The 143,766-nt window shown below is 42.8% G+C and overlaps 3 protein-coding genes across 3 annotated transcripts; all 3 read left to right on the forward strand.

Annotated features, from left to right (window-relative positions):
* Positions 1–1,829: 1,829 nt before the first annotated feature.
* Positions 1,830–19,157, forward strand: SAMM50 (SAMM50 sorting and assembly machinery component; the record flags this gene model as incomplete). The annotated part of the gene is made up of 15 exons (XM_082005231.1): positions 1,830–1,850; positions 4,061–4,171; positions 5,531–5,632; positions 6,418–6,505; positions 7,628–7,734; positions 9,710–9,840; positions 10,054–10,141; positions 10,707–10,835; positions 11,560–11,631; positions 12,764–12,850; positions 15,368–15,438; positions 16,222–16,289; positions 17,098–17,244; positions 18,169–18,310; positions 19,112–19,157. The coding sequence occupies 15 exons, from the start codon at positions 1,830–1,832 to the stop codon at positions 19,155–19,157; spliced, it is 1,410 nt and encodes a 469-aa protein (XP_081861357.1).
* A 10,872-nt stretch (positions 19,158–30,029) lies between these two features.
* Positions 30,030–94,825, forward strand: PARVB (parvin beta; the record flags this gene model as incomplete). Its single annotated transcript, XM_082000697.1, has 13 exons — positions 30,030–30,373; positions 54,804–54,893; positions 57,989–58,059; positions 67,801–67,903; positions 70,952–71,092; positions 71,953–72,068; positions 77,669–77,727; positions 79,435–79,454; positions 81,219–81,280; positions 82,948–83,016; positions 85,262–85,363; positions 88,723–88,795; positions 94,749–94,825. Exons 1-13 carry the CDS (start codon positions 30,259–30,261, stop codon positions 94,823–94,825), a joined length of 1,098 nt encoding a protein of 365 aa, XP_081856823.1. The 5' UTR covers positions 30,030–30,258.
* An 11,462-nt stretch (positions 94,826–106,287) lies between these two features.
* PARVG (parvin gamma) lies at positions 106,288–124,888 on the forward strand (the record flags this gene model as incomplete). Its single annotated transcript, XM_082014173.1, has 12 exons — positions 106,288–106,366; positions 106,868–106,932; positions 110,533–110,635; positions 111,713–111,853; positions 112,275–112,390; positions 114,423–114,478; positions 115,374–115,396; positions 117,322–117,383; positions 117,497–117,565; positions 118,740–118,841; positions 122,556–122,628; positions 124,551–124,888. 12 exons carry the CDS (start codon positions 106,288–106,290, stop codon positions 124,628–124,630), a joined length of 969 nt encoding a protein of 322 aa, XP_081870299.1. The 3' UTR covers positions 124,631–124,888.
* Between the last annotated feature and the right edge of the window lie 18,878 nt (positions 124,889–143,766).

Raw genomic sequence — 143,766 nt, forward strand, 5'->3', positions numbered from 1 at the left:
GCGGGGAAGAAAAAAGGGGACCTTCCTGTCTCAGTGTGGTATGATAACCCGAAAGAAGTTTTCCACGATCAATTGTTAGAAGCGACAAATGTGTAAGACTTAGTGGAAGTATCAATGTCCAGGGAGCTGTACAAAGGTCTCAAATAATGGGTTGAAAGTTAGCGAAATAATACCTGTATTGAGTGATGAGCATTTTAAACACTCCACCACTACAAAGGGTCAGCAGAGTTTTAATAACGACCACTCATTAGTGTATGAATAAATCAGAAGTAACTGTTAAGATTAACTACTTTTTTGATGTGTTGTTACCATGTCTTGTACAGTTTGTTGTATTTTTTTTGAAGTAGAAGGAAACAATGATGGCTTTAAAGTTGAGTTTGTGCATGTGTTGGGGGCAGGTGTGTGACATTTGAAAGCTGCTCATTTAAGAACGTGAATTCTGTGCATCTCGGGTGCAACCCGGGAAAGAGACTGTAGATGCTTACTGAGGGTCTCTTGCACAATGAGAAGCCATGATTAGATTGTAATGCTCACGAGAGGGAACTTTGGTATTTAGAAGGCTGTCAAATAGCAAAATGTAGCATTTCTGAATTGGACTAGAGTTTAAGCAGTTTCTCAGTTGGGATTTCCCCAAGCTTGAAGTGCTGAATTTTACAACATTTAAATTGATCTTAGAATGGTGAGGGACAGGAGAAAATGCTGAGCTATCCACTTCCATACTACAGAAGACTGGTGCTATTTTACTTTAACTCTTTTGTTTCTTCTGTGTATATATCTTCAAATTTGCAAGGAAAGTTGGAAAAGTTACTCTAACTATAATTAAAAGATACATATGTTCTATGTTGTCTTTCTGTATAACTTTAAACTTTCTATATTGAATTTTATAATGTTCTGCAAAACATTAGTTTTACTTGTATGTGTTAGAATTTAGCAAGAATGCCAAGTTTTGCTTCCTTTCTGTGTACTGGAATAGTTTTATTAACTACATTTAAATCAACCTTAGCCACTCGTTCTGTTGTGCACAGCTCCAGTTATTGTCTTCCTCTTTTCTAAAATTAAAAAATCTCATTACCACTTTTTTCTAAGCTTTCTTAATTCACCTAGTGCAAGTTAAATCAGAATGTGCTAATTTCATTGAACATTTAAAAGACTTAATGGTTGCAAGTTTAAAAGTAGTAACTTAGGTTACTACTCTGAAGTTTGAGATGCTTGTTCATGGCTCCAGCTGGACCTGAAAGTTGCCTTAATGTAAAACCTACTTTCTTTGCAATCCCTTAGTTTACAAATAACTTTCTCTGGTTTTGAATTGTTTCTCTTCAAATACAAAAAGTCCTTAGTTGGGTCTGGCGAAAGAAAGCAAGCATTCTCTCCTTTCTCAGTTAAAACTCAGTAATTCAGCAAAGTACAGCTACCAGCGCTAAATAACTGTTTTAAGCAATGTAAAGCATGACGTTTTGATATCGGTTAAGATGACCACTCTGACTTCCTGGAGTCCAGTGAGCTGTTGCCGCTGTACCTCTTGCTGCTTGTCAAACCTGGAAGGGAGGCGTTTAGTTTTGCCTCCACGAGGTAGCAGGCTCTGGGCTTTCGTGACACCCGTGGTGTTTTCGGCAGCAACTTCTCCGCCAAAGCGTCCCCTTCCCTGGTCCCTGAGTGCGCACGCGCCACTCCCGGCCGGAAGCATCCGGAAAGCGCAAGCTTCGCCCCGCCCCTTCCCTCTCCTGCGGCCAATGGGAGCCGGGGAGGGGTTGCCTGTCATGGCCGCCCCCGTGCTGCGGCCTTGAGCGCCAGCGGCCGGCAGCCCGCTCGGCCCTGCTGTCCTGGCCGCCATGGGCACCGTGCACGCGCGGGTAAGCGCCGGGGCAGCGCGGGGGAGGGGGGGGGCCCGCCGGAGGGCTGTCCAGCGGCCGCGGCCGGCGCTCGCCCCTGCGTCAGGCCTGGCCCGAAGGTCGCCGAGCGGAGAGCACGGCCGACCTTCGGGCCGGGTCTGGGGCGAGGGCGAACGCCGGCCGCATTCCTACGGCGGATACAGCGCGGCTGGGCTGGGATCGAGCCGCCCTGCCCTGCCTGGCCCTGCCCGGCCTTGCCTGAGGTGCTCCGCGCAATCTCGGGCGGCGGCAGCAAAGCCGGGCCGGGCCCCTTCTCCGTCCCTCGCCGCCTGCCACCAGCCGGGCCGCGCGCACCCCTTGGCAGGACGGCGGTTACCGGCCCAGTGGTCGGAGGCGCCTTGGTTTCCCAGCCCGGTCTTCTTCCCTGGGGGCGGCCGGGGTTGACCTTGCCGCGGGCTGGTGGGGGCTGGTCAGAGCCAGGCTGCGTAAATGAAAACACAAAAAAAACCTCAAACCAAACCAGAAAGCGCACGGCTCTTACGGTGAGGAGTGGAGGATGCGTGGGGTTGTGCTTCCCCAGCAAACAGCAGCGTTGCTTAAAGAGATCTGTTGTGTTTTGCGCGCCTGAAGGCCTTGGACATCCTCCTGAACAGTATCGTAAATGTCCAAATCTGTACACCGTTGTTTAAAGAAGGGAGGTAAAGATTTAAACTTTTGTTGTGGTAGGAGAACAAAAGGAAGTTGTGATTATCATGGCAACAGAAAAAGCGTGTCTTAAACATCAGAAAAGAATTTTAAAGAATAAGGATATGTAGGCTCGGAAGTACTTTAGGAAGGCATTGAATTCTCCATGCCTCAAGGTGTCATTAGAGAAGCATCCCTCGGGATAATTTTAAATAAGCAGCCCACTCTTGAGTATTCTGATTTATGGAAAAGTGTAAGAGCCGTGTGAGACAGGTTATGAGAAAGTCAGGCTATAAGGATGTCAGTGGTGCCGCTGACTGTAAAGCAAAGAAATCACCATGCAAATCTTAAGCCCATTTGGTGAAATACCTTGTGAATTTGGCTACTTTCCTCTTAAAACCACCATCGGGAGTCTGCATAGGCGTGTTTAAAGCTGATGTAGATAATTCCGGTATGATTAATAAGTGACTGGCCTGTTTGGGGACTAAGAATGGTTTGGGTGATTACTCAAGATCCTCTTTCTTGTGAGCCTGGTGAAAACTAGTAGGCTTTTATGTAGTGTTTAATTAGACTGAGGAATGTAGTGCTGCAGGGGTCTGTTAAGGCTCCAGAGTATCTAATTTCCATGACTAATTTAATTTCTGTTTCAAATTTTTTCTCATGTTCTTGTTTTTATATCCATCTGCAGTATAAACTGATACACAATATTGCGTGGATAGAGAGTGTTTTATGCTTGCCTGAAAATTATTGGGAGTGAGAGAGGATTCTGTCTTCATTTAACTTGATTCTGATATGTAACAGCAGTTTACTTCCAGCAAAATAGCTATCCTTAAATAATGCAGCAAGTACTGTATTAGTGACTTTAGACTGAAAGTCGATTTACTGAGTTATCCAATCCTGTCCTCTGCTTTTGCAGGTAACCCTCTATTCACTCATGCTTGAATCCATTATCTTCTGATAAGTCTTATTTTAGTACTCTTTCAGGTATAGTAAATAAAGCCATGCTGTGCTGGAAACCATTTTGATTAAAATGTTCATCTCTGATGGATAGGGCCTGAGGTTCTTGAGCATTACTTGGAAGGATACTTTTAAAAGAAATATTAAAATATAAAAGCAAAGTAACATGCTGAAAACACCTTTTTTTTTTTTTCTGTTGCTCAACATTCACACACCTCTCCCTCCCAAAAACCCAAAATAAGTAGTGACACCCTGATTTTTATTTTTTTTTTTAAGAAGGTAGAATTCCTCTTTAACACAGGAAGCATGCTTTAAAAATAAGGTTATTTTTGGAAGAGTGCAGAGCATTTTTGAGAAATCATTCAACATGGAAGCTATTCAACTTTCACTAAAAATTTCAGGAACCAGGTAGGTAACAAGTGTGCTGATAATTCCCCTCACTTTAGTTGTTCTCTTTTGCTTTATGATCTTACGAGATCTTATGGTCTTATGAGTACAGTGTCAAGAACAATAGGGTTTTTTTCCTTTGCACAAGGTGTAAATCACAAATAGCATACCATATTACATGTAATTTTCCTGTATGCTTTCAGAGTTTGGAGCCTCTTCCAATGGGTGGGCCAGACTTTGGTGCCTTGGGAGAGGAAGCTGAACTGGTTGAAGTTGAACCTGAGGCCAAGCAGGAAATTCTTGAAAACAAAGATGTAAGTACCTGAAACAACATCCTGATCTTTTTCTTGAGAGAAATGTCTTGGCACCTTTGCTTACTTTGCTGTTTTTTCCTACGGGAACTTTCTAAACTGTGGTTTGAGATGTGAAATAATTAAATTTAGTACTATGAATTTAAGCTGATGTTGTCTAGTTCCTGCTTTACTTTCCCTTACCACAGGACGAGTTATTAAAATTCACCTTTGAGCTGATAGACCTGTTTCCAGATGCTGCTTTCCCCTCTCTCCCTCATAAGAGGTTATGGCTTCCACAACACTGCTAGAGAGCAGCATTAACCAGGTTAGGGTAAACTGCCACCAGGTGAACTATGTCACTAAGGAAAATAATAACTTCAGCAGAGGATTGTAACTTTTTTAAAAAAAAAAACTTCCCATGTAAGAGCATGTCTGTCTTGGCCCATAATATGTTTAGCCATGCTGGAGGGATGAGATATCATGTGTTATCTTAGTTTTTATTAAAGATTTCCTTTCCCTGATGCTGTTCAAAGTCATGCTCACTAGAATCTTGGTAAGAACATTTGGGTTTTATTTAGTTCATTATGTATATATTCATATGGGTGTTTTTAAGCAATTTGCAGTAATGCTAGGTTGCTCTTACACCGCTATTTTATTATATGCAAATACATGAAGCATTTGCAGTTGTTTTTTTTTTTATGCTTACCCTTCTTAAAATTATAATACACTGAAAAGGTTGGAAAAAATAGGGGTAATGCAATTACTGTAGTCCGTTTGTACTGGCTAACCTGAGGTGTGTTGTGATTTTTAAGATAATTGTATCTCAGATCCTTTTATAACAAAACGAATGGTTTTAAGAAAATATGAAACCTCATAATGCTAGTGATTTTCATATAGCATTTTAAACTGTAATGCTGCAGTGGTAGTAACAATTTTAATAGAGTTTAAATATTTATGGCTTGTAGGTTGGTTTGTTTTTTCTTTTAACTTTTTGCTTATGTGTAGCTGATACAAGATATAGGTAACTAACTACATGTTTTGTATTACGTGTCTTAATATCTAAGTGTGATTTCTGCAGTGACTTATTTGTCCATGCAATACTTAGGACTAAAATCGCAGCAGCTACAATCTGTTACTGTCTCTTCTACTATGATCAGTATTAGCTTTGGTATTAGAGCTCGTCTTTCATTTTCATGTTAAGGGAACAACTCTACAGAATTGTAGATAGCACTGATTTCTAATTAATGTAGGTTAGCAGTAATTAGCCTAGAAGTCTTTGGGGTTTTTCACTTGGACACCAATATTTTTTTCTGCTTTGGTGATTTTGATACTCATTAGATGCAAATTCAGTATTTGTGTTTAAACATCTGTTCTGTTTAGGTGGTGGTTCAGCATGTGCACTTTGATGGGCTTGGAAGGACCAAAGATGACATTATCATGTATGAAATCTCTGATGTTTTCAAGGCTAAAAACCTCATTGATGTAAGTATTGTAGTGAATATCAGACCTACTGTTTAAAAAAATCATGTTATGATTTTCTTTTTCCTTGTTTGAGCTATTCCCCTCAGACGTGGGGCAGCTTTGTCAAGTTTTGTGATGATTTTAAACTTTTGATATGGAAGCCAACCTTAAATATGAAATACTGGAAGGCTCTGTGTTTTCTGATGTAATCAGCTCAAAGACGTTGTGAGATGGCAAACGGTACTTGCAGATACTTTTTCAGCTTCACTCTTCCCATTTGAGAATTACTAACTGTGTAGATGACACTTTCAGTTAATTTGCTTAAGATAAATTATTGGATCTCAGCACAGATCAGCGACGCTAGTCTCCAAAATGGATCAAGGTGTGAGTTAGGCAGTGTGTTCTTGCACTTTTAGGTGATGATACTTCTGGAGTAGGGCTGGCAATTAGACCTGTAAATTGGTCTAAATTTAAACAGATTAGGGTGTTTTTTAGTGGAAAGCATGGGCCTTGTAAACAGGTGTGTAAGTTTTAAGTACTGAAGCCTATTTGAATAATAGGTGTAAGTGTTATAACAATTAGGATACAAACTAACAGAAGGTAGGGATTGAGCTGGATGCTCTGAGTTTAATTTATTTCTTTACAGATTCAAGTGTTAAAGTGCTTGTGATCTGTTGTGAAGGCACATATATGTGTCTTTGTATACAAAATCTGTGAATATTGTATGACTTAGCTGCATTTTAACTATTTTATCCTAGTTATTTTTTGGTAACCTGAAAGACTGAGCTACTTATCTCATCCTGTAGGTGATGAGAAAATCACATGAAGCTCGTGAAAAGTTGCTTCGTTTAGGGATCTTTAGACAGGTAGAGGTTCTGATTGATACCTGTCAAGGTATGTATTGCCTCATTAATCCTCACCTTTTCCTCATATACACATAGACCCATGCATACCTATAATGTATATTTCCCTGTGTAATAGGTTGGACATTTTTATGTATATAACTTATTCTCTCATATACCTTTTTATATTTTAATATACATGTAGGTGTGCTGTATATACGAATGTATGTGTCTACATCCATTATCCTTATGAAAAAAATGTATTTGCATGTGTCTCTATATATATGTGTATATAAATATTACTTGTATACATGCAAAAGTGAGTGAATTTCCAGCACTAAAATAATTACAGTACTCATCCCCTAATCCAAAGTTTCAGAGGAACACTTGAGGAAAATATTGAAAATGTGTCCTGTACTTCCATGTACTATACATCACATAACTGACATTGTATCAGCACATCCTTGGTGCTTAAGGAAATACTGGTAATCTTATCAGTGCTTGTGGTTAAAAATTGGCTTATAATATATATGGGGCAGCTGAATGTATGCAGGTTTCACAGTAAGGCTCAGCTGGCATTCCCAGGCTTGTGGTTGCTTTTCTAACCCGTTGCTGTTCTCTTCAGCGGAGGAAAGTTGTGTTATTGAGAAGGAAATGCAGTGCAGTCCCACGGACTGCTGGCAATGGGATGCTGTCCCATTTGCTTCAAGCAGAATTAGGTGCCCTTGACAGCTGTGTTTTGGAACAGCTGCTGTAGCCAGAGCCCTGAGGGAACTGGGTGGTTTCTGTTGTTCAGCACTTACTCCCAGAGCGCAGGGAGCTCTGCCCTATTGATGGTGTTCTTGCCATCTGTCTGAACCACTTTAATTTCTATTTATTCTCATGTAAGAATTTGTGTACATCTTTGGTTTTAGCGGGTAGGTAACAACAAATGTTACTATTTCATAATTAAACTAACATGTTGATGATTAAAGCCAGTCATGCTACGATTGAACCAAATTCTGCACTCGTATCCAAACATCATCTTTTTCTCAAGCCATTTTTCTTTGTAATGTAAACTTCTATTATCATTGAATTCAACCAGTTTTCAAAAAATTCAAGTCATTTTCTGTCTGCGTTTTTTTAACTAGCTCTTTAGAGATAATATATGTTTGTTTGTTTGTTGTTTATGTAGGAGATGATGCCCTTCCAAATGGTTTAGATGTAACCTTTGAGGTAACAGAATTGAGAAGACTAACTGGAAGCTATAACACTATGGTTGGCAACAATGAAGGCAGTATGGTATGGATTATTTCAAATAATTATTAATTCCTTTTGATGTTCCTCTTACTTTCGCGTTTCAAACCTAGCAAGGAATTTGGTGATTAAATAAATGAGGACTAGATCCAAGCCAAATTATTTTCTTGATCCAGCTTTACTAAGGCTTTGCCAGACCTTTGTCTCTAAAGAGTCTTTGTATTAGTCAGGCTTTCATTCAGCAAAAGCCTATTTCGAGCTAGGGAAGAATGCTGTATCTTCCAACTCAGTATGTTAATTTTTTAATTCTTAAAATGACTTCAGTTATTTCTTCATAATATTTAAGGTGCTTTATCTACTGGAGAGATTGGTAAAGAGTTTGGCATTCAGTTTCTATGAGATCTGTTTAAAGTGCTTTTCTTCTCAGTTGAGATGCTTTACGTTTGACTTAGTGAAAACCAAGAACAATTTCTATTTTAGCCCAGTACCAGTTATTCTGGGCTGCAAAATGCAAGATTTCCCAGAACCATATAAACTGTGGAACTTGTTTCCATTTGATTCAATTAAGGATGCTTAAAGGATGATTAAAATCTTGTGTGAAAAATACTTAACCAATTGACACAAAAAGTAACAGCTGTACTGTTCTGTTGAGGTGCTTTTAACAGAAGAGATGGTGTAAATAGATGATGCTTTCAGGTGCTCATTCCTGCACTCATTCTGCTTTCTCATGTGCACAGTGCAACTGTGCCTGTGGCTGGTAGATAAGCCAGATCAAGGGACTCATCCTTTTATTCTTAGTGGTATTTTTAACCTGGATAAGATACTGCATCACTCGGGTGATCATGGTGTTTTGCGAGTGCAGGGAGAATAGGAACTTAGTAAGTTGAGAGCTGCTTATGCAGTGCCACTGCTGAGAGCAATGTGCAGGCTGTTGTGGCCTGAATGAAACCAGTGGAGAATCCTACTTGTTGGTTCTAGTGCATTTGAAAACAGTCAGAAAGCTACTTTGATTTCTCTTTTTGTAATCAGCTTCCCCATCTATTTGATTTTAATTTGTTACAGAGAAGTAAAACCATGAATTATGTAAAAGCATGACTCGTACATGCTGGTATTGGCAGCAGAGATTCAGCAGAGATTATGTTTCCTTAAGCGTTAAATAGATTTGACATTTATTCTAATCCCTTCAATTAATCTGAAGCCTGTAGATCTAATATTTTATACTAATAGCCCGTTGGATTCATGGTTTCTGGTGAGTTGGATAATTGCATCATCACAAAGTTCAGGTGCCTGATTTGCTTACAATAACTGTTAGACAAAGGCAACCAGGATTTAGTAGCTTTTTACATTCTTTAAAAATAGAACACACAACAATAGAGCAGTCCTCATAATGTCTGTGCTTGGAGTAAACCTGCTCCATCCTTGCTGCCAAAGGGCCAAGGGCTGCCAAAGGGATACAAGGAATTTGTCAGAACAGGCAAAAGCGTTTAACTGTAGTTTCTGGAGAATTTTAATGGTATGATGTACTGCCGTCAGGACTGATTGCAAAAGTATCTTGTTCATCAAAACAAAAATACAAGGGACTGTCACTGTATTGATAATTTTCCATTGGCTTATTGCTGTGGTTCCAATCAATCCTACCTGACTGGAAAATCTGCACTTGCAGAGCAGTGGCTTATGATGCCAAAGACTTAATTCCCCCAGGTTTTGAGACTGGGTGGGAGATTTTTCTTGAAGTAATAGCAGTACTAGTAATACAGTGAGAATGCAGGTTTAAGTCAGCAGCTACTAGACAGCACTAGAAATTGGATGATTAACTGTACCTTGTGCTTTTGTGATGGCTTTTGCTGCCAGAGCAAAGAGAAACAACTTATAAGAAAAAATACATTTTGGTTACAACTATTTTTTTAATACCTTCATTTCTCATTCTCAGGATAGATATACTTGTCTTGAGCATATGATTAAGGTGCAAGATAGCAAACTGTATGAAATGTTGTGGGGTTTTTTTTTTTATTTTCCATAGGTACTTGGGCTCAAGTTCCCAAATGTCTTTGGACGTGCAGAAAAGGTAACCTTCCAGTTCTCCTACGGAACAAAGGAGACTTCATATGGCCTGTCATTCTTCAAACCACAGCCTGGAAACTTCGAAAGAAAGTAGGGGAAACATTTTTGAGTACTACTTTTTTTAATGAAGGAATATAAAACAATTAGTAAGATCTTTCATTGAGTAATAATTAAATTTATTCCTTTGCCCCAGGGTCTGTTGATAATGTAGCAGAGCTGGTTTCTTAAGTTTTTGTGATAATTTAAAACTCCACCTACTTAAATAGTTTCACTTTCAAACCTAGTGGTAATTTTGTGTTTCAGTTTTTCAGTTAACCTATATAAAGTAACTGGACAGTTCCCTTGGAGCTCTCTTCGTGAAACTGATAGAGGAATATCAACAGAATTTAATGTAAGTGTAGCACAAGTTTTTGTGGAACCCATGCTTCATTTACATTTAATTCAAGTCACAGCTGGCTTTTGCAAATACTTGTTTTACTTTTTTAATGGTTGAAACACTTGTGCACAGGGCTACCTTGTCATTATTTGCAAGAGGTCAGCAATTTTAAAACAACAGGTGTAATACATCTTAGTCTCTTTCTTAGAATTCAGTCTTATTTTGTCTGTATAAAATACTAATGTGTTTTTCTCCAAATTTTTAATGTTTAAAGTATCATTTTGGAGAGGCAGTTGGTTGCCTAGCTCACTGTATCAACGCAATTCAAGATTCTTTTCATTTGAGATGGATTAAGTAGTGTGCACCTACTTGGAGAAGCTCTCTTGGCTGGAGCAGAATTAGCATTACTCTGAAATGAAAAAGGGTTTTTCTCTGATCCAAGAGGTTTGGAAAGAAAAAGCATAGACTCATGTACAAATAAACTTTAGAAAGAAAGATTTTTTCAGGGAAATGTTTGTTTTAGCTCAAAAAATTTTAGCTCAAAATTTTTTTCATCTCTTACTCAATTCTTTATTTATAGTTTCCAATCTGGAAGACCAATCACACGCTGAAGTGGGAGGGTGTGTGGAGAGAGCTTGGCTGCCTTGCTAGAACAGCATCCTTTTCTGTTCGAGAAGAAAGTGGACACTCTCTTAAATCTTCTCTTTCTGTAAGGCTTTTTCCTGACAATTTTTAAAAATACATTGTTTTGAGTAATCTAACACTTATGAATGATACCAAAGGAGCTTTTTGTCTTAGTAGGTAGTGTGTTTTATTTCAAACATCTTTTGCTGTGTGCTTCACACAGAGTCATCAGGAAGTCCAAAGAGAAAACCTATTTTCATAGCTGACTGTTGTGTTTTGACTGTTGCATAGGCTGGCTTGTTCCTTCTGCAGGGCCTCCCTCTGTGTCATCTGTCATCTCATTTTGCAGAATTGTCGTGTTTTGTAGAAGCCAGGATCAGTGAATTTCCTCATCCTACAGTTGCTGTGCCCTTTCTAAATATTATTTCCTATAGCAGTTTTTGATCACTTGTCATCTTTAACTTATAGCTTACAAATTGTAGGACATAAACTATTTTCATCTTACTGTCAAAAAATCGGTAATTTACACTGGGACATTGTTGCTGCTGTATTTCTGATGTGTACCGTGGCCAAAAGACATAAATATGTATTTCATGTGGCCTCTAAACTCAAAAATAAGTTAGTCTGTAGGTGTATTGTTCCCAAATCCATGAAGCTACGCTAGCCATAGCTGGAGCTGTGGTTGTCTTCCACTGTTTGCACAGTTTTTTAAGGAAAATAATAGTGTCACTCTGTGGTATTCAACAGATGTGAGAACCTAAAAATTGTTAACTAAAACTAGAACTAAAAAATTGTTTGATTCTTTTCAGCATGCCATGGTAATTGATTCCCGGAACTCCTCAATCTTGCCAAGACGAGGTGCTTTGCTGAAAATTAATCAGGTAGTATTAAATCACTTATGCTATTATTGGATTTTATCTGTAAGTGTGTTTGAATAAGTCTTAAGTTACCTAATTGATGTTCATGTTAAAATGTGTAAAGTTAGAAATTAAGCATAAATTGACTAGAATAGAGGAATGACCAGTATTTACTTTTTATCTTTACATGCCTTTTAAAATCATGAAACCTTTTTTATGGTGGCAAATTTTCATTTGTATACCATTGGTCAAACAGCACAGCCATTTTATCTCACCATTAGCATTAAATTATTTATTAGCTGAGATACATTATCGCTGACAGTATTTACTCTACACTTTACAGTAGGTATTAGTCCTTTTTTTCTAATACTGTAGTGTAAGACTACCAGACTGCGGTCCTGTTGCTGCTTACAAAGTCTGTAAGTCTTAGAATGAAAAATGAGAGACAGGGTAAATATAGCTCTCAAAAGCATACACATGTATCGTTTTGGTACAGAAAATGGTTTTCACTCTTGTTACTTTCAGAGCTTTTAGAAAAGCTGGCTTTTCTGCTGTATAGGTTAGTACTTCAGAAGCATTAACTTCTGCAATGCTTTAGAAGCAGATTGCTTTGAAATGCCATTGAAACTACAAGTGCTACTGTTCTTTAGCAGCAGTGAACTCTTCTGTTGCTGAGTGAGAAAGGTGGTTATAATTTGGGGTTTAGTTAACAGATCATTTGCTAGATGCTGCCTCTTAACACTGATTCAGTCACTTCACTTGTTATTTTCAACTAGCGTGTCTGTAATGCAACTGGCTGGCTGCTTCTTCAGGCCTGTTTTAGTACATACAAAGTCTTCTCAGGTCTAGGTAGATAGAGTAAGAGTTTTGATTTTGAGTGCTGAATTTTCCAGCTCCGTTCTCTTTTGCTGTCATTTACAAAATGACGTAGAAAGCTATACCTTGTTTTAATATTTGGAGGAGGAAAATGCAGATTATTGTTCTGAGCGTCATGCATGGTTTTTCATTGGTCCAAAATTCAGTTGTCTCTCCATACTAGTGTATCTGTATTTCTTGTACAGAAAACACTGCTTACGCTGATGCAGTCATGATTAACTTTTCAAGGGGAGAAACATGTAATATCCATTACAACTTTCATAAACTTATGTCTTTGCAGGAGTTGGCTGGCTATACAGGTGGAGACGTGAGCTTTCTAAAAGAGGATTTTGAATTTCAGTTGAATAAGCAACTTATCTGGGATTCGGTAATGTTTTTAAAGATATTTTAGTAATTTGTGTGAATGAGCAAATGAGGTTATTGAATCTGTGTCTTACGATGATTTTTCACCATGAATTAGAAAAGATCATGGAAGTGAAAGATGGCTGGTGTAGCTATCTAGATTTGGTTTTTTTTTTTGAAAGGGAAATATTCTTTATTTTTAACCTGATGTTCCTGCCATGTACAGTCACTTGAGAAGTGGGCATTTTGGAAAGAACAACTTGTTCGACAGTTAATCATATGCACTGTTTTCCTTTCAGAAGTAATGTTGGACACGTCTTTTTTTTGTCATCTTAAGAGTGATTTTTCAAAAACTTATTACAGCCTTTGTTCTGTCTCTTTCACCTGCTTGTGAATGTTCTGACTAATCTTGATTTAGTTTTCTTTTGTCATTGTAAACTGTGAATCTATGACTACTAATTTTGGTATCGTAGCATGTAATTATTTCTTCTATGTAACATTATTGGGCAAGAATGTGAAGGCTGATTTCACTTCAACACTAAGCTTGCACTGCAACATTTTGAACTTCTTCATATTTGTGCACAATGAACAATTTAAGTTCCAGTAAGGCAGACATGATAGTGTGACAAGTTTATGAGACCCCAGTCTTGCCACCCTATAGGCAGAACATGTCCCAGATTTTGTGGTGTAGTGTCTACATTAGTACTTTGGTTTAGAGTAACTGTGGTTTTGAAGCAAATTCCTATATCGTCATCACTTAGAAGTCTAGGTTTGGTTGGCAGAGCAGTTCTTGTGTATACCAACTATATTTCCTTCAGAAGAAATGACACTGGGTAACTCTGCTTCAAGTTCATGTTTAATGTACTCCAGCTTCTTAGGAGAATATAGACCTCTTAAGTTTCAGGCATCTTTAACAGCATAGAGCTAGTATTAGGTGGAAATAGGTGTTTTTCTGCTTAGTGAAATAAAAATTTAACTATGTACTAAAAATATTTCTGTCTGTATTTAGAAAGTAATTCTTTATCACATGGAGATGGTGCAGTAAGTTCTTGTATCATAGCTGAATGGGGAATTAAACAGCAATTTCCATTATGAGGAATTAAAAATCTGAGGTTACAATAATTTGCATCTCTGCCTCTCTAAAGCTTTTTAAGAAGTATTGGAATAATGAAGAAATTCTAGGAGACTGGAATAATGTTAGCATTATGCCAACAGTACAACTGAAAAAATCCAAGCTACTTCCAGGGTGCAGATACTAATCAGCAGATGCTGTTAGGATCTCTTAGTCTGCAGTTTTGTGCTTTTATTTTTAGGCAACTCAGTGCAATGAAGTTCTTGAGTTAGATCAGTGAGGCCAACACAGAAGGGCATTTTAAGGCAATCTGCTATACCCCTTTCTTATTACATTGTTATATTTGCACATTCCATGTGGTGGAAGAAAAGGCATTGCCTGATGAGGGCAATTCTAGTCATCTTACATTTATTTGCTGACCTTCAGCTGAGAAAGAATCAGTGTTCTGATTCTTCTTCAGTGCTGGGGAACCCTCTGTTTTGACCTCTGTAAGGGATGGAAGACTGATTTTTATTTTTAATACTTCCATTTATTTTTAATATTTTGCCAAGTAATTGTTGAAGTAATTTAATGGCTTCATGGCTGCGCAAAGAGGACTTTGCTCATTCACATGACTGCTAATACGTCTACACCGTGAACAAAAGTGAAGCATATCCTATCACGTGGTGTACATAATTTTATGACTTGTGTGCAGCTGGCTGTTGCACATGCCATGTGTTGTGTAGCCAGATATGCGCATGATGAGTTCACATCTGATAATGGCAGGGGAAGCATTTGGGGACTCTCAGGGCAGAAGGTAGGAGGAGCGTGCTGTAAAATTAGAGAAATTACCCAACACCTGTAGACTACGTATTGACAATAGATCTCACCATCTGGCAGTAGTACTTCTACTTGGTACCCAAGCAGCAAGCAAATTATTAAATGTATTTATTATAGTGGTTTGGCTCCCAAGAATTACTGTTTAGATAAGCAGTAATGATGTGTGTGTAGTTGATGTCAATATAGTGAGCTGCAGAGGGTGGCTTCATTTAATTGTAAGGCTAATTTACAGACAGGCAATAATTGTACATTTTTGATAGCTATTTGCTGGACTTAGCCTCCTATGGATTTAAAATTGCCAGGAGTAATTAATGTCAGCAGTGTTGTCTTATTTCAAGACATGAAAATTTTTAAGAAAATAGGAGCTGGATGAGTATTCCCTTTTAGCTATTGTGAAAGCAGCACTTGGTTCAAATGTGCTGTATTGACTTTTTCAAGATGTAGCACTGCATGAAAGAAAGAGGGCAGCAATGATCAAGAGTTTCCTGAAAATACCATTACTGATGGTGTGATACCCACTGTGATCATCTGTAACTTTCTGACAGACCAGTGGGAGATCTGCCTTTTACCGAGCGATGAAGTTTTACTAATACCATTTTGGGGGAAATTAAGTAATACACATTAATAAACAAATTCTTTTTCTCTCCCAAGGTTTTTTCGGCATCCCTTTGGGGTGGAATGCTAGTACCTATTGGAGACAAGCCATCCAGTATAGCTGATAGGCAAGTTTTTTAAATGTTTCTTAATTTTTTTCAGTCAGCCCAGGTAATGTATAAAGAAAACCCTGTAGTAGAAGAGAGAAGCAGTAGTAGTTCTGGTTCTGAGGAGAATAAAATAAATTTCTAGTTAGTTTTAGTTGAATGTTAGTACTCAAGCCATGCCTTCTGTTTTTCATTTTCTTATTGGGGTAGTACAAATTTATAATTTGCTATGTAGTAGCTCTGCCTTCCAATATTTGTGGTTGCAAAATGGTATTTACCATCTGCAAAATTTTGTATTGGGCATAGGTGACACTGTAGGTATTTTTAGAAGTAAAGCCATATTGTAACTATGTTGGCTTTTTAGGCAATTTTGCCCTCTAACATCCATGTTTAAAGATCACTAAGCAGAAACCATTGAGACTTAAGTTTATTTACAATAAACACTAAGTGTCAACTTCACCTCTGGTAGATCTTAACTACAGTATTTCTGTCAAAATTATTACAACAGACAGAATCAGACAGTGTTCTGATTCTTCTTCAGTGCTGGGGAACCTTCTGTTTTGATCTCTGTAAGTGATGGAAGAATGGTTTTTATTTTTAATACTTCCATTGATTTTGAATTTTTTGCAAAATGCATCAGGGTTTAGATTTAGACATAATTTCTTGTATTTCCTTAAATACACTTTACTAAACCTGTTATAAAGTTACCTGTAACTCTGAAAAGCAATGTTAGAAGTATGGCTCGATATTTCCAAATATGTCTTTCAAGTGAACCATTAAATGAAATTTGACTGTATTCACTAGGTTTTACCTTGGTGGACCAACAAGCGTGCGTGGATTCAGTATGTACAGCATTGGACCCCAGAGTGAAGGTCTGAAACTTCTAAATCCCACTTCTCTGACAATACTGTAAATATTAGTGTGTAACAAAGAATCAGATTCTGTCTTTATGTGTTGAATAGCTTAAAAATGCACTCATTCTGCACTTCGAATGTGAGAAGTGTCATGTCTTTGGTCTGTTGTTATATATTAGTTCACAATGGAATGAAGCCCAGTAGTTCTTAGTTAAGCCATAAGATATTTTTGTAAACCAAGTGTGTGTTCAGACTGGCATACTTCCAGCATGTCACTTTAATTAGTAAGGAACCTTCAACCTGAAAAAGTTCCCAAAAGATGGTTATAGCAACAGTCACATTAAATCTGTTTCATACAGCATATGTTCAGGTAGCTTAGGGGAAAGGTAATCTGATCAGCAAAGGTGTTTGGAGAGCCAGGGGCTTTCTCAGTTCTGTTCCTTACTGAGTTGCTGACTTGCTGTTATCAATGGATTCACTTTTCAGTATATTTTAAAGCTAATTGTTTAATTGTATCAATTTCCTATTTTTAAAACTAAGGCAAGGATTTCAGAGGTGTTAAGGAGGTAGTCTCTGAAAGACAAGTAGGTGCATACCTCAGGCTGTTTGGGTGAGGGAATGAAGAAAAAGGGCAATTCACTTGGCAGGTTTAAAGAATTGTGCTAATTTTTTACTTGATAGTGGTGAAGTTGGAGAGAGCTAGAAAGCAAGTGGCAAGAGTTGTAAAAGAGGTAGCAGTGCAATATAAAATAGTTTAAGGATGTGTTCTTGTTATTTTAATATATTCCACAATAATGACTTTTATTCCAACATTTTCCCTAAATAGGTGATTACCTGGGAGGAGAAGCCTACTGGGCTGGAGGCTTGCATCTGTACACCCCTCTCCCTTTCCGGCCAGGCCGGGGAGGGTTTGGAGACCTTTTCCGAACTCATTTCTTCCTTAATGCTGGAAACCTCTGCAATCTTAACTATGGTAAGACTCAATTGAATTGTATATAACAAAACCTGCTTCTCTCTCTCTATATATATATATAAAAAAAGGCAAAAAGAGGAGAGCTGTTATGTGTCTGTTTACACAGAAGCAGTTTGTTTACTGTGTATATTTTGGTGCCTGTCAAAAAGCTGCTGCTATTAACTTGTATATTTGACAGATTGCCAGTAATTTTTTTAGCGTTCTCCACAAATTCTAGCACAATTTGCAGGAAAGAGAGCTGGGATGGTAACAGTAGTATCTGTGAATTGGTGATGTTCACAGACCAGTGTGGTGATTGATTAACACCTGCTATACACCAATCTAAAGGGAGATTGGAAGATGATGTTTTAATGGGATTCTAATGTTTTCTGGGATGAACTAAATAAAAAGTGGTGGCATTGGAGTGTAGATGAGGGTGCAGTAGCTGGTGTTTTAGAGTTTGTTTGTTGTTTTGTTTTTTTTTCCATCCCCAATGTTTTTTTCAAGATCTATTTCAGGGTGTTGGTGTACAATTTTTCATTATCAGTTCAATCAGTTTGGGAGTATAGTGATACTTGATGTCTGCCTCACTTGATGGAAGAGAGGTGGCATCTGTATGGGAGGGAAACACTTTGGGCACAACTGAAAAGCAGACAAATCAACCTTAATAGAGACCCACTAAAGACTTCTAATTAAGTCTGTCCAGATTCATGCAGGCAGGTACCCTATGGTGGGAAACAAAGATCAAACAGCAATCCAACTAAAATCATAGTAGTTTGAGTCCAAGGTACTTGGCATTTATGAGAGTTGTGAGTAGTAAATAAATTTTGAATCTACAGTCAGGTGCTCCTGAGTAGTCTGTCTTCTAGCTCTGAAAATCTAGTTAGCTTTTGACCACCTTGACAATCTCCTTTGACTCTTGTTCTCCTACTCTTTTACTTTCAGGTGATGGTCCCAGAGCTCACCTGCAGAAGCTGGCAGAGTATATCCGATGGTCTTACGGTGCTGGAATAGTGCTCCGACTTGGAAACATTGCTAGATTAGAACTTAACTACTGTTTCCCCATGGGAGTACAGTCTGGTGACAGGTTTGTTTTTCAGACCAATTTTTTAAATAGTAACTGGTTTTAAAGGTTACTGCACTTCTGTCTGGTTTTGGCAGAGAACTGCTGTTTTAAAAATTTGTTTATTCTATGCCAGTTTAGAGATTTTTCAGCACTTGATGCTCTTTTAGCTCGCTATATTCATGTTGGTTTCACAGTATGTCTTGGTTTCAGACTTTGTATCTCAGGTTTCAAAGTTCATTGAACTTGAGATCAGCTGTTGAAACGTATGAGTAGCTGTGTAGCAGGTTTTATTTCTTTAAGGGAAATGATCGCTCAAACATCTCATGGGATTTTCTTAAGCTTTCAAAAAACAAATGATTGGAAGAATATCAAGTTTGGTGTCTTTGCTTGAAAAATGAAAACAAGTCTAACTATAGATAAAGGGAGAAGAAATTAATTTGTTAAAAACCAATTATCCTACACTAAGAAAAGATTATAGTACATAATAGAAAAACTTCAGGGGACTTGTTCTTGCCTGTGAGTACTGTATGAGATACTCTGTATTTCATACAGGAGTTGGATTATGTTTCTACTTGTCATTGGTGTGAAATGTGAATGAATAATGGCAATTTGAAAATTATGGGCTTCATTTTGCAAATGCAAATACTCCATATGGATGACAGATTGGCAAAGCATTTATTTAAAAAAGCCTTTGTCAGCTAAAATTTTAATTGTAACTTTCCAAAGATTGAAAACCTGGGGAATTTGGGGGTAGGGAGAATTGATTTTAATTTCATCAATACCTTATATGTCTCATGTTGTTTATTATTTGTTTCTTTTCAGGATATGTGATGGTGTTCAGTTTGGAGCAGGAATCAGATTTCTATAATACAGAAACATTTTACATCAGTGTATGAAATTGTAGTCTGTAATTGAAATTAAGACTATAATGTAGCTCAATACGGTCTAATTTTTTTCTTGAAATACAGATACACTTCTGAGTGATTTATATCTCATACTGCACAAGAAACTACATTAAAGAATTGTGCTCTAAATGTTCATTGTACCTCTGATTCTTATCAAAGATGGGAGAATCTTTGTAGGATTCTAGCTATTTTAGCTTACAGCTTTTAGTTATTAGTTGTTACTTAAAATATCAGAGAGTTGTGTCAGAAATTGGCTCTTGGATATGGTTCACATGATTATATTTGTCATTGCCCTACACAGCCTTCACTCTTCCAACCACAAGTCTCACAAATGTTGGGATGACCAAGTGCGAGTATGGCAGGAGTGGAAATTAAGGGGGAACAGTTTTTCTCCATCATCAACTTCTGTAAGCAAATGACCCTGAAAAAAATTTGTTATGCATCAGAAATTATTTTATACAGATAATGGTGAACCAAAATGTTCTGATAAGAATCTATCATGATTGTAAAGTTATATGTATTTAGATGACTCCTACAATCTGAATTGCATAGTGTAAAAGTTCAAGTCAGCTGTCTAGCACAGTATATACTGATATTCAAGAATAACTTTGAAAGGTTAAGGGTTCTCAACTCTAAGGAAGTTTTGAATGTTTTAATGCTCTCAGCAAAGCCATTGATTTGGGTCTTGCAAACAATTTTTTGTAGTGGTTGCAAAAAGGGACGTGTAGACATGTGATCATGTGATACTACCTTGTTTGCTTTTGTGTGAGGGGCATACCTCTCTACTGACTTCTTTAGATGCTAATTTCACTTAAAAGGAACCTCCTGCTTTATCACTTGGCATATATTCCAGTTTTTGTAAGGTTGGACTAACTCATTAGTTTGGTCCTAACAACTCAGGTACATTTTAAATTTTTATATATGTATCAATCCTGAGTTGTCATTATCCTAAGAGAATATGAACCTAGAATCCACTTTCCCTGCATCTGAATTTACATTTTTTTGTTATTAGGTGTTGGAAAAATTAAAATCATAATACAAAGAAGTTTCTGGGAGAGTAGAACAGAAATATAGAAGCTATTATACTCCTGATTTCTTCCACTCAGCTAAAGACATGGTTTTGGACATACTGACAAGGTACTTGACTTCGATGAATGCTGTCAGGACTGCCATGAAATCTTGTTCCCACTCAAGTTAGCACTGAGACTCCTCTCTCTTGAGAGAGACCATAGTTTTATACACTACTTTAGCATTGGTATATATTGCTGTTGCTGTAATACAGTAACTCAATCTGTTTATGTTGATAACTCATTTTCCAAAACGAAGGCTAGAAACTGATCTGCCTGGTTTTGCAGAGCTCTGCTTGACTAACCATCCTTCCCTTTTTATGAAGTTGCAGCAACAGGCTCACAGATGTTGAAAACAGAAAATTGTGTGAACGACAGAGGTCAGGCCTGTTTCAAATACCAAAATTTAATATAAAGAACCTTCTTCAGTGTGTGTATCTGACAGCTACTGTGGCAAATATATATTTAACAAAGCATTTCTGATGATATTTTGTTGTTATGACATAAAATACAGCACTATGTTAAGAATGTCAACAAATGTTACTGTTTTTTCTCCAGCACTATCTAAATTTTGACATATAAAAATATTTTTAATGGGAATGTTTAGATACCGAAATACTGTTAGGATTTTCTCCTAGGAGTTCAAAGTTTATTTTGGTTTTATTGATAAAATTAGATGTATTTTGTTGCCTTAAGAACTCCTTTTTGTGCACATTGTTTGTTACTAGAGGCTACTCAAGTGTACTACTTTGATATTACATGAGAGAGCACTCAGCAAGTAACAGGAGGTCTTTTTAGAGGGCATAGTAGTCTTCCTACTTAGAGAAGGCCTACAGAAATAGCTTGAACCTCAGTCTGCACACTAGGAAGCACCTAGTCCACAATTAGGTTTTGTGAGAACTGTGATCTATATGAGAAATAAGGGGTGAATGGGGCAAACTGCTGAAGGCTGAAGAGGCCTTCCAAGCACATCTGCTGACTGACCACACTGTATCGTACACCATAGAATCGTCCAGTGAGAATAAAGGGAGAAAAATCATGTTACATGAGCCTGTACCTGGGTCACTGTTTCCCTACCTGTATTGCGCTACATTGAAAGATAACATTTTTTTACAGCGTATAACAAGGGCACAAAAGCTATTGCAGTACATAAAGTAGTCCTGCACTCCTCTGGAAGCAACATCTGGATGTTGCTGTTACTTCTCTAGAATATTGATCTGATTCCTATATTTCCATTGGAAATTTGCAGAAGCTCTAGTAATTAGAATGGATAAGACAGAAATCGGAATCCCCCTAGAAGCTGCTGTAGTGCTAAGCAGACTCAGTGGTAGGACAGCTCTGGACAGATCTGGAGCAGATCTGTCCGTAGAGACAGATCTTGGCTGACTGCATTTCTGGCCGTAGAGTTTGTCTGTGAAAGGATGAAAGGCATAAGGAAAGGCCTGCAGTCCTAACTGGGATTCAGAAGCATGGTATTTGCTTAAATGGCTGGTTTTGGAGATTGCTTTGCCTACTGAGTAGTTGAGATGCTCTTGCTTTTTATAGTCATGCCTCTGTTTCGGACAATAAGATGGTGACAAATGCCTCCAGATGGTACACCTGAAAGGACTGTCCGCATGCTTGTGGACTTGTTAATTTTCTGTGAACAGTGCTGAGGTTGCAAATACCCTCTGAAGCAGAGTTTCTTCAGCTGTGTTGTTACTTTACTGCTTACAGTCCTTTCTAGGGGCTGAAAGAGACCTGAGGAGGAAAGGAGGGCTTTTTAGGGACAAGGACTCTACAGTCTTGTTGCTGTATTGGGCACGCCTCTGAGCCAGTGAGAAGAACACAGTAATATCTCAGGAGCAGGGCTAATATTTGTATGACCAGCTCTGAGACAGTAAGTGTTGTCTTGGAGCTGTTCTACCTACTTAAAAAACCTAAAAAATGTTCTTTATATTGGGGAAATCTGGTGGTATTAGGTACTGCTCATGAGTAAGCTGTTATGGAGCTTTGGGAGAAGGTGGAAGAAGTAGTGAGGAGGTTGTTAGAACGTAAGGGGCAGGTTTGCTGCCATGTTGGTACGAGCATAACTGTATTTGATTTAAAAATAGAAGCTTTAAAAATAAAATGCAATGCTGACATAGATAATACAGAAGCATGCTTCAAAGTAAGTACATTTGCTGTTGCTCTTCTTTGCCTTCTTTAATACAGGTGTGTACTTGCTGCTGATGGACATCTCTGCAGGGATGTAGCAAGTAGTGTTTGATACTTACCACCTTTCCCAAAATACCCGTTGGTTTTGTCAGAATTGCTGTCCGTGTTGTGCCCTTTGAGGGAGTCTTCAGAGTCTTCATTCAGAGTCTTCCTTTCCCATGTGTGATAAAACGTACAGGCCCACAGAAAAGTGAGTGGGGGTCAGGTTGGCTCTCTCTTCTCTGGGGTGTGTGAACAGTTAAATGAAAAAGTATAAATTTTTACTGCGATGTTACAGGGGGGAAAAAAACCTTACTCCTTCATGGGAATGTTAAGGAGTTGGTCAGGTGTCTGGGAGATTATCCTGAACTTTGTATGGGATAACGTAAGAAAATCATCCTAAAATTACAGAATTTGAGTGTATAGGATTGTAGGTTTCTTCTACCATTCTTGTCTTGTCTTTAAAGGGCTAGAGCCTGGCAGCCACAGCAGTAGTGAACCTTTTCAGGAGGATTTTTACGCAGCTTCTCTACGATGGAAAGGTTCTGAAACAGCGTAATTGAATGTATGTTTTATGACAGCAGTGCTAAATCGCTGTTAGCAACTGCAGTGCTCTTGGATGATTTTAACTTAATTGGGGTGAGATTTTATGCTGGACATATTCTGTGCAAGCCAGAGCATTTGGCTTTCTTCCATCATTAAGCAAAAAAATGCAGCCTGGTCTGCAGCTGGTAGAGCTCATGTCTGCATGGAATAAATTGTCTTTTTAAAAGTTTTTCAGTGAAATAGAATACATAATAGAAATTATTCTGAAGCAAATCAGTAGTGTCAGTTAAGTGGTACATTTCTACCTCAGTATTAAATAATGTTATTAAAAAACCAAACCAAAACCAACCAAACAAAAAACCCCAAAACACCAACCCTCCAAAACATTTTCACTCATTTGGTAGACCAGGAAGAAAAATTACATATAATAGTGTCTTGTGTCTATGAGGTATCTATTGTCTTAGAAAAATCAGTAAAGGAATTTTCATAATAGAACAAGAATGTATGTAATGATTTTCTAGTTTAAAAAGTGGGTTGTTTTGCTTTGCTTCAATACATGAAGAAGTATGAGAGGCTGTATATTCAATGTCGTCATTGTTCTGGGATACATCTAATCACAGTAACCTCATGTAGTCTAAAATTTTGAATGCAGTGTAAAATGCCATAAGGCTAAAGTAGAGGAAACAGAAAACCTCTATAAAAAAGGTGGTGAGCAATGTCAAAATGAGCAAATGTGAATTCAGGCTTTTAAATGTTCAGCTAAATATTAAAGCTAATGGTTTGATGCTGAAATTAAAAACAGGTTTTGAACTAGGTTTATCTTTCCAGCATAATTCTCTATTTCTGAAAAGACATGCTTATGCTCTGACAGGTTTCTTAATGAATATACACTCACAGGAGCCTCATCCCTGATGAGAGGTAGGGTACCAGAGAGAGTTTTCTGGGATGTAGAGTGCTGGTATCTCATTCAGTATGGAAGGTTTAAAGGAATAACGCAGCTGGCTGCCTTCATACTTGTCTCTAGACAAAATACGCACTTCAAACTGAAGGCCATTCAACTTGTGCAGCAGCAGCTGTGTCACTTTTAATGGCCATCAGCCCATTAAATTGTTAAAGACTAACACACACTTGATGAAAGCACTGATAGAAGCTCTTCATTTCCTACTTAGAAGAGCACTGTTTGTTTGAACCACCGTGATGTGACTCAGAATGACTCCGGGTTTTGTTTTGTTTTTTTTTAAGTGTAATTTTACTTTCTTTTGCCGTAGGCTCTCTCTTCTCTCAAACAACCCAGCCTCCTTTTACTTTGCAACAGGCTGACATACTTTTTCTACTTACGCTACAAATTTAAGCATTTTTTTATAAATAGATAAGGCATCAAAGTCAGAGGTGAATGGATCTATTTGTGGTTTTATTTCAATTATTAAAGGATACTTGCTTGTAAGTCATTACATCTTGAGTGCTATATTTGAGTCAGTGAAGTTTTATGTGATTGGGACTGTGTGTATAGCTTCTGAACTAATTTGTGTGCGTTCTTGCTTGAAGTTTGTACTCACAGATTTTCTGATTACAATTTCATTAAAAAATCAGGTATGAGAGCTGATTGATGTTTATTCCCCCTCCAGAGGCTGGATAAAATACTTTTTCCACACTGCCTTAAAGCTAAAAGTAATCTAAGACTTCAATATGAATTTTATGAAATGAAAACATCCACTCTGCTAGTCCTGTTGCAGATCAACATTTATGTGTGTTTTAGTGTTACTAGTGTTTTTGATACGGATTCAGGTTATTTTTGATGCATTGAAAATGGAGCTTGCATTTGTAAAGTGTCTCATTTGGCTTGTGCCTGCAGAATGCAGCTGACGTCCTTGCTAATGATTTAATTTTGAAAAAATGTATAATAACCTTATATGATATGGGCAATTTAACCGATGTCTTTCTGTGTACCTTTTTTTTTAATTTAATTTTTTTTCTATTTTCCTGACATACTGATTGTAACGTTAACTTACAACAGTGCAAGGACTGCTGTTCTCTGTGGATGCGATGTGTGCCTGTTCTTTGCCTGGGCACATTTGCTACATGGGAGTTGATTTTACTATCAGTGTTTGTATTGTACACGCAAGTCTCAGGTCATGTAACTTCCACCACTGAGGATTTTGAGAGCATTCCCCCAAAAAGCTGGAGGAGCTCTATTTGAATTAAATTATTTAAGAAATCATGCAAATTTTCAACACTCGCAGTGGTGGCACTACTGCTGTTAAACGCTGCAACAACACACTTGACTGGCACACCTGACTCTGAAGGAGTGTGGCGGCTGTGGTTTTGGGTACGCAGACACAGAACTGTGTGAAATACGCATGTATTCATACCGTACATGAATCTGGGTGGCAAACTGGCTGTGCATCTCCTTAGCAACTCCAAGGGTTGAAATATTCACTAGAAAAATGTGTAATAGTTGAAGCGTAGGTATTTGAACAAAGTAGAATAGCTCAAGTTTTTGGCTTGATAATCCAGTTTGTCCACGAGCAAGAGCACAGGAAGGAACTCCCTCCTGCACAGGAAAGCAACATAAATCATTCATTAGGTATAGCCTGAAACCTCAAAATCATTTAAGTGAGAGGCGGATTTGTAACTGGTATTGATCCCAGCCTTGGTAAGTTCTCACTTACAGTCTAAGTCTTCACAGTGTGGGCAACGCACTGTTGTTTCAGGAAATAGAATTTATTTGTTCTTCCAAAGAAGCAGTATCAATAAAAAATAATCAGCATCATTGCCTGTATGGGCAAACACAAGACAGGCTTACCTTGTTGTGAGGTATAAAGATCAAGCATTTGCCGGGAGGAGGTTATTTGACTAAAGCTGGGGCAGTGAGCTGTCTAGTTAAGATCAATCTGCTCCATTTTAACTTCTAGGTTTTCTACGCATTCCAAAGTCGGCATAGCATAAAGTTCACAGGTTTTTAAAAGCAGCATTAATCTATGAGCTAAAGCAAACATTTCTGTAACGAAGCAGGGCATGAGTGTCCTGGTGCAGCATTAACCTTTAAAGAAATTCCGAGCCGGTTAGGGAAGAGGTGAGCACGTGAGAAGAATATCATAGTGCTCAGTACACAGGAACACGGCGCTGGGACTGCGTGGTCACTGCAGCTTGCATTAGCTATGTGTTAAACATGTAGTGCAGACAGACCCATGTAAAATCCCTTCCCCATGCACCATTGATCACAGGATGCTTCCTCGTATCTTGCAATAAAACTAGATCAGAACTGAAAGCCGTTGGCAGGTTTGGGACTTTCCAAGGAAACAGGAAGAGAAGTTGAGGTTATAACCAATGTCTTAAGCAGAATTTCCACTTACTGATTTCTGAAATCAGGAGAAACTTTGGGAAGGAATGAGAAAATAGATCTTGTGTAAGTTTCAGGATACCTTACTGACGAGTGCTTAAAGCAAGAAATTATGCTTTAAAATTAGACTGCAAATACAGGGCATGTTTATCTGCACATCAATTTATCACTTGAGCCCTTAAAGGTATCTGGCATCATCTTCTGCTTCTGCAGCTCCTAAACTTGACAGAGTAGTTTTTTCATTCTGGGCAGTGCCACTTACATACTAGGGCTGCATATGGGTCGTCATTTTTATGAAACAGTTTTGTATCCCTCCGAGACAGGACATGGGCTATAGGCGGAATGAGTGATTTGGTCAGCAAAGGTCATTTCCTCAGGTGCCTGGAGCCTTCGTTGTAGTCTACAGTACCCCAGCAAGAAGAGGTGGGCACCACTGGTCTGGTCTGGGGGCTAGACCTACTGGCAGCTAGAAGATGTGCAGAACGCACTGGTGATGCAATGATGCCAGGGTAAGCCTCGTTTCTATGTTCTTCATAATAAATCTCACTGCTTTTGACACAAGCAAAATAGTGAAGTTTTGTAATTGTTTCCATGATGGATTCCATGATCAGTTAGAGTCACTGTATGTGTTGCACTCAGGTTTGGGCCAGAGGTGAGGGACTGCCCTAATGTACACTGGGACTTGCTGTGTTCCCTGAAGTTCTTAAGCACGGTATGGTTACAATTTTGGTTTTGCCTTGCTGGTTTTTAGAGAAGCCAGAGAGGCTTTGCCCAGGATTTCCTGAGATTTTCGTTTGCCACTAGTCCATTTCTAAGCTCAGTGTTCCCAGGGCTCCTGAATGGAGAAGCTCAGGAGGGCAGGATCACCACTTGGCAGCCTGGCTGGTGGAGCAGACCACAAGAAACCTGGCTTGCAGGAACAGCTAATGCTGCTTGCACAGCCAGTGGGAGTCAGCATTATGTCAAAATCCACAGTATATACTATCTTGTGAGATATTTAAATGATGTGGTAACACATAGTGTAATGGTAGCATGGGGCTGGAGGAAATTATGGATGTGGAAATACTTGGTCATTAATCTGATGAGGAATCCTGGTCCAAGTTCCCTGCAATGCAGGACTTCTGAGACATAGAAACTCAGCACTCCCATTTCTTGGTTGCTTTTGCCAGTGATGCACGGTGGTGCTGCGGGTGACTTCATAACCTCGCTGTGCTGGAGCAGGAGGCAACTTGAGCAGAGGTATGTTATAAACTTGAAATCTAATCCATTAAAGGTGAATATTAAAAGTAGCTGCAGGTCCTACTCCAAACCTGTGACTAGCCCTCAGTTCTATGCTTTGAAACAGTGTTTGTCTGTTTGCCACTCTCCTCTTGATTTGCAAAACACCTGTAAGGTGTAAGCCTATAAGGCAAACCTATGGCTCAAATGCAGAAAGAAACCCTATTAGAGAAACAGGTGAGCAAGCATTGTTTTCTTGAATCTTTCATTAGCTATTGTGTTAATAATCACTTTCAACGGGGAAAAGCAAAATATTTTTATACAAAAATTTACAGATTTCATACAAAAATATACAGGTTTTTTTAATGCAACGTAGGTAAATTTAACAGTATCTCTATATTTAGAAACTGCTCCACGTTCTGTTAACAGCAGTTACACAAAAATGCAAAACACTTAGTCTCTTTTCTTAAGAACACTTTCAGGCAAAATCAAAACTGTGTTCTGTGCTGTGTTCCTCTTTGGACAAAAATTCACATTCCAGTTCCAGTGCCCGTCTGTGTTGGGTTTGTATTCTGAAGAATCCTCCACTGCTTCTGTCTCACTTAATGAAAAGGCATTCTCATTAAATGCTGCGTGTTTTGCAGCTTTTTCTTTCCCTGCAATTTATGGCAGCTCTGTCCTGTTTTGAGTCGTATCATATTCTCGGCAGACACAGTGGGTCCCTTGGGCCTGTGACCACAGGGTTACAGGCCCTTGATGAAAGCTCCCTGCCGTGCCTCGGCTGGTGGACTGCACGGCCCACTCCTGAAATGCGTAGCTCTTCTTAAAAAGCATTTGAACTTCTCGTATCCACTGTCCTGCCACTGACAGCAGCACTACCCTCCCTGTTCTTTGGTACTGTCTTTATAATTGCAAAGTTGGATTAAAATGTGTTAGTCCAGTTTGGCACCTTTCTCTGGAAGCATCATCATAAAAAACAAAAAAATCACTTAAAAAAATTTAGTGTTCACTCTTCAATGTACTTAGAGTTGGATCCCCAAACAATTAATGTCTACTCAAAATAAGTCATCTTTCCATCATATATCCAGCATAGAAGTCTGCGCTGCTGTTCGAAAGGGTGTTCCCTCCACTTCCCTTCTGCTGGCACTTGCACTTGGGTGACTTTATGCTCAGTCAGATCGGAAAGCTGGGCAGGGTGGTTTTGGTTTTGGTTTGGGGGGGGCGTTAATCAGTTGCCTAAGCGCTTGTTGAAAAGCAACGAGCAGCTGAAGATGAGGGACAAGAGTAGGTCTTTGTGACAGGGGGGATTAACTCGAGTTAAATCTCTTGTGAAATTACACCCTCGGAAAAGTATCTCTGCTATTTTACCCGCTGGATATGTCCTGTAGTGTTACTTCTGTGTCAAGTCAAGCATGAAAATCTGTCCTGTAAGCTGCATGTGCAGACCCTGCGCCAAGTAGTGTTGATTTAAATGCGGTTCTTTGTCAGGGCAAGGGCTGCTGATGGGGAACCACTTGCAGGGGCACAGCCGAAGGCATGTGTGTGACTTCAGGTACCCAGTAGTCTCATTAAAGTCAATGGGAACACTTCAGGGGCTGAAAGTTAAGTATGTGTGTAAGACTGCAGGATCAGAGCCTAATGCTAGAAACTCTTTAGGATCTGTTTTTAATGTGTATTCCACGAAAGCCCTTATCATGCTCCCGGGCACTGTAAAATGATAAATAGTACGAAATTCTCTTGGTGGGATCAAAACCAACTTTCTGGTTTTGGCCATTTTTGTGTGCATACACAATGCTTATGGTGGCGGCAGTGCTCAGAGACCTGGGAGGTGGTGGCTTCCCTCTCCGAGGGGCCCGTGGGCTTCTGTGCGTGTAAGCTTGGCAAAGTGGAGCCTGCGGCCCCCTTCTCCACAACCTTACTTCAAGGGAGATGCCAAACCTAACGGGCAACTTGCCAGGAGGAGAAGGCAGGTTAGTCTGACAGAAAGACGTGCTTGGCTTCAAAATTACAAGGCAAATCTGAATGTAGCCAGCGTGAAACCTCTAAGCAGAGCCCTGACAAATGGCATACGCTAAAAGTTTGCCCTCAATTTTGTCCTCTGGTCTGGCTGCGACCGATTTTCTGCAATGTTTTTTACCCACCACTTCTCCACCCTCATGGGTGCCCCGGTGCGAGGCCGGGGGTGCTGCAGCCCCCTGCCAAGCTGCCACCGCACACACGTAGCTGCGGCCCTTCCGCCCCCAGCCCTTGTCCTCGGCCCTCGTAGCGCGGCTGACAGGGGAACCGCACGGCTCTCCACGGGAGAAACCCCCTTGTTTGCCTGAGGCCGGCTGAGTGCCCGCGAGCCCGGGGTTGACCCCCGCCGGCTCCCCTGGGAGGTCACCGCCCCGCGGCCCCTCGGCGGGCGTCCCAGGCCGCGGGGCCGGGCCGGGGTGGCGGCCCGCCCCCGCCTCCCGCGGACTTCCAGGCCGTGGCAGGGCGCTGTGGCCGCCGGCAGCGGCTCCCAGCCCGCCCCCTGCCCTCCGTGCGGCTCCGGCTCGCCCACCCCCCGCCTCCCGCTGCCGGCTCTCCCCGCTCCGTGGCGGCTAGCCGGGTGATTCACCCGCTCCCGGGCTTTGTTCGGCTCCGCCGGCCGCTTCAGTCCCCAGGCAGGGCAGGGATCGGGCAGGACTCGAGCAGGCTCCCCCGGTGACACCCCCTTCAACCCCGGCAAAGCCGATGTCCGCCGCGCCCGTCCGATCCCCGACGCTGCGGCCCCACAGGATGAAGAAAGACGAGTCGTTCCTGGGCAAGCTAGGCGGGACGCTGGCGAGGAAGAAGAAAGCCAAGGAGGGTGAGTTCGCCCGCGTGGAGGGGAGGAAGGAAAGTGCACTCGACCGGGGTGACTTGTAGCAGCTCCCCCGTCCCGTCCCATCCCGTCCCTCGGCGGGAAGCCTGCGGTGGGGGTGGGCGGCAGGCTGCGGGCAGAAACCTCCTTTGTTCGCCAGACCCTCCGGCGGGGTCAGCGCCGCCTGGGGAGGGGCCCGGTGTGCCTGCTCACTGCCCCCCGCCGGGGGGCGGCGGCGGGAGGGGGCGTCGTGCGCCCTGCGGGGCCCACGGCGCCGCGGGCGGACGGTTAGGGGGCGGTTGGCCGCGGGGGGCTGCCGGGAGCGCCCGGCGCTTCCCGCCGCGCGCCGGTGCAGGGTGGTCATTCATCGGGCGCGCCTCAGAGCCGGCCGCGGGCTTGGCAGCTTGCTCCGCCGCCTCCCGGCTCCCCTTTTTGTACGTCCCGCTGCTGGGAAGGAAACCCCCGAAGCTGCTCTCTGCCGTAAAATAAACTTGTGGTGGCCCAGGAGACTGTGGGCGGCGTTTTTTCTAGTCTGAGAGTTGAGGAAGCCACGAGGGAGCAATTTAAATCCACCCATGTTTCGTTCCAGGCCTGCTTCATCCATAGGCGTTATGTTGGTGTAGGTAGTTTGCCCAGAATGTTTTTCATAACCAAATATATTCAGCAAAAACGCTTAGCCCTCGAGCACCCAGATTTTGCATGGGTACCGTTATACCGGGGTATATCGAGCGTCTTCATTTGGGCTGTCGTGGTCGGTGCCAGCTGGCCAGGGAGGCGTTGGCCCCCACCTTCGGTGCAGGGAGGCTGGGGGAGCTGCCTCAGCCCGAGCCCACTGGACCACCAGCACCTCTGTTGGGGTGGCTCAGCCCCCGCCACACACCCACCGCTGCCCGGGCCTGCCTTGGCGCTGCATCCTTGGCATGGCTTTCTCACGTGGGCACGCGTGCGAGGCGTTCTCACAGCCGCCTGCTTGCACCAGGGGCCGTGCGGAGATAGCGCTGTTTACTCTGAAGCAACGCGGCTTTTCTTTTTTTTTTTTTTCTTTTTTGTAGATAGGGAGACGGCGTCTTGCCACTTGGCTAGATAAAGACAGTCCAGCCCTGTATACGCAAAGCGTACCCTTCCCCTGAGTGTTGTGTCCTCTGAGGAACACGTACTCTGTCCTCCTCTGCTTCCCTGACTGACCAAATACCGGGTTCTGCGGAGAAACTCTTCCTGTGTGTTATCCCCAGACTGTTGCTGTTTGCTAGCAGAAAATCTGGGTGTCCTTGTCTTACGCTTTAATGCAATTGTTAAAATGGGCCTTGGTTTTGTTCTAGTATCTGATGGGTGTAGGGTAGGGACGTAATTCAAGTTTCAGCCTCTCTTCAGCTGGTTGTTGAGCGAGCACATGTTTTACCCATATTGAGTCTATTAATTGCCAGCAACATTTAGAAGGCACCTTTTTAATATTTAAAAAATAGTTGGCCTCAAAACTTGGCTCAAGGAAATTGCTTCCTTTTCCTTCTGCTGGCTGTTTTGGTGTGGCTTACTGGTATTTCCTTTATTATCTATTTTTAATCAAGTTTCTCCGACGTGGTTCTGCTGAGGAGCAGCAGAAGCGGTCGTGCCTTGCTGAGATCTCATTTGCTTCTGAAGGAAGATGGTGGAGAAAACTCATCTCCAGCGGGGGATGCCAACCACACGCTCTGAAAGAGCGTATTTCATTCAAAAGTGACTTCTAAGCTTAAGCAGGTTGGCAGCGTCCGTTCTTAAACGAGAAATTTCGGCATCACGAGGCGATGTTTTTGAGGCGACTGCTTTTGGCAGGGGCGGCCCACTCGTTTTGCTGAGTTTGCCCATTATTTTGCCTACTCTTGTGGCAGCGGCTCTTCTTGGTGATGAAAGGGCCCGTTTTGGTCACTGCCCTTGGTACTTAGAGAGAAACTGCTGCTGCAGCAATACAAAGCATGGCAGTTACACTTCTGCTAGTGCGATGGTGAGGAAACTGAAACATGTGACGCAGCTTATAGTTTGGTTATTCCTTCCAGTCTGAAAATGTGAAGGGAGGAAAGACTGTTTGCGAGCCTGTGGAGCCACCCGTTGGGTGTGACACACTGCTGCAGGCTGCTGAGGCCCTTCATTGTAAGGGGAAGCAGCTTATTACTCTTTTACGTTTTCCTCCGTTGGAAGTTTTAAGGCCTGAGGAAGGCACAGTTTGCATTTTCTTCGCCCAGTGGGATAGCTCTCAAACGCAGGCTGTCCAGATCATGGCTGTGAAACTGGAGGAGGCCAAGGGATGAGGTGGTGGGGTGAGGTCAGCACCAGCAGGAGAGAGGCTGGTCCATGGCTTGTGGTAAGACTTGGGCAGCTGCAGGAGCACAGTTCAGGGCTAGAAATGGAATCTTGGTATGTGAGTGTGAAGCAGAAGTAAATTGGAAGCTCATCTGAGTGGTGTGTTCCTTGAAGGAGTTGATAGACCATGTAGGAGCCATGTGGTCGACTTGTCCTGTGTGCTTGGGAACTGCTCTGCCTTGGTAGTTCTCCTCCTTCCCTCCCTTCAGGAGGTTTCTGCTGGTTTTCTCTGAGGGGACCAGCAGAGGTCAGAGTCATCTTCCTAGACTGAACACTGCCCTTTCCATCAACTACTCTCCACAATAGCAAATGGAAATGCTGGCTGCTCGTTTGCCACAACCAAAAATTTTTCTCTCCTCGCCGTCTAACAGCATGAAAAGCAAGCAAGCCAGAGGGCTCTTTGTAAATACTTCTTGCTTTCACTGCCTGTCTTTTTTATCGTGGTGTAAATATGGGCCTTCTATCACCATCTCAGCTGTATTCATATAATGACCTTTAACCTGGTCTGTGCAAGAGTTGTAATCCGGTTATATTAATCGTTTTCATCTGTATGCACAACTTCTGAGTCACACAGCCCAGAGATCCTTACAAAGACACTGAAAAAGTTTTTGTTGGTTACTTACGCGGTTTTCTTTTTTTAATCATGGGTGGCAGCCGTGTCATACATAGCCATAAAGCGTGGCTACCAACCTATAAGCAACGAAATGTAAAGACTTTTTTGGCTAACTACTTTATAACATGCTGCAGTCTATTTTTAGAGACGTTATATCGGGAGAGGAGTGTTCATTAGGCTTATCAGGGCGGCCAGTGTAAGCTCATACCATTATTTACCATATGATGGTATGGTGTGGTATGGTATGGTATGTTAAGGTATGACCAAGCTCATACATATTGCTCATACCATACCATATGACGGGAGGATAAATAAGGTTACTAGGTGCACTGGTGATAGTCACTGTGGCAGCAATTAAAGTATTTGCCATAGCATGTAAACAAGCTTTCCTGCTGCTCTTGCTTTAGCAGTATGGCATGACATAGTGCTTTGTAAGTGGGTGCCGGTAGGTGAGGTAGGGTTAAGACCTCAGGTCAAATTCGTCAACGTTTTAAGTCAAATTCTATGGGTTGCTTAACTGTTTGAGGAAGCCTTTGAATTTCTATCTTGAACCTCTGCTTTACGCTATTACACCTTGTATTTATGTTTCTGAATTTTTATGGCTGAACTGACTTACTAGGCAGCCCTGACTTAGAAGAAACAGCAGCCGCTGTCGTTCATGGGGGAGCCGTTTTTACCCTAGTTTCCTAAGGGAGTATGGGGTGGGTGATCTCACTGTCTGTTTGGCTCCTCCCTTCCTCTTCCTTCCCAGGAGTATTTTTATCTGATAGTTTGGCTAAAAATGTCCCCGAGAGAAAACTATTGGTCTTAAGGATAATTAAATGACAGCAGATTGTATCAAAATGAGTGACTAATGAGTACAGAAAGTAGCAGAGTCCCGCAGTGGGAAAACCTGTAGATGAGCTCAGCCCTTACACGTGGGAAAACCTGTAGATGAGCTCAACCCTTACACGCTACTAGAGAGCCCAGGTGGGAGGGAAACCACCGGAGAAAGGGTATGTCCATGGGAAGAGCACTGCATTCTTAAATGTTACAGTCAGTCATGACATACATCCTTAGGAAAGCGGGATGTGTTTGTTTCAGTGTTTCTGCCACTCCTTCGTTTATACTTCGCACCCCATTAGGCTATGTGGAAATCTGCAAAAATCTAAGTTTGCGTCGTGTTTCTGCAACATGATTCTGTCTTGGTGTATCTTTGGCTTTCAGGATGTGCCACATCTGTAATGTGCTTACTAAACTTTAGCACACCTGTTCAGGAGCTCCAAAATCTGCTTTAATACCTTGGGAAACTATTGGGAAACCAGAGCAGGATACAGTTTGTAAGGCAGATGATCCCTTATCTTCTTTTCAGATGCTGTAAAAGATACTGTTTCAGGTAGTGCTGTGTTTCATCTCCATCTGTAAAAGGAACGTAAAGGAAAATCTCCCCTTTCCTGTGGGTCAGAGTCATGTCTTTGTGCTGAAATAAAGGAGGGGGGTTGCTGCAAACTTCTCTCCTTGCCTACTTTGTTTTCTTTTTCTCATAACAGACTGTATGAAAGGTCTGGGCAGCAGGTGTTTGGCTGAATAAACCTTCTATTATTGTATCTGTGTATGTGTGTATATATAGCCTATATGGAGGAGTCAGTGAGAGAAATACAACAGACTTAATTGCTTAGTGTTGTTTCCCAGTGACACGATTGAGGGTGGGAATAGGGGTGAGGAAACTGCTCCAGAAAACAGCAATTTGTTGTGCCTGATGAAATCAATAGGAAGAAGGGAAAAGAAAAGGCATGACAGTGCTGCAGAGGGCAGAATTGTTGCAACAGCAGCTGAATAATATGAAGGTTCTGCACATATCAAGGGAGGTTAAAGTATTGTTCTTGGGGTCTGTGGCTCAGCGTAACAGTGAGATGGCACGTCTGTGAAAAGTTTGCTGTTGCATTTGCCTGTGGGCACACCAGTTTGGTAACTAGCTTGGTAGACGTGTATTTCACTAGATGGCAAAGTTTTTCTCCGAGAGAAAGGTGGCAGTTCTTGCCTCTGTTTTGCAGGGAGAAAAGCTGGAGGGGAAGTGATTTGTTCAAGGTCATCTGGCAAGCCAGTGACAAAGCCAGGGGGTATTTCCTGAGTCCTCTCTGGTGCTGTGATCCTTAGGCGAAGGTGCTATACAATCTGCCTGTTTCCCGCAGCTCTACATGCACTAAAACCCATCTCCAAATTGTTCAGGTGGAACTGCTCCTACTGCCCAATCTACATGGGCTTTCTGGAGGGAAGAACATGAGGAAATAACCTCAACAGCAGAATTACATTGGAGGAAACTGTTTCTTTATCATTCCTTTGAAACTGATGGGCCTGCTTGTGCCGGTAATTGATCTCTGGCGGGAAAAGAGGTTCAAAACCAGGTCTACTTCATTGCCTTTGTAATGATGAGCACATCTCAAGTCTGTAAGTCATCCCCTTGAACACAGCAGGATAGGAGAATTGGACTTGCTTAGAAAGTGGATCTCATCTTTCATTTGAATACAGTATACTGAAAATGGTTACAATCGCTTTTTAATTCTGTCTGTTAATGCAGTCTTCAGAGGTATATCTGTGTAAACAGACTGCAAAAAATTTAAGTCCTCTATCTCGGTGCGCTGCACCATTGCTTTAGCCACTGCCCAGTGGCTGCTTGAGACTTCTAACAAACATATTTAGCTTTAAAATGATGCTGAAAGATGCCTGTTCGATAGATCTTAAAAAAATGTAAAGCTGTAAGGCACGCCTAACTCAATCTTCATTCACCTTGCAGGTGGCACTCATGTTGGTGCTATTATTCGTGCCTGGGATTTGTCCCAGGCACAACCATTCCCGGCCATTGCAGATTGCATTTCATGCTGGCTGTGCATGATAAATCCTACTTTACGAACTAGTACTGTTGGAGTAATTGCTCTAACCTCTCTGATGTGGAAGAACTGGGACTTGGGCATTCACCTGGTGCCTAGAAAGCTCAGGATGGAGGTGTGCTACTGATGTGGTGCCTGCATTCTAGCTTTTGTCCTGAGGCATGTCTGCATTTCTGAGTGGCGGTGAAGTGCCAGGTAACTTGCAGGGTGCTGGCTAGTCTTGTGGTATTTCGCACCCAACAGGAAGCTTCATGAGCAAATCTGCCTCTCGCAGATCCTTGAGGTACAAGATGAGATAAGCTTCAACTGGTTGCTTCTTATTATCTCCTGACCTGGTACTCAATGTATTTTTAGGGCTTTTCCTTTCAGTAGACTGGTGTGGGAGCTCACGCCCATCTTAACTTATTTTCCATGCTCATAGTATGTGGCAGTGAATTCTTAGTCAGATGGTGAGACAAATACAAAGTATGTAGGGTCTAATTCTGTTGTCCTGGTTCACAGAAGTATGTTTGCTGCAGCCTGAGAGGATGCTTGGCTGTGGAACCGTGTTTGTGCATTGTAATGGGCTACTGCTGGTGAAATATCCAAACAGAAGATGAGATGGGTGGTGGTTAAGCAGAATTACTTGCTTTCTGAGAGGGGAATTTGCATATAATTGTATTGAAGCTACATACTGTTTTAGATGTGTATATATCCATAGAAAGACTGTGTGCAGACATATGCAAATTTACGTTCGATTTATTATCCTTTCTATTACTAATTTAAACACAGAGACCTAAATTTCCAGTTGGAACCTGTGTAGCCTCATTGCTAAGTTTCTCCTGTAGGGCTCAGGCGTACCTCTGACAAGGTCTGGTTTCAGTCTTTCCTTGACAGAGCAGTGACAGTTTGGGTTCTGACGCTGTTCTATTCTGGTAAAAGCTCTACTGTGGACATAGTTTGTGTCAGCATCCCAACCAAAATGAACTTTTACATGTACAGGAATCATCCTTTTAATTGTGTCATAAACCCTGTGTTTTTCTCCTGTAACTTCAGCTAGGCTAGGATGGTTCGCCCAATGCAGCTGGGCATTGCTGGGCATTCAGAGTTGCAGTCATTAATGTAAAACTCATTGTGAGAACATTGTTATGTTGCATCATAAAACCTTAGTAAGGTGGTTATCAACCTTCTAATTTTCCAAAACCAGATTTTAGAATTTCTTAAAAGTACTAATGCAAGGATTTGGAAGGGGACTCCTTTTCTTCTTAAAGTCTACCCTTACTTAAAAGCAGTTGTTCAATGATACCTGTTTTCATTTCTTCGAAAGGATTTATTAATGCTGATATCTTGGGAGAAACTTCTAGAAGCTGGCATCTGGCTGTTTCTGTTTCGAGGAGCATGAGGGTGATCCCTGTGAGAGGTTGATGTATGGAGGGCTGTGTGTGGACCTGGTATGAATGGGGGGAGCTGCAAAGGCACGACTTTATGCAAAGTCTGCATAGATGCTCTCTGCTGGACAGTGTGAAGGGGGGTTCTTGGTCCTGCTGGTGGGGCTGTGCAGGGAGATCAGGCTGCGTTCTGCAATGCATTATATCATACTGACTTAAATACTTGTTACTTTATTTAAGAGTTCTCACCTTTAAGATCTCTTTGTTAATATAAATTAATCCTTCTGATTTGCACGTCGCCAATACGACCAGGAGTCCAGAAGATCTGGCCTAGTTATGCATAACAGTGCTAAATGTCTTTTTATGCACTTTAAGAACTTTTACAGACCATCTGATCCCAAAACAGATGAAGCTAGTGGAGTTTTCCAGTGCACTGCTTTGAGCTTTGGATCAAACTTTGATGTTAGGAGATTTGGGGGATTAGCTGGCAAGCTCTTTCCATTGCGAAAGCATGTCAGAACAACTTGTTGCTAAGGGATCTGGGGTTATGTGGTCTGTGGCAAGACCAGTGCGAGGCAGAGTCTGCTGGTTGCAGGAATTCGTGTTTTAGCAGTTACAGCTTCGCTGTTCAACTGGGAAGGAAATTTAGTGTGTGTACCTGATGCATGCAAGTGTCATGGACATAGCTGAGGAGATTCCAGTTTGTAGCTGCGGAAGACAGTGTAGCTGGTACTTCAGAGCTGCTTGTGAGGGATTTGGATGCCAAATTGCTGTTAGTTTTCAAAGGGAGTCGAGTGTACAAATCTCTTGGGCACCACTAGAAATCTTGGCCTGCAGATACACACCTGAGAGGTCGTCTGTGTCAGGGTTCCTGGGACATGATGTCTTGACAGGGACATATGACCATAGAGAGACACTGACATGTATCATAAGGAGGAGGAATTTTCTGCCTCACTTATCAACTGTTTGTGATCCTTGTCACTCTTGCTGCTGCTGGTAATGCAAGAGGCTCTGTGCATGCTGCCTTAACCCTGGAGTCTTGTTCCCTTTTCAGCATTTTCAGTCTGTCCACATACGTATGCCAGTGGGGCAAGGTCTTCACTGCAGCAGCAGGCTAAGGGCCAGCCCTCAAACTCCTCACAGTCGTTTCAGGAGGCCTGGAGGCCAGCAGGACAGGAGGAAGGGAAGGCTTGTTTCCCAAGGGTTTTTCCTTGTGCTGAACTCTGCTCATTGTAGCAATCGTGACTTCAGCAAACATCCAGGTTCTTTGAACTAATGGGATCCGGGTATTTTGTTGCAGAAGCCAGCTGCTTGAAAGTCAACCAGGTGGATCCAGAGAGAGATCTGACCTGTGCCAGTGTCTGGACATGACTGATGGCATGGGCTCTGTTCTGATCAGCTGTCATGATGTCCACATGCCTTGCTCTCCACAGCCCTCTAACTGAGCCCTTCTGCGTGGTGACTTTGGTAGTCACTCATCCCCTCCCTCGTATGTCCTCTGCCTGCTCTGTAAAATGTGCTACACATGCGCATTGTCACTGACAAAGCTTGGGGTTTTTTCCGCAGGGCACGGCAAAATCAACAAGTTGTCAGAGTTGTTTAACTTGCGAAGTACGCACGTCTGTGGCAGGTTTTCCCCCGGGTTCTATATGGCGTACATGGACTGGCCCTTGCTTGACGTGCCGTCCCAGCGGCTGCGGTGTACCTGCCTCTGGTTGTTGTCACGGGCTGCATCCGTGCTTCTTGCCCTGGGCTGAGGGGTGGGTGGTGAAGGGAAGTGTGCCGTGTGTTGTGGTGAGGAGGAGGGAGGTGGGAGGGAAGGAGGGGCAGGGTGAGCAGTGGGAGAGCCCCGCTTTTCAGGGGGCTCTTCCAGGCTGCTCTCGGGAGGAGCGCTGGATCCTGGGATCTCTGCTACAGGACAAGCCGCTCCGTGTGGGTGCACGCCATCCCCACCATCGCAGGAGAGGCTGTGTGTGTGGGATCTAAACCAGCAGTTCTCATGTGGGTCACAGTGACCCTCATTTCTCTTTGGTGGTGGGCTCAGCATGGAAGGGATGTGGGAACAGGAACCTCTGTGTTGCACAGCTACAAGTCAGTGGTGAAGCAATCTCTCCAGGGTGAAGCATATTCTGCACAGGTATAGATTTGATCATTTGTACTCATCTGTTGGCCAGGTAGAAAGCTGCAACCCCAAATTTGTAACTTCTGTTGTGTATGTCTAGGTTAGCTGGAAATGTATTATGGCTAACATACATGATTTCAGGGCTTTGTAATTTGAATACGGTTAAGTCTTGCTCTGAAAACCAGATGTGGAGAGAACGTGCACACCTGGCAGCGTGTACTGGCTGAGAGCAGTGGCTCTGTACTCTTTGGGCCCTTAAATCACTGTCACTTCCTCGTGGAGGAACATACATCCACACAAAAAGCTTCTAATTATAAATCCTGTACACATGATTTGTTTCCATGCACCCGCTGCAGACCCCTCTCCAGAGCCCTTAGGCTGAGAGGGGAGGCCATGGGATGGGATTCTGGTTTTGGCTTTGCTAGTGGTGGGCAACAGGATCTTTGGGAATTCATTTTTGCCTCTCAGTGATTGTTTCTCCAAGTTAAAAAGGGCTTCTTTGTAATCCCCGAGACCTGTCTGGTGATTAGATGTAAACTCTTATAAAATCTCTTTTCAATGTATGCTGCATTTTGGTTATAAAACAAGCAAGCTGTTCTGGCTTCTGGAATTCTGGTTGCTTCTTTAGTACTTCTTTCATTGCGTGGTTGAAACATAATGAAATCTACTGAAAAAAGAAATAGTGTGTTTTCCATTATAGCTGCCATATGGCCTTATTGCTAATTTTTAATTAGCTGAGATGGTTGCATACACAATTTATTTGAAGTAAGGAAGGAGATTGTGAGAGCTGGACGAGGAGGAGAGCTATTCTGATGTCTCTTTAACATGGTGCTTTTTTTACTGTCTTTAAATAGAAAAATGTGTAATCCTCAGAAAGTGTCTTTCTACTAGGTCTGTTTGGCAGATGTATTCATGTGTGTTGTTAAACAGATGTAGACACTTCTGTCATTTTAAAATAGAATAGTGATGTTTGCTCTCTGGCTTGCCTAGTCCAGCAGATGGATTTAGAGGTTTTGCAAAATTGACAGGATTTTCTTCAGAAATGGTAGAATTGGAGAAAGTACCAGGGCATCCAGGCTTACTTCTTCTGCTTAATATTCCTTCTCAGGAACAGGGTTATAAAATTGTTCCTTGGGGTTACTGTTTGCCTTCTTCCCTGTGTATGGCTCCCAGTATTGATACAGTGAATTTGTTCCATTGGAAAATTAGGCAGGCTGCAAGAACGCTAACGCTATAGATATATATCTTGGATCTGTACTGAATTTGGCCCAATGGGGATATTGGCTCTCTAATTAGGTAATTGGCCTGTAAAAGGGAGCCCTGTCACTGGGAAACTGGGGTTTAATTCGATGCAGGATGTCATGCTCCAAATGGTCCCGTTCTTCCCAGGAGCAAACCAGATCTGTTGCCTGTATAGCAGAGCTGATACTGTCTGGCACACAAACTGATAGGGTTTTTTTGCATGTGGAAGAGGAGACACAGTCATGACTGACCTCATCTAATGTGCCAACAGTCCTGCTTCAAGCTGGACCTTGGCAGGTTCTTCCAAGCAACATTTCTCTGATTCTGTGGAGCTGGTTTTTTTGAGGGACCCTCAAAAAGGGTCCCTCTCTCCCCATCAGGGAGAGAGACAGATAGTAATGGGAAGGGAAGAGGGACTGGCCTTAGTATGTGCTCTGCTGTAAGGTTGAAGGAGAAAGGTATATATTTGTTTCCGTGATGTGTCCGGGATAACTGTGTGCTTGTGAGTTTTTCCTCTGACTGCTCACATAGATTCAGACTAATAGTCTCCCTCTTGACCGCTTATGATGTGCTTCATTAGAGCACTGTCTTGAAAATGCTCACTTTTACTGCAGCACTGCAGCTATAGCTGCATTAACACAGTGAGGGGCCATAGTTTAAATCATCACCTTGGATCCTTAGTATCATTTAGCTTCAAGTCATTTAGTTTAAAAAACTAAACTGTGATGGCTGTTGCTCTGCTGATATCGGTAGTAAGAGCAATAAGGTGGCTAGGGAGCTATGCTTGACTAAGACATGACTGTGCCATTTAAGGTGTGTGTTTGTTTTATATTGTCTTTCCAATTGTATATTTCTGATCCCTTAATTCCTGTCATTTACACCTTAAACAGATCACAGGTACTAACATTTGCCAAGCCAGTTCAGCACCTGGTAAAAAGACTTTCTCCATTGGCTCTTTAACCAATGGGGAATATGTGTGGATTTTCTTTTCTGTGGACAAATTGGCAAAACAAATTGTAATTTTTAGCGAGTGACTTTTCTCCCCATAAAAGGCATGCAGATGCTGAACCACCCAGAATCTTGGTAGAAGGCATCTTCACTGGGTTCCTTCATTTGCTAAACAAATGTGCTGTTGATCCAGTGATTGGTAAGAGGTTTCTCCAAGAATGCAAACACCGTTACTTTGAAACTGTCTGAGCTGGGGAATTTGGCTTTGGCACTGAATGCACAGGAGATGAGTGCTGTTGTTCCAGGGAGGGTCAGTAATTTGGTGTGTTGCAGCATAGCTGGCCAGATGATTCTGTGGGGCTGTATTGGGAGTGTGAAAGATTTCTGATCTACTACATTGGAAGAGTAAAATCAGAGTAACTAATCCCCATGCAAGAAAAGTGGGGAAGAAGATCCTCATGGCTGCCTGTGGCACTGCCCCAATGCCGTGTGAATCTGTTTGTCTCGTGGTCTGTCCTGGGATGTGTCCTGTTCAACATCTTCATCAATAACCTGGAGGAGGTTGATGGAGTGCATGCTCGTACAGTTTGCAGATGACACCAAACTGGGTGACCAGCTGATACACTTGAGGGCAGGGCTGCCGTTCAGGGAGATGTAGACAGGCAGGAGAAATGGGCTGACAGGAACCTTCTGAAATCCAACAAGAACAAGTGAAAAGTCCTGCACTCGGGAAGGAAGAGCCCCCTGCAATGATACAGGCTGGAGACTGCCTGCCTGGGGGACAGCTCTGCTGGAAGGGCCCTGGCGGCCCTGGTGGGCAGCGAGCTGACCACAGGCCCGCAGTGTGCCATTGCTGTGAAGAAGACCAACAGTGTCTGTTGTACCTGTTGGAGATGGTTCAGAGGATGCCACAAAAATGATCAGAGGGATGGAACACCTCTCCTGTGAGGACAAGCTGAGAGAGTTGGGGTTGTTCAGCCTGGAGAAGAGAAGGCTCCGGGGACACCTTATTGCAGCCTTCCAGTCCTTAAAGGGGGCTTATAAGAAAGATGAGGACAGACTTTTTAGCAGGACCTGTAGTGATAGAACAAGGGGTAATGGTTTTAAACTGAAAAAGGGCAGATTTAGCCTAGATATAAGGAAGAAATTTTTCACAATGTGGGTGGTGAAGCACTGTCACAGGTTGCCCAGAGAGGTGGTAGATGCCCCATCCCTGGCAACATTCCAGGTCAGGTTGGATGGGGCTCTGAGCAACCTGATCTAGTGGAAGATGTCCCTGCTCATTGCAGGGGGGACTAGATGACCTTTAACGGTCCCTGCCAACCCAGACATTCTATGGTTCTATGAATATCCTGGGCTGTATTAACAGAAGCACAGCCAGTGAGTTCAGCAAAGTGATTATCCCTCTCTATTCAGCACTTCTTAGATCCCAGCTCATACACTGTGTCCAGTTTTGGGCTCCTTAATACATGAAAGCCATGGCTAAACTGGAGCACTTTTGCACTGGGCCACCAGGATAGTGGCTAGAGCACTTGTCCTGTGAGGAGAGCTGAGGGAGCTGGGTTTGTTCAGCCTATGGAAGGGACTGCTTTGGGGAAATCTTTAATAAGCAGCCTGCTGATACCTATGAGGAGATGATTGAGAAGATGGAGCCAGGTTCTTCACCATTGTGCATAGCAGAGGAGAGACAGATATAAACTAGAGCAAATGAGGTTCAGTCTGGACAAAGGGAGAAACAACTTCATGCTGGGGACTATGAAGTGGGGCAGGATGCCTAGAGACTTTGTGCAGCCTCTCTTCTTGAAGGTTTTAAGATGTGACACGTTAAAGCCCTGAGCAACTTGGTCTGATCTCAGAGCTGACTCTGCTTTGAGGAGGATGTTCAGCTAGAGACCTCCTGAGGTCCTTTCCATGCTGAATTATCCAGTGATCTTATGCGGCTCCCTGACACCTTAGACCCTTCAAAGGCTGGAGTAAGGACATTTCTTAAACAGCGTGAAGTCTGTGGATTAATGATTTATGAGCATGTGAATACAAGGGTGTGCAATGGAACTGTGCTTCTCATCAGGGTCCTTTTACTGGTTTTGCACTGAAATACTAGTAAGAGTACAACTTTTTCTGTCTTTTTTGCCTGTTTAACCTTTTAGTGACGAGGAAAGCACGGATTCCACTGGGCTGCTGCCTTGGCTGCATCTTTAGTGAGGGTGAGTTGGAGAGGCTGTGTAGTTAGCTATTTTGGGACTGATCAGTAGCTGAGCTTGAAAGTCTTTAAGATGTCTAGCTGCACTGAAACACCACCTTGTCTAGCTCACAGGAGCCAGTATTATCAGTGCAAAGGCTTTAAGAGAGACCGCAGAAAGCTAGAACTGCAAATCGTGTAAAACTTTGGTGTGCTGACTACGTAAACAAATACTAACAAATAAGCTGCAGGTCTTTTTGATACTAGGTGAAATGTGACATTTTCTTATGCTTTGGAATTGTTTTGATTTGATCCTTGGGCTGGCTGTTGTTTCATGATTGCATTTTGTTATCCTTTGAGGGCAGTGTTTGGGAGACTGGATTGGAATGGCAGTCAGAGGCCTGGGCTCCACTCTTTCTACATGGTCTTCAGCAGCTCCGTTAGAACATGGTGGTGTCTATTTCTTACCTAAACCTGGCAGAGTTAAACATCTGAATGCTTTTGTGGCAGCCGCTATATTTACTGTACCTGCCCCTCGTGGACTGGCTTTTATCTGACTGTGGGCTCTGAGTTCCAGACTTTCTTTTACTGTGAGGTCTGTAGTGCTTATCGCTGAAGCGCTTGTCTTGGCAGGCTCCTCTGGTCTCAAAGCAACAAGTAAAATAATTTATACATACGACTCATCTGGAAACCATTGAGAAGACTTCTTTGTATTTTGCAGTGTCTGCTTGTATAGTGAGATATTTCAGTTCATTTTCAATACACTGCTTCACTGCCCTGGATGCAGGTAGGACACAGGAAAGGTAGAGCTGGGCATGAGCAGCCTTAGTATGTGGTACTCTGTGTTGAGTGCTTAGGTTAAAACGTCTAGTGTGGAACACTGCCTATCCCTCCATTGGTCTTGTGCTGTCTTGAACTGAAAACTGGCATTTACTAGAAAACCCTCAACGCGTGTGTTGCAAATATAGTTGCTATATATGAGTATTTTTCTGGGTTTTCCTTGCCTTTTGGGGTGACATTTGGGCAACTCCAGCAATTAGGCATGTGCACTTTTTGTGGTTTGCAGGATCGTTTATCTCAGCTTATTCTTCCTGCAGAACAATGTTGCACAAGCAAAGAAGTTGGTTTTTTTGAATTGCAAGTCATAGCTGTAGCCTCCTTTCCATTTGTCCAAAGTTGGTTTGTTGAGCCCTGCACTATCAGCTGGAGAAGACGGTGCCTTTCTGTTACTTCTTGTGCTCACCTGCCATCACTGCCTTCAGAAGTGAGTCTGTTACTCTGTACTTCTCTTGATGTGTTCAGAAGAACAAGCAACAGCAAATGTTTTCATATTTGCACAGTAGACTGCTTTTGGTGGTGGTTGTTAGCCTTTTGATGCCTTTGGAAAGGGAGGCAAAGGATATGGGGAAAGCAGTAAGCTGAAGCAGGTAAAACTACTTGGGCTGTTAATTAACTGAGGGGGTTTCATTTGGGTGCCTACAAATGAAGTGTCAAACCATGAGAAGGAAGTGCAAAGAAGTTAGTGGAGGGATGGAAACCATCTCAGTTGTAAAATGAACTACCATAAGCTGTAGTAGTGACTTTTTTGATGCCGAGTGTTCTGCTTGATGAAGTTTGCATGGTTAGATTTTTATGTGGGATTGGAGAGAGAGAGCTTGTAGGAGGCAGTAAACTGATGTGCTGTTTTCTCCCTGATTTCTTCATGATGGAGAAGAAAAGAATTGAATGAATGGACTAGGCATCTCTAGTCCAGAGTAATGCTATTAGCTCTGCTTCTCACAGCTTCTGCTGTCTCTCCCTTGGTGACATGCTTTGGCCAGACCCATCAAACATGGATACCTTAAGTAGCGAGCTGATTCTGGTTTCTGGAGTTGCTTTTGGTTAAAGGAGTCTTGTTGGTGCTTAGCATCTTGCAGAAATCAATCTGCTTCATTGGGTTCTCAGGCTCAGTTCCTAGACTGTGAATGTGCTGTTCCCTACCTGCTTGTGCTCATCATCTTTTGCTGTTAGCAATACACAGAAGCCTTGGAGAGTACTAAGCACTATATAGTAGAATACAGTATTTCATGGAGAATTGGTGGCAGGAAATTTAAAATGCCTTGTGGGTTTTCTGCTGGGGGCAGATAGAGGCCAGAAGTCTCCTTCAGTCCTTTCCTCTTCTTATCAGGTTTTTTCTTTCCCTCTGTTCTCATCAGGTGGATTTGACTCCACATCCCCCTTTGAGGTGGAAGTTGTCTTGGTGCTCATGTATGCTTGGGAGAACATAATCCTCTACTATTGCTTCGTGGGAAGAAATGACCTTTTGTATGTTGTGATGGAATTGTAATTGGGGAGGCTGAGGAAGTATGATTTCCCTGTTTTCAAGTAGAATTTGTGTGCAGAAGGAGGAGTGTTGCTTTTAGGGTCCTTTAAAGCTGCAGTTATTGCCAGTGATGTTTGAGGCAGCAGCCTGGCTTTTCCCTGTCAAAAAACTCTGGGACTGAAGCCATCTCTTCACAAGTTCAGGACAACACAAGTGCCGAAGGTATGCCCACTTCATGTCCTGGAGCGTAGAAGCTGTGTAGTTTTGGCGTGCATTATGTTAGTGCTTGGGAGAGCTGAGTAAGGGGTAAATGCTTTAGAGATTGTTTTTTTGCCTTAGAAATAAAATACACACGTGAGGGCCTGGCACCCTCTTTACCTAAAACATTTTCCCATTTTTTTGCAAGTCTGTGCAAAAGCTAGTGCCATTTTCAAAGCTGTGGAATTGCCGTTGCAAGGTCAATGCAGGGAGCCTGAAGCAGAGCTGACTTGGTCAGTAGGTCAGTATGCCTGCTCGGTAGCCTACTGGCTTTTTCTATGCTTGAAAACCTCACCTTTGTAGGTGTAACTTCATAAATACTTTAAAACACCATTCTTGTCCACACTTTTATTTCTGCTGGTTGCTTTTTTTGGTTTTGGTGTTTGTTTTTGGTTTTGTTTTTTGTCCAGTGTTTGTGTGTCTACCCAGTGAAAATTAACTTTTTTTTTTTCCTTTTTTATCTTTTAGTTTTCAGGCACACTGTGTCCCTGCTCTGTGCCATACTGTGGCTTCTGCAACCTCAAAAGGGCCCTCAAAAGGGAAGTGGTGAGTGGCAGCTAGGATGGAGGCGAAGTCTGGAGTGCCCTTTGCTGACAGCATGGATGTCTGCCTGATAAAGCTACATAAGATAATAATTAAAGGAACAAGAAACAGGGACTTACAGCAAAACGGTGGATCCAAAATTTGACTTTTAGTTAGCTCCGTAGTGCTGTGTCAGCTTCTGTCAAAGTCTGCGTCTTGCTTTTCTGCCTTGCAAAACATATTTTGAAGGATTCCTATTTGTGTATTTACTAAGTGGGTGTTAGACCTGTTGCATGAGCTGAGCAGAAAGGGACTAAAACAGCCAAGGAGCCAAATGCTGAGACGAATTCTGGCTTGGTGCTTTGGTAGCTGTGAGGCTTGAATGGGATCTGTACAACTGCTGGAAAGAAGACCCGAATGTTAAATACAATGGCTCTGTGTTGGTGCTGTGGGCTCATCTTGGGTTTTATCACTGTCTGTGTGTGCCCAGGAAGCTGCGGGTCAGCTCTGGCTTTGTCAGTTGTTATCAGAGCCAGATTAATACTGGAAGGGGCATCTATCTGTTCAGTTCTGTCAGCAGTGTAACAGCAGTGGTAGCCAGTCCTGCGTCGCTGGCTGTTGTGTTGTCGACAGCTGCCCAGCGCAGGCAGCGGCTGGGCGAGGGCAGCATCCCCCTTCCTCCTCGGCAGCACCAGCGCTGCATTGCCAGGGCCCTGCAGGGAGCTGGAGCAGAAAGCTGGTTCAGCACACAGCAACTTCATTTTGTAGGATTCAGCTTTCTTGCTGAAGCAGGCCACGTAACTGGCTAAAGATCTGTCTGCTTAGTAATTACAGAGCCTCATTTTGTTTGATTTGGTGTTCAGTTGCCAGTGCTGGTCATGTTGAAAGCCGCTCGGTGGCTGCTGTGGTCTGTTGTGTGCTCCTCTCTCCCAAGCTGCTGCTTCTCTGCCTCTGTTCCTGTTCTGTCCCAACACACCCTTCCTCTTTCCAGGAGGGCTGGTACATGTGCAGGGCTGGGCCATGATAGCTGTAGCAGTGTTAATATTGGCTAGCTCAACACAGGTGTCATCCATCAAAAAAATGCAAATTCTTTTTTCACCTACATTAAGAAAAACCCCAAACAACTCGATAGAAAGGTAAGAATTTTCATGGCAGAAAAAATGAAAGCAGTATTTTACCTCCATACACAAAAGAAAACCCCAGTGTCTCATAAATGTTTCTCACTGGCTGAAGTATTGGATATGCTGCTACCATGGTAGATACATACTCCACCCCTGGCAAAAGTAAAGGGGAGATCTTTGTTCTGACAGTCACATAACAGACCACTCAACTATGTAAGTTGAACAGGTCCATCATATAAACAAGCGTGGCCAGCTCTTTGCAACTAAGTAAAAGGATTATTACAGCCCTTTCCTAAAAATTGCCTTTAGCTTTACTCTTCCTTTTTTTTTTAGTTCTTTCCATTTCTTTAAGTGACAAAGCCTGGACGTTTTGAGTCCCTTGTCTGCCCACTAAGACATATAAATAATTTCCTTTATTACCACAGTTCTGCTTTGAATGGAGTCTCTTGATACAGTGCCTTTATGTGGATTTGATCAAGTCTTTGCCTTTAATCTGCCTGGAATTATTAATTCTCTGTTATAATTAATGGAGGCTTTGTCTTTCTCCTGCAGTCTCCATCAAAAGATCTCAGAGCCTTTTGTCAATGTTAGACAATTAGTAATGCAGTAGCAGACTGGTGAGTTGTGTGTGTGGTTTGTCTCTAGAAGAGAAACAAAGAGTCTCAGTCTATCAGCATGCATTATATTTGGGGCTGGTTTTGAAAACTTTCAGTACAACAGTTTTTCTTGGAAAATGCCAATTTTTGTCAAACTTTTTTTCTTAAATGCTCCTAGAAGGCTTACAGTTTTGAAGACAACTTTTCATGAAAGAGTTTTAGGTGTCAGGTGGAAATTCTGCATGTACGTGCCTGTGTGTGTTGGTTTGTGATAGGCAAACAGAGGAGCAGGTTGAGAAATAGACACTGCGGGGTCTTTACGCACCAGAGACCTGTTGCCTTCCAGACTGACACCTCCCGTTGGAAGTGGGAGTTCCAGCAGGTATTTGATCTTTTGGTCAAAGGTTGGCTGCTTCATCAGGGGGATTGTTCTGGTGGCCACATCTCACTGAGATGGGAGTGAATGAGGATCACGAATGGGGTAGAAATGGTCTTGAATATGGACTTTCTATTTTGCACATGATTTTCTGAACTTTTAGGATATGAGTTGCAGGCAGGTGAGTCACTGTCTGAAAAAGTGCAGCTGGTCATGGTTTTGTCTCTGAGAAAAGCAAGGAAACTTGGGAAGCAGTAAGACATTGCAGGCAGGAAGAGCTTCCCGTGCAGTTCGAATTACATGGTCATTGCACGTTTCCCGTCTGTGTGCTGCTCTGACCAAAGAGGATGACAGAGTTACTTGAACAAATCATCTGCATTGCAGCCAAGGGTAACAAAGCAATCTAATAGCTTCCAAAGTTAGGGTTTAATCACGAGATGAAAGTACATCATGTAAAAGTCGTGGTCAGGCAGCGGCTGTGGAGCCAGCTTGGCACTGGTTGAATGCAGAGGAAAGCACCATATCCAGAAACCCATGATTAGCGTCCCGACAGCTGCTGCTTTCTGCGGGGTGGGATTCAGCCTTGCAGTCAGAAATAACTAGAGCTAAAATTAAGTAGCATTTACCATCTGTTTTTGTAAGAGGCAGAGGCTTGCGGTCCGTTTTTTTAATAACAACACTGTGAACGGTAAAGACTTAAGAGGTGAACTGTGCTATTCTTGATATCTTTTAAAATTACTCTAAAATTATTAAGACTGAAGGTAGAAAGGATCTATTTGTTGACATCAGCTTGCCCTTTGTTATAAAAAGGAGAAAGTGGGGACTTTTCTTCTTTTTATAGTGCTCATGCTGACTTTAAAGGCCATTTTTTGACTTGTAGGAAAACCTTGACAGCTCTTGTGGCGCTTCCAACTTTCTGCAGCTAATTGCTCCAGTTCTGTGCAGTTTGTGTGTAATCCCACGCACCGAGACAGCCTGCCTGGCTTAGAGATGTAGTGCTGTATAGCATGTGTGTATGCGATCCGCTCATTGTATTAATTTGTTTGAAAGGCCAGCACAGCTTCCAATGTGACTCAATCATGTCAACTGCTGACACTGCCAGGAAATTGTTAAAACGTTGGAGCGCTGCCAGGAACCCTTGCTGCTTTCCTGGGGACCAGTAGAGAAGTGACCTTTTACTCGTGAATTTAAATTTCTCTTTTAGGGAAATACTGAGGCTTTTTGCTGAATGCCTTGGTCACTTGCCCGTTCCTTGTTAAATTTGGGTTTTGCTAGTGCTGGCATCAGGGTACTGAAGCGGTTCATAGGACTAGTGCTGCCTGTTAATTGAGGATCTGCTCAGAGAGATCTCCAGCCAGAAGGAGGGGAGACTATAGCAGACATTGGGGGGACATCATAGCTAATTCTGACAGATATCTTTCCAAGGCATCATCTTTCTGTGTCTGTAGTTACACCTGACTTGTCCTGTGTAAGTTCACAGCTGAGTCATTTAGACCTTCAGCAAGTTTCATGTTAAGGCTGTAACCATTTAGCACAGCCTGTGTTGCGGGTCAAGGTGGGGGCAAGCCCTTTCCGTGGGCAGGAGAGCGTTCCCTGGACGCTGGGGCTGCTCGTACGAGTTCTGCTGGCATATCTGGGGGAGACCTCTGCCCTGGCACGGCGTGGCGTGCCGGCGGGAGCGAACAAACCGGCTCGGGGCAACAGGTACAGGAAAGGTTCAGCTGGGGACCAGCCTGGACTAGGTCATGCTACTGCAGCCTGTACTCGATTTCCCACCCCTTCCTGTCTTCCTCTACTGCAGGTTTCCTCTGACCGATCTATGAAATGAAATGGTCAGGCTTTAGAGAAGGGTATTTTACACAGATCTCATTTAGAGAGCAAAGAACTGTGCCAACCCAGCCGGGGAAGATGTTTCCTGTGGGGAAAGGAAGGGGACCTGTGAAGGGGCAGGTGGAAAGCATGCGAGGGAGCAGTAATACCTCATGTGGGTCCTACCATGACTACAACCTGTTGTGCAAGCACAGCTCTGCTCTGCCAGTAAAATGCCCTGTTGCATGGGTGGCTCGTTTGATGTAAGGATCTTTCAGCAAAGCCACTGTTGCTGTTACAAAGTCGAGGAGGTTGGTGTTTACCTGTTGATTAATATCCGTCATCTTTTACAGTACCTTTGGGTTTGTGAAAGCGTGGCCTGAAAGCCGTTCTTTGTTGTAAATTTGCATTAAAACACCTATCGGGTTCTTCTCAGAAATTTACCTGTTTCTCCATCCTGACTATTATTTTAACAGTATCCACTTGCTTGTTGGTGGGTCCTCTGTTTTTTTCCAGCATTGTGGCTCGGCTTCCTTTTCCTACTTCTGTTTCTTTGCTCAACAGTTATAAGTGAATACCGGGGGCAGCAAGCAGGGAAAAAATCCTCAGCATTTTTTCAAGCATGGCATGAAAGGGTTCTGGAGTGCAGCAGGTGTTGGGAATACCCTGGCAAATTTATGTTCCAGAGCGCAGTTGCTTCTCTGCGTGGTGGCTATTGCTCTGTGAACCTGTGTGTTCCTGGGGCAAGCTGCCATGGTGGGGAACCCGACTGTGCTTTGGCCAGAGGGTGGAGGTGACTTTCTTGGGAAGCTCCTTGCAGAGAAAACACCGTCTTTGAGGTGCCTGCTCTTAGGCGGCCAGCAACAGGCCAAGGCAGGCACTTGGCTCTCCGCAGAAATGGCAAGGATAGGGAAGGATTCCTGGCTGGGAATCCGTGGCCAAGTGCTGTGACCCTCCCTCCAGGCCCTCCCCCCCCAGCAGCTGGGAGGCTATCTTAGTGCCTCCTCCTGTGTCACCATGCCCGAATTAACGTAGGTTTGGCAGTCCTGAGGTGGCAGGCCCTTATCCAGTTGCTGCTGCTCCTTCAGCGTTCAGCTGGCCCATGCGGTTCATCTGCGACCTGTTTGTGCGGCTGGGGCTGGGATGGCAGGGCTCCTGTGTAAGAGGCGCAAAAAAGGAGGTAGGAAACGTTATGTTTGTAGCGAGAGTCTCTTCCTAAGCTGTCTGCCTAGGACCTGGCGTTCGGGCTGTCTGTAAGCAGGGCTCTCCCTGGGCAGCAGGCTTGGGGAGGCTTTCTGCTGACACAGATGTCCTTTGCCAGTCCCAGTAGGAGAGGATGTTTTGGTCCTGTGGGATCTGGCCCAGCCGCACTGGATCTGAAGGCAAGTGTAAGGGTTTTTTGTGGCTCTTCATGTCGTGAGGGATGGGGGCTTAATACATGAATTTGTGTTAACGTTTTCTTTCGGTTTAGTAAATTGCTCAGAAACAAGATATTTTTGTTAGGAAGAGTGGAGTCCATTTTTATATTAAAAAAACCTACCAAACCAGTGTATCATCTTAGTTGAACTTTTGGGAATAAAACTAGTTTAGTTGCATTTGAAAGGATTCTGGCTTGAAAAATGTGCAACATTTTGTTTATATAGCATACACTGAAAGCAGTACCATATATTCACTGCCCAGAGGAGCTCAGCAGCTCTCTTCCACGTCTGCAGAGCATTAGGAACAGCGATGTCCTGACCTTATTGAACGCTTGGCATTCCCAGAATGACAGCAATGCTATAATAACAAAAAGAAGATTACATCTAGAAACAAGGCTGGCACTTCCAAAAGGAGTCTGATTTAAGTGGAATTTGGGCATTTATGGTCCTAGCAGTGTTTTAAAAATCGTACTCATAATGTCCAGTTGCCACACGATTTTTCTTGTGCCTCCTGGTGGCTGTATTCCCATGGGCATCGCAGTGTAGGAGCTGCTCAGGTGAGAAAGCTCTAGCTGGGCGTAATTCAAACAGGCTGGGGAAGGCATGCCCTTAGAGCTGTTTTGGCCTGTTGCATGAGGCCTCTTCACTCCCTGACTTCCATTTGGAGGGTTTTCCAAGAAAATGAGAATGCGTGCAGAAAAGGTGTGATTAAGAGTTTCTTTAATAATGACATTTATTCAGGAGGTTAAATCTCAGCCTGCAGGCATTGTATTCTGTTTGCAGTCGAGAATGCTGCTCTCTTCCCTTCCCTTTGATGAAGGTACACATTACAGAAGGCAAGCTGTGCTTCCCCCCGGCACTGTGCTGTGTTAGCTCTAACCAGCTGCTCTAACATGGTTCGTAAGCCATAAGGTCTCAAAATACGAGACTGGTGGTTGTTGCTCGCAGAACATAAGAACAGCACTTCATCACTGAGGATTTTACTAATGTTCAGTGTCATGCTGTGAACCAGAATTAACTAACCTCTTGGAACTGCGATTAAGTAATGTGGTAACTTGTTTTAAGCACCTGTTTCAAGCATCCCTGAGAGGTGGAGTGGGGTCTTTAGTGTATTCTTCTTCTCTGTCCTCCTCTGGGGTTGTAGGATCTCTGTGTTTTCCCTTTCTATCAAGCAGGAAAAAAGCAAGTACTGATGCAGGATTTTGCAACCTTTGCAGACTGCATGCAAATGGTTAGCCTGTGGTTTGATTTTCCAATGGGAAAGGGGAATAGCGACTGTTCTTGAAGGAAGTGCTTGTAGGGATGCTGCACTATTAGTTAACTGTTCCTCCTTTTCTTTCCCCAGAAAAGTTTGTCTAGGAGACCTTATTTATTTGGAAGTCCTTGCTTTTCCCTGAAAAGATTATGGGACTTGGACCTCTCCCAAAGGAGACTACAATACCACAAATGATCTTAGCCCATGCTAACACAGAACTGTCACTGAACAGAGGGGGCCATTATGGTGTCTTTGTATCTCCTATTTCCAATGCATGTATTTCAATAGCTTGGCTTATAATAAATAATCGGTATCTGAGTTTAGGGGGGAGATGCGCCCTGGAGAGTGTAAAAGTGTTATAGCATTGCTAGTGCTTTTCTTACTGTCAAGCTCTGTGCTATTCAGTACTTGTCCTCAAGTTCAGTTCCTCCCAGGTGGCAAGACGTAGGCAAGTATTTTAATATCCATTTATTGATAAAGAGCACTTTACTGACCTTCCCAAATGAAAGTTGTAGGTTTAGGACAAGAGCTTGAAATCACAAATTCCAAATTTGTGTTCACCAGATCATGCTATATCTTTTTATAGCCAGTGGCAATGCTAGAATTAAATACATTTTCATCTTTATTTGGTAGGTCTCCCTGCGATTCTCTGAGACTTCTAATAAGGCCAGCAGCAAGTTGCAGTTCCTGGTGTTCTGCAGCTGGAAAAGATGGTGATGAGTGGTGGTCGTACGATCAGAAAAGGAGTTTGTTTTTACAGTTTACTGTCTGCTGTAGATCTGGGCTGTCCTGCAGACAAAGCTCACACCCCTTCCTTCTGGAGAAACAAGCACTCTGAGGTTGCTTTTACCACATAATTGGGTTTCTTGCAAAATATTTTCAGCCAGTAGTGTGGTGGCTCAGTTTAATAAGAACCTATAAAAGGAGGTTACTTGGATTTTATTTTCCACTGTGGCTTCAGTTCTTAATTCCATAAACCGTGGGCCCATTTTGAAATGGATCTACCAGATGTTTTCTCTTATTGTGAATACCCACTTCAACCCCTACATATATGCAAACTTTTAATTTATTACAGACTTTCTTTCTGTTTTTTCCCCCTCTCTTCAGTGAGTGACCTCCAAGAAGAAGGTAAAAATGCTATCAATGCACCAATGAACCCAAGCGCCGTTGACATCCATCCAGAAGACACACTGTTAGGTAAAGTATTCAAGCTACAGACCTCAACTAAGCAATTACTAATGAAGGTGGCCACTGTGACCTCTGTATCCATTGCCTTACTGTTGAATGTAGATGGCTCAGTTGAAACTGAGAGAATTGGGCATGACAGTTGAGAACTGTTGCATGTGACATGTAGACTATAAATTAGGAGGGCTAAAATGGAATTTAAAGAGCAGTTCCAGCTATGTGGATATGCTTAAACTAGGTAGTTGTGGGAAAATTGACTTGTTCAGTGAATTGGCAGAGAACTTCTGGCAGAGTTCTTTTGTGGTCACCCTGAAGGCAAATAGAAAGTTGAGATTTGCAAAGAATTAGGTGGAAAATACTGCTGAATTTGTCTCCTTAAGAGTTACTTCAGTTCCATTAACCTGCTGACTGAGTGGATCTCAGTCTTTCTTTGTCTTGACAGACATCCTTCTTGGTAAGGAAATGGCATCTTGTCTCTGTCTCTCTCTATATATGAAGTGCAAAAGGACCAGCCCGCAGAAAGTCTGTAGCAGAAGTGTTTGTCGTGGTTCCTGTGGAACCCATAGACTGCCTCATCTCAACCTACATACTACACTGTTGTTAAATAATGTATGCCATGTTCCTCCTTGGGTTACTGCTGCTGCTTTGCAAGTGATAGTACAGCAAAATGCGATCTGATACTGAATGAACAGATGATCATTTGGGCTGCTGAAAATAGGAATTAAATGTGATTAGGATAGAAGTATATAAAACAAGGAATGCTTTATAGAAGGAATTCTTGTTCTCTCCATTCCCTGCCCTCCCCAAGTCCCTGAAAGAGCAACAGCATAATTTAATAGCAAAAAGTGTTTAAAACTTGTTGGAATAAAACACTTTTTTTCTTTCCTGGACATATGTCTCTTAATCTGTGGAATTAGCTGAAGCAAGCTGTCATGGAGACAAATAATAAAACAGGAAATTAAAAAAAAAAAAGGTGTTAGTCATTTAGATTTTCTGATTAGAAGAGTAGTAGGAAATGCAAAGTGCTGTTCTTCTGAGATATGGGCAAAGTGTTGATTGCTCTGTGTGTATGTATGGATCAGGAGTGTCTCCAATGATTTCTTCTGGGTACCACTAAAGGTGTGTGTGTGACTTTAGAAGATGCAGGACCACTCCTGAAGGCCTGTCATGCAAAAACAGGACCACTGGTGAACCTTAAGCAAAGTTCTGTAGTGAAACATATACCGTTATGGGTCAAATCTTGTTCAGGGTTTTAGTTAGCAGTATTTTGGGTGTGTAGTGGGTGTCACTTCCTTTCGACTAGACTGCCTGACTCATCCCAGGGAGTAATGAGGAAGTAAAGGAACAGGGGGAAAAAAAGCAGGAAGAGAATTCATGTTTTTTCCTAGGTTTTTATAGGTTTGTAGAAATTTGTCAAGTACATTTATATAGGAAGGTCTTATTTTTTTAATAAAGGTTAGGGGCCCTGGAAAATACTGAACCCAAATGTCTGGGTGAAGTCTAAGGTAACCCAGCTAGATGGTTTAGTTTGTCTTATGTCTAGGATGTGTGAGTGTCATGTTTCCCATCTGAGAGCAGTGAAGTCCAGGACTACAACAGGAAGTCAACTGTAGGTTGGTCATTGTTGCAAAGGGTTCTTCTATGCAATGTGGCAATGGCGTGACCAGTGGTCATACCAAAACCCCTCCTTTGTTGTCACACTGGAAGGAATTGGGAAATCAGTAGGAAAATAGGACTCTGTATGGCATGTCTAGACTCAGCTAAAGGTAAATCCATGGGCTCTATAAATATTTTAGCTGAAGAGATGTGGATCCCCTCAGTAGCTGTGACACTGTTGCCCATCCTTTTGTTCCTGTTGTGTAGTAGCCAGGGTTTGTTCTCCACTTAAAGGAACAGATCTAACCTAGATCACAGCTAGCATTTCACTACTAAAGGAGCTAAAATGAAGGATGCAGGGAGGGGTCTGCCATTGGAGAGCAAGCACCAGAATTTAAAATATGAGACTTGCTCCAGCTGCTTCCTAAATACTGTTATGCATATCTACGGTAACATATAAACATGCACGTGTCCCTATGTGCTGTTGTGAAGATAATTCTGCCAAAGGTTTTTTTGGTTATTAGCCTTACTGAGCTCAAGCTGGTTTTGCTACCAACATTTCTGTATCAAATCATCCTTTCTAAAAATTAACTTTTGCATTCATGCCTTTTGTGGTTATCCTGCTGGCTATTGGAGAGCATTTCTCACGTCTTTCTACCCCACAGCAGCAGCAGACATACAGTACTGTATGCCTGAGAAGCCTATTTTATGTTCTTCCCCCATGCAAAGTACAACTGATGTAAATTGGGGTACAGGCACTCAGGGCCGCATGTGTGACCAAGTTTCAGGCAACCGGAGAGCAGAGGCACAAAGTGTCAGCCCAAATCTCAGCTGGGCTGAGTTGCACTGAGTGAAGTGCCATAAGTTTCCTATGCTCTTCAAGATGGTGTAATTTGGGACAGATGATTTCAAATAGAAATTAAATACAAATTGAGGAGAGGGAGAAAGGTACTTGACTGCACTTTTTGGCATGTTAATCTTCACATGACTGTCATGGTTTAGCCCCAGCCAGCAACTAAGCACCATGCAGTCACTCACTTGCCCCACCCCAACCCCATAGTGGGATGGGGGAGAGAATCTGAAAAAAACCCTTGTGGGTTGAGATAAACACAGTTTAATAGGACAGCAAAGAAAGTGGAAATAATAATAATAACATCATAGTAATTAATAATAAAACAATAAAGGAATATATAAAACCAAGTGATGTAAAATGCAATAATTGCTCACCACCTGGTGAAAATACCTTCCTGATGTATTCTGCAGGGTCTGAGTTGGGGAAGGTCAGTGGAAACAATCTTACTTTAGGGAAGTTAAGGCTATGTTATCTTTCTGTGCATCTCTGAAAATGCCTAACACTTTGGTCATCGGATATTCCCTTGCTAAGATGATGACTAGGCATGGTCATTTCTTGATCAGCTGACAGGCCACTTCATGATTAGGAATTATTGCAGTATTTCAGTAGTGTACATTTGAAGTGGATCTAACTAAAGTTTCCCATTTTACTTGGACAGAGGAGAATGAGGAACGCACTATGATTGATCCTAACTCTAAAGAAGACCCCAAGTTCAAAGAACTGATCAAGGTAGGAAATCACTATTTTGTCCTTCAATTTAAATAGTGAGCTGGAGTCACTTACAAGCTGGTTACCAAGAACACAGTTGAGGAATACATCTTGTTACTGTAAGTGTAGCTGTGAAAACTGAGGTCATCAACAAGGTAAGGCTAAAAGCAACAAGAGAAACAAGAAAAGGCTGAATGTCAGTGCTCATGGTAGTTAGGGAGTAAAGCTCCATTGTCTATTTATATCCTTGTGATTATCACAGCAAGGACCAGTACTTAGCTTGAATCTACCTGCAGTCACGGCATGTAGACCTAGGTTCTTTCTGTCTATGGAAACAGCGAAGGAGCTTTGGAAAGCATTAGTGAGATTTCAGGAGAGGAAAGAGTAGGACTGAAATGAGCAAGGGCATGGTAGGAGACAATGAGGAGACCTCTGGTATTATAGGAAAGTTGGAATTGAGATTCTTCTTGCCCTATATTCTGTTGTTTTTTCTAAAGAAGAAAACTCTTCAGTTTTCCTATGTGCTACGACAGGGGCCAGATTGTCCTGAATCTGTATTGTCACTGGAGACGCCTGCCCAAGGTGTTGATAATGATGTTCCCAGCTGTGCTGATGTGAGGTGTGATTTTCTGCCTCAGCAGTGCTCATGATGGAGGGTTTGATCTTGAGAGATTAGTGTTTAGGAGAACGTTTTCTGTGCGGTAAGTTGTTGAAGTCAATAATGAAAGCTTGAGCAGGGAGAGAAGGGCTGGCAATTCTGAACAAATGTGATCTCTTTCCAAAAAGCATTTGTGCTTGTTTTATACTTCCTGCTACGCTTTGTCTTATTTTAAAATTATTTTTAAAAATTACTTTTGTTAGAAGCAACAATGCATCTGTAGCTGGGTGGATCTGAAAACTCTGGATGGTGTATACTGTCTCCAGGGGGTTAAGCTGTGGCACATTCCTTTCAGGAGACTTTGTGCACCTGGCTGCACACATACCCTTCACAGAATGCCTCAGCAAACTGCTCACCTGGTACATCTTTAAAACAAGCCCAGTGATCTGTTATTAACACTGCAATAACACGTTTAAGATTACAAAACCACATCAAGCCAAGTTTAGCTAGGAGCTGTGCTTATATTTCTTTGTTATTCTAATTTACCTGGAATTCATTGTGGTTTTAAATTGAGTGAATTTGTTAATTTGTTAATACTGATATCCATTAATTCTCTCAAAAGGTAGAGTAGTCTTGCACCACTTTTTCAAAATGTACTGTGGTTTCTTTGCTAGTGGAGCAGCAATATTACCATGAATAATTCAGTTGAACCAGAGTGCAGTGAAGGAACTAGAAGCACTCTGTGATGCAGGACACTTGATATTGAGATGAGAATTGCTTTGAAACTGGTAATTTTGCTGTTGAATTTAATACGAGTTGGTGAGTCTTCCCTGGATGTCATAGTCTAGCAAGGTTATATTTTCCAGTTTAAAAACCTGAAAAACTTCAGGAGGATTGAAAGTCAGGGATAGAACAGCACTTGAGAATGTACCTGAGTGCATTGCAGAATCAGGCTCTGATTCACTATGCCAGTTTACACTTGTATGAAGAGAGAGTGGCGTATTACCAACTGAATTGGAGCAGCTGGTGCAGGGCACAGCACGTAACTGGAGATTGTTTCCTTGGGATCATCCTCAAAGGAGAGGTGTGTCCAGTAGAGTGCATACTTGAAAATTATGTAATTTAGTTAATTGCTAATCATTTGCATAACTCTCAGCAGTTGAGAATTTTTAACAGAGATTCAGGTAGAGAAATCTTTAACGCTATGTTGGTGTGAATCTCTAAGGCAGGGAGAGGTTTGAATTGTATGGCAAAACCTATTTTATGCTACAGAGTTTGGATAATGCAAGAAAATAGAATCATAGAATCATTTAGGTTGGAGAAGACTTTGAAGTTCATCAAGTCCAACCGTTAACCTAGCACTGTCAAGCCCATCACTAAACCATGTCCCTAAGCACCACATCTACACATCTTTTAAATACCTCCAGGGGTGGTGACTCAACCACTTCCTTGCACAGCCTCTTCCAATGCTTGACAACCCTTTTGGTGAAGAAATTTTTTCTAATATCCCATCTAAACCTCCCCTGGTGCGACCTGAAGCCATTTCCTCTCCTATTGCTTGTTATTTGGGAGAAGAGACTGACACCCACCTCGCTACAACCCCCTTTCAGGTAGTTGCAGAGAGAGATAAGGTCTCCCCTCAGCCTCCTTTTCTCCAGTTCCCAGTTCCCTCAGCTGCTTCTCGTAAGGCTTGTGCTCTAGACCCTTCACCAGCCTCATTGCCCTTCTCTGGACACGCTCCAGCAATTCAATGTCGTTCTTGTAGTGAGGAGGCCCAAATTAAACACAGTACTTGAGGTGTGGCCTCACCAGTGCCGAGTACAGGGGCACAATCACTTCCCTACTCCTGCTGGCCACACTATTTCTGATACAAGCCAGGGCTCTGTTGGCCTTCTTGTCAACCTGGACACACTGCTGGCTCATGTTCAGCCGGCTGTCAACCAGCACCCCCGGGTATTCTTCTGCCAGGCAGCTCTCCAGCCACTCCTCCCCAAGCCTGTAGAGTTGCATGGGCTTGCTGTGACCCAAGTGCAGGATTCTGCACTTAGCCTTGTTGAACCTCATACAGTTGACCTTGGCCCATTTATTCCTTGTTTTCTGTTCTTCAGTGGTTAGTGGCATTTTCCAAGAGCCCCAGTGCTGGATGAGAATTAGCTGTGCTAAGTGCTGTATAGCAGCAGCCAGCAAAAATGACTGCCTGCCCCACAGAGCTTGAAATGAAAAATCTCCACAGACTAGCAAGGAGCAGGGAGTTAAAAAGATGGAGGTTTTTATAGTTCAAAGTGGTGCTCTTCCCCTCAGAGAGGAATGTGTCAATAGCAGCAACAGATCCTCATGCCTTTTGAAATTTGGCAGTATGACTTAGTTTCATTGGTGCCAGCCCAAATCTCTTTCAACACCAGAGTTAGACATGCCAATGGTTTGCCATCACTGATGTTGAGTGTTTCTGTTCTGTTAGTCCCATGCAGTTGGGTAAATGTGTCTGTGAAAAGCAGCAGCAGAGATATCTGTTGCTGACTCGGCTTTAATATCTCTTTGTCTCCACAAAATGTTGTTTTAATTTCTGCTAGCCTCATGCCATAGGCATTATATGCACAGTGAATTGATCAGTGCAAGCTTGTGTGAGCGTTTGGAAGTGATTTTGACAGAGCTGTTGTAACTCTGGAGAGACAGACTGTATAGCATTGTGGTAACACAAAGAGACCAAAAAACGTAAAAAACCCCATCAAAAAGCCTCTTTCCTCACTCTTATTAGAGCAAATATACAGTGAAATCCCTTGTTGAAGGCTGCTTAGTTGGGGATGCTAAAATACATGCTTTAAATCCTCTTGCACACATGAAAATAATCAGGAACTAGAATCATGCCTCAAAGTGTTGTTTGCTGTCGTCATTGACAGTATTCTAAAAATAGCTGGCCACAATTTGTCAATATGAAGTGTTCAAATAAGTTCTCTCTGTGGCCGGCAGCCGTTTTTTCCTTATTTCATTTGCCATATGTATAATCAAATACAGTTTGGTACATGGCTGAACAGACCCAAAGCTGAAAATTCAGATGAAGGAAAGAGAGAGATGAGTTTTGGTTTTGTTTATATATATGCATAAATAATTTATTCACAAAATACTTTGTTTCAGGTGTCTGAAATGTGTGACCTTCTTTTACTTTTTTTGCCAAGTGACAAGTGTACAACTAAATTAAAGTAAGCATTTGAATTTTAAGTTTGGGCTGTTCTGTGATCGGATACAGAGGTGTCCTGTGATATATTGTTTCTTCATGTTTACTTCAGATATTTGTGATGTTCAAGGTCAGGTTTTTCATCTATATGGCATTGTGAATCTGTTTAAAATTCAGTTTCCATTAATATCTAAAGTCCCCTTAGTTGATCCATGTCACTAATTCTGAAGAGTATTTGGGGGTTCTTCTAGCTCTCTTCTGAATACTTAAAAAAAAAAGGGGGGGGGCTGATGTATGTGTGCTTTTCTTGTTGTTCATGTGTCTTTGTGTATTGGGTGTAAAGGTGGAAGGAATCTTTTTTTTTCCTCCCTTCTGGTTCAGATATGGTTGAAGTATTGAAGTTTCAAAGCCTTCATTGCAGATTGTCTTCCTAAACTTAATGAGAATTAATATGCTGTAGGAATTGTCAGAGACTTTGGAAAGATATTTTAGCATTTCATGGAAGTGGCATATTTCCTAGGGTTTTCTCATGTATTTCGGTAGGAAAAGTATGAAGAAGAGCTTCTACTGATTGGATGCAAAATTTTAGAACGGCAGCTTGCAAGAATTGCGTCCTGAAGATATCTTGCCTTGACAAAAGACAGCAAGTTGCAGTTGCAAGATGTTTTCCCTCCCTGCAAAGATCTTTGCAAGATCAGCTGATACTGGAACAACTTTTGGCCTTCAAAGCCTCATCTAAACTTAATACGGATCCAGACACTGCTGCTGTAGATACTGCCTGAAACGAGTAAACACTCTCATTTGTAGTAAATCATTCACTGTCCTAGAAATTATTACTTCTTCCATGTCTAATTTTATGTTTTTTTTTAAATTCACTGTGGTGAAGAGAAAGCCAAAATGAAGGCACTGTCCTTTTGGTAAGGTTTCACGTGTGACCAGATGAAACTGTGCTTCCTAAATGCTCTGTGGTTTGCTTTTGAAAACAAGAAGCCTTCTCTTTGTTTAGAAGCTACCAGTGCTTTATGCTTAGTCAATAGTTTCCAGGCCTGAATATGAATTTTTCATATTAATTTCCATGCTCAACCCTGAAGTCAGTTAAGCTTTCATGCCTTTGATCTCTCCTTCCTAATTCTCCCAGAAGTTGGAGGGAAAAAGGTCATTGAAATCGGGGTTTGCTTTCATTGCTGTTTCTGGTGACTGGGCTTCCTGTTTTCCCATTGTGCCAGATGTGTTAATGTACTTTGTCTTGTTTTTCATTTTGTTCATTGCTATGTAGTGGTGACTGTGGGGTCCTTATGCCCTTGAACTCTGCAGATTAACTCTGAATGTGCCTCATGGCCATGGGAGCAGCCAGCCTGCAGAGCAAACATACTTCACTGAGCTGGTGAGGTTTGATGTAAAAACCCATCTTGCATGAACTAAAAAACCAAATCAGCCAGGCAGACTTGTTTTTCCTTCTAGATTTCTAGCACTCTTGTTTCAGCTGTCTGCCTCATGGTGAATTTCAGTTTCCAGTGCAGTGTTTAGTAATGGAACATGGCTTATTTAACCAGACATACGCATTTGTCCTAAAATGATATGATAAATAGATGTGTCAGGATTTAAAACGCAGCTGGAAATTTTACAACTACAGATGCATGCGTCTGAGCATTTGATGCAGTTCAGAGATGTTTTATATGAGCGTGGATATGCATGAAAGCGCATACATGGTTTTGAGCACATGAGGGTATTGTCTTAAAGTTTTAAAATCACGGTGCTAATCCCAAATACTATAGAAAACTATAGAAAAGCAACTTTTTATGAAGGCGTGACAAGTTAAGTGACTGAAGAAACATTTCCATATACCTGCATGCTGTTTTGTGAGTCTCCAAGTACTGAACAAGAAGATGAGTCTCGGGTGCATCAGAGATCATTGGCTACACATGGGATCTTGTGGTGGCCTCACCAGACGTTGCACGTAAGGCATGGTGTTAGGGCTGACACTGGGAGAACAGGCTTTGCAATAAAACACTTCCTCAATCTTGCAGTGTTTCTCTAACTTAAAAGGCAATGGTGAACTGCAGTTGTATGAAGTGCAGGCACAGAAATGAAGGAATGGGTAGAGGAGTGCGAGACCAGTCGGATCAAAGTTAAGTGTATTTTCGTGCACAGGAAAAGCTCTCCGGCTGCACCTTCTGTCTGCTTCACAGCAAGTACTCTCTGCTTGTATCAAGCTGTTTACATTTTTTAGACAGGTTATTGAATATTTTCTGCTTCTGTCTTTGCATGAAGGAGCAACTATAAAGAACTTGAGACGTGACTTTCTGTGAGCAGAGAGTCAGAAAGTATTTTGGAGTGTTAGTCATTTCAGTAAGCAATATGGTGTTTTATTTCCTTTCTAAAAGTTAAAAAAAAAAAAATTCTGTGCAGAAACATTTTCCAGGCTCCTAATTAAGACACAATCAGGAAATCAAGAGGTGGGACAGCGGATTTTTGGGGTTGGTTTGTTTGTTTTTTAATTGCAGCACTTGTCAGTCTTTAAGGGCTGCTAAAAAAAAACACACTTAGATTTTTTTTTTTCTTAAATATAAGTTGCAAATTAATTTTCTCAAGCAGAGCTGCAGTTGTAGGCTGAATATTAAAGAATTTACAATGTTCTTTGGGATATTTTTCTTTCATTCAGGTGCTGAATTATTAAAATAATAAAATAACTATGGCTAGACCTTGTTTAATTTGTATCTCTCGTATGTATTTTTTTTGCCAAAAGTTTCTCAGTGCTAGATGTCTCTGAAACACTTAAGTAGCTCATAGAGTATTTCCCTTTTTTAACACCCTGTACCCAAAGCTGCTTCTTGATTGCTATGTACCTACACTCTTGGAAATGGTATGTTTGCTTCTACATTGGAAAGTACTTCCAGACTTTTATTTTTAATTCCTTGGCATTTTCTATACTCTGAGTTCATTACCATTCAGCACAGGAAAGACAAAAAAAAAATGTTAATTACAGGTTTCAAGTAGTTCAGCATCCTGAGTTTTCCTTTAACAAAGCTTCTGGGGACTTCTGGAAATCTGGCCTCTTCCTATAGGGACTGCAGTGGGATCCAATTATCAAATGATAATCTAAGCTGAATTTCAGATGATTTTTGAAAGTCTACTCTGTAAATCTCATGGACAACTCAGATGTTCTATGACTTTGATTTCTTCTGTTTTTCTATTGATGTCTATGCATGTCAAACTTACATCATTTTGGAATTGGGCAGTCATCTTATTGACAGGCTTCAAAACTCTCTTTCTAGATGATCTGTGACAAGAAAGTATCTTGTTATTTAGGAGTCACTTTTCTGTATCACAGGTGAACAGTTTTTGAAGCCAGAGATGGTATCATTCTTCTCATTGCCTTCCAGCTGTGGTAATCCTTTGCTAACTTGTTTAATGTCTTTCTCCAGTCCTTTACCATAAATGTCTTTCTATCCCCTCAAAAAATTTGAGAGACAAGAATAGCTGATTGGAGTTTTCTCTCCAAATGTGGTCATGGTTCCCCACCTGCAGAGCAGAGCTCTGCTAAAGGTTTTATTTAGGCTGCATCTTCTTGCATTTAACTTTTGCTGGCGGTAATCTCTGGTGAGCTAATTTTGGTTGGGGTTTTCAACAGAAATGCAGAGGTTTGATGCCCTGTGTCTGATGGTGGCTGACATGTATGAAAATCCTAGCTTTAAATCTAGAGGCAAAAGGCTGGGCAGGGAGAGTTTACCTGATCCAGAGGCTGCTGAAGAAGCATCCTGACAGCTGCTAGAGGGTGAAACGCAGGAAGAGCAATTGTCTGGACATTGTTCTTCCTGCCGCTATATGATGTAGGTATCAGGACGTGTGACAAAGGAGCGAGATGGTTTCCAGGGCATGCTGGAGCATGTGTCAGGAGACAAGCTTCCCATCATTTCTCCCATGACCCCAGCAAAAGTGTGAGGATGACAGCACCTTCCAGGGCACGGTGCTGCCATACCCGTTTCAATCCAGGACCCCAAGCTCCAGTGGTGGCCGGTGTGCCAGCAGGCTGGGCTGCTCTGGCAGAAGTACCATTGTCAATTCATTGGCAGTGCAAGCCATGAAGGTGCTGCAGCAGGGCAGCATGAGGCAGGGGAAGGAGAGGGAGAAACTCTTACGATCCTCCTGCCCAACAAATGGCATTAGGTGGATGTAGGAGTGTGGACCTTGGCTGTATGTGTTGAAACGGTGGTGGTAGCTGTAACTGCACAGCAGAGGCCATCTGATAGAGGGAATGGCCCAGGTGATGGAAGAGGTTCCTGCAAGGTCACAGAGGTGCAGTGGGGCAACAGTACTGGTGCAGACCACATCCTTGTATATCCACATCGGTTTTCAAATGTCGCCTCCACCTTTCCTTTACCTGCTTTAGAGAAGACCACTTTTGATTCAAGTTGCTGATCTTGACTAGTGAATAACTTACCAGAAAAGCTTTATTTTGAAAGAAAGCTCTTTAGATGAGTAAATTCTATTATTGAGATTTTTCATCCCTCTGGGAAGCATAGAGGGCAAAAGTGATTTACATATGTAAGCCTTGATGCTGATCCTTGCTTTCCATAAATTGTCTGGTTGCCATATTGCCCAGCTAAAGTTTGCTACTTACACTATTTTTAGAGCTGAGTTTCAGCCCTGCAAATTTTCAGCAGGCTTTGGAAGTACTGAAGATACAGATTAGAAGTACACGACACCTTAGTATTTCATGTTCGGGTTGTAAACTTCTTCATTGACACAAAGCCTAGCAAAACTTCCCTGAGGTTAGTAGATTCAATGAACCTCAGTAGCCAGGCTGAATTGCTTAAATAACATATTCAAATGCTTATGTGGCCTTGGATTGCCAATGTGTGTGTTTTCCAGTGCAAGCTTGTATATATTTTATTTGCTTTTTATTTCACAATCTCTTGCATGTTAAAAAAGAAAAAATGTCTTAGCCATCATGACTGCCAAGAAGAGGCAGAAGTATGGGATTTAATCAGAAAGTGAATTAAAGAATCCATAATTTTATATGAAGTGAATTTAAAAATGCAGATTTTTTAAATGAGGCTCATTTCTTAGGTAGCTCCAGTTACTGGATTTTGCATGTCTATGATTGGCAATACTCTTCTCCCCTTATAGAATCAAGGATTTACATCTCTTCCCACAGAACTATATTATTTTTGTGAAAGTAATTTAATTTTCCAAATAATAAATTGGAGGAAAACACCACTGCCAACTTCAAACAGTTAAGGCTGTTTTTCCTGTAACTGTTTGGAAATTATTATCTTTGGCACCTGGAAAACGTAACTCAGTTCCTTTTGTTTTTAAAGGTTCTTTCTGTTCATTCCTGTTTTGCAGGTGATTGAATGAATGGTATAGTTACAGTAGTCAGCATATGGGGGCTATTATATATATTGTAGAATGGTTATCAGGCCCAGTTGACAAAATTTTAATTCCAGACTTCTGCATTCTGCAATACCTTGGGATAAAATGCCTTGTCCTGTTGCTAATGGCAGGGATCTAGCTAGTGGGTCTGTTGAGCTCCTGTTAGTAGGAGCATTCAGTCTTTCCCCTCTGAAGCTCCTCTTTCTGGTGCACCACTCACATCTATTCAGGGTAGAGATCGTGGGACTATTGTCCCAGACTACTGGCAGGTCTGCTGTTCACATAAAACAGGTAAGACTTGAGTTCTGGGACCTGGAGAACATAGATACTAGGAAAGATGATTGTTACAGAGCTGCTAGTTGCTACTTGCTTTAGAATTGGTGAAATAAGGAGACATTTTAATGAGGAAAAATAGAGGGCACTAAAATTGCCATACTGTAAGACCTGAATTAAAAACAGTAAGAGCAAAAACATCTCTGTCTGTTATTTCTCTGTAAGTTGGAACACATAAATATGGTTACTCTTGCTCTGTTTTATATTCCTGATTACTGCTTTCAATGGAAGGAATATATTTCAGTGGTTTTTAGACGTTTGTCTTCTTTTTCTGTATTTACAGGTTCTAATTGACTGGATTAATGATGTACTTGTGGAGGAGAGAATTATTGTCAAACAGCTTGAAGAGGACCTTTATGATGGTCAGGTGCTGCAAAAGCTGCTTGGTGAGTTCACATTAGAGAAGAATGCCCCAAAGACTGGAAGGGGCCCCAAAATCATCTCTTCCAAACATGCAGACAACAGCAAGTCTGTGCAGTAACTCACCATCTCACCAGGGATACAGTTTGTTTCACAGTGTCAGCTTCTCCATCTGTTCTTCTCAGGCTGTCTGCTGAAAGGGGACGAGATCCAGATGATTCCTAGGTATCTGTTTCATGGACTAAGACTAGTCCAGACAGCTGAAATATGTGTCAGAAAAAAGGTGAAGAGATTTGTGTTTATAGCGGGGGACCAAGCAGAAGCCAGGTGGTCCAAAATTTTGTCTGTATAGTTTGCTTCTGACAGCTTTTTGGGCTGAGAGCTTTCTTGAGGTCCTGATAGAATTACTTTTAGGAGAAAAAAATGAGAAAAAGAGAATGCGTGGCCGCAGGTACATACTCATAATGTGCACTTTTGTGCAAATGATTCATGAAAGGATAAACTCAGTTAAGCAATTGTGATTTTGCAACCCCCTTACATCTTTGCAATGTGTGTGTTCGTGCAAGAAGCACAATGGAGAAAACTGTCTAATTGATGTTGCAGTGATTTAACGGGAGTGCTTTTAGCAAACAGAGAATCTTGAAGCTTCAAGTGCCATTGTAAATCCACCCTGTTTCTTGGAGACAGATAGTCAGACTGCTCTCAGTTTACTTCTGACATGTTTTCAAGAGTGGCCTGGAATGTGGCATGTATGTGTCAGAGTGGGCAAGAGGACTTAGTGGTGCTAATTCCACTGGTGCTAATGGATGCTGCTTGCCGAATTTTCTGCATATACTCCTTAAAAAATAGACCTGCAATGTTTTGGTGAGCATCCACAAGCTTCTAAAATTGGTTAACCACAGTTATTTTGTGTGCAATTAAAAGTCCTCAAAAATGACTTGAGGAATAAAAAAAGAGTACTTTTAACACTGCTTAATTAGACTACAGCTGGGACCCTCCAGACATGGTGGGGAGCAAGGGTGTAGAGTTAATTTTAGCTGAGGAGTTATTTGTGTGAATACAGTTATACTTCTTTACATATAGACACTGCTGTTTCAGCAGGCGGTAGCGCATTTCCCTGTAGTCGTTTGTCATAGGTATCACTGGTTTCTTATGTTCCTTATGGAGGGTTCCACTGTCAGGCCTGCAGACGTTTAGAAGGTGCTTGGTTGTACATACACACATACACATGCAGCTTAGCTGGACTTAGCGTATCTGACAGGAGGAAAGGTGGGCATGTACATCTTGCAGCCGGAGACTTCAAATGGACTGTTTTTTCCTCATTTTCTTCCTGTTGGGCCTCTGACTGGAGGGCAAATGCCTCTCCCCTGACCTGAAGCTATCACAACTCAGCCGCAGTCGTGTGTTCACCACCTGAGTTCTTCAGTGGTGTCTTGGTTTATTCAGCAAGACTTATATTATTGAATCTTCCATCTTCATGCTGTCTCATTGATGCAAGAGGCAAAGCACATCACGCTTGTGGTGGTGCTCCTGATGCTTGAGGCCTCAGAATTAAGTCATCTCTCTGTGTGCAAGTAGTCTTTTCTTTTGCCTGTAGGAAAGGCTAACAAAGTAGAGTCATTAAACTTCAAGTAATAGTTACCATTCCTTGTGTGTGAGAGATGTTTCAAGAAGATCTGTCTTGATAGGCAGACACAAAAAAAGATGAAAGACAACAGCTTGTCAGTGGGCTTATTGTGAAATAGTTTGGCGTAAGAGAGTAGCAAATGGCTATATCTCACTGACTGAGGTGGGCTCCTTGTTTAGTTAATTTTGTCAAGGTACAAGTAGTGCCACTGAGAGAGGCTGGAGTGGCTTGGCACACATGGTATCAAGGTGAAAGGAAATAAATTTCTGCTTGCTGACTGGCAGCTAACCTGGGCTGAGAATAGATAGGAGCCATAACACATGACTAAAAAATGAATCTTGTAGGAGATTTTTTTTAAAAAGATCTAAAATAATTTAACAATATTTGCATGTTTTAGTAGTCAGTTTAAAAAATTTGTAGAGACATCTTGGCTAAAGATCATTTTTCCTATTATTCAGATATTCATAAGAATGTCCTACTGTAGATTGATAGAAAAAGTCAAAACCACTCCTGCTCTCCTAGTCCCAACAGCAGAGTGAGTTTGACGGTTTTTTCTACAGAGTAGAGGCAGAAAAAGAGATCAGCAATTCCCATTGCTCTGGTGGCTGGAGAACTCTGCCTTACCTACCTTAGCTCTCTTTTTTTTGAGAGATAAACATTCAGCTCCTGTGTCTTTGGCAAGGGCCATAATGCAGAGGAAGAGAAGAATGACTTGTCTATGACTTTGGCAACAAATAATTATATTACAGAAAAAGAATCCACATTTTAGTAATAGCATTTTACAAAATCTCCTGCATTAATTCATTTTTGTAAGTAATCATCCATGATGTGACAATGCCATAACTACATGACAAGATTGTACCAACTTTCTTTAAACCAGCTACACTAAGCCAGTACAAATCTGTGGGTCATAGGAGTCCATGACTCTCAATGGTTTGAGGCGGCAAAGTTTGCTTTAGCTTAAATTCCTATCTTCAGCTAACCTGAAATAAGGCTTATCAAGCTGAAGTAAATGTGCACACAATATTTCCCTTTTTTTGTCCTAAATTAATTTGTTACTTGAAAAATTCATTAAACCTGTGCAGATTACTTGTGTAGTGTAGGCTGTGTTGTGACAAATGCTTTTCAGCAGTGAAAGAAAATGAGAGGCACAATAAATGCTATTACTTACTTGGTGCTTATCTGAAAGTTGTTATATAGTGACACATGATTGATGAACATGTTCTGGGAGACCTTACCAGTTTTCTGTCACAGATTTTATTGGAATTGACACACTTGGATGAAAGGTTTGCTTTCAGCTGTTTCGGTTTGTGAGGAAAATCATTCAGTTGGAAAATCACTAGCAGAGTCCAGCTCTGCCCAGTGCTTTGTGCTCGTTATTCCCACTCAGACCCTTGTTTAACCTGATTTTGCTTGTTCTTTTTGTTGTTCTTTTTTTCAAATACAGAAAAATTGGCTGACCGTAAGCTCAACGTGGCAGAAGTGACGCAATCTGAAATTGGTCAGAAACAAAAGTTGCAGACAGTCCTGGAAGCTGTCCATGATTTACTCCGACCTCATGGCTGGACAATCAAGTGGAACGTTGACTGTAAGGGCTCTGTTATGCTTCCTGTCTCAGCTTCATGGGCAAGGAGGGTATGATAACCAATAGGTTGATCATAGTCTCTGTGATGCAGTTTGTTTTTAAAAATTATTTATGAATTTGCGTAGAGGGTGTTACCACATCCATGTATGGATTGGAACTGGTACCTTCTTCTGTGGTCTTTGTTTAAGGACAGATGTACATGGTTATGGGGTAATTGAAGTTGTTTGCTCCTTTAAGGGTATGCTTTCATTAGAAAGTTTTTTGTTTGCTTCCTGAATTTGAATCCCTCAGATTTGAGAAATGTGTTAGTCATTCAAGTACTAGAGGGTGGTCTAATCTTTCAGGCCACGACAGTGAGAGTAAAAGGATCCTGCATCCTGCTGGAGGATGCAGCTTGTGACAGGCTAAGCAGAAAGTGCCCTCTGTTCAAGCATGGCCTGTTACAATCTGAGAGTGAGGATGGAATTTGAGAAGTGCCTTCACCTAGGTAGTGGGTGGGGTTCATCTCTTACAGCCAGGAGGGCTTGTGTTTGCACTTTGGAAGTCTGCTAAAATGAGAATTCTCCAGTACAGTGGAAAGCAAGTGATTGAGTTTGTCTGTCTTCATTGACTAGAGAGGGAGCTGAAGTGTTTGGACTCCTAAGTTAGATGTGTAACTTAAAGGAAGGGTTGAGTTTAGGCTTTGCTACCTATAAAACGATATTGTAGGTCATGTTAATTTAGGAAAAAGTGGAAGAAGGATAAAAAGAAAAAAGACTCTGTTCACCAAAGGCATTTTTTTCACTGCCTTTTTCCCAGAGCTGTTTGTTTAAAATAAGGCCTCAGTATTCTTCTATTTGCGTCATTTTCCTTGTTCCCTGCAGCAATCCATGGCAAGAATCTGATTTCCATCCTTCACCTTCTGGTAGCTTTGGCAATGCATTTCCGGGCTCCCATTCGACTGCCTGAACATGTGTCCGTACAAGTGGTAGTTGTACGGGTGAGTACGAACTCATAAAAGAAATTGATCAGAACAATCATTGTTTATCACTCTGGTTTTGCAGTACTGGGCTGCTCTCATCCATTGCCCCCCCGATCTCTTGTCATTTAGAAAATTCTTGTCCCATTTGTTTAGTGAGTCCCAGCCCTGGGAATGTGTTTTTGGTGTGCTTAAATGTGATCCCAATAATATGTTTGGGACCACCAGTTGCTACTGCAATATCAAGCTAAAAATATGTGATGGGATTTTGTATAAAGGAGACTTGTGTCTGTAGTTTCTGGCACTTTAGTAAATGTTTTTTTGCCATGCATTTTTTGTAGAGAAGCCATTGAAACACAAACAGCAAAGAAAGGATTTTCAGCACGTAGAATCTCCCTAGTCTGGGAAGCCTGTTACTGATGTTGTTTTTCCCCAATGACTTATTATGCAGACTTAGGCATGTTGTTTTCCTTGGCTTGCTAATAGACATTCATCATTTCTTTCACAGCCTTGTGTTTTTGTTAGCTTTCCTTAGATATGGAGAAGAGATCTGACCTGAGGAACCCTGATGTCTTCCCTCCTGCCCTAGATATTGCTGTAGTTATTCCTTTCTCTGCTTGGTGTTGACCATTTCCTTTCACTCTACAAAAACTCTACTTTCAGAGCATATGTACTCTTGCTTATTATCTCACCTTCTATCCCAGCTGAAGCTCCTGTGGCAGTACAGTCTGTGGCATGTGAACCCAACTTTTCTCAACAACTGTTGAAACACCAGGCAGAGCTGTTCCAGCTGGCACTCTGGTCATGCCGTGATGGTTTGCTGTGGTGCTCAGCGCTGTTGTTGCAAGGCAGGCTCAGCTGCCGGCAGCAGGCTGTGGAAGTGCTTTCTGTATGTGCCATTTACTGTTAGAGCAGTCAGGCTGTAGCAGGTTTCCTTTCAAGAATAAAGAAGATAAAGTGATCTCGGATTCTGTTTTGCAGATGTGGATCCCCTTACAGGATGTGATTGCTTGGTGGTTGATTAGGCAAGCCTCATTTTGCTTTACTTTAATAATGGCATTTTCCAGGCTGCCTGCCTGAATGCTCTAGAGATACAGGGTGTGATGTAAATGAGCAATTGATGGATACTCTCTGGCTCACAATAAATGTACATATTATCTTTAAGAGGTGATTTTGAACTGCTTTCAAGCTGCTGTAGTTCTTTCATTTTAAGAAGGGTGAGTTAGGTATAAAGTAACATAAACATAAATAGGAGACTAATTTATTTTTAAATTTCTTTTGACTTTCTTGGAAAGGTAAGGGGGAAAATGTAAATATAAGGTGGTCAACAGTTCTCTGACACCCTGATGCTAGAAATCTCCTGCCCAGTGCAGTGAAGTATGTTCTGTAAATGTTAAGTCCAAAAAACAACTTGGATAAAGAGGTAAAGCCTCCCTTTCCTGGTCCTTAGTTCAAGCTTCAGGACCCTCTGCCTCTGTAGCAGAGAGAGGACTCTGGAGAAGGTGTTTTCACATCTTTTCCTGTTGGGGGGATATAGAGAAGACACCTACTGAGAGCACCTGGTTCCCCAGAGTCCCTGCATCTTGAGACTAGACAAAGCTGAGGTGAAGACACGATGAGATAAAGGCTGACAGAAACTAGGGAAAGAAAGAGAGAAAGAGCAACTCCTGTGTCCCCAAGGGAGTGCCTGAAGGTGTCAGAGCAATGGGACAATGAGAGTTAATTTAAGCTGGAGAGGCTGTAAGCTCTTGGTCTCGGACCTAGAGCCTGGAGTCCTGGAGATGGTTATGGCAACTGCTGGCAGTGAGGCTACCTCAGCTTGCCCCATGCAAGAGGAGGCTTGTTTCAGTCCCCCTATCCCACTGCTAGGAAAAGCTTGCAACTCTTCAGCTTTGTTTATTTAAATGGAAAGCAAGGCACAGTATAAACTGATGCATGTTTCTTCTGGAACAATAACTTTTGCCTTATAGTTCGGTAAATTGAATTTTTGTAGTTCAGCATCAGTAATCTAGTCTAAAAATACATGCTGTTTCAGTAACACAGATCTCTTTAAACAGATTTTATTTAGCCTTTGTTATACTAATGACAAACAGAAGAATGGTAATGAGGTTAATATTGTTCCTAATCCAAGTAAGAAAACTGTTATTAAGAAGATTATTATTAGAATCAATTTATTGTTAAATGATCTCTTATTACAGATCCCAGTAATGATAAGAGTTCTGTCAAACCGAATCACAATTAACATAAGATGTCTGCTCTGAGAGGTTTTGGTTTAAATGCCTCTTCTTGCTTGAATATGCATTTAGGGGGATTAATCAACAGTTTAAATGACTTCTTTGTAAGCTTTGCAGAATTGACTCCGCAGCAAGAATACCTTGCAGGATGTTGTGAGAGTATTGTACAAGAACACACCCACACTGAAATTTTCAAAACTAGTTAAGTTTCACTTTCATGGGTGACTTTGGCACTTAGGATTATCATTATCAACTTTGAATGGTCCTCACACTGTGCAGATGTACGAGGTGCTTCTTGCCTAGAAGGGCTATGCTTACACTGAAAATAAGAGTCATACTGGTTTAGCAAGTTACTGCTTAGCCAAGTTGTGTGCGTTTCCATAGCCCATCCCAGAGCAATGCAGAATACCTGATTAGCTCATGTAAGTGCTGTGGGCTTTTTCTTCTCTAATTTTTAGTGTCCTGCTTTATGAAACGAGATCATACTATCACAGCACTGTACTACATGGAGAGTATTTATCAAGATCTCCACAGGCTGGTGGTGATTCTGCCCTTGCCTTAAATTCTTCCCTTCCTTTAGCATCTTGAGGTGACAGACTGAGACTTTCCTAAGGTGCTGTATTTTTTTTAATTAAAAATAGTTAATTTAGAGTGTGAGAAAGATCTGTAGCTTAATCTGTATCTGTCAAACAATGCATTATCCTTTTTTGGTCCTGCACCGTATAGTTTGCTCAGAAACCCACAAGCATTTTGGAGAGGACTTTCTACTTTACCTTCCTTGGCAGGAAGAACATTTACCTATCTATCTGTCTGTCAGTATTACCTAGAACATCTACAAGACTAACCCAGCAGAAAAGCACTTTTGTTTATATTATTTTGTAATGGGCACCATGAGGTAGCCCCTCTCAAGCGTATTCCTGAAACCTATTTCCTTTCAAACCTTTTTGAAATCAACTCCAGAATTGGTTTTCTTGGTGGTTTTTGAGTGAAATAGAAAATTTTGTAACCATGGCAATATATGTCCCAAGTTATACATGAAGTCTATACACATACAGCAGAGTGAGTGTTTAAGTGGGTCTTAAGTTAAGATCCTGTTGATAGCTACTCCAAGTGCTGAGTTGAGGGTCTAAGATGATACATGTTTTAAAACTGGGTCACTCAGCGTGTGCCTGTCGTTCCAGCCCTCCTCAGTGAGGGCAGGGAGGAGAGAAACTTAATGGTTTCAGTGCATGCTTCCAGTGAGACTGAAAATCCGGAGATTTTTCTTCCAGCTGACTCTACTGTGTGATATTTGAAGTGTAAACTTGCATGATGAAGAAATACCCCAATTCAGGAAGAAAAAAGTGTTCTCAGAAATAAGTGTAAAAATTGTTCTTAAGGCTCACTGTGGTTATTTTTACAAGGCTCAGGAGTTGCTGTCTTTAGCACTTAGCTTTCCTCGTCCTCATTTTTAAAATTGCAGCATGCCCCACCTTGGTGCTGCTGGGAGATCTGAGGTATTTTTGCAGTAATTCCCTTGTAGTCTGAGTTGCAGAATGAAAGGTCAGAGGCAAGGCAGGCTGAAGAATAAATGTGTCTGGTGGCAGTGGTGCAAGGGATCAAAGTTTTGTCAAAGAATGACATTTGCTTTTGGATTGCAAGGCCAAGGGACCTAGGCTTGCTGTGCAAGCAGCAGGCTCAGCTGCATCCGAGGGGACTACGCAGATATGGTGCCATTTCCATCTATTGGGGAGTCAGTGTTGGCACCCATTCCTCTTTCTTATCAGGAGTTTGGAGGCGTTATTCACTAGTCACCACTTACTGAGTTTTTGTTCACGGTTTATAGCATCTTCTCCCTGGGGTACGTGGTGCCTGGAAGGTCCAGAAACCTGTGTTAATAAAGCAGAGACGGGATGGAATAAAGACAACATTGTTTTGTATGCAAGAAAACATTGCCCTGTCAGATGCTTCCTCATTTTTCCATCCATGCTGTTATCGTGGCTTGTTTCACCAAACCTTCTGGCGCCGTTCCTGTGGCTCCCTCGGGGGAGCAGGATGAGATGTGTGCGTGATAGGGGAGTGAGGGGCTGTGAAGACGCGGCCAGCTGGCAGCATCCAGCACAGGGCCCGGCTCGGGCACGGAGCTGTAACAGCACAGCCATGGGAGACCACGGCTGCCTTCATTCGTTGCATAGGGAGTGGAAGGGCAGGAGTTTTTCTTCCTGGTTTTTAGATTTCAATTTTTATTTCTTAGATTGCTTCTCGGGGAAGGATGTGTTTTTCTTCAAAGCTGTTCTCCCTAATACATTCTTATTTGGGGTTCAGCTGATGAAAATGATTGAGATGGCATATGTGTACAGAGATTGTGCCGGGGAGGGGTTGGTTTCCCTGCTTACCTGAGCTAGCAGGTTTATTAACCTTGCCATAAGTCATTCTGACAGACCTGGTTCCTAGATGGCTGCTGAGGTTTGAGCTCTATGTGTCAGCTTTTTAAGCGTTGAGAAGGGAGGGAAGAAATTCCTCCATTCAGGCATAAGACTATATCCCATAGTTTTGGAAGAGACCCATAGAGAGGTTAAGACAGTTTTGGCTCAGGTAGAAGCACTTCCAGCCTCCTAGAGGCAGGTCTCCAAAACTCTGGAGAGGCTCAGAAACATTTGACACCACCTGTGTCAGGGGTCTGTGTCTTAACAGAGCCAAGGAAGCTGTTATAAAGCTGTTTTGAAACCGAGTCTCACCACATCGTAACTTTCTGTTGGATAGAAGACTCCTTATTGATGCAGCAAATTATCCCAAAGAGAGAAACCCAGTAACAGGGAAATACTGTTCATTGTGAAATCAGTAGTTGGGCTTTTTATGCTCCCCACGTTTTCTTGGTGGATGTGTTCCTGACAGCCTCAGTAACATGCCTGCTCTAGGACAGCTGCCCTCATGTGCGGAGATCTTTGCTGGGACACTGGAGCCCTGGCCTGGGGGCAGCCGTCTGCGTTATTTCAGCCCCAGACCTCTCCGGAGAGCCAGGCTGCCAGTTGTGTCAAATTGTTGGTTGACACTGTGACATGAATGAGTGCCCTTGGGGAATTTAAGACAAGGCTGACAAGCTCTCTCTAATTTGTGTTCCAGGCACGATGTTGACTCTAGTCTCAGGAGGAGAAATGTTAGCAAGTTTGTTGGCTGCAAATATATTTCCCAAATATCCATTTGGCTGTCAGCCTGCTAAATGCTGCCATTCTGGGAGCGAGCTCTCCTGTGTCAGCTGTTGCACCTCTACCTCTACAAAACTTAGCGAGCACGCTTTATCCAGTTTTCTCCTCTGGGATTCTGAAAGATGCTGAATGCTGCAGGGCCCCTAATGAGCTTCTCCTTTACTAATGCCATCTCAATTTCTAACTCCGTCTTCCTTTCCAGAAACGTGAAGGCCTCCTTCAGACCACTCACGTTACAGAGGAGCTGACGACTACGACGGAGTAAGCACAAAACACTTCAGCTTCAGAGTGTGTCTGTGGTGCACGATGTGAGAGCATTTACAAAGATGAAAGAGAGACTTGATCTTCCCCCCGCCCCTGCTCAATTAACAAAATCCCTTAATGTGGTGCTTTTTTAACTATATAGAACTAACTTAGTCTCCAGATATACGATACAAAGGAGAAAAGTGTCTTCCTGACATTCTTGTGTTACAGAAGCTTTTAACTGAAAGTGACTTTCATGGGCCTCTTTATGCATACCCCCCCGCCTTCTGCAGTTAGCTGTATATAACTAATTTTGCCTGGTGCTGTTGCCTCTCTCAAGTAAAGGGCCAATGTAAATTTTTTTTTTTTCTGGAAGAACTAAGAAAATCTGTCAAGAATTCGACAAAAGGCGATTCTTTGAAATACCTCGCAAAACTGAAGTGATACCCCATTAAAATTGTAAGGAGAGACGATCTTTGTTTTTGTGTAGTACTTCAGGACTAGAGCTCAGCAGAAATAAAGTAAATAAATAAACCTCTTCCCTCTCCAGTTTTTGCAACAGCTTTTCTTTATGTTTTTACAGTCCTTTTTATAAGGAGAAGGCTAGATATGCACTTTGGCTGTGAATAAAAGCAGAGATTTTCCTCTGCGTGGCCTGAAGGCAGCTTTTCTAAGAGGGGCTTACATGAGCCCTCCTTCAGTTTATCAGTGTATTGGCTCCCTGTAGACTTGGCTTGGCTTTCCATGACTTTGAAGATAAATGAAGTACCATGTGGCTAGCTCAGTGGGGAAGATCTTTCAGATGGAAACACTCAAAAATGAGATCATAACATCTCTCTGTGGACATTAAAAATCTCATGGTGTTTTTTTGTAGGATCAGAGCCTCAGGATTGTGGGCCAAAATTCCTCCCCTCACTCCTATGCTCTTGAACAATGTAGTTAGCTTGTCCTCTTCTTCAGATGTGGTTTGTAAGATGTAATCTGCAGAGTGGGGTTTAGACACTTTTTAGCAAGAAAGATATTTACAGATTTGCATACGTGTTTATACACGTATTTTATTAAGTTATTTAATGTTACACAATATTAAGAGTTTTACTGTTTAATGTGTTGCATACCCAGATATAAGTATAGCTATGGAAAATGCAATGATCAGCAGAATCCAACATTCATTGAATGCTTTCAAATTCCTCTGTGCAAATCGGGGCCTGATTCTCAGATGATAAACATCTGCATATGTCTGGTGATGTCACTGGCTGTGTATATAATTCATATGTAGCAGTACAATTTACATAATATCCAGATACGATGTATGTTTTCTTTCTGCAGAGAAAACAGATTAAAGTGAGATAAATAGCCTTGCTCCTTCTGAGCTGTGTGGTATAGCATCTGACAACTATATTTGTGGAAACTGTACGCAGAAGTACATCTGTTCATTTACTCTTCATCATAAAAAATAATTACACATAAGAAATTGTAATTATGTGTAAAACACAATTATGCATTTCCATTCATTTCAAATGTATCTCCCTGACATCACTGGTGGTCTGCTGGGGACATTCCTGCAGCAGGTTGGGTCTGGTCTGCAACATACTCAGCCTCCTGACTTGGTAGGAGTGGTTAGCCCTCGGCATCTTGCAGGAAAAGGCCCGTTAAGCCCATGGTCTTGTCTTTTCAAAGTGATTATTCATGAACTAACCTGATATTTTTGGATGCTCTGACTTGCAGGATGATGATGGGAAGATTTGGTAAGTAACAAAGTTGACTCTGAATTTTTTTTTTTTGTTTTTCATTTATGTCAGGCCCAGAAATCTTGTCTGTTTTCCTTCAGCAGATCAAGACAATGGATTGAGCAATTCCACGGGGTTGGAATGCATTTTGGGGGCAGGTTTTGTTACTCCACACAGATGTGGAGCATAAGGCGCAGAACCAGATCATCCAGCATACTGCTTGTGCTCTTTAGAATGGTCTCTGTTGATTTGTTTACTCATTACTCATAAGTAATGCATAGTGAAAATGCTGCACAGGGCAATATTTCCTGTTGTTAGTGGCTTTCAAGTAAAAATCTTTGCAACTTCCAGCAATAAGAGTTATACCTTCTTCATAATGTAACCATTTAATTTATATATCAATGAATACATGAAAATTACTGAAACTAAAGTGTATGGTACAAGGTCTAAGAAAACTCTGTTTATCTGTCCACTTTCAGCAACCTCTCTAACTCTTTTACATGGGGTATCTTGTCTCCTCTGTGCGCACTAGATTTTAGAGTTAGGCTTTACCAACCACAGATGTGGTCTTCTAAACAAAAACTAATTTTTTGGGTGTTGCTGCCGAGAGACTTCTCTTTTTACGTTTAGTTTTGTTAGTGGCATTAAATCACATCTTCTCACTGAAGAAGGCTCCTGTAAAGGACTGTGTGCGTTGAAGAACAAGTCATTTAGTTTCTTTGTTCCCCGGTTACAACATGTGAACACTACCTTTCCCCTCTTGTAGAGTAGCTACATCAATAATTGATAAGGTACTCGGGGAAAATAAGTAATGTCAGGGGTTTGTAGGAGCTAAATAACATATCTTCGGATACCAAAGGAATTTGGGTAATAAATTTGTTTGTTTATTTAACCATAGAAAACTATTAAAATATGTTCTGTAAATAAAAAGAATTTGAACTTGGAAAAACTGTTTAAAACTATGTTCAAAATTTTAGCAGCTTAGCACGTTTAGCTTAGCATGTTTCCAGCATTTTTTGTGCTTTTTTTTCAATTTAAGATGCAACTGTAATTGGTTAGATTTCTAATTTTTTCTCGTTTTACCTGATGATGACAGTTGTCATCCAAAAACCTCAGTGTTTCGAAGATTTAAGTCAGCCTAAAGCTGCCACAATGTGAAATGTTGCACTAATATAGTCAATTTAGTAGATTTTAGTTTGGATTAGATAGCGTTATGCAATACTTTGAAGGTCTAAACACAATTTAAATCTTCATATTGTATGTAAGCTTTGCTCTTCATACACTGCTGAATCAGATTTCACTCTTGTTCAGTTTTAAACTTTACTGAAGTCAGAGGTACTACCAGTAATTTTAAATTAACTGTATGAATATCTGATTTTGACGCCGAGTGGTGGATGCAATCATAGCTATCACTGTAGCTGCAGTGCACCAAAACCAGGTGATGCTTCAGTGGCTCACTGTTTAAGTTAGGATTGGGGCACAGTCAAAATTGGTATTGCATTTTAATTTTTCCTCCACCTACATATTTTGTGTACTGATTATGAATGGCAGAAAAGGGAAGATCAGAGAATGATATGTTTATTTTCAGTTACCACTAAAATTACCAGGGGAGTTCAGTCTGACCTTTAGTTAGACACTAAAATAGGGTGACGACTTTTAGCCTGAGTCTCTGTTTTGCAGCTTTCTGAGACAGACCCTTAAGCCTGTGATGCATAACCTGCTTCCCATACTTGGCTGTTGGAGGTGTATTAAATTTTTTTTTTCCTCTCCCCCTAAAACCAGAGCGTGATGCCTTTGACACACTCTTTGATCACGCACCAGACAAACTCAGCGTAGTCAAAAAGGTAAAAAATAAAATTTGAGGTTCATTTTCTGCATTGCTTTTTTTCTTACACTTTTGGAAAGATATCCAGAAAGATCTGGAAAATAGCAGAAGAGGATTCTGAAATAGTGAAAAGGATGCTTATCCCTCAGAGATCACCATTTCAGAGCCAGGTGGTACCTGGATTCATCGGCTTCAGTCAGGCTTGTCTCATTACTCTGGTTTATTGGCCCAGGCTTTTCTGGGTAGCACTGCTAGAGTCAGTCAAAATGATGCACGTTAGAAAAAGCTACTCTGCAAAGTATTTGCAGTGGTACAGATCATTCTGACTGGACAATCGTACACGCTTTTATATCCCAGGTGCTGTCCTCCAGCAGGGAGGGGCTGGGCTGTAGACTAATGAGCGGTGGTGGTGGTCACCCCATCGCTAGGCTCAATGGCAGAGTCATGCGCGTGTCTTCAGCCTCAGTCTCCCCAAGAAGCACTCGCTGTTTGGTTTTCAGCTCATTCTCGTACTAAAGATGATATTTCACAACTGCAAGATACTTTCCACAGTACCCTGAAATGTGATTCACTCATGCTCACTGAATATAAAGCTTTTACAGAAGAGTTACTTTCGTCCCAGGGCTCTTCTGCTTAACACTAATTCATATGGTCCTCTAGTCTCTCCTCCAAGGCTGAGCATCATTGCAAAGCGCACCTGACTGTATCCAGACATATTCTTGACATGGCTTTTTGTGCTAGGCAGATCTCTGCCAGCCCTTGTTAGTTTTAGAGAACACATTATGAAGAGACTCCATGTTGTTCCATCGGTTTGTTCCAACATGGCTGTTAAGCTATGTATTAGAACAGTAGTACGCAAAGTTCAGCAGTGTAATTTGTCCCTCCGCTTTGTATGAAACAGAGGATGTGTGCTTTTAAAATAATGCTTTGAAGTCTCTGGAAGATTTTATCTTTCCCGTCTGAATCGTCTTCTAGAAGAGTGTTTTTAAAGTTGATAGAGAATTAAGTTAACTCTATCCATGCAATAAAAGTGTTAACACCCATCTCTCTGTCCCTCTTGGAAGTATTGTAAGCGGGCTGGCAGATCTCTGTGCTTCAATAATTAGCAAAAATTATTGGCTCATAGTAGCTGGACCTTGCATGTCTGCTTCCTGCAGGAACAGAAATGCCAGACTTGGGTTATATCCTGACTGTAATTTGCTAATCGATATGCACACATCACTCCAGGAACAGAGGCGTGCGCAGACCTGTGTACTGTTGGCATCTTCTTCTGGGAGTCTTATCTCCGTGCTGCTCATGCCTTGCTCTCAGGCAGTGGATCTTCTCCAAGAACCTGAAGAGATTATTGTGGACAGTAAATGCACTTACTTCTTGCTTCATCTTCACAAAGAGCCTACAAAAGAATCAATGTCACCACAGCTTTTTTGCATGACACTGAAGTATGCTTTACGTGCTAGGGAAAATCACTAGTAAGCTGTATGTAATAGCACCATCTGGTGACTTCTGGCATATGGTGCAACAGAAATGACTGTATGACTGAGTTGTTTTCAGTTTTATGTAGTTAGTTATGCAAAAGCATGCATATTTATTAAGCTTAAAAAAAGTCTTAAAAGATTATGTTAACCCTTTCACATAGGCACTGACTGTAGTGTCTAACGTCATTGGTTCTGGTGTTTTCTTTTATAGTCTCTGATCACCTTTGTGAACAAACACTTGAATAAACTGAATTTGGAAGTAACGGAGTTAGAAACCCAGGTAGGAGACTTTGTCTTTTTGTATGTAATCTAACTGTGCAAATTGCAAATCTATGCCCTCGCTACATAAAACCCTGTTAAGCAACTATTCATCTTTGGGCATGTTAATTTATGGGATCAGGGCTCTGTCTGTTAAGTCGCAATGACATTCACTGGTGCTTGCTTCCCTTACTCATGTTTACACGTACTTCATATTGCTGTTGATTTGTATTATAAAGTGAAGTTCTTGGGTATTTACTAGGGTCATATTAATGACTGTAGAATATGGCTGGATTTCAGGGCAGCTTGTCTCTCGGATCAAAGTGGAGTGCTGCCAAGCAGTTGCTATAGTTATGGGTGTATGGTGGGTTGTGGTTTTTCTAGCTGTGAGGGTTCATGATGAACTGGTATAAGCTTTTAATAGCTGGCTGCCTGGGGTTCTAGGGAGGAGCGTGGACTGCAGCGTGCAGTTCATCATAGAGATACCAGTGCGAGCTTTGATCACATCAAAGTGGGACTGGAAACAATTTTGCTGTTGCAGCGAAGACCTTCATATCCTTTTCTTTACCCTGCTATCTTGTGAGCACGTGCACTGTGCTGACTTCTCAGCAGTGTGGATTAACTACTTGGAGCTCCTGTGCTGCAGTGGCTTGACTGCCAGTAGTATCCAGGTTAGTTTGTTTAAAGATAGTGGAGGTGACTGTCAACCACCACCATCTGCTCTGAGGAGTTCTTGGTCTCTAATGCAGAACTGGGTACCGAATGTGCTTGGAAACCTTAAGTAAGTGTGAATTTCAGTGTCAGTGGTGTAATTCTCACTTTGCAGGTCAAATAAGCAATTTTCAGGCATGGTTTTGGCTAAGTTTTACAAGCAGAAACAAGTATTGTTGCCAGAGTTCACTGAACTGTGGAGAACTATCCTGGCAAAGATAGTTATAGAGTTATACCAGGCGTATGGGTAATGAGTTTGAGCCTGGCTTCATTTAATATCAGTCATTTACTGCTATTGTATAGCTTTGCTGAAATAAATGGGTGACTGGATCTGATCTGTCACAAGAAATTGTTGCTTAATGTCTTGGAAGTATCCAACAACTTAATATTGAAAAGGTTAGAGGATGTCACACATGCCATATTAGGATCAGAAGTGAGAAGTCTGAAATACATAATATCACCCCTGCCCTTTGCCAGTAGGTAATAATTCTAGCTGGTAGGAATACTGAGCAGTATTGCTGAAAGTATTTAGTATATTATTCAGTATTTACTGAAGCTGTAAACGATCTATTTTGACCTGAAAAAGAATTCTTTTGTGAAGTTAAGCTTCCTACCTGTGACAGGGGAGACTTAATCTGAAGTTCTGATTAAGGGCAGAGATTTGAGTATCCAACATACACAACTTAAGAGGGATTGTGGTAGAAATGATCAGGTACTGTAGTAGTAGGACTGAAAGTATGTGTGTGTGTCTATATATATAAAAAAATTATTTATTAATTTAAAAAGCTTTATTAAACACTGTAGTGAAGTTGGCAAGATTCCTCAAGCAAATAAAATAAGCATGAGGAAAATCAAGAATGAACATACATACTTTAACCTCACCCCAAAGTATTCAGTAGCCTAGTAAATAGGTGACTGGCTGGAGATAAAGAAGTCCGTATTTTCAGTCCCTGCCTATTCAGACCAACACTTGGTACAACTAAGGAGTACAAATTGTAGATAACTCCCAGGTGAATTGCTTTTAATTTCCTCTGCTTAGAGGTATTTACTCTAAGTAATTTAAATATTCATTGTCACATGATCTTGCATGGGTTAATGCCATAGCAATAGCTGATGGGCTTCCTTGTTTTGCTCAGGAAATGAGCGTAGGGGAAATAATGCTACCAGATGTAGGGAGAAAGCCTTGTATCCTGTGTGGGGTTTTTTTTTTCTTTTCTTTAGAGAACTGACAAGAAAGCAGTTGTATCAACAGGCTCTTAAGAAAAGACTGATTTAGCTTGGTCAGCAGCACTGGTGATTGCAAGGGTATAGGTGAATCCAGGGAACAGATGAAACAAAGCCCTAAATGCTTGTTACACTTGCTGTCAGTTCCTTGCTGTGCCTAAAAGGAACAGTCTGTGACTCCTGAACCATCTTACCTTTCTATGCTAGCAAACAACAGTGGTAGAAATACAAGTACATAATTCAGGCTGAGCACTTCTTGTTCTGCTTGTTTATGAATGCTTATTTGAAAACAGATGCTTTCACCTAGCAATATCATCAGTATGTCTATTTAGTTTGCAGATGGTGTTTACTTGGTTTTGCTCATGGGTCTCCTTGAAGACTATTTTGTTCCACTTCACAATTTCTACTTAACACCTGAAAGTTTTGATCAAAAGGTAGGTAGAAATTCCAGGTTATATTCTTTTTGCTTTGTTACCACAGGATATTTTCCAATCATTGTGTCTTTTCTTTTTGTGTCCAGTAAATCAGAACTTGGTATATTCTTCTCTTCAGGAGCTGTAGCAAAGATGCTCTGCCTTTGACACTTGATAGTTAATACCACTAAAAGTTCCTTGTGAAATGGATGGGTAAATTCCCCATAGTTAAAGAAGAAAGGTATTCTGTTACTAGCATCAAAAGACACATAAATGAATAAATCAGTAATAAGTGCTTTGTACTGTATAGTACTTTGTATAATCAAAGTGGTTTATTAAATTGTAGTACTGCCTGAAGCGGTTTTGTGTGCAGGGATACCTTACTGTGCTAGACAGCAGGGCTGATGCCTGGCCTTGCCTAGTATGTACTATGTAAAGAGGCAAGAAAGACAAAAAGTGAGAGATGGGAAGCTCTGCTTTAACTGCATCCTATACACTGGGTTTGACATAGAGCTTCCTCTCAAGGCCACAGAATGTCAGCCCTAAAAACCAACCCCTCATCTCATTAGTATCAGTTGCTTAATACCCATTAGTTCTTTTTCTGTAGTTTATTTAATGTTCCTACAAACCAAGAGGATAAATATGATTACTTGATACGTAAATGAGATACTGTAGTGGAAGAGTTGGTACCTGGGCCATGGTCTTCGGTTGATCTGGGGTTAGAAACTGTATGTTGAGTTCTCACAGGTAACATGTTTTGGAGCTAATCTAAAGCCGAGCTGGATGCCCTGACCCTGCCAGGGAGGAAGCGTGCAAAAAAATTGCCTGTCTGAAGTCAATTTGTGAGCATGGATATCTGGTTCTGTGTCATTCCTGGCAGGATCATTGCCAATGTTGCTGACTTCATCTTTTGAGAGAACATGCTAGTTGTCTTTTTTGGATATTTCTTTCTGTTTGGTAACGAGTGAATGACTTGCAGCCTAACAGTGCCTCAGACAAAGCGAGCTTTGAGGAGAAAGAGTGGATTCTTTGCAGTCTTAGATTGTCTTCCTCTTAATCAGGGTACTCAAGATGGAAGGAGACAAAATAAGTGTCTTGCTCTTAGCCCCGCACTTGCTCCATTGTCCTGTGTTTTTACTAGTGTTAACAATGACAAGAGTACTTAACACGTATTTTATTGTCATAACCAGAAGTTTACCTCTTTCTGCAGTTGTTCCTGGACATGCAGGCACATCTGTGTATATTCGGTGCCTGGTGTCAGAATACTCTGAGCCTGATTGTGTTGGAGTGATGCATCTGGCCCCTGCTTTTTATTCTGCCAGGTTCTGCAGTGAGAGGATGCAAGTATTGTGTTGGCTGAGCTGGAGCAGGAGATGGCTAGGTCAAGAGCGGAAACATTGGCAAAAGTTGAAAGATTGAATGCTTTGTGAGAAGGCGAGGTGGGTTTTTCATAACGACTTCAGCGCAGATTGTTGCTGTCAAGCACCCCCCAGCAAAGGAACATGCTCTCTGAGGGATGGGACTTTATCATTAGTAGAATAACCCAGTTTTGCCTGAGTGGATCGTATCAGCATTGCAAGAGGAGATTGAGCTGCCATTACAGACCCAGGCTAACGTGCTGAGCCTGCTGGTTCTATAGGTTCTATAGGGTTTGTTGACTTCCTCAGGAGGTGACTGGTTGCTATCTGGGAGCTTAAAGGGGCTTCCTGAAGGCAGGAAATCAGGCTCAAGAAAGAGGGGCTTCTTTAGGTGTTAAGTTTGTGGATAGGATGGGTATGGGTATTAGTTCATTTCGAATGTTTTGTAATGGACAGGAACTTGAAAGAGCAGTGGGCAAATGGTTATCTATTACATCTAATACAAGCTTTCCTATACAGCTTTCTCTTGCTTTTTTAATCCTAGTATCTTGAATTTTTGCCCTTGTAGAAATGCAGGATGCTGAGTTGTAGCCATGACCAGTTCAGTTACGGTTTTGTTGTTAACAGTTTAAGTTCATAAATATTATCCAGTATTCCTGAAGTAATGCTGTGGTTTTGTGTGGAGGCTCTGCCTTGAGGAAAGGGGATTTGTAGATCAAAGAAGGAGAGGTAGACTCTGTGTTTTGGGGAAAGGAAAAAATATTTTCACTTTGAAAGTAATTGGTTTTGTCACAATGAATGAGGAGGAACTGTAGCAGGTAAACAGAGATTAATAAAGTCCTGAGCAATAAGCACCAGTGAAAGGGGCCTTTCTTCCATGTTGTAGGGGAGCTTTGTAGGTGTAACTGCCTTATTTTCAAGATGAGTAGCTTTAATCAAATCTCTCCCCATTGCTATGTGTCTCCAGAACTGTCATTTGCAGTAACAGAAATGCACAGAATTCATAAGCCCAATTGCCTTGCTTAAATTTCAGTAAATGTGGACAAGAAAGCTGCTATGCAGATATCTTCAAACCATAATGTTCGCTCCTCAGAGAAGAGATTAAAAGAAGACACCCACTTTCTTGCATTTTTCCTTTTTATGCATTTTCTTCCCTCTAACTTTATGTTCATGTATGATCCTTGGTGGCTTGTTCAGGAAGCTCTTTCTGCACAGTTGTGCCTAGCTTGTTTCGCAAGTTCACAGCACAGTCTGTCTAGGAACTGTCATCACCAAGCATTTTTTGAAGCATTTGCTTCATTAGAGAAACTTAGTTTGACTTTTATCTCTGTTTTCATGTAGAGGAAGCCAAAGCACCGAGAGACTAAGGGGTTAGCATGAGGTCATGCAACACACAGCCTGGCTCCTTGATGATGTGATGTTGATGTTGCTTGATATGCAGCTGATAATAATGTAGAAAAGACTAATGTTGTTTGAAAATAATTCCATTTAGTGTCCTTTTTTCTTCTTCATTACATACCCATATGTATTTTCTCATCTCTGTTCAGTTATGTCACTTCTGTTACATTTCTTGTTTCCTGGATGGTGAGTGATCTCTTGCCTTGTAGTTGGAAATGTTGATCTTGGGTACAAGTGGAAAGAATTCCACAAAATGCAGCTCTGTTGTAGTTATTACTGGGAGCTCTCTGGCCTCTGCCATAGAGACTGAGATCAGGGCTTAATGGGGTTTCCTGGTTCATGTGCTACCCAGTCACATTTTTACACTTGAAATTTGGAAATCTTAAACTACTTCCTTTGTATCAAAAAGTGAATATTTTCCCTGTAATGATACAAGCTTTAATTTCTTAGTCTTTTACATGTACTTTCTGCCGTGCTTAAACATGTAGATGTTTAATATCGATTTAAATAGAATTATCATTCTCTACATCAAGTACGGAGAGAATAAAGCAGTTTTTAAATTTTTGTTAAAGGTTTTTAAATGCCTATATAACTTTGAGGTTCTAAACACTTTACCTGTTTCAGGTCCATAATGTTTCCTTTGCTTTTGAGCTGATGCAAGATGGAGGACTGAAGAAACCAAAAGCTCGCCCTGAAGGTATGGACATGCCACGTGGCTTTAAACTGTATATAAAGACATAATAGCAGGTGTATTTCAAGAAGACTCCATTTGAAGATGGTAGCAGTAGTCCCACTACTGTAAATGCACCCCTTGACAGTTTTCCAAAGGATTTATTGTCTGTGTCCGGGGTGTATCCTTACCTGTGTTTCTTGTCTGAAATAGATTCACTGAGGTGTGCAAGTCTAACTTTAGTGAATGATCCAAGATATATTATAAATTTGGCTGGTATTCTCAATAACAAACCAAGCAGGAAGCTTTTCGTGATCTAATTCTCATAATTCTTGCAGTTAGTGCTAGTTTGGACTCTTGTGACCAGATTTCGGTGACAGATAACTTAAAGGATTTTGGTTTTTTTAGGAGGACTTGTAGCAAACTCTCTTCTTGATTTATGTGGACCTGGGAGTCAGAACCGAAAAGTGTAAAAACTGAGTTTTTCCTTTAAAGTCGCTGAACGTTGAAATTAATTAATGATAAGGTCTGCATTGTTGCTTGCACTAGGGCTAAAAAGAGGTATTAAAACTTTATGACGCCTAAATGAGCAATTTTTATTCCTGGTGTTACAAACTACATATGAGTTAGAGGCTTCTGCAGAACAAATTGAAAATGAGACCTCCCAAGAAATGTTCAGTCTGACTTAAAATGGGACAAAGTGGTGATAGTAAGTAGATTAACAAATAGTGCAGCTGGTTATAGTGGGGGGGAAAGAAGGCAAAAGACAATATTAAATGCATCTCACAGAATCACTAGGTTGGAAAGGACCTTCAAGATCATCAAGTCCAACCATTAATCCAGCGCCACCATGTTCCCTAAACCATGTCCCGAAGTGCCACATCCACACGTTTTTTGAACACTTCCAGAGATGGCGACTCCACCACCTCCCTGGGCAGCCTGTTCCAATGCTTGACCACCCTCTCGGTGAAGAAATTTTTCCTAATATCCAATCTAAACCTCCTCTGGCGCAACTTGAAGCCATTTCCTCTTGTCCTATCGCTAGTTACTTGGGAGAAGAGGCCAAGACCCTCGTCGCCACAACCCCCTTTCAGGTAGTTGTAGAGAGCGATAAGGTCTCCCCTCAGCCTCCTCTTCTCCAGACTAAACAACCCCAGTTCCCTCAGCCGCTTCCTGTAAGGTTTGTGCTCCAGCCCCCTCACCAGCTTCGTTGCCCTTCTTTGGACACACTCCAGCACCTCAACATCCTTCCTGCAGTGAGGGGCCCAAAACTGAACACAGGATTCAAGCTGCGGCCTCACCAGTGCCGAGTACAGGGGCACGATCACTTCCCTACTACTGCTGGCCACACTATTTCTGATACAGGCCAGGATGCTGTTGGCCGCCTTGACCACCTGGGCACACTGCTGGCTCATATTCAGCCGGCTGTCAACCAGCACCCCCAGGTCCCTTTCCACTGAGCAGCTCTCCAGCCACTCCTCCCCAAGCCTGTAGCGTTGCATGGGGTTGTTGTGGCCGAAGTGCAGGACGCTGCACTTGGCCTTATTAAACCTCATACAGTTGACCTTTGCCCATCGGTCCAGCCTGTCCAGATCCCTCTGCAGAGCCTTCCTACCTCCAAGCAGATCAACACTCCCACCCAACTTGGTGTCATCTGCAAACTTATGTATCCTGTCAGTGCTGTTCTTTTGAATTTGGGGATGAAAAGTGCTCCTGAAGAATGTGGTGAAACAAGACACTAACTTGGTAAAGTAAAGGAATGTTCTGAGTATTGTGGATATATGAGGAGGATGAGGAAGATGGAGAAATATGAATGAACAATAAGGAATGGAGCTTTTTTGAGTGGAAGTGTTAAAGAGATTGCAGTAGGAGGCCAGGTAAGCTAGAGAAGCCTGTTTTGAGAGAGAGAAAATGTTAAAAACCTAGGAGAAGAGTTCTGTAGTTGAAAGTTTGTCCTTTTTTTTGGCTTTGTTTTCATCGGTTTATGTAACAGAGGTGATTACCTTCCCATAAGGCTATCTTATATCCTTACACTATCGTGAGTGGTAGAACACTATAGCAGATCTTCTGTTTGCTTGGGACAAGGTGTGTAGATTCAGTAAGCAGCAGAGTATGTTTAAGTGTTTTACTGATTGAAAATATAATTATTAATAGAAGTTAGAGAGCCAAATTAGCTCTTAGAACATTCCTTTTAGCTTTTTGCTGCTGCAGGATGTATGGTCTCTTGTGTGTATTCCTTCCTCTTCTGTGTGTGTACCCATTCCCGGCAGCAGTAGTTCCCAGCGGTAGGAGTGAGCGTGCTCGTGTGGTGTCTGTGTGGCTGGAATTGACTGTAAACCTCACTGTTACTCTTGAAAAGCTGCTCCTGTGCAGAGGACAGTAACGTCTTGGGCTTTGCTTGTCACTGTAGTTTCATCAAATCCTCTGTAGGATCTTGACAATCAGTACTGTCATGTAATACGTGTTTCTTAGAAGAAGAATTCATTTTGTCATAGACTCTGATGATCTGTGAAAAGTTTTGTGTGTATAGTGTACTCTGTTAATGCCATGCTGATCTATTGTTTCTTCCTAAATAGGTTGGAAAACCTGTTAGGTGAATCCATGTCCTTTGGCATAAATTGGCTAGTAAATGCCTCTTGAATTAGTTGTAGATGTAAAACATTGTCTAGAGCAGAACATCACAATTTTTATTTCTATAGCCCATGCTTTCTGCAGCTCTTGCAAGAAAGAGGTCTTGTTTAATATTTTAGTGTTTCTTTGTACAGGTGGTAAAAATAGGAGCATACAAGACAGCTCCTCTTCTCTGTTCCTCCAGCCAAATTCAGTAGATTGAGCCAGCAGCAGAACTTGATGCTGAATTATTGCAGTGAAAGTATGTTGTAGTGGATTAATTTATTAGTCTCTAATGGGCTTGTTATGGAGTGTGGAAGTTTTAAATTAATGGAATATTTTAAATATTTGATGATTTATGGCCACTTTCAGTTAACATTTTATTAGTTGTTGTTGGTAATGTTATGACTGTGCATGCTTCATCTTAAAATAAGAAACAGGAGGCTGAGAATATGCTTATTCCTGGGAATGCCTGTTAGACACTGATCAATTAGTAATCACCCACACAGGGAGGATGCATCTTACACTGCTGTACTCTTTAATGCAGCGAATAAAGGCATAACAAGGTCTGAAAGTTAGGAAAGTGTCAAACTAGAATCACGGTATAACTTTTGCAACAGTGAAGGTAATTAACCATTGGTCTGAATTGTTAAGGGATGGAGGTGGAATTTCCACCACTGGAAGATTTAAAAAAGAAGAAAAAAAGAAAAACCTGCAACGTTAAGCTTATATTTTAATTCAGCCACGGGTTGGTTTGTAAGCTCAATACAGGGTTTCCAAGGTAGAGTTTGCTAAGGACTGTGTTGTACATGAGATCAGACTATGTGACCACTGTAGTTTCTTCTGACCCTAAATTTACATGTCATTACACTGCCAAATAAAAGAGCTGGGTCCATTCTTTCTTTTAGTGATGCAGCCTCCCATACCTCTCATTCCTCAGGGTGCTCACTGGGGGTGATCAGCAGCAGGTACCTAGCTTGAATTGCTGTTGGGGATTAGGAGGAGTCAGCCTTAAATGCCTCCATGAGGGCAGATGGACGGTACCTGCCCTGCAGGTCTGGGTCCCCTTCCAGCTCCTGCTTGTGCTCTTTCTTGGTGCCCTTAGCTCTTGCGCTGGCACTTCGCTGCTTCTTACTCCCAGCTGCTCTCTCCTTGGGGCATGCCCTCGTTTCCAGCTGTGCTTCTAGCTTCCAGCTGTGTTTCTGTGCTGCCCTCCAGATTTCTGTTTCTCTCCATTGGCACTGTGTTGGGTTTACGTGGCAAGGTTTGGTAGCCGGGGGGCTGCAGGGGCGAGAAGGCTTCTGTGAGAAGCTGCTAGAAGCTTCCCGATGTCCGATACAGCCAGTGCCAGCCGGCTCCAAGATGGGCCCGCCGCTGGCCAAGGCCGAGCCCATCAGCGGCAGTGGTAGCGCCTCTGGGAGAACAGGGTTAAGAAATGGAAAAAAACCCAGCAACAGCAATTTGCAGCTGGAGAGAGGAATGAGAATATGTGAAACAGCCCTGCAGACCCGCAGGCCAGGGCAGAAGGAGGGACAGGAGGGGCTCCAGGAACCAGAGCAGAGATTCCCTGGCAGCCCGTGGTGAAGACCATGGCGAGGCAGGCTGTCCCCCTGCAGCCCATGGAGCTCCGCGGGGGAGCAGATACCTACCTGCAGCCCATGGAGGACCCCACGCCAGAGCAGGTGGGTGCCCAAAGGAGGTTGTGACCTGCGGACCTGTGGAGAGAAGAGCCCAGGCTGGAGCAGGTTTGCTGGCAGAACTTGTGACCCCATGGGGGACCCAGGCTGGAGCAGTCTCTGAAAAACTGCAGCCCGTGGGAAGGACTCACGTTGGAGAGGCTTGTGGAGGACTGTCTCCTGTGGGAGGGACCCCACGCTGGAGCAGGGCAAGAGTGTGAGGAGTCCTCCCCCTGAGGAGGAAGGAGCAGCAGAAACAAGCATGTGAGGAACTGACCACAACTCCCATTCCCTGTGCCCCTGTGCTGCTGCGGGGGAGGAGGTGGAGAAATTGTGAGTGAAGTTAAGCCCAGGAAGAAGGGAGGGGTGGGGAGAAGGTGTTTTAAGTTTTGGTGTTATTTCTCATTACCCTACTCTGATTTTGATTGGCAATAAATTAGAAAGGCATGGCTGTTGCAAAGTGGTGTTTCCCATGGCTAAGTTTACATTTTAAATCCATCTCTGAGGGAACTGGGCCCTGGTACAGAGGAACCAATGTTGACTCTGTCTGTTACCTTACTGAGAATGCTGTGGTAGTAAACAACTTTCTATGATACCTGGAAAAATTAGAGATGTGTTTTGTATCTCAGCTGTCCAGGAAAGACATCTCTTTTTTTCAGGGTGTATTACTTCACAGCAGTTAGGATCTTTACTTTGTTTGGGGCAGGAGAAGATTCTTTTGCAAATGCAAAATGCGAAATGTGTAAAATAATACAGGAAAGAGGGTAGAAAGAAAAGTTTGACAGGTTACTGAAAATACCCGATGAAGTGAGGGGGTTGGAGTGCTATCTAGTATGGGGTGGGAGGGAAGGGTGGAGAGGTCCTGGCAATGATTCTTCGAAACAGGCAGTAGCTGTTTCCCCTGGACCTGGCATTAATTGTACTTAGTCTGTTAACCGTTTGCTGTCTTCCTAGTTCTCTGAATGATTTTTTAATTATCGGTTCTTCCTTACTTCTGCTTCCATATATATTTTTGCTTCTTCCTCCTCTTTTCTTACTTATTATATCCAACGTTTCTTTCTACCTCTTCAGGTTTCTCTGTGCTATGCTTCCCACCATCGTCCCTGGATTACGTGTCTGTGGTATTTCCTGGCATTTTATTATAGCATTAGGTTGAGAGGTGCTAGCAGAAAAGCTTTTTGTTGAGAATTGTTCCAGACCTGTTCCCTGACCTAGCATGGTAAGAAGGGATATTAAATAACTGAAACTTTTGAGTCTGCTGAGAGAATTCAGGCTTTGTTTATTCGTGGACTGTATCATTGCAGAGTTGTGGATGTGTGAAGTTCAGTATCTCATATAATGTGTGTGGCTACTTGTTTGCTGCTTCGGTGGCCAGTGAAGTCATCGGTAGTATTTCCCAAAGCCTTTATCCCAGGTCTCAGACAGAAGTAGACTTTCTCTGTAAACGACTTTGGATGAGGAAGGGAATTATCTTTCTTCTGTTTTCCAGAAAAGTTAGCGGTGACTGTATTATCTTGAAGGTGTTTTGAAGTGCATCATATGGGACATTCAAAAAGCTTGACTTGGGGATATTAGAACTCTGGGGGGTTTTTCTGTTGACGTCGCCAGCTCAGAGATGTGGGGACTTCTGTTTCATTGAGGACAAACAAGGGAGAACAAAAAGAAAATTAAGGATTTCTCCTTTTCTTCCACAGATGTTGTCAACTTGGATCTGAAGTCTACCCTCAGGGTTCTATACAACCTGTTTACAAAGTACAAGAATGTTGAATGATCCTGGAAGCTGCTGAGGTCTTCATCCTTCCAACCTCCTTAGGCAGAAATTACAATAAATGCACCCTCTGCACGCTCCCTTTTGTGCCTTATGCTATACTTCATGCATTCTTTCTACAGTTGATGTGGTTTCTCTGTAGCTGTTTGTATGTCAATCCCACTGAAAATAATGCATGTGTATTCTCTACGTCACTTGAAAATGTGTAGATATTTCACACTTTCACCAGAAGATACTGTTGCATCTGTTGTTTGTTATCATCAACAAATGTTCTTTTGATAAAGGAAATATACCACTAACTAATAAGCAGGGAAAACATGAGTCCTTTCTCATGGCTGGAGCCTCCTTGGTTCTGTAAGACTTTCTTTTGCATACTCCTTGGATGCCACTGGCATTTGATGATTTAACAGGCTTAAGTGTTAGCAATAGGAAATCAGCATTGGAATTTATGTAGAAGCTGAGCCTCTTCTGTTAAATAAGGTTTTTTTATGTTCTGTTGGGTAGGTGGGACTGAGGGGAATTGCAGGCACTACTGAAGCTACATAGCAAAAGCTTCAGGTTTTGTATTAACCTCATACTAGTGGGTGTTATTTCCATTCAGTGTTTACAAAGAATAAGTCTTGCAATGGGATGACAGCTAATCTTTTGATATCTATATTTTAATCTCCTTTCTAGGAGAAATGTGGTTGCTAGAGCCACTATCATCCGTTAAGCATGCAGCTTCAATCAGGTCAGTCAGGAGCTGGTCAAATAGGTACAGGATGGGTTAATGCATTTTGCCCCCAGTCCTTTCTGAAACGAACACGGAGAATAATGAGGTTGGCAGTTTAAAGGCTGACTCTTCATTTCACGTAGCTGAGTTAAAGGGTCAGATTAATTCCTATTGGAGTTATTGACAGCTGTACTGTTCTGGGGGTCAGGCTTTCATAAACAAAGTTTCATGTGTTTTCTTTCCTAAAGAGTAAAACTGAATTCCTGTATAAATAAGAGCTTGCCTGTACTTATGGACTGCACTGAGCTATGCAAGACATGGTCTACATAGTGCAAGCCAAATGGTTAGCACTCAGATGTGAAGGTCTTCAGTGATCAGTTGTGCTTTAATCTAATTTCATCGAGTTGCCCTGTGACACGCCAAGAAATACCCTGCTAGGCTCTGGCCTAGTCCTGTAGTCTTTCAAGCTGTTACGGATTTTAGTGGGAATCTATTTTAAAAAAGGATTGCTGGATTTATCTGGTAGAGTCTAGTTACTTCATAGTACTTAACAGGTTTCATCTGTAGAGTTGTTCCTGGCTGATAACATGCAGGTGTAGCCATGTGTACAAGGAGGCTGTGCTAGAACATGAGCTGTCTGAGTAGATTTTTGAGGTGAGCTGTGCAAAGGAAATGGGATTGTAATTTCCGGAGTAAATTAGTTGTGGAATATGTATATAATAGCAGTCCTTTCCTTGTAGTGCCCAGGGGAGAGATTTGACTACTGCTTTTGTGTATCACAGCACGAACTTTTCTTCTATGGGCAGTGATGATTTTGTGCAAAACATTAGGCAGAGTGCCCCCAAGAGGGAGTGGGTCATATTGCTCTGGTCCATGGGCTCACATGAGTCCTGTTGTAAGTAGGCATCTTCCCTAAAAATGGATTTCTTATGCAAAACTTTATTAACCCTTCTGAGTTCAAGCGTAAACTTGCTATTTGAATAGTATAATTTTATGATTGGGATTTTCTCCTTCCCTCAAACATTTTTTTTAATCTCAAAGGGAGAGAAATGGGCTTCTACTTCTTTGTTTCATGTTTTTGTGTTCTGAATTCTAGTATTTGATTTATTTGGATCACTTCATTTCATACCTCCAAAATAAAGGTGGAAGAATGTTGCCCTTTCTTTCCGTTAAAAATTCAGATCTCATCTACTCTATAAGGTTCTGTGAGGAGTCATTGCTTGTCTGTACTTTAGGAGGAAGCTGACCCCTTGCTGTTTATACAGAGCCCGGTACAACTGGACTTAATTTTAGATGGGGCCACTAGACTCTACTGTGATGCTAGCAATTATTACAGAGGAGACTTGCAGAGGCACTAAGGCCTGGTGGGTCAGCTCTCTTGGCAAGTTAATGAAATTGGTCTAACTTTCGTGCTGTGAAATAGAGGTATCATGAGGCTGGAAGGTGGTTGAACTGAAAGGTCTTACAAACTTTTAGTTTAATGCAGTGTTATTTGTGGGAAACAAATCTGTTAAAGAACTGTCATTCCATCCACCTCCCTTCACCTGATCTGAAAGTGGCAATGCTGTTAATGTTCTCTGAGTTGCTGGGAAAGACCTCCAGATAATCTAGTTTTTGAAATTGCAAGCAATATTAATATCAAAAGCAAACAAAGTAACAAGAGGAGATTGATAAAATCTGGATTTGGGAGCAGGGGTGGCTGTTTCTGAGGTGGGGATTTACAGCTGGCATCCTCATTGCCTGGGAGCAGATGTGAACATACCACCAAGTTTTAAAAGAGTCTCTGTTTTGTTCAGTTAAGTGTTCTGGTCACTGTGGAAACCTGAGTCCCTCCTCCACAACCTGCGGCATGGTTCCCTTTTAGCATTCCTTACATTAATATCCCTGTCAGTCAAGGCTGCAGGCTTGATGCCTTGAACAGGTTGGGTGCAGGTGTCATACCCTATTTTGTTATGGTTTTTTTAAGTCTGTTGGTAAATGTTGCACAGAGAAAATACGTTTTTTGCTCCTTGCTGTCTAGCCAGGTCACTCTTCCTGTAGGTGCTGTATTTATTGCTAACCAGATTGGGAGCAGGGTGGATTTAACTGAAATGGAGCTTCATCCCAAGTAGTCCAGTTTACAGGAAGAGCAATGTATGTAAAGCTTCTCTAAACACCTGGGTTTGTCATGCCTTTCGTTTACATATTCATGATACTTATTCTTTTCCTCTCAAAAAGATAAGTCAATTTAAAAAAAAAATTATTAATGAACTCTTTGTGTACTGAAGTTTTAAATATGTTCCCTGGGTGCCAGTGGGGTAGATCTGAAACCTGTTGAGTTCATCTGAAATGCTGAATGCTCTGCAGCGTTAAAGTTTCCACATTTTCAAGTACTTAATGAACGCCTATCTTTTCCAGTCCATACAACTTGCCTTTTAGGTGCATCTGTTTGACATATTCAGTACCACACAGAAGAAGCCCAGATGCTCCTGAGCTGCATCCTGTTTCTCAAGATGAAAAACTGAGTGGCACATTTTTTTAAACCAGTTTAAACCTTATAGGGCTTCTTACCCCTCTTCCTCATACCCCAGTGCTTTCAGTATTAATGTATTTCTTAAGACTCTTTTCTACTCTTTTTAACAGTGTTTACTCTGGATTTCTAACTACTAAAAGGCAGCCTTGCAGATAAAATTCTGAACTTGTCATATGCTTGTCATATCCAGCTTTGTGACAGGAGTTGTGTACTGTAAGCAAGTTACAATGCAATGCTATGTTTGCTGAAAATCACAGCAGGAGTGTTGTGCATGGTTTGTAACAGTTGTATTATTTATTCAAATAAATAAATGATGATCACTAGGTTTTTTTTTTTGTTTTGTTTTGTTTTTGGCTAAATGGACAAGTCTGTGGGAAGAACTTTTGAAAGGTGGGTGTCAGCTGTTGTCTTCATCAAGGGTCCTAGGTACATGATGGTCTATGTAGACCTAGCAAAGCTGTGATCTCAGGTTTCCGGCCCTTGTACAGGTGATGAGATTGTATGGGCAGACACAAATGAGCTCTTTTTCATCAACCACTTCGGTTTTGGGTTTTTTATATTGCTCAGCTGCTGGACCTGATCAAGTTGTTTACCTTTTCCCTTACACAAGAGAAAAGTAACTGAATTACACTCTCTGATACTGTTAGAGAGAACTTCGGGCCCAGTTCTGCAGCGGCGCAGGAGGGAAGCCTGGCATGCCGAAGTCAGTCCCGTATGTGTCTACAGAGCACTCGGGAAACCAGAAGCCCAAGTCAGCCTGGAGCGAGATTGAAAATGCCTGTGTGTTTCCCTTTGCTCTGGTACAGAGAGAGCATAGAGTGGCTCTCCAGTAAAGCCAGGCCGGAAAATGCATTATCAGAACTTGTTACTGGTGGGAGGGCTGTTGGTTCCTTGAATTGTTCTTCGGTGGCTATTTTTAGATGAGGGCCAGGTGTGTGTGTGTGGGTGTGTGTGCATGAGGTGTGCTTTGGGAATGTACAGGAGGACTGGGAGGGGGGGAGATGGGCATGAAATCAAATGCAACTCTGTTAGAGAATTTGCTAGTGCTGTCCTGCAGAAGACTGGATGCTTCATGCACTGGTGGCAACATTAGTTTTTGGAGGAAAAAAGATGCCTGTCCGTCACCTGTGTTTCAGACTTGTTCTTTTAGCGCTGATGCTCTGTATTGTGAACGAGGCTTTCAAGAAAAATGTCCTTTGAGTTGCCAGCTGAAGTAGGGAGAGACCTCGTAATTACAGATGGATGTCCCAACGTTTAATTCTTCCTGCTCCCTTTGCCTGCTGATATGAAACTGGCTTTGTCCAAAGTTCCCAATAGCATCTTCAACTATACCTTCCTTTTGTTTTTTACTGGCTACATTTCTTGGCTGTGGCATGTACTTCTGCAGAGGTAAGAAGGTACATTTCTTGGCTATGGCATGTACTTCTGCAGAGGTAAGAAGGTACTTTGTGTCTTTTGACGTATTTGATAATAATTTGATGTATTGTTGTGCTTGTTATCTGCTTAGAAAATACGGTTACGTTTCCCCTTTGACTAAGGGTTTTGGGTTAAGTTCTGAGTTACTAAGAATTCATGTCAGCTGGAAATCTGTTTTCAACCCACTTTCCTGCATCCCAGTTAGCTCATGCTGAACTGTCTGTTCTTGTCTATGTCACGGAGCTAAACACAGGAGTCAGTCCCTTAACAGCATTAAACCAGACCAGCTTAATTAGTGTGGCTGTCTGCTGTCTCATTTGGGGATTCCATGGAGGACTGCAGAGTTGCTTTTGCTTTCTGGCAGAGTTAGCAGATGTAACTGGTACCTGAAGGAAATGTCCAGGGAAAGTGGCTGCTGTAAGGAGCTGTCCCTCTTTAATCAGTGAGGGAAAAGGGAAGGAAAGGCAGCAGCACTGCCTAGTGGAGATAACTCTAGTCTCGGATGAGCATTTTGGGCCCTGGTGTGGCTAAGAAGTTCTGTAAAGACAAATGAGTTAATCTCCTGTCTAGGTTTCTCCTTCTACCAGGTAGGTAGAGTTGTGCTGATCTGCTTTATAAAATGCTCAAAGGACGATGAGTAAAAGGTGTAATGTAGCATGGTGCATTTGTCTGTTGTTGGCTGTTTTATTACTATATGCAAAGAAAATGCACTGTGAATCGCCCCAGACACAGACTAGCAAACAGTCATGCCGTGCAGTACCATGGAAGAATGATCGTATCTTTCTAATACTTTCTGGTATTTCAGGAGTTGCGAGGTTGCATGTTTCCTGCATTTGTATTTCTGTTTATTTTAGTCTCCAGCAGGGACCAAGCACATAGACAACTGAGTTCCGGATATAACTGTGGTTTCGTTTTTAAGAGCAGTCAGTACCGCGCGGCACAACTTCCCTCTCACATACTCTGCGTGCCTTGTGCTGCCCCGCGTGAGAGGCTGCAGCTTCGGAGCAGGACGCTCCGAGCCTGGGGGTCAGTCCCCTCTCCCCATAAATTTCATCGTGCCTGCTGTGTGAGAAGATCTTGGAAGAGCTTCTGGAGAATTACTGAAGGAGAGAATAGTAAGTTTGGGAAAAGGGACTCTTTAGGGTGGTTTTTTTGAAGTTGTTTTATTTGTTTGTTTTTAAACTGTAAGACTTTGTGTCCACATGGTTTGCTCTTGCTAAGAAGACATCTCCTCTGATGCTAATGAGCAAAAACGGCTCTTGAAAGGTTTGGTGCTGGACAAGGAAGTTAAAGTAAGTTTTAAACTGGGCACACAATGCATATTCTCTTTTTTTTTCCCCTCATTTATTTTTTAATTCTGGTTTTCTGGAGGCAGAAATATTGCTATTAACATTCCCACTTGGTTTTTGTCCTCTCCTTTGTGTGGTCTATTTAGACAACTGTTCCTAGGAAATGTGTTTCAGCTAATGCGGAGTAGGGCTTTTGTCTTTTCAAACAGGAAACGGAACAGTTGAAACAGTTTGGTAATGTCGGTAAGTACTTTGTGTATATTCTACAATAGTTTTTGTGCCAGAGACCACTGGTAGCTCATTAATGCTTTATATCGTATATAAAGGGGATATCGGGGAGCCAGACTGTGAAGACTCATGGAGGAAAAGTGAGCTGATCTGACCCAACTGGCAAATTAGTTATTTTATCGGTAGCTGTGGCACTGCAACATTGTGCGATAATCTAGCTCTTGGCCTGAGAAAAATTCACTCGTCGTCTGCCTCAGCAGGTGGCACAGGAGAAATAAAACACCTCTTGACTTTAAAACAGACAAGCCTGTACATCTATGACATTCTCAGAGAATGAAGGACCAAATGATGCCATTTCATTTGAATAGTCAATCATTAAACCTCAATTTTATTTGAAAATGTCATCATGAAATGCCTCTACAATCAGTATTCAAGCAGTTGTCTCCTACAATGATCTCTTCCCCAAGTACTGATAAATAACTCGTGCAGGAGGATGGAGGCTGGCAGAATCAGCATGTCAGTCACAGCTTTGAATAGCAAATTTGAACGATGGGCTGCAGAGGCTGGCTGCAGCAAACATGGAAGCTTGCGTGGGAGAGCCAAGTCTTCCATCCCTTCCTATTTCTCATTAGACAGCTAACCCCAGGAAGGTGTCCAAACCCAGTCATGCTCCATTTTATGTTGTTTCTGCAGTATGCTATTCTTTGAAAGGCTGCTATCTAGGACCAAGCCTCACAGAAGTGCAGCTTGCCACATGAAGGGCTGTGAATGCTAATTATTAGTAATAAGCAACGAGTCTACTAAACGCTAAGGAACTGTAGTTCTCAGGCTCTGAAATGGCAGTGGGAAATCAATGTCGATAAATGTGAGGTGAAACACATGGGAAGAAAAAACAATACAAGCTCTACAGATAAATGATGGGCTCTGAGTGGTGTGTTGCTATTTAGGAATCTTGGGGGTATAATAGATAGTTCCATTAAAGTGTCAGCTCGGTGCTCAGCGGTGATCAAAAAAGCAAACAGCATTAGGAATTAGGAGGAGAGGAACAGAGAACACCACCGTGAACACTGCACCTCTAAATCTGGGCAGGTCTGGTTCCCAGCGCTTCAAAAAGGCTGTGATAGCACTGGAGAGGGTTCAGGAAAGGGTGTCCAGGATGATCCAAGGTACTTCGGCGTGGTTTCCCTGTGGAGGACGACTAAGAAGTATGCTGTGCTTCATCGGTTTTGGAAAGAGATGGCTGTTGAGGGTGTAGGACAGTAGCACAGTATTAACATGGAGTGATAACACGGTGATGCGAAGAACGTGAAGCAGTTGGTCTCTTTCGCACCGTGCGCAGGGGCAGCCCCAGGGGAAGCTGGCAGGTCAGAACAAGGAGCGGGGGGTCGTGCTCCACGCAAGGTAAAGCCGTGCTCTTCGGCTCCCCGCTGCTGAATGGTGGGAGATAACACGTGTTCAAGGGGTGAATGGGAAGTTCATGGGAAGTAAATGTGTTGACAGCTTCTCATTACCACGATCCCGGTTTTGATTTAGGAAGGCTGAGCTGCAGGCTGTTGAACTCTTTTAGGGAAGTATCTGTATATGCTTGCTCTGTTTAAGTTATCTTTTCCCCCCCTAAGCTTCTGCTTTTGAGTGCTGTAAGGGACTGGATACTAGGCAAGCTAGTCTTACCCAGTACAGCAAATTTAGCACTCTGACTTGAGTAGGACACATAGGACTGACAGGATATTAACTTACGCTATTGCAAATTCTTAATTTCAGACCTTTTCTTACAAGCTTCCAAATTTCAAAGAGTAGCTGCTAATGTTTGGGTTCCTTGGCCAGAGACCAAGGATGCAGCAGGCAGTACTCATCACTTGGAAGTGTACATAGTCAATGGAAGTAGAGAGATACACAAGTTCAATATCGCAGCAAGTTGAGTTAGTGTAAGTTGTGGTTTACACAGACGATTACAGAAGACTTATGAGCAGGACTTCCCAAGGCATGATGGCTGTCAAAAACTTAATTTAAAAGTAAGTTGTCCTTAGATTGCTTTGTATTAATTAACTTTTCTCTCTTGGTTAATTTCATCAGGGCACTCTTATCTCAGATAGCTCAGTTGATCCTCAGGCACTAAATGACTCAATTTCTCCTATCTTATTTTACCAAATAGCTTTTTAGAGACAGCATTCAGTTTTACAGCCACCACAATGAAGCCAATTCTCTCGTGACCTTTTACCCTAGTGGCTTTCTGGGAATTTTGTACCTAATTTGTTTTACCAGGCTGATGTGCAAAAGCATCCAATCCCTATTTCCTACCAATATTCTTGGCTTGGCAAAAGCTCTGTTAAAACACATGTTCATGATGCACTTTGACTGGAGCCTTTAATAAATATGTGAGAGAGAGCCTGCAGAGCAGCACCATGCTATTTGGCATACAAAGCTATCAAGGAGAGAAGTGTCCCTTTGGAGCCCTGCTACGGGCAGCGTGCAACAGCATTTGCAGCAGCTGCCTTGCTCCGCTCTGCTTGTAGGGCTGGGTCATCATAGCATCTCACTTCAGGCACCCGCAGTAGTAGCTGGGGCTCTCTCTGTGGTAACAGAGTGGAGGTGGGAGCTGAAAAATGCAATCCAGGGCCAGACCTCCGTTTAAATGCTCTGGATTCTCTTTAAAGGTCCTGTGTCCACTCGTTACACAGGGAGCCTTGAGGGTCAAGGCTCCTAATACGGGCATCTTGGGTAGACAGTAGGAGTCCTCTCCTTTGTGAACCTCTAAGATGGGGCATCTCGCTTTCTGTTAAAAAAGAACAAGAGGAGTCAGCTTCCCCTCTCCTACAGTGGCCCTGGAGCACTGAACTTCGGAGAGAAGGGAGAGCATTTCCCATCCACAAACAGGTAGCACTCCCAATTAGAGAGCAGAGCAGCCATCCATCCCACCAGGTACCCTGTGTCCAGCAGCACCTGGATTTGATGATTGAGAGGAGTGTAGAAAATCTTCCTGGTCATCATAGCATTGTCTCCTCTGCTCTGGCTTTCATAGATTTTAGGACTGTCATGAAAGGTGAGATCTCTTACTCATGCTAGTACAGATGCTGCCATGACACAAACCATACGCTGCCATGATTGTCCAGGGCTCAGAGCCGTGATCCTTCTGTAGTTCCCTTCACCTCTGCAGACAGCCATTTATTTGTACAGTTGCAGTATACAACTCTGATTTCTTGCACTTGAATCAACATACATTTAGTTTAATAAAGAGCCATCTTACTTCTTGCATGGCTGGATGGCCGGGCCCAAAGAGTTGTGGGGAATGGAATTAAACCCAGTTAGTGGCCGGTCACAAGTGGTGTTCCCCAGGGCTCAGTATTGGGGCCAGTTCTGTTTAATATCCTTATCAATGATCTGGATCAGGAGATCGAGTGCTCCCTCAGTAAGTTTGCAGATGACACCAAGTTGGTTGGGGAGTGTTGATCTGCTTGGAGGTAGGAAGGCTCTGCAGAGGGATCTGGACAGGCTGGGTTGGCGGGCCAAGGTCAACTGTATGAAGTTCAACAAGGCTAAATGCCAGGTCCTGCACTTGGGTCACAACAACCCCATGCAACGCTACAGGCTTGGGGAGGAGCGGCTGGAGAGCTGCCCAGCAGAAAAGGACCCGGGGGTGCTGGTTGACAGCCAGCTGAATATGAGCCAGCAGTGTGCCCAGGTGGCCAAGGCGGCCAACAGCATCCTGGCCTGTATCAGAAATAGTGTGGCCAGCAGGAGTAGGGAAGTGATCGTGCCCCTGTACTTGGATCGGGTGAGACCAACCTCAAATCCTGTGTTCAGTTTTGGGCCCCTCACTGCAAGAAGGATGTTGAGGTGCTGGAGCGTGTCCAAAGAAGGGCAACGAAGCTGGTGAGGGGGCTGGAGCACAAGCCTTACAGGAAGCGGCTGAGGGAACTGGGAACTGGAGAAGAGGAGGCTGAGTACAGCCTGTATCGCTTTGTAAACTACCTGAAAGGGGGTTGTGGCGACGTGGATGTTGGTCTCTTCTCCCAAGTAACAAACAATAGAACAAGAGGAAACAGCCTCAAGTTCTGCCTGGGGAGGTTTAGGTTGGATATTAGGAAAAATTTCTTCACTGAAAGAGTAGTCGAGCATTGGAACAAGGCTGCACAGGGAAGTGGTTGAGCCACCATCTCTAGAGGTATTTAAAAGATGTGTAGATGTAGTGCTTAGGGACATGGTTCAGTGGTGGGCTTCGCAGTGCTAGGTTAACAGTTGGACTTGATGATCTTAAAGATCTTTTCCAACCTAAATGATTCTATGTAAGCTGCCTGTAAAGCCTGGCTCTATCTTTTCTGTTGTCTCTGTAGGCAGCATGGCACAGCCTTACATACCCATGGTTAAAAAAATCAGACTCATCTCTGCTTGCAGTGTGGTTTGAGTCACAGCTTCTAGGGGAGTGGGAGATACCATTGCCAGCCTCTTATTCGTAGATAGTTGCTGGTGATAGAGATGAACTTCAGCTGGGTGTTTAGTAAGAAGGTGCGTATAGATGGCTATGCAGCCGCTCCACCCAGCTCCAACAACCCCATTCCTTTCTCTGACTTCTGCTGTCCTCTGACATGACTCCTAGCTGTTTTGGAAAATTTTGCACATAATTTTGTGTTTGTTGACAAGGTATTTTCACCACTATATTGTGTATTGTCATTCTGCTTTCATTTGAGGACATCTGGGTTGGGAAGGAAAGTAATTCTCCAATCTATTTAAAATAAAACAATCTTTGAGAAGCCATGCAACTTAATCTAACATGAAGATGGGATTGTCTACCCAGAAACATGTCATTGTTTCCCCACAGCTATACCAGCTGGTGTAATAAAGGAAACTGCTTATATTTATAAGGTTGTCGCAGTAATTTAACTACTGTATTCTTGAATTAATACTTCTTAAATATTGGTCATTTTTGTAGCAGATATCCATTGATACTTAGGAACGGAAAGCTTTTTCATTTCAGTTGAAATAAGATTTTACTAATCTAATTCATATGCAACAGAATTAGATGGAATTAAGGCAAGTTTTAGTACTTCAGGGCTTTTTTTCCTACGTTTTGTTGATTAACGGGAAAAAGGAGAGTTCTTTTTAACTTCTTTTTCTTTACACACATTTAAATACATTTTCAGATTTTTTTAAAAAAGCAATCCACCAATCATGAAATAACTGAAAAAAACCCTTCAGTTTGTTTTTTTGTTTTCTTCTTAGCAGTAATTTTGATCTTTACATGCGTTTACTCATTTTCCTTCCTCCCCCCGCCCCATATTTTTTACCAGTTTACCAGGAGTGACAAAAGACAATGGATCCAGACTTTTTAAATGTATTTACACAGCCTGCTCCACTTAATCAATTCCTATCTGAGACTGTCATCGCTCAAGGTATGTACTTTATGAAACAGGTCAGAAAAAGAATGACCTGAAAAAACCAAGCAGAAAATGTGCAGTACAAATGAATCGTGTGTTTTTCATCAGTGGTCCCATGGTTTTATCAGCAGTGAGTAAGCTCTGGGTGTGTAATTTGGTTGCTGACTCTCTAGAGGCAGATCATGAAGAAGCAACACAAATTCTAGCTGGTTCTTTAACTGAAATTTAAATTTCACACATAAGGATCTGACCAAGTTTGTTTTTCTCTTTCCAGAATTGTATGTCTAAATCTTACTGATCTGAATTCCATTGAAGCATAATTTCCAACAGCAGTCTTAGTCGTCTGATATACCGTTTTCTCACTCATAAGGAATCAGTTAAAATAAAAAATAACAGTGTTTCTACATATGGCAATTAGTGATATTGGGTAATATTCAACTGATAGCAGATTTTTCAGCAAACTTGCGTTAGTTGTGTCTGGTAATTGTAATGGATCTTGTTTGCTTCCTTTCATAGGCGAGAAGAAGAAACTCATAAAACCAACCTCAAGCAACAATCCCAAATTGGAAGAACTAAAACTGGTACTGTTTCTTTTACTATATTGTTTAACCCTCACCTCAAGTTGTTTTTACCTTTCGTGTTAATGCCTGGCTCTGTAAATTGCCCAACTCCTTTGCCCCCGTCCCCCCCTCTCTACAGGTGGGGGCGAGCTCTGCTTTTGGCACTCGGGCTCCACACGAGTAAAGCAGTACCAGGATGGCTGGGGCGGTGCAGGACCAGGCTTCAAATGCCTAAGAGGGGTCACTGCTGTGCGTCAAGTGGAGTGTAGATTGAAAAACTGAGTTTCTTCTTATATGATACCTCTCCTAACTTGGGACGTGTGGATGAGCCGCACCAGAAGTACCCAGTTGCTGCTTCATTGTAATGATAGCGCAACAGCAATGAGAATCCAGCTGGAACAGTGGCCTGTGGCTGAGAGCAAACGCACGTCAACATTTGCTGTGACTGAAGCGATGTTTGGATATGAGCAGGGTTGCTGCCCTGATCCCATGATAACAATTTTTAGGGTTGCTGTGCTGATTTGCAACAGTCTTCTGTCTTGTTTTTCCACCTCCGGTAGCAGCTGGCTCGGCTGCGATGCAGCCTGACGATGATAGCATAGAGCAGAGGCAGAAGGGGTGAAGGGTATGCAAGCCACCAAGAATTCAGGAGAAAAACTTTCAAGTTGTTGGATGGTACATTGTCTGCTTGAGGTAACTGTGAAGGATAAATCCTATTTCATGGGAAAGTACCTTATTTCCAAGTAATCTTGAAAAACTTCCGTGTGCATTCAGTCACCACGTTCCTCTAATGGCACAGCCCACGGGAAAGCTAGTAGACTGAAATTTCCTGGAAGAAAAGTGGCATGTCTCTCATGAGACCAGCACTTCTTGCATTATGGAGATACTAAAATTGTTATAAATATTATGAAAACCAGCTTAGGCTATGTGCTGGGGTGTGTATTATATGGCATTCATAAATCCATAAATATGTATGTTACTATATTGTGTTTTCTTAAACCTTCTTGCACATTTGATCAAAAAGATTTAATTTTTTGTCAGACTTTCACAATGTTTTTATACAAAAGAGAAAATCTGAAAGGTGGTGCTGCAAAATGCAGTTATGTTGTCTACAGAGACACTGAATTTGTTCTTTCCAGACTGCCAAAAACGAAGAGCTTTCCTCAGTTTATGAAGATTTTTGTGAGCTTTAGTGCTTAATCCATTTCCCGTCAGAGGCTCCTGAAACAATGTTATTCACTGCTTATTTTCTTCTCTTTGGATGATGTGTGGCCAACAGGGGTAGGGAAATGATTGTGCCCCTGTACTCGGGACTGGTGAGGCCGCAGCTCGAATCCTGTGTTCAGTTTTGGGCCCCTCACTACAAGAAGGATGCTGAGGTGCTGGAGCGTGTCCAGAGAAGGGCAACGAAGCTGGTGAGGGGGCTGGAGCACAAGTCTGATGAGGGGTGGCTGAGAGAACTGGGGTTGTTCAGTCTGGAGAAGAGGAGGCTGAGGGGAGACCTTATCGCTCTCTACAACTACCTGAAAGGGGGTTGTGGCGACGAGGGTGTTGGCTTCTTCTCCCAAGTAACTAGCGATAGGAGGAGAGGAAATGGCCTCAAGTTGTGCCAGGGGAGGTTTAGACTAGATATTAGGAAAAATGTCTTTACTGAGAGAGTGGTCAAACATTGGCACAGGCTGCCCAGGGAGGTGGTGGAGTCACCATCACTGGAGGTGTTCAAAAAACATGTAGACATGGCACTTCAGGACATGGTTTAGTGGGCATGGTGGTGTTGGGTTGACGGTTGGACTTGATGATCTTAAAGGTCTTTTCCATCCTTAATGATTCTGTGGTTCTGTGACTCTGTAATGAGGAGGTAGAAATTGGGTCCCAAGGGAGGCAGTCCTCTGGGTGGCCATCGGTGCCACTGATTGCCTTCTTAATCTGAAGAGTTCATGGCTCCTCTAGAGAAGAGATTGGGATGGAGGCTGGGACAGGGAGCTATCTTCAAGAGAAGAATAAGGGAAGCAAAGAAACTGCCTTGGGAGAAAGACTCTGTTTCACTGCATTTTCATTTTGGGGTGGCTTTGGGTAACTAAGGAACATGAAATGGCTCACTGTAGTTACTATAAATATCAAACTGTGTGGAAAATAGAGGATGGTTACATTTGGAAGCCAGGAGCAAACTTTTTGAGGTATTCCCTTTCTCCTTTCCCTCTGTACTCATTTTTAGACACAACACTCTGCTCTGCAGGTGAGGGGGGCCCCAACAACTGGACCGAAAGCAGACTTGTGTGAGCTGCAGGCTGTGGATGTGGCTGTTCAGAGCCGAGATAGCAAATGAGGGATCACACAGATCTGTACTCAGCAGTGTTTTCTGCTTTTCTGACTCCCATCTGGTTGTACTGTTATGTTTGGGGTACCACTGTATCCCTCACACACCTAAAGCATCGCTAGATCTTAACCTGGAAGCATTAGTTGAGGAGCACAGCTTTCTGCGCTAGAAATTTCTTGTTACTTCGTAGCTGAGGAAGTATATTACAAACTCTTTGACAGCATCTCAGTTCGGGCAAGTGTTGGTGCCAGGTGCTTTTGTTTCTTGAGCAGTTTCAAGCATCTCAAGGGATTTTAATTTTTTTTTTCCCAAACTGCTTTTTACTTTTTTCTTAATGTTGGCTAACTTGCAGGGATCTGCTATGAATTTTCTCCTCCATTTACAGTGAGTGAGAAGGATATTATCCACACAACAAACTCCAGACACTCACCTGTAGCAATAATAGCAATGCAAGCAATAGCCATCCCTCTTTCGAGAGGTTCTTGTTAACAGCCAGCTGGGGCTACTGCTTTTCGGTTCTGCTTCAGCAGCTCATCTTCCCTTTCTATGGGAATATCTATGTGGATAAAACACGTGCTTGGGGAAGTGCTGAGGAGCTCCTTTGGTCTCTTGTCTAAGACCACAGTGCTCAAGGAAGGGGCTGCAGGGCCATGGGATGCAACTGGGAATGTGGTTCCTTTCCAGTCGTATCCAGCCCTTGGCTTCCTGAGCAGCTTCCCCTTGCAAAGGCAGGAAGGATATTGGAAAGGGTGATGGGAGGACTGCCACGTAAGAAAGCAAAATAAACAAAATACTTTTTTCCCCCAAAAGAGGTATTTGGAGACTGATTAATACAAAATTTCAGAAAGAAAAAGAAAACAAAAATAGGAGAGGAAAGGGAGGATGGATGACTACAAGAAACAACCAACAGAATGAGTGAAGCCTCTTTTCTTAGAACTTCTGTCTGACGGTTGAATTTGTGTGAATTCTGTGATGTCCAATGAAGGCAGGGGTTGGGAAGTGCACTCTGCAGCCTTTTCCCTGATGAAAGTGGGAACAGGGTCTGTCTCTCCACCTGTATAACTATTTCTACAAAATTCATAGGAATATAATTTGTGAGATGTCCATCTCGCTTGAAAATTAGGGAGAACTAACTGATACTTAACTTCCCTTTAAAAAGCAACCAAAAAGCACAAAGGAAGTGGTGGTTGAAAGCAAACCAAGATGTGAGATAAGGGACTTAAGAGAAAGATGAAACACAATATAGCACTGAGTGCTATCCTGTCTAAACAAAAGGATTGTAATTGCTTTGTTTTCCTCCGCAGTTGCTGATTGACTGGATTAACGCAACTCTGAAAGAGGAACACATAGTAGTTAAAAGTCTGGAAGAGGATCTGTACGATGGGCTGGTGCTTCATCATCTTTTGGGTAAGCTGCTGCTTTGAGTTTAGCTCGCAAACACATCACGGAGGAACTTCCAGGTCAGAGAATAAACCTCAGGAATCGCAGCAGCAGTGATCTGCTGGGGCCTCGCTCCTGGCTGGCAGAGCGGGCGCCGCGCTGGGAGCCGTCTCTGGTAACCGCAATTCCGAACAAATGCCAACAAATTCCAAAAAACTATGGGTTTTATAGAATTTTTTTTCTTCTATGAAAGTCTCTTTACCTGCTAGTTAACGTAAAAAAAAAAAAGGTCAACGTTGAAGTGTGAAGTTACAGTGCCTCTGAAGGGAAGGGGGCTTCATAAGCTGGGAGCACAAAGGTGATTTGTGATGCTACCAGAAACCTTGGATGGAATCGGCACTATATTTTTTATGTTCTCCTGCTTTAAAAAAAATAGCAAAAAGTTCTGGGTCTAAAGCATGGGGCTGGAACAGGAACTGATGAAAATCTAAAAGGCTCTCTACGCTATGACGTGCTTGTGTAAAGATGTGACTTCTTGGAACAGCCTGTTGGTCTATTTCTATATATCCATCTCTCCTGTCCCTACTTCATTTTTTTTTTTCCCCTTTCACTCCCTTTCGGGATGTCTTTCAAATCATATCTCATTTGGGTCAAGGCTGAGGGCAGCAGTGTGGACAGGATTGGCTTATTTTCGTAGTTTACCTGCCTGAGCAGTGAGCTGGGATTTCTTCTATACGTGTGAGTTGATACTGCCTTTGTACACTATCTACAGGAAAGATTCACCCACTGGATTCCCGTAGCTTTCTCTAGGAAAAGGAGGAACGTGGAGTGCTAGGTTTGGGGGATGATGCAGCAAGGAATGACTTGAGACATCTCCTTTTGCAGAGCTTCACTGATTTTTTTACCAAGGCTTTCAGAGAGCGCGGGAGTTTAACAAGGCATACAGCTGTGGGATGTGGGTCTGTGGAAACTGTTAAGTGGTATCAAAGATTTAAAACAAGAATTTCTGTGCTTTGCTGTCATTTTATGTTTCTGATTTTTTTTTTTTTTCCTATGGTGGTGTTAAAATACATCCTTCTCCTTCCTGTGGTCTCTCTGTCAAAGAAAACCTAGGATCTCTCAAGCTGGATGTTGACAAGATCGCATTAACAGAAAAAAAACAGCGACAGAAACTCTCTGTGATTCTGGAAGCTGTGGCTAAGTGTTTGCAACTGGAAGAAAGTCAGCTGAAATGGAGCGTGGAATGTAGGTGCAGAAGTGCAATTGGAGAAAATTATCCATCATGGGGCTTCCTCCACTATAAGGCTGCTATGAGGCAAGGGGGTACCAGAACAGTAATTAAACATCCCGTTTTCAATTACTAGTTGAATCAGAAGGGAGACAGGAATATCTCACCCTGACTGGGTCATGCAAGGTGCATCCTCTAGGTGTGTGGCTTGTGGACCACTTAACAGCCCTCAGTGTCTGTGTGTGTCTCTCACAAAAACGACTTTTACGGTGTGGTATTGCTGAACTGTGATATTGCGTAAACCCCAATCTGATGTCCCACTTGTGTAATGGTCCTCCAGGACTTTGGGATCCTCTGCACAGGGAGAATTTATGATACTGGAGTGAGGTTTACTTGTTTTGCACACTAAATGTTGTTTTCTTGCTTTACACGGAATAGCTATCTTGACAAAGGACTTGCTGAGCACACTGCATCTTCTGGTTGCAATAGCAAAGCACTTCGAACCCAACCTGGCCATGCCTCCAAATGTTCAAGTGGAAACAATCACCATTGAGGTAATTATAGTTTCAGTATTTGTTACAGTAGATCCTAGAGACCTTTCATGAGACTAATTTGCTTCGAATTAGGGAGAAATGTGTGTGCAGCTGTGAAAGAGACACTTGTATTTTCTGTGAACTGTGCCTTTTAACTTCTGGGTTTGCTGGACTAGGCTATCATTTTGTTCTCCGTTCAGATGCTGTATCGTTAAAAGGGTGGAAACACTATGCTGTTCTCCTTGATCAAAAAAAGGAATGGTCCAAATTAAAAACAGCTGTTGATCTCTGTAAAGAAGACGACATTCTGCTGTTACTATCTCTAAGTGTTTTAAAACAGAAGCCTGCACTCATGGATTGTGACACTGGTTTAATGCTGAGGGTTTATTTCTTTAGGGGAAGGCAGTTTTTTGCTCACCTTCCATTGGGGTCCCATTTTCGTATTTTTCTCTACAAGCTGAGATCTACATGCTTTCTTCCTCTATTTGGTTTCTTAAAGTCAACTCTGGAACTTTAGGAGAACATCAAATATCATGCCATTTGGGATATAATTGCAAAAGTTAGCATCGCTGTGCTACAGTTTTAACAGTGGGTTTGCAATTCAGTGGCGTCGGGAGCCCAGCACACAGGCTGTACGGCGTGACCGAGCGCTCTTCCCTCCTTGGAGCATCATAACTGGAACTGCATGCCCTTGGGCTACGTCTGTCACCTCAGGAGATTTAACAGTGTCCTGGAGGGACGGGGGCTTGCTTCTGCAAAGGCAGCCATTGTGGCCCCATCCCAGCCAGGCACTTCAGCAGAGGAGTGGTCTCTCTGATACCTAACGGGAGTCCAAATTGCGCATTGCTGTCCACGCTCCAGTCATGGGGGTGACAGCCCGGACGCCGAGGAAAGTGCCTTGCGCGCCTGCGAGTGCTTCAGCTGCACAGAAATTGGGAGTGATTATCTGTGAAACCACAGCATCGGAAAGGGCTGCTAACCTTGAGAGAGAGAGGAGCAGCAATGGAGATAACGGGGTTGTGGTAGTGAGCTGGTTGGGAATCATGATGGGAATCGCGCGATTGGGATCGTAGGAGAAATCAGTGCCCCTGGGGGGAACGGCAGTCGTTATGTCAAAAGTGAGGAAAGCCCATGAAGACACAGCTCAGGGGAGGGGTCAAGGGCAGGAAGGGGGAAATGTTGAGGAAGCCCAAAGGTGACCAGAGAAGGCCTGGCCTTTCTGTGATGTGCCTGCAGGAGGCACCTGCCCTTGCCCGGGTGGGGCTGGGTGCGCTCCTTTTCAGTGATGAGTTGACCCAAAGCAGTTGACTCAGTATGTAAACAGGGTGTTTTTCACTGCCCAAAAGGGGGGAGTGGCAAACACCAAGGACTTTTTTGTGATGAGGCGTTTGCCAGGTGCCTGAATAAAGCAGAGGCATGCCCATCCTCTCCTATCTCTTCAGACTGTCAGTTGAGTTGAAGCACTGGGGTTTTTTGATGTTTGGTGGAGTACTAAGGTTTATATAGAGGAACAAAGATACACGACCATAAGCAAAGATCTCAGGTGGCTTCAGAAATAGTAAGAATTGCCAGCCTAATTCTAAGCAACCCACCAAACCTAAGTCCTCTGCAGGCGGGATTCATTAATGGGTGGCAGGCCATGGCATGAGGTTATTATAAGGCAAAGCGACCACCTCCAGTACTGTAAAAGTGAAGAGTCTTTAATGCAGTGAGGTGCTCAAGGAAATCATTGCCTGCCCAAAGCAGCTTGATGCATTCATTAAGTCTCCAGGTGAACATGCCAGCCTCTGAACTTCACAAGCTGAGGAACCATGTGCTTCTCCATTGGCTTCCTCTAATGAGGAAGCACCTAACTTCCGGTTGAAGAGTGAAGAGAGCAGAAGGGAGTAGCAACCTCTCAAAGTGCTATACTGATTGTGCTGGACTTCTTGAATAAATGCCCTCTGATGATCATTTAAGGCAGCAAACAGGTCATGAAAGCATCATTAATGCTTATGGATTTTTTTTTTTGTGTAATGAGCAAACACAAAAATATTTATTGTCTTTTCAACAGAACACCTCCAGAGGATTAAAGACAGCAAATGCGGTGGAATATATCACAGAAAACAAGTAAGAGGGGATATATCTGTTTTTTACACTGTCAATCAGAAAGGAAATATTGTGGGTGTTTTCCCCCTTAGAAAAAATAGCTGGGATCGTGATGACAAAAAGCGTAAACTCAGGAATGCATATGCATGCAAACTGTTTCTCTGATTTCTTTCCTTTTTTTTCCCCCCCTCCCTTCAGATTTGGTATTATAATACCCTTCTTTACTCTTTATATAAACTTCTTTAAAATAATGTATATGACCATTTATGAGGCTTAGTGTTTGTCATTGCCATGGAATAGAATAACAAATATAATAATAAAAATTGAGTCCTGTGAATTTACCTGTCCTAGACTAAACTGGAAACTTTTTACAGCCACAGTGGTTTAAATCTACTTTTAATGTATTGCTATTGTGTCATTAAATAAAGAGAAAGGAAACAGTTGGTTTTTTATTTTACTGTGGAAGAAAGGTTTGAGCTTGCTGAGTTTGTGAGGTACTGTCATTATTAATGGAGTTAAGCAGTAGGATACCATTTATATACTGAGAAAATGTGGACATCATTCCAAGAACTAGAAACAGATTTTCCTACTATCATCTTTTATATGCTAGAACATCTTCAAGCTCTAATGTCATGAGCAGCTTATTGGAAGAGGATATTATGGATTGTGCTTATAAAATAAATGTTCTTTGGTTTGTGGGCTAGTTAAAATCTCATATAGTTCCAAGAGCCTATACAGATATACAGTGTACTTAAAAATGTCTGTTGGAAAGTTACTCTAACATAAAGTTAATGGAGCTTTGTACTGTATCTCCTGCTTTACAAGATAGCTGATGGCCCAGATAAGCTTTGCTTTATGAATAAGATTAGTTCTGCTGAATGCTTTTTCTAATTCTTGCTTTTTATTGCACTTTTAGAGAGAATTTAGAAGCGCAGTCAAGTAAGTACTGGCATTGCCAAGTTCAGTGTTTTGCTATTATGTGCTATTATATACCACATTCTGATCCATTTTTACCTCATGATAAAATCAGTATCCTCCCACTAGAGTTGATAGAGATTCATGGATTTCTCTTAGTGTTTTTCTCCAACTGTCTTCTGTTAATGTATGTTCATACCAACACGATATAGTTTGGAAGTTGGGTGGTCGCTTTGCCTGTGGACTACAGGCAACAGATGGGAGGTGAGACAAGAAACAAAACAGTGGGTTGATGACCCAGCAGAGAAGACCTGACTGGGGGAAAAGTATGCCTTGGATTTACACATTGACCTCATTCACTGTTGGAACTATTTATAAGCATAATGGCTTGAGAATTGCGCTTCTAGTTGCTACCAGTTTCCATGTAGTTTCCTTTCTGCAGTTTGCAAATGAGATTTTGAAATCTACTGGTACTCAATTATGGACGGCAGCTCAGTAAAACCCAACGTCCCCATGGTTTTTACCCTTAGGGCTTTTGAGGGCTGTGAAACACTTGATGTGAAAAGTGTCCATGTGGACAGAGCCTGCAGGAGGTCTGGGCGCTGCTCCGGCTTTAGCATGAGCTTGCCTTCCTTGCTGCAAAGTAGCACGTTGCATCCCCAGTGAATCAAGGCAACCATTTTCATTCTCTGCTGTGCCCTTTATGTTAGCATTTTCATCCTTTGCAGAGGTGCAAGCTATATCATTTAATACATATTTATCACTTATTCCACTGAGTGGTCTCAGGCGTGGGCTGAAATTGTGGCGGAAAAAAAACCCCACAACCCACCCTGTAATTAGGTGTTTCTTCCAGTGGGCTGATTCTGCTGGGAAGAGAAATCTGCAGTTCACTCTGAAATGCTGTCTCTCTCCCTCTCTATTTTTGACACAGTTTGCTTACCAAAGAGAGAACTCCCAGAGCGTGGCTCCAGAAGAGGGCTCTCTCGTTTGCGAGAGCGTTGCAGGTTTCGGACTGTTGCTCCGTGATTTGTTTGATGGATTCACCCGTTCCCTGACAGGGAGGACGGAGAAACAGGAGGAAACCCTTCTGCAGCGGAGCCTTCTCTCTTGCTGGCTTTTGGGAGGAATCTTCCTTAAGCAAAGCTGCCTTTGCTTTCCTGCACCGTAGAAACTGCTTTTGCTGCCAAACTGCCCTTGGTTTTTTTTAAGGCTGTTTCAAATGCTTCGGTTGTGCATGAAACAGCAGCCGTGCGGCCGGGCTACCGTGAGGAGATGTATCCTGCTCTCACTAAACCTGGGCAGAAGGTGGAGGTGGGGGTGGGCCTCCTCAGGGACTTTGACGAATCTCATTTCCTCGGTGATCTTTAAACTCGTGCTAGTTCTCTGGTGTAGCGCTGCTGGCACCCGCTCCGTGCCTGCCTTTAAACTCGTCCTTTTGGAGGTCCGTGTACTTCCAGAGGAAGGGCAGTGTCTCCAAATCCAGTACCTAGTTTGTGGGTTTTTGAAGGGAGGGGGCTGTTTTTCTGCAAATCTGATGCACCTGATGTTTCTGTTGGGGAGGGAGCAGTAAAATGTTCTTCTTCTCTGCTTACAACATTTTAGCCCAGAGGTTCAGGGTTAAAAAAAAATCATAACTGAAAAGAGAGAAACTGTAGAGATGCAAAACTTCGCTGTTGCTCAGACTGGTGCTGGCACAAATCTTGAGAACCTCTGCAGGGGAAAAGTACGGAGCTGAGTGGAGTAACTTGTTTTCTCTGATGTAGTCAGGCTGAAAGGAAGCCTGTCACCCTGTCCTCTGACAAATACGAAAGCAGGATTTTTCCCCGTCTCCCTGTGACTCTTCCTCCTTGGCTCATAAGGTGTGAACACCTTTCTCCTTCTGGAGCCACTTTAAACCTCGGATCTGACGGTTTTTCCAAATAATACCAATTAATGTTGTTTTGATACAGAAGATGATGCCTTTGATGAATTATTTAGCCGTGCTCCAGATAAGCTGGAAGCTGTAAAAAAGGTAATTCTCTTTTTTAACAGACGTCAACATTTGTAAGGCAAAACATAATTCATGACTTCACTGAAAAAAGTTATCTTTTCTTCCACCTTTTCCTCCCCTTCTGTTTTCTTTAGGTATTTTTGCAATTTGTCAACCAGCACGTTGGAAAATTAGGATTAAATGTGAAAGACATCGACTCTCAGGTAGCCTGCTCTAAGCTGCATTTTAACCATGTTTTGTCATCCATTGGAGTGTTTCCTCTCACCAACAGGATTCCTCCTTTTTGTTGTAATAGTTTGAAACTTGGCAACGTAACAGTTTTTCTGTTTTTTAGCTTCAGGTTACAATATCAGGCTTCAGTATCTGACGTTTCTGAAGCTGATAAGTCATGAAAAAATACAGCTTTGTATTGAATACTGCCCTTGTAACGCTACAGGGAGTAATTTTCGGAGTCTGCCCAACTCCTATGGACGCTCTTTCTGTCAGGATGGAAATAAGGGCGTTTTGACAATTACGCTGAGAGCCAAGTTGATTTGCTGCTGCTTAAGTGATTTTTTTTTTTTTGATGCTGGATTTGCTTCACGGTAGGAAGGCCTGATTGCCATTACGTTTCAACGCCTCATCCTTTGAACGCTGGGCTTTTTTAGAGCCCGTGAAATCGCAAGAGCAGCGCCCGTTAGGCACCTCGGGGTCACCTCCCGCACCTCCGCTGTCCTCCTCTGCCGCCGCCGCCTCCGGGGCGGGCGGGCGGCGGCTGGTGCAGAGCCGGGGAGCCAGCTTCCCTCCGGGGAGCGAGCGAGTGATGGGAGATGAGCTTTGGAACATCCCTCGTGGCTTTTTCTTTCCCTGCTTCGGCAGACCCGCACGCGATAACTGCAGGGGAGATCAGCCCACAGCTCTCGCTTGGCTCCAGGCGTTCGAAACCTCAGCGCAGCCGCGGTCCCTGCGATTTTACGCCGCGTGGGTGAGCAGCGGAGCTCTGCTCCGGCGCACTTTTGGGTTTTCCTGCTGGGCACCCGCAAGGAAGGAAGTTTTGCCAGCGTTTTGTTGTAAATCTCGGGCACTAGGCATAACTTTCTTTTATTTATAGTTGCGCATTTGTCACTTGTGGTTGTCTGAAGTCCCTTCGCATCTGGAATAGTTTGTTTTAACAGCTGTCCTTTAGCAAGGCCGTATTTTTACTTAATGTGAGCTTGGGTGCCTTATGTAGCTAAATAGGAAGTTCACCGTAGAAGGGGTTGAGGGAGCGGAGTCATTAGGCTGCCCATTTGCCAGAGTATCATTTAAACTCCTTTGTTGCTAGAATGGCATTTATCGCAGTAATTTACTAAAAGCCAACGTAATAAATAACTAATATTCAGATCATTCTTCATCTAGTTTGCAGACGGAGTTATCTTACTTCTGTTAATTGGACAACTGGAAGGTTACTTTCTGAATTTAAGGGACTTCTTCCTGACTCCAGCTAGCACCACGGAGATGGTAGGTTGTTATTTAATTACTGAGAGCTTGAGGCTTCAAACATCTTGTGTATTTAATGCTTCTGAATGTCATTGAAGTCCTACGCATGGACAATGTTTGCAGGATGGTGGTTTGGAACGGTACAAGGGCACGCGCTCGGTGCTATAAAAACACCTTGGGACAGGTCGGTGTCTTCTTCAAAAGTAATTGTTATCTCATGGGAGGCAAACTATTGTTACTTGCCGTTGTTAGGCAGACACATGCTTCTGAAGCCTTCCAGTGAGAAATACAGAGGCTCTGTGTGGCGGGGAATTGGTATGCTATCTCCTACACGTCTGTCCTGCAAACAACATTTTAAAGTGGTTGACACCTCTTGCATACCAGAACTGGATCCCTACAGGTTTCCTTATGCTGTCCTGAAAATATACCTTAATCGAGAAATGACCAGAACATTTTGAAGGCCCCCTCTGTGCTTAGGAAGCTCTTGAGAATTTACATCTTTTCCTCCCTGGAGGCAGGGAGCTGTAACCTACCCAGCCAGACTTTCTTGACTCCTTTTTCAACCTCTACCAGGAAGATTTCATCAGTGCTTTAAAAGAAAAAAGTGGCATCAGCCAGAAGGTAGTGCATGCTGGGCTGCTGGTGTAAATGCTTCCTCCACAGATTTACGATGTTGATATATTTTGAGATATTTTCAAATTGTCTCTGGTGTGTGGGTAGGGGTTTTTCACTTGGGTCGCTGAATAGCGCTGAAAATCTTGAAACCATAGCTATTTTTCCTGGGTTATACTCAGTTAGATCTCTGAAGGTGAAATGCGTCAGATCCTTTTTGCTTGAGAGCTGCCTGAGAAGGGAATCTCTCTCCCGGCATGGTTTGCATTACAGCTTCCCCACACAGACGAGGCTTTCGTCCGATTCCTGACCTCACCGCAGTTAATCGCCCTGGGCAGTATTTATTTGTAATGAAAATTCTCAGAGGTTCTGTATTAATTAATAAATACTCCTGTGGAGCTTAATAAAAACATTTAAAAGCACAATTGTATGAGACCTAGGTTCAAATTTTGTCAAAAATTCATTGCTGTAAGTTGATAACTGCTAAAGCTATTGGAAAATTCAGTTGTTTTTTTTTTTATCTTAGAGGATTCAGAAATGGAAAATATATTTTGAAGGGTTGAATGAAACAAAATCAAAGCATGTACTTGCAGTTGATTGTCTTCCCTTTCTCCCCGTCCACCCAGTTTTCAAAATGGTTACTCTGGTCCATTGACTTGGAAATAAATTGTTAGCGTTTCCAGTAACTTTATTCAGAGGAAGTCAACAAATATTTTTTTTATTTAGAATTTTGTAGATAATATTTTTCTTCTTGGATCATCCCTATTCAAGCCTCACAGATCTCTTTCAAGAAATGAGATATCCCTACATTTTGGCTACAAATCTGAGCTCAGAATTTCTTGTTCTTACCCTGCATGTGCTGGTCACTGGCCCCAGAGAGGAATATCATGGGATTGGGTACTGGTTCGGTCCAGTTCTCTACACCCTAGTAATTTCACTTTAGCAAAGTTACTTCCACGTATTAGGCTTATTGTTGAACAGTTTGCCAAAGTGGTATTTACTGTTTGTTTCTCCTCTGCTGTTCATTACAAGATGAAAAGTGGGATGACAATACAACTCAAAATATTGAGCGACCATAGTTCAACCGTCATTTGTACATAAAATGCGTCTTTCAATTCCCCTGTGCTTTCTAGCTCCCTGTCATTTTAGATGTTAATTGGTACAGTAAAGTATGAAAATGTGACCTTTGCTCAGATTTAAAACATGTCATTTGCGTTATAAAAATAGTGACGACCACGCGCACCGTTATGATCAGTGTGGTGCATCAACTTTCCTTCAAGCTGGAAGCTTGTGGTTCAAAGCTGGTACGTCCTCTTCATGAATCGCAAGGAGGGGAAACTGGGATGGAAGCAGTGATACTGAGGAGGAAATAGAAACAAGAAATCGGGAGGGCAGGAGCCATGTTAGAGGGACAGGAGGGGTGAGGAAAGCGGGAGCAGAAATTTGGGTGGTGACCCACCTACAGGTGCAAGAAGACACTGCTGCACATGGGTAGGTTTGTTGCAGGTTTTTTTGGTGTTTATTACCAAAAAAGTGAGGTTTACAAGTAACTGTAAAGAAAGTTCAGCTCTGGGCGCTCACGTCTATAGAAAGGTGTGTATTCTGAGACAAAGAATATAATCACAAAATAGGTCAGGATGAAATTAGAGGTGAACTTTGTGCAGTCAGGAGATGAAGATGATGATAAAGGAAGGGCCCCTGTGCTTATCAAAACTGTGTAAACTTGATACTTTTGCCAAAACAGGCCCAGAGCTGAAATAGCCCAAATGTCCTGATCTCTCTCTGATTGTGAGTCCTAGAGAATTGCCCAGCTCTTTTGAGTCTGGAAGTGCAGCTGGATGAAAAAACTTATTTTTCTAGGTTGCCTTTTTTTGGCAATTATCAGTATTTCTGTCTGAAGATCTATTTTGAAATCTGCATGTTATCACTCCCTGCAAATCTTGTACGCATCACAGCGAGGGAAATGTGCCCCTTTTACCTATGATGGTTCGTGAAGGAAACGTTTGATTTATTCATTCCAATCAGAAAATTTGTGTAGATCTGTATGAGCTTAAGCTCTCTTGGCTTCTGACTATCAGAGGAAGAAAACGAGCCCTAATCCAAGCTGTCAGTCTCGGTTACTTGTAAGCCAGGGAACCAGGTAAAACATAGATTTATTGCCTCACTTCGGAGCACACAATTTTTGCTTGGCTTATGTGTGCGGGACCCCTGTGCCTACTGTCAGGAGATAACAGGGATCAGCGTGGCAGCAGTTGTGATGTGCCTCCGGAAGGATAAATTGCTCAGTAGCCTAAGGAATGTACGGAGAGACAATTTGAAGTTTGTTCACGTCTTGTTACGTCATTAAAGGAGGGGAGCTTGCTAATTACCAGCCAAGTAAACAACTGCCCTTACGCTGTTAGAAGCTAGTAATGGGATATTATATTACTTTAAAAAAAATCATTCATGACTACTGGATATGCATGTGATGCTGCTTTTATGTGGAGAAAGGAGAGGAAAAAACAGAGAGGAAGAATCAGGAAAAAAACCCCAGCCTTCATTCATAGACGCGTGCTTAATTTCTCATGAGTAATATTAAGGATATCATCAATACTGTTATTGTGTATAGGCATCTTTATATGTTAAAGCATAAACTTCTAGCTCACAAATACAGCTGATCAGAAGATTTCCAATCTTTGTAATTCTGAGTGAAATATAGAGAACATTTTCTTTTTTTTTTTTTTGTCTGTTCCAAATGTGGTAAGCATATGGGCATTGTTTAAAAAAAAAAAAAGAAATAAATTCATGCATCTATTAGATCCAGTTATGAATCTAGCCTGTTTTCCCCATGGAAACATCCATTAACACAAGACTTTCACCTGCAAGGTCTATTTTTAAATAAATGGATTCTTCTGCCCACCTCTGGGATACGTTTTGCTGGAGACGGATTTTTACATCCGATTTTATACGATAATTGGTAGAACTTCTGAAGAGCACTCCATCAAAACTAAGGAGATGAATATGAGTACATATTTATGACTCAGTATCTTCAGCTACTAGAGAAATACTTTTTAAAACCTCTGGGCCACTGCACCATCGGGTGGAAAATATTTTCTGTTATATTGATCTGTCTCTCATCAACAGCTTCACAATGTTAACCTTGCGTTGGACTTGCTGACAGATGGAGGTCTTCTGAATTTTTCTGTGAACTCTGAAGGTGAGTCGTGACGCGAAAACTTCTCTAGAATAGAACTGCTAATATCCTGGCTTCGCAAAAGTGAGGGTATCTGAAGAAAGTAGGTTCTGCAGTGTGACGCTGACATGTTTCATTTAATGGCTGCCCCACAGCTCCTCATTCAGAATGAACAGCAACCAAGCTGAGAATTGTTTTGAACAATTGTTACTTCTATACTAAAAATGTGGGATTGTTATAAGTTTAGTAACTTTATGGTAAACTGTTTAATAAGTCAGTATTTGTTAAAGATTTAAACCAGTGGCAGCTCCTAGGGAAATTACAGCGGCTGAGCTGGAGAGAAAGCTATTTTCCTAACTCATCAGAAGTTTTAGTGCGTTAAAAACAAGCTTTTTTCATGTGGAAAGACACCTTGCAGAATATGTCCTGAAACTCAGAAACACTGACTACTCTATTCAAACCCAGCAGAGGTGGTGGGTCAGTCTCCTGAATGTGAAATACATAGATTTTCAGTGCTATTCTGCCTAGTTCAGACCTGGGAGCTGAATGGTGATCTACATCCAAATGAATGCTTTCATTGCTGAGTTAATGTACATTCGTGTTCTCCTCTCCTGCCTCACCACAAAAAAGTTTCCTTTGGATGAGTCAAATTTGCCAATTAAAAAAAATGCTCCACAGAAAAATTTTTGACCAGCTCCTGGTGGGGTGATGGATGTGGTTACAATAGCGGATGGTGCTGTGACTGCTTAGCCTGACCCCCTGCAAAGTGCAGGGCATGCAACCTCACCCCATCAAAAACTTGTTGTTGAATAAGGAAATCAAATATTTATTAAAAATAGAAAGCGTTATCTCTTCCCCTGTGAGTTATTCCTAAGCAAGTGGGTGCATGTGTTCAGAACAAAACCCATGGCATCATGGAGAGGGAAGGATACAGTTTAGGATTTTCTTTGTTTTTTATTTCGTTTTCTTTTTCTGCTAATGCTTTGGTGATGTTGGCAGTTTGCATGACGGGCATGCAGGAATTGCGGGCTTTTTGCCATATTGCGTAGAACTAGGAGTTTGGGAAGCTATTTATGTTAACTTTGAAAAGAGTAATCTGCGTGAGCTCAGGTCTCCATGCTGGGATCCACCTTTTGTAGGAAAGGAGTTAAACCCATGCTTTCTCTCCTTCCCTCCGGCTATTCTGCACTGCCTCAAATACAGAGTTGATCAGTATAAGAAATAATCGGTGCCAACGTCTGCAGGTCCTTTGGCTTCATTGGGAAAATCCTTAGCTAGTGATTATATTTAATATAATTTAGGGGTACTTACTACAGCTACACTATTTAGACTGTTCAAGGATCCCATTTACTAGAGTTTCATTGTTAGTCTTTCTCCCAGTGATTCACAGCACTGTAAGAAGAACAGTAAACCCTCTAAATCAGTTCGGCTCTTCCGTTGCAATATTTAAATACAAGAGCAGTTTGTTTAGCCAATAACACGGGAGCTGAAAACTAAATGAAAAAAAGGAAAATGGCCAACAGCAGCAAAACGTGATGGAAACATCACAACCAACAACAAAAAAAAATAGTGTCAGGTAATTCCCAACATGATTCCTGCCATAGAAGAATCATGGAAAATTAAAGCTGTAAAGTCCTATTAAATTACCTGCTCTGTTCTCTGCTAGTGAAGAATTATTTCTTACCATGCATTATTTATCCTGTCTTCCAGCAAGATAGTGCAGTGAAGGTCCCCTTTCTGTGGTGCTTTTCCTTAAGTGCATTTAATAAATGAATAATCTGCTAGCTCTGTAGTTCCTGTGTTGCTTCTTGTTACAATTAGATTGTCTAAGTTCACGTTATAACTGGGGAAAGGTGGGAGATTGTCTTTGGCAGTTGCAGTCTCTCTCTGTTCCAGGGACTGCTAATACTTCCCATCTGGTTTTCTTGTTTCTTGTGTATCCACAGACATTGTGAATGGAGACATGAAGACTACAATGCGGATTCTGTACTGCTTGTATTCCAAATACAAGACCAAAGAAACATGAAGAGCAAGGCCAAGAGCTTGGGCTTTTCTTTTTTTTTCCCCCCCCCCCCCCCCTTTCTTTTTTTTCCCCCCTTAGTATGTCACGGTCCAGTTTTTGGTTTCCCAGCTCTGTTTGCCACTGTTTATGTGCATGCACCTGTGTTTGACACTTGCTGTATTAACGCTGTATATGCAAGCGCACATATATATTCACGCAGGGTTTCACCTGCGCTGCCTGCACAACTGTAAGTGTGTGTGTCCGTGTGTCCATCCAGGGCAGCGCACTCTGTAAATCCATGTCTGCACCTCTTGCTCCGGCCCTGTCTCTTCTTCTCCCGGAGCCTCCCCAACGCTGCGGAGAAGCGCAATTGTGTGTTTATTCTGGACTGTGGATTCTTTGCTTCTGGAGATGATGTTTGGAAGCTGTTACCGCAACCTCCCCACTTCCCCGCTTCTGGTTCACGCTGGAAACTAGCGAGGGGAGAGACCCGCCGCGGCATGCCTGGGAAGGCTGCAGACACGCTTGAAAGCTCAAGTTCAAAACCTTCTTTCCACAGGTGGGCCGCTGTTGTCACTCGAGAGGGTGTGGGCTGGGCACCAAGCAGACAGGCAGCTGAAACGAAATCTGAGCTTACCAAGTGTTTGATAAACGTTTCGCAGATTTGCCTGCTCGAATACGGAGAAGGGACCCGGAACAACGTGCTGGCGTGGGGCTGTCGTCTCCTGCCCAGCGGTGGGAAGTTGCCCTTGCCTCCACGCTAAGCTGGTGCCAAACTGCGGCCGGCTCCGGCCTGCTGCAGCCCCGACGCCGCGTCTGACTAGCGGGAATGCCGATTCCCGTGTCGGGCAGCTTATAGGAGGGAATAACACGACGGCGCTTTCCCTGCGCTAAGAGGTGGATGGACGCCGGCTCCCTCGCAGCCGCTGGGAGGAGAGGCCGTCGTGGCCGGGAGCAGCGACACGCTCAGTTTCTGCCGCTTCTGACAGCATCCCGGTGCTGCGGGGACTCTCGGACCCCTCTGCGACTCCCTTAGCTGATTTTGTCCGGCGACCATCCCCAAGCGTGCCAGCAGCCCCCTCGGGACGCAGCGAGGCTAGCCGCAACTTATGTTAGCGGTCACCCTCGGGCTTTCTCGGGGATCTTAAATGGAATTCCTTCAAAACCTCCATCTACTCTCTTCACCTTATAATTATGTCATGTTTATGTTGCATAATGCTGGAGATCTAATCTAAAAAAAAAAAAAAAAAAAAGACGTTTTGATATTATTTTGGTTTCCACCTAAACTGATTTAATTTCCTGTCGTCAGCGACTCTGACATTGGATCTCTGAGCTGATCCTCCATCTGTGTGTTAACGAGAAACCAAAGCTCGCCTAGCGCGAGTGCTGAGATTCGCAGAGGAGAATTTGTTGTGTCTGGTTTTGGATCGCACAGCCCAAGTAAAATCCTGAGATAGCAATGCTGATAAGCCTTTGAGTCCTGCCTTTGAAAATGGTAATACAGCTGCTGGAGGAAGAAGTTCTGCAAGCTGCCCCGAGCCTAATCCTGTTTGCACCAATAATTCCCTTGTTGTGCGTTTACAGAGAAAAATCCAATGTGTGGTGCCAATGAGCTGCAAGATCAACTTGCTTCTCTAGCAAATGAGTTGCATGTGCTGTTTTGAATGATTTAAGTAAAAAGTACTTGGTTTTTCATGTGCAAGTCTCCGTAGGTATCTTGCTTTATTCCCTCATGGCCTTCAAGCAATAGACTGGGAGACCTCAGGAGCTTGTTCTTGCTTCGCAGATCCCTGCTGACGTTGCTGTAACCTGGCAAGAGGACTGTAGAATAAATCTGCTCGATAATGATAAACCCGGGGTGCAGCTTGTGGAGAGCAGGGCGGGGGGGTGGGAGGGCGTCTGGTGGGGATGCGGTGGCGGCGGCGTGGCCGTTCGCGCTGATGAAAGCGACCCGCGCCTCTTCCCCGGCGCTGGTGGCCAGAAGGACTTTCCAGTGTGTGACTTCAGGCGTGCCCTGGAGGCTATGAAAATGTCAGTGGTGGGGGGGTTAGCTGGTGCTGCCCTGGTCAGGCGGTTGTTACCGCTCAAGGAGACAGTTGGATTTTTCTCTGCGTGTCTGAGTTTTGTGCTCCACTCCTCTGGCATAAGTAAAACCGGTGCTTGTACTTCTGCAGACTCCTGGCAGGGGATGTCTAGTTCTTGGTGTTTAATAAATGAAAGGATCATATTCCCTTCCCGACACCAGCTTGCCTAAACCTCTTATGAACAAGTCATTGTTTTGAAAACAAAGAGGGGGAAAAAGTGACAGCTAATGTACTTGAATCAAAAATATAGCGAGACCAAAAATTAATGTTTTAATGTGGTTTTTTTTATGCTGTGAGCCAATTTGTAACACGTTTAATGTCTCTGGACACTTTGATAAAGAGCCTGTGTTTGATTCCTAAAACACGCTATAGCATTTTATTAATCCATCATACAGGCACCCACGCCATAAATTGGTGTAGAATATACGAGTGCACTATTTACATTTGAGATGTAGTCACAGACTTGGCATAGTTTTAATAGTAAATATAAAGTGACAGCGCTAAAAAGAATATTCCAACAGTATGAAACTGGGGAAAAAAAGAAATACATACTATTGTTCTCAGATGTTACTTTTGCCTCGCATCAAGATAGCCTGTTTCCCTCTTCTCTGAGAAGTTGGTGAAAAACAAAGCATCTTAATGTTTAAGCTGGCCAATTAACTACGATATTTTGAATAAAGTAAGCTTTCTCTGTGTGAGCCTGTTCATTAACACATAATTAAGTTTACAATTTTCATGTTTAAATCCTAGGTAGTAAGATGTTTGTGATGGAAAAGTGTGGTGGACGATAAAGGTGTTGGGTGTTTTTATCATGCTGTGTAGCTAGGCATGCAAGTTTAACTGCGATGACTGTTCAGTTTTCCAAGAGAGTCAATGACTGACTGTGTCTTACTCTGTTTCCAAGGAAGAACATGCAGTCTGCTGTACCTTTTAAATAACCGGTAAATGATCCGAGAATTTCTGAGCCAAGGGAGAGCCCGGCAGGAGCGGCTGTTGTTATCCTCGTCTCAAAGACAAGTGGGGCCGTGGCTTTGTGGCTGGGCGACGGCTGGGATGTGGAAGAGATCTGAAGCGTTTCTAACTCCTGCTTGCTATCATCTTTCTGTTGTCCTGTCTTTCCAAAATCCACGGCCTCATAACTGTAAAGATGGCTTTCCAGAGGCGGAGTGGCAAGGGTCTGTGGAGAGATGTGCGGGTGGAAGGGGCAGAGTTACCACGATGACCGCACGGGAAGCAGCGGATGCACAGAAGTTTTGGTTAAAGGGAACAAGGGACCAAGACAGGTGCTGGCTATAAAGCCTGGGAAAGCAAACTGGGCATCTGTCCCTGCTGTCAAACCTCCTTCTCCTCCTCCTTAGGAGGAGGATTATGTTGCCATTTTTTCATGCTCGCATTTGGCTACAGCCCTTTAATGGAGACCTCGCTGGTGTGCGCCTCTGGGAACCGGCCAGTTAACTCCAGAGGGTAAACGCCGGCAGCGCCCAAACACGCTTCGTGGGTGGGAGCAGCACCTATACTCCTCTAAGGTGGAGACTATTTTTACTGCCTATCCTTTTCTCCCTTTCCTTTCCTTTCCCCTTTCCCCTTTCCTTTCCCCTTTCCTTTCCCCTTTCCTTTCCCCTTTCCTTTCCCCTTTCCTTTCCCCTTTCCTTTCCCCTTTCCTTTCCCCTTTCCTTTCCCCTTTCCTTTCCCCTTTCCTTCTTTTTCCTATGATTTCTGTTGTGTTGCTTCTTGCAGGGAGACATCTCCACAGTCACTTCCAAAAGTTTCTTTGGCAATTAGGCTTTCAAACCATGAAAGCAGCTAATTCAAATTCTTCCTCTCCATGAGCTCGAAGGCCGTGTGTGTGTGTGTTTGTGTGAAGGGATCTTGCGGTTCTTTCTCTTTCAGGCTTCTAAAATTTCCCCAAAGAATAAAAGCCATTGTCAGTTTTTAGACAAGATTTTTTTTTTCCTACTCTATTAATATTGTAATAAAGAATAGATGAAAGTGTTACTTTGGAGGAAACAAAATAGTGTATATAAGCCCTTCTACTTGCTGTGGGGATGGATGGATTTCCTGTGCTATTCGAAATTTTCTAGGATGGTGACAAAGGTGAGCAGGGCACGAAGAGTAATATATGGAGAGGTAAGTTTTGAGACTAGAGGTATTGAAATCAAGAGGGCAGTACTGTAGACAGGAATGTCCCTGTACCCCTGTCCTCTCCATCCGACAGCTGTACTTCTTGGAATATTAAAATGAGAAAACCCGCAACAAACCGCCTCTATTTCTCTGGCATTTTGATTTGAACAAAGTGCATCAGGGCACCTTTGCCATTGTCTTTTCCCTTCGCGATTCTAGATGTCTAAGCCTTTCCCTGCCATGTCTTTCCATTACAACTGGAGACCCCTAAGCCGTTCTGCTCTAGCCACTGGCTAAAATTAAAGTTTTTAAGAACTTTATCCACTGATGTCCTTTCTCAGACTGCACTTACCAAATTTCATACACCTTGGCATGAAGCCAATAAACTAATATGAAATAACAGATAAATGTTAGAGGGGAAGGAAGAAGCTTGGTCAAAAACTGATTAATTTTATCTGTAGAACAGTGGCTGGCTGCTTGGATGACAACTATCTAAATTTAGGTCCTAAAATCTTGCTGTTATGAAATGCTGGGGAAACGCAGTTCAGGTGCTTCATTCTGACCCCTTCATCTGTATTCCAGGTGACCATCAGGCTTTGCCTCTTGTAGAGAGCTGCAGTCTGCACTGGGCTCTTCCTTATGCTGTGGGGAGAACGTGCCCCATGGAAATTGGATGCTTTAGTTTCTTTTGGGAAATGGAGCCCGACTGCAGAGTTGTGCCCATGCTGGTAAACGGAAAGTTGAAATATATGGACTGAAATGTCTATGGTGTAATGTGAAGATGTCCCTTTTTTTTTTTTATTCCGCATCCTTTTCCCACTTAACACCTCCGCTCCCCTTTTTTCCATCTAAAGCCACATTTTCCCATTGAGGAAGCATTTTATTTTAATGAAAAATATCAACCATCACATTCAATCATCGTTTTCATACCAGGGCAGTCTGTGTCTCAGGATCCTAAACTACAGAGTGTACTTTCAGTGAAATGTCCAGGGAGGTGATGGGGGACAGTTTGTGTCTGGGCTTGGGTGTCTTTCAGGAACACCTGTTGCATAATCCAGTTGCCAGCCCCAGGCCAGAGAACATAATAAAGATTTTAAAGTCTGTAAGCACAGCACTAGTCAGGCTTTTAGGGACTAAAAGACAGGAAAAATAAAATGTATAGGGTAAAAAAGCCACAAGTTTCAAAGTAGTTCTTGTCGTGGATGTTTTTACTAGAAATACAATTGCAAGCATATTATGACCCTAAATACATCTAAAGAATGCAATTCTGTTATGAAATAGAAAAGAGTTTAGGTAGTTTGGACTACATTGAATTATAACACTGTCATAGTAATATAAAGAAGTCTTAATGGAATCAGATCGATGTATTTTGTCGGGTTATTCTACAGACACACCAACTAAAGCTATCAAAAAAAAAATCAACCTCAATTTACAGCCTCCTTCTAGCATCTGACTTTCCTATGTGTTCTTCCCCCTGCGTATTTCAGTCCTCTGGCATTCTGACCCCTTGCCCCCGCCAGTTTTCCTCCCTCTTGTGCTCCCCTCATGCTGCTGGCCCTGGTGGTCAAACAGCCTTTTGGCAGTGCCTACTCCTTCCCCTCTGCGTGCTCAGAGATGCCAGGGTGTCACTGGGAAGGTATCTTCTAGAGAAGACATATTTGCAATGCAAAAAAGCTGTGAAAAAAATCTGGAAACACCAGCTGGCTGCTGTGTATAAGAATTTAAAATGTTTCTCAGTGGTATGCAAGAAGAATTCCTTTGTCCTTCCTCCAGTATGAAAAAAAAAAAAAGATAGAAGAAATATTGTCACGATGATGGTCTTCATCAATACCAAACAGTGGCAGAAGGCTGGATATCTCCTAAGGCAAAGTTTGGAGGTTGTTTTTGGGACCATTGCAGCACAGACAAGAGGAATACAACTCTCACACTAAGACTCTTCCAAATGAGTCTGTCTTGGGTAAGAGAAATTCAAGCATGTAATTTCTATATGCAAATATCTGTAGAGCTTGCATCCTAGTAATGTTACAGAATTTGAAGAGCCACAAATTTGATCTCGGTGCTTATTTAGTCCTTAAAGTTACTCATGAGATCACCAACAAGATACGCTTTGAAAAGACTTTTGGTTCTCTTGACAGTGTAGATTCTGTCTGGAAGGGCAATGAATTCTATGGGGAAAGGAATCTTCTAGGATCTTGGACATGAAGCCAAAAGGGCAAGAGCTGTTGACAGAATTTCTTATAGGGGATCCCCACTGTAGAAATGTTGACTCTGGCTCACGGCTAAGTTTAGAAACTGTGTAAAACATGTACCATGCACTTTATTCAGAGCAGATGGTACAACAGGCTTTACTGGTTGCAGTGTGTCAAGTAACAGATTGTCGAGAAAAGTTTGCTTGCTTTTGGCAGACAGTTTAATTCAGCTCATAACATGTTACTGAAGTTCACTGTGCATCTCTGCGAAAGTAGGCAGCTAACACATTTTATGTCATCTGCTATACCAAAAGTTTCTTAAATTAAAAAAAATAATGTTAGAAGTTGCGTCCCTACTTGTTCTCTTGAGTGGAGGTGGGGAAAGGAGTCTTGAGTGTGTGAGAAGAAAAAGCAATCTGAAATCCATGAAACTGATTCATATTCCAAAGCCACAATCTCCTTCCAGTTGGTACAAAATTGTATTTTCGTTCTCTTTTTAATATACTTTTTGAAATAGTTCCTCCCTTTTTTTGGAATGGGAGAAACAAGAAAAGCTCAGAATTTATTGCAAAAAAATACAGTTCCTACAAACTTTTAACATCTACAGAGAATAGTCTATTAGATTTGGTACCAGTTACGATGAGTAACGTTTCGACAGTAACAACAGTAATGATCAGCTGTGACAGTTTCAGTAAACCAAAGTTTTGTTTAATCTTAACAATAAGAACTGAGCATGCACAAACAGATGTTAAAGTACTAATAAAGATACTGTGTACAGCTCGATCACATTAAGCATGATCATATTGCAAAGGAATCCTAGGAAGGTCTAGCTTCTTCAGGTCTCTCTCTGTATATCATTGCATGTTTTTCTCTTCTCTGAAACAGTTTCTTGAAAACATCATAGTGTAATCCAGGCAAAAGTACTTACTTGAGTTGGCTGTCACCTGGATTGGTCTGGTATGCTCAACAAGCAGGTCAAGGCTTTACATCCAAGCGACTTGCTCTTGCAATGTTCTTCTAGTTTTGTTGGATGGGTGACAATCTGAAACTACTGTCAAGTTACCTGCTTGCTATTGAGCATCCAAAGACCAGGTCACAGAATAGTGTTTACAGGTGATTATCTGAGGAGCTTAAAGTCCTGCAGGCTGTGGTTGTATGTTATTCCAAAGGGTGGTAATGTCTTTAAAATGGACTTCTTCTTTTAAAAATATCATGTCTGTAGCTGTGAATCACTATGCATGTTTCACATTTCATTCCCTTGTTGCACATCTTGCATGTGAAATCTATTTGCCAAGGTGTGTCTTCTGCTAACCCATCTGTGCCAAACTCAGAGGATGAGAGCCAGTAATATTACTGAGTTCTTCAGTGTGAGCCCTAAAAACTTGTATTTTTAATTCTGCAGACCACTAGTCCAGTCACTACCTTGGCCAAAGTGGTGGCCAGCACTGTGTCAGATGCTGTAACTTGTCTAGAGGTACAAGGTAAGACTTGTGTTGGCAAGGACGAGGGTGGGGGAAGGAGGAGATGCGCTGGTGTCCTCACTATACAACAATTCCTACAGGCCTCCGAGTCTTTCAAGACACAGACACCAGCAGGTTCTCTCCCCGCAAATCCAGCACATTGATAGACGATGCTGTTGCCAGCTGGCATGGTTTTATTATGACTTTGTTATTAATCATGATTTGCCAGTTTTCTCTTGCTCAGCCTGACTGCCATTTCTCATTATCACCAGTGGAGCTGCCAGTGCCCCCAGTGGGGCGAGGGGTCTACCATTTGCTGTACCTCTTTGCTGTGGTCATTGCCATCTCTCAGGGTTTCCAGGGAGAGTGAAACCTGCCCTGAGTCTACAGCTCTGTTGGTGAGGGGAGGTGATCAGCATCTCTGTGAGGATACGACCTGTGAGGAGCAGCAAAGACCCCGTGACAGATGTGAGTTGTGGCAGGGCAATGAGGGAAGTGGACTTAAGGGCTGCAAGACTTTGCAGGGGAACACGTACCCTGCAGGAGGAGATTATGGGGGCACAGGTAGCCTGGAGGTGGAAGAGACTTGGCTGGGACTGAAGGAGCAAGCTGGAAGGTGCACAGGAAATATTCATATTTTCTCAGCAGTGTCACAGTTCTTCATGTCTTACCTTCAAAGGAGATGGTGACTGCAAAAGGCCACAGTAATACAGGCAAGAAACCCGCCCAAATCTTGATCCAGCAGGAGCAAGATGGGTGGTTGGGAACCTTCGAGTCCCTCAGGGCAAAGCGCTCAGTGACCAGGAGGCCAAGCACAGTCTGCTTTAATATCAGTTTATGGCAGCTACTAAGGTCCTAATCTTGTACTGCTTCTGCTGCTGCAGGGCCTGAGAAAGGTTGTCTCAGACCTGAGCCTTTGCTGGGGCCCTACCATACATAAGCTGGCACCTACAGAATGGGCTCATGACAACATCATTTGGGGAAATGACGGTGGGCAGCCAGTGCTTCCAAAGAAATTTTTTAATGGCTTGGTAATCAAGCATGTCAAAATCCATTAGCAAGCCACCTTACTGAGCATACTGGAAAATTCTCCATTCTCTGACTTCTCACCGCCTTGCTCCTGGTGAATTTATTCCTACAGAAACTGGGTACGAAATGCTGCCGGCACCTAGCAGTGGTAATACGCAGGCAGCCTTGCACGGGAGTAAGTGACCACACAGTACGAGGGCAGAAGAGAAGACAGTCTCTCAGAGGTGACCGTGTGTGAGGAGAGGTGGAGTGCACGCTGGGACAGGCGATGCCTTCCCTCCTACCCCCTCCACCCAGGGGAAGCACTGACACTGTCCAAAACTTGTGCTTTCTGGGTCCCACGGATGGTTTTTTTCAAGACCACTGACTTGACTGAATTTGGTGGGAGTTGAGTTAAGCCAAATTAGAGCATTTTGGGAAATCCTTTTCGAAACAAGTCGTCTGCCGTTCATGGGGACGTTGCCGAGACGCCTTCCGGAGCAGCTCCCAGGGCAAGCAGGGTCGTCGCGGAGCGCTTGTGAGGGTGACAGCGTCTGCCCGTGGGACACAAAGGGGAGCCAGGCTGGGATGAGTGTGGGCACCTGGGTGCTGACCTGCTACGGGGAGAGCTACGGACACGTGTGTTGGAGGTGATCCCACCTCCTGCTCGCAACTTTCCTCTGGAACAAAAGCTATTATAAACTTGGGGGCTCTAGAAAACCCGTTTGGTGCTGGCCTGGAGCCAGTCCAATCAAGAAACGCTTCTTTGCAATGCTGGTAGCAGCGTGAAATGTTCACTTCAATTTTGCTCATAAGCTGTTCTTGATTAACTGCAGACACTTCTGCTGACTTGTCAGCGGCAGCCTCTTTGCATACTTGGCCATATTTGCATGTAGGAAAGGGTATTTGAGCACGAACAAGGATATTTCCTTATTACTCTCATCCAAGAAGCAAATCCAGTATTAGTGGTTTAAGAATTAATTGTCTATCAGGGAACTGAAGCAAACAGTTTATGGAAATCCCGCTCGCATTATCTTTGGAGAAATGATTGTGGACAATCAGTACTTCCCAAGGAAGGGGGCTGGGTTTTAACTGATTTATAATCAAACATGGCAAAACCCATCAGCAAATATCCTGACTTAGTGTACTGGAAAATTAACTAATAGCTGGAGGTATGCTCCTCTCTGAAATTATTCTTTCTGTGATTTGACAGCTCTAGTAATCCAATTGCCGTGAGTTTAATGTTATGTTTATCTTTCTGTGACCATGTGTTTTAACGGTTGCTTTGGCTTGGTGCCCTCTAATGAGGGTATTTTTAATTTTTTTTTAAAAGAAGATGCTTTGCAAACTGTGTCTATTTCATAGCAAGGAAAGATGCTCTGTCTGGACGAGGTGATCCTCGTGCCCTGCCGGGTGGTGATAGCGAGGACCTGCCACGTGCTGCAAGTGGGCATGGCCGGAGGTGGCCTCTGCCGGCAAGCGTGCCCTCGCAGGCCCGCGGCGGGGGCCAGGCACCGCTCCTGCCGGGGGGAAGGTGGCTCTGGGGAGACGCTGCTGCTATGAGGGTCCGGCTGTGGGTGGGGATGGGGGAAGAGGAGGGGCGCTGGAGGGAGAGTGGCTAGAGAGGTGTGGGCACGGTGAACGCTTCCCTTGGGCGCTGCGTTGCCCAAATCCTTACTCGGTTTTGACTGGGATGACCCGGCGTGACCTCCTGCCTCAGGAACCCGTTAATGGCGGTCTTTGTGCGGGACGGGCGGAGGCAGCCCCGGGGAGCAGCCTCCGGCCAACCGCCTCCCCAGGTGGCCACCCAGACCTTCCTCCCGCACCAGGCTGGTCTCCAGCCCCGGCGCCTGCTGGCCGAGGCGTGCGGTTAACATCGTTGGGTCTGCACGTAGGGACGGCGCCAGGCTCAGCCCACCGACGCCCGCCCACGCCCGGGGAGCCCTCCGCGGCCTCAGAGACCCGGGTAAAACCCCTGCAACCCCCTCCACCTCCTGCTCTGCTGAAACCTAGTTATTGCTTCTTGCTCTCCTCGGTTTATTTTTTATTTCTTTTAATTCTGGCTTTTCCAGAAGTCTCTCCCTTCGGCACGCAAGCCGGCGTGCTCTGCTTTGCTCTGCGGCAAGCGGCCACCGAGGCGGCGACGTTTCCTGAGGCTCGGTCGGGGTGAAGGCATCTGTTGTAAAGCCACCGGCACATCCCTGGAGCTTGCTGGATGTGAAGCCACACAGGAAAAACGAAACCAGCTCTCCCAGACAGAGCCGCCGCGGGTCTGGGGAGCTGGCCCGCTGGGGTCTTTCCGGGCGGGACATGAGTTTTCCCGGTACACAGGGCGGGAGGCATCCACCAGCTTGGGAGTCTTGATGGGTGCACACAGAAGCAGGTCAAACAATCTCCTTTTCAGAATTTTTTAGGCTCTGTTATTTTTCATTTTGAAGTGCTCTTTCGCTGGGTATCTGTAGCGTCTGACACTGTGTATGGAGGGGGTGGGCGTGTGCTAATCTGGCTTTCTGCACGCTAAATTCTGCATGAAATTCCATTTCAAAGTGCTACATGAAAAATAATGGCTAAATTGTGGATAATCCAGTAAGGAAGAAATTTCGGTAATCATTTTCTGATACATGAAGTAAGAATCTGAACAAATGCATGCTAAATTAAAGAATATTTCTTGAGGGTGGAGGAGAGATACTAAGTTTATCGTAAAGATTATATTTAGTTGCGAATCCACATCTCTGCATGATTACAAGTCAAGGCAGAGATACCCTTTTTATTTGCAAAGAAAAAGAAAAAAGCACTAATGTAAAACAATAAGTCTAACAGAGTTGCTTTCCAGTGACTCTGTGTTAGACACTTGGAGCTATTCTGGGTACGATCTCCTCCTACCTTTCAGTGATGAGACGGTTTGTGCACTGGCACATGAAAGATCAGGAATCTTCCAAAACAAACAGTGGTCGCCTATGAAAACAGCCCCCTGCAAATGACAAAAAGCGACAGTCCAAGAACATAATAAAGAGAGAAGCAGAAATCTCTGCAACCTGCCGAGATGAACGTTTTCAAGCCTGGGAAATTCATAAGGCTGGCAACACTGTGAAGTCTAAGTAAGCCAATTGAGACAGTTACTATGAAGATTATATTTTTTTGAGGCACAATGGTCATACTTCCAGCCTTTTTTCTGTTTTCCAGTGTCTCAGGTATATTCCTGATAATTACCACAGGGAGAGCCATTGTGATAGTGGTACCTTTGCATTCACTTAGAGGGGAAAAAAAAAAAAAAGAAGAAAGCCAGGAGAAAGCCTTTGAAGTGGTGACTGAAATTATTTTTTTTTCAATAAAGTTCTTCAACGATTGTCTCAAGGGGGGGGGCAAGTGAGAGCAAATCTCAGATAATGGGCCTAGAAAAATAATAGCATTAGCAACTTTCTCCCAGTAATTCCTAATAGAAATATCCAGGCTTATCTGCTTTCAAAGGACACTCCTCTGGCTTGCTATTTAAAAAAGGTGCGGAGAGGACAAAAGCTGCTAACCGTTCTTTCCCGCTCAGGGTCTAATGCCATTATAAAGTTATTTTTGTGAGGTTTTTGCCCCTTTTTTCTGTTTCCCCTTCTGCCCCCCTTTAAGCTTTGCACCTAATCCTAGACCATGTCAATAAATACGCTAAGGCGCAGAACCTGGCTACAGATTTTTTGTTTTGCCTGGCTTTGTCTTGTCCTTCCCTCTCTGGTGCTACGGGGGGGCAGGGGAAGAAGGGGAAGAGGGGATGCAAAAAGAGGGATCTCTGACATCATTGATGCTGTCACCCTGAACTTTCCCCAGAGCTTTTGTGGGGCTGAAGAGAGGTACCATGCCTCCTTCGTGCCTCTGTCAGTGTTTTAGAGGGTGAATTGTCCCTCCCTCAGAGCTGCTTGAACCCCAGGAGCTGTGGTGCCGCTAGAACAAGGGTTTCCGTTCCTCTGCGTTCGTCCTGGTGCTCGCGGCATTTCTTCGCTTGGGGGAAATGGACTTGGTAAATGAAACAGCTTTATAAATAATCTGAAGATAGTTAATCATCAAAAAATCATGCAAGAGAATGGTTAAGATGGGCAATGGTAGCTTTGTAGCTTGCAGCTTTGCTAAAGAAGTCTTTACAGATGAAAGGCTGAAGTTTTGTGTCTTGTCGGTACTGAGCAGCTAAGATTTAAAACACCGAAATGAAACACGGTGTTTTAGCGCTCACACTGGGGAGTGAAGTAACACAGAAATATTCCATAAATCAAGAAGAGAACCAGTGAGGGCTTGGTTATTTTTTTGTAGTCCAACAACCCAGCTCGATACGCTTCATGCAAGTTATGGATGCTAGGTTTAGTCTCAGTACAATAACTCAAATTTCCCAGTACTGGAAATCGCTATAGGTGCTATAAGTGCTCAAACACAATGAGATCTGAAACGGCTTCCTGATAAATTTCTGCCTTTAGTTTTTAAGCAGCAATCCTCTGGTAATGATACATCAAATAACTTGGTGGAAGGATGTAGTTGTTTTGGTATCCATATTGGGCGTGTGGTCCAGTCTCAGGTGCTTGAGTTTAGCCCTGGAGCTGTGCGTACACCGGTCTTTGCAAGAGCGTAGCAACCAAAGTTGTACCTGCCTGGTGTACATCCTCCAAGTGAATTCACCCTGGCCTCTGGCACTGCTGACGTGGTGTGAGGAACACGACAGCCTTACAGCTTCAGCTGGCTGTCTCATCACAAGTACATTACATGGCCGTTCTGTACTGACTGGTTGTGTGTTGATACCAACCCACAAAAGGCCCAAGATTATGCTACCTATCAATTTGTGCCTTGGGTCAGCAGCAGGTGGTTTGACTACAACTGGCCTTTTTTAGACTTGTCCCTAGTTTTAGGGCAGGGATGTGTGTTGTTGTTATTTTTCCACCAATATTTTTTTTTTTTCAGAATGCTGGAAGATGTTCTGCAACTTTTCTTCCCTAGATCTGAAGGAGACAGAAGATTCATCTGGAAGAGATTTGCACTTAATTACCCAGGAAGCACTTGTAATTTACTGAAGTTATTGCCTTATTTAAAGACTCCTAAATGTAGTCACTGCCTTGAGGTGGACCCTGTTTTCAGTAGTTCTTTCCAGTAACCAACAACTTAGTTAAAAAAGAATTTAACCATGTTAGCCAGGTGTTGCCAAAGCACGACATTTTTTTTCTGTTGCGGTTCATGTCCTACAGGAATATTTCCACTGCATTAAATACATGGGATGTCTGACTGTGCTTCCTGACTTCTTTGCCATGAGGTCAAAATGACATCAGCATGGATATCCCTTTCTTGTGCAAAACCGTAATCAACTAAAACAGGCAAAGACATCTAATGATGAAGCAGTCTTTTGGAGAAGGAAATGTATATTAAAGTTGTGTCTGACCATGCACAGACAGGAGGGCAGAGCCCAGCACTTCACAGACCATGCCAGAGGTCTTGCTTATTGCTACTGATATCTTTCTGGGAAGCACGTGGATGGCAACATTGCCCCACAGAATAAAAACCCTACAAGAGGTAGATCAGCATGGGATCAACATTTCATGAGAGGGAAGAGTCAGAGTCTCTCTGCAGAGGAGAGAAGTAGATATATACAAACTTCAACCGCAACAGAAGCAGCCTAGCATGCATTGACCTAGCAGGCCTCGTCTCATGTCCCTTCGGTTTTCTCCAGGCTGGCTGAGGTCTAAGACCTCTGCCTGCGTCTCTTTAGAAAGTAATGGTGTGTCATGCTTTGCTCAGCGAGCTTCAGAGGATGGCTGGCCACAAGGTGACTTGTATAGCCGTGCTTGTTTGCACATAAAAAGAAAAACCAATATATCTGGAACTGGTCATACACATATATCTTTCTAATGGAGAACATCTTGTAATTATGCTGTTTCTGTATCAGAAAAATGAGTGCTCTGCCAGAGGTCTGGTACACAAGTGGATGTGGTGAAGAAAAAGGATGTTGTCATGTGAATACTTGAGAAAAGCAGGAAGACTGAACCCAAAGTGCACCTATTATGGTCAATAGCTGGTAGTAAGGAATATTTCTATTTTATAGCAAGGGTGTGGAAAGGAAAGTTATTATTGTATTTATGGGTGGATATCAAATGGTTTATTTGGCTTCTTTTTAGGCTGCAACTTGCTTCTTTTGCCCTCCAGATCAGATCCTTCTAGATCAGTTGATGCTAGAGCTATAAAAACCATAAGAACAAAGCCATAAGCTGGTTTAATTGAACATAGCAAACTACACTGCTGTATCACAAAAAAATAAACTAGCTATAAATAATTGGAAAAGAAAAAAATGTTTGCAGGTAGTGTCACAGAAATGTGATTGTTCTTGGTGAAAGCCTTCTGAAGGAAAACTTGCTTACTTTGAAATGCTGTGTTGCCTATTAAAAGAAAATAATGCAAAATAGCTCTATTTTTACCTTTTCTCACTTCTCTTTCTCCTCCTCCTTTTTTCCCCCTGCTCCTCCCTTTTCTTGCCCTGGAGACAAGTGAAAAAAACCCTTCTCTCACGGCCTGTTCCTTACGTGACCCTGGTGTTCAGTAACAGGAGCTGAAGTTTTTAACTTGCAACCCCTTCTGCATGAAAGGCAGCTCCAGCTCTAAAGAAAAGAAAATGTATCTTTTTAAGGTGCTCTTAAACTCTTGGTCAAAGATTTTTCTAAAGGGGATTTTTGTGGGGAAAATAAAGATTTCTGGGCCAGTTCCTGTAGCAAAAGGGCAATGTGGAGAGGCCTATCTGGCTTCTCAGCATCTCTGAAGGGACTTGGAATCTGACAAGTATTAAGAGGGAGCAGAAGCCTGAGGAAGAGGCTGGGAGGCTGCAACTCCTGGGAGAAATGATGCAGACAGCCAGCAAACACATAGTTCTTCTTTGCTGATGAAGCAAAAAATCAGTGATGGAAATGGGGCTATAGCTCCAAGGAGACAAGAGCAAGGGACTTGTCTGGATGGACATATCTGAAGTGAACGGTCCAGGGTGGTGGAGCATGGCATTGCAGAATGAGGCTTCTACGCAGGGAAAGGAGGCAGAGGCTTAGGTGTGTGGCAGGTCTTGTTTCTACGAGGCTTTCAGGCTTTTGCAGCGTGGCAATATAAAAATGTAGGGCTCCAGAGGAGAAGGGTGTTGGGAGAAGGACAGGCAGGAAGAACATGGCTTGGTTGTGACCGTTCACGGAGTCCTGGTTTTCCCTCGTGTGTGTCCACTGTCCCCAGACTGACTGTTTGGTGTTGAAGCTTGACCAGTGGTAGGGCACTTGCTCTGAGTCTCCTCCACTGCGTGGAAGGTGAACTATTTTTTAGATGACTTAATACTCCTGAAAGTTTATCGTTTCACCAATGGACTATACCTAGTGCCTGTTCGTATTCCTCTTATTTCCTTATTCTTATACAAGAGTCGGGTGTAAGAGCTAATTGCACCATGCTGCAAACAAAGGCCACCTCGGCTGCACCAGTGTCACTCTCCGTGACTGCAAGCTGACTGCTGATGTACCTGTGGAGCACGGAGTGGAAACAAGCGGGCAGAAACATGGGAGATGACCTTCTGCTACCCGGTGAGTGGTGTGCTGTTGGCCCAAGGTCTCCTGGGCTGGAAAGACATGACTGTATGCTGCAAACTGTTGTTTTTGCTCACAGCTCCCTTTTGCTTGTTAAAGCCATACTTTAGGGGTAGCACTTTTCAGAGTGAATGTGGTTTTTATCAACAAGTGAATCATCAGAAGGGTCTGCAACATGTCCTGGGAAAGAGGTGGTGCTTCCACGGCTGCTGGAGCATCCCCATTGGAGCAAGGGCAGTCAGTGAGGACAGCCTACCCAGCAAATCAAAATAAAGCAGTGGGTCACAGCTTGTCTCGTGGGGCTGAGGGACAGCTGATGCTGAGGAGCGGCCACATCAAGTGAACAAGTGATCCATCATGTGAGGAAGGTGCAGTCTGATTTCTCTGTTTATGTTAGCCTTTCTTATGTTTGCTTGGCTTACCATATTAAAAAGCAACAGAAAAGGCAAATTCACTCTGCCTACCTGTTTCAGTGCCAGGCTCCCAAGCCCATGTTGACAACGGACATGGAATATGGCTCACTACCTTGCTGGACAGAGGGAAAAATCCCAGAGAACAAGTTACCTCCAGCAAGGGATTGCTGCAGCTCTTCTTCTGGAGAAACTGGCGGTTCATGGCTTAGACAGGTGCACTCTGCGCTGGGTAAAAAACTGGCCAGACGGCCAAGCCCAGAGAGTTGTGGTGAATGGAGTTAAATCCAGTTGGCAGCCGGTCACAAGTGGTGTTCCCCAGGGCTCGGTTCTGGGGCCGGTCTTGTTCAATATCTTTATCGATGATCTGGACGAGGGGATCGAGTGCTCCCTCAGTAAGTTTGCAGATGACACCAAGTTGGGTGGGAGTGTTGATCTGCTGGAGGGTAGGAGGGCTCTGCAGAGGGATCTGGACAGGCTGGATCGATGGGCAGAGGTCAACTGTATGAGGTTTAACAAGGCCGAGTGCCGGGTCCTGCACTTGGGTCACAACAACCCCATGCAACGCTACAGGCTTGGGGAGGAGCGGCTGGAGAGCTGCCCAGCAGAAAAGGACCTGGGGGTGCTGGTTGACAGCCGGCTGAACATGAGCCAGCAGTGTGCCCAGGTGGCCAAGAAGGCCAACAGCGTCCTGGCCTGTATCAGAAATAGTGTGGCCAGCAGGAGTAGGGAAGTGATCGTGCCCCTGTACTCGGGATTGGTGAGGCCAATTCACAGCTTGAATCCTGTGTTCAGTTTTGGGCCCCTCACTACAAGAAGGACATTGAGGTGTTGGAGTGTGTCCAGAGAAGGGCAATGAAGCTGGTGAGGGGTCTGTAGAACAAGTCTTACAAGGAGCGGCTGAGGGAACTGGGGTTGTTTAGTCTGGAGAAGAGGAGGCTGAGGGGAAGCCTTATCGCGCTCTACAACTACCTGAAAGGGGTTTGTGGTGAGGTGGGTGTTGGTCTCTTCTCCCAAGTAACTAGTGATAGAATGAGAGGAAACGGCCTCAAGTTGCACCAGGGGAGGTTTAGCTGGATATTAGGAAAAATTTCTTTACTGAATGAGTGGTCAAGCATTGGCACAGGCTGCCCAGGGAGGTGGTCGAGTCGCCATCCCTGGAAGTGTTCAAAAAAACATGTAGATGTGGCACTTCAGGACATGGTTTAGTGGGCATGCTGGTGTTGGGTTGATGGTTGGACTTGATGATCTTAGAGGTCTTTTCCAACCTTAATGACTCTGTGATTCTGTGATTCTTTTGGCACATTTTACTGCTAGAGGACTGCTGGCGATTCAAAGAGCTTCCCCCACCAGCCCAAATCCTCCATGTGGAATGAGAACTACCTCTATTACTTGCTCAGCAATACTCTCCTTTTTCTGGGGCCCGTGGCAGCTCTGGAGAGTTCATTCCTCCTGGCATAGTACGAGGCCAATTGTTTCCAGTGAGTCCCAGCCACGCTGTGGCAGTCACTGAGCCGCACATCACTGCTCCCCGTGGCTTTGCTGAGGCTTTGCTGGCTCATTACCACATGCGTTTTCCTCTTCTGTTACAAGCATGTTCATTTGCTCCCATTTACAGTCCTTGTTTTCAGTATCCAAATGGCAAGGACGGAGGACTCCCTGGAGTGGCTAACCACTGCCAAGCTCCCTATTATCATTTATATTTGTTTAGTAATTCACAAACACAAGCACTTTACATAACAAATCCCATTTCTCTGAGGCCCCTAAAGTGCTTCAGAAATGCCAGTTAACCGATCTGCACAGTTTTTCCATAAGGTAGGTCATGAATATTATGTGCCTGTTATTTATTATCAACCTGTTGAAGACAGAGGGTTGTTGTACCTACTTCTGCCTCTACCTTTTATTCAAGTTACACTGATTTTGTACCCTACACAACTTTTTTTTAAGTACAGATGCTTAGAACACCTGCCTTCCACTCACGGAGCTTCTCTCAGGGCTTCTCACCTCTCAATGTGGCTGGCTTAGAGGACTTCACCATAGAATAAGTGTATACATACCCCTCCCCTGATATGTATATATTCATATGTATAAATATTATGCCCTACCATGACAGAATTGTTCCCTGACACAGCATGTTGATCTGCTCTGTGCTAGATATTTGAGGCAGTGGGGGCAGAGCCATTCCATGGGGCAAACTGCACCATTGTTCTGTATTAATCTGATATTTTATCAAAATATTCTTTTGCTCAATTCCATTCCACTTCCTCCAGTGATATTCCCCCTTGCAGTTCCCCATTCTTTGTCTTTAATGCTACTTTTCATG

Source organism: Phaethon aethereus (assembly GCF_964289735.1).
Source record: "Phaethon aethereus genome assembly, chromosome: 1".
Classification (NCBI taxonomy): domain Eukaryota; kingdom Metazoa; phylum Chordata; class Aves; order Phaethontiformes; family Phaethontidae; genus Phaethon; species Phaethon aethereus.